The sequence below is a fragment of the Perna viridis genome, chromosome 2, assembly GCF_037379345.1.
Source record: "Perna viridis isolate PV_CMFRI_1.1 ecotype Kerala chromosome 2, ASM3737934v1, whole genome shotgun sequence".
Lineage (NCBI taxonomy): Eukaryota > Metazoa > Mollusca > Bivalvia > Mytilida > Mytilidae > Perna > Perna viridis.
The window spans coordinates 57,512,218-57,642,106 of record NC_142446.1 but is presented as its reverse complement, the minus strand read 5'-3'; the positions used below and the strand labels follow the sequence as shown (position 1 = coordinate 57,642,106).

At 32.3% G+C, this 129,889-nt stretch overlaps 2 protein-coding genes and 2 long non-coding RNA genes across 23 annotated transcripts; 1 reads left to right on the top strand and 3 right to left on the bottom strand.

Annotated features, from left to right (window-relative positions):
* Positions 1–19,424: 19,424 nt before the first annotated feature.
* On the bottom strand, positions 19,425–21,709 carry LOC148626210 (uncharacterized). The gene is made up of 2 exons (XR_015920000.1): positions 21,358–21,709; positions 19,425–19,700 (listed from the first exon to the last, which is right to left on the bottom strand). It is a non-coding gene; the product is annotated as an uncharacterized LOC148626210 (long non-coding RNA).
* A 20,540-nt stretch (positions 21,710–42,249) lies between these two features.
* Positions 42,250–97,274, top strand: LOC148626208 (uncharacterized). 12 transcript variants are annotated; one of them, XM_088569992.1, is made up of 34 exons: positions 42,250–42,317; positions 59,004–59,105; positions 60,151–60,216; positions 60,756–60,827; positions 61,324–61,380; positions 65,541–65,627; positions 65,897–66,160; positions 67,478–67,606; positions 68,068–68,250; positions 69,441–69,548; positions 70,508–70,549; positions 70,927–71,025; positions 71,293–71,355; positions 71,998–72,153; positions 72,330–72,458; positions 72,738–72,875; positions 73,630–73,791; positions 74,310–74,459; positions 75,044–75,080; positions 75,922–76,004; positions 76,971–77,291; positions 77,921–78,036; positions 78,242–78,407; positions 78,695–78,797; positions 80,448–80,566; positions 87,406–87,690; positions 90,903–91,238; positions 92,014–92,274; positions 92,765–93,052; positions 93,482–93,766; positions 94,216–94,569; positions 96,011–96,136; positions 96,487–96,535; positions 96,817–97,274. In XM_088569992.1, exons 2-34 carry the CDS (start codon positions 59,075–59,077, stop codon positions 97,196–97,198), a joined length of 5,247 nt encoding a protein of 1,748 aa, XP_088426118.1. In that variant the 5' UTR covers positions 42,250–42,317; positions 59,004–59,074; the 3' UTR covers positions 97,199–97,274. The 12 variants fall into 12 exon arrangements, 11 of the variants coding, with proteins under 11 accessions (XP_088426118.1, XP_088426119.1, XP_088426120.1 ...); XM_088569993.1 differs by having other exon boundaries at positions 69,438–69,548; positions 71,998–72,147; XM_088569994.1 differs by having other exon boundaries at positions 69,438–69,548; positions 92,026–92,274.
* On the bottom strand, positions 43,125–45,278 carry LOC148626209 (uncharacterized). The gene is made up of 3 exons (XR_015920002.1): positions 45,196–45,278; positions 44,022–44,105; positions 43,125–43,559 (listed from the first exon to the last, which is right to left on the bottom strand). It is a non-coding gene; the product is annotated as an uncharacterized LOC148626209 (long non-coding RNA).
* On the bottom strand, positions 96,628–124,335 carry LOC148626207 (uncharacterized). 9 transcript variants are annotated; one of them, XM_088570020.1, is made up of 15 exons: positions 124,211–124,335; positions 120,834–120,901; positions 112,169–112,319; positions 109,630–109,938; positions 108,486–108,558; positions 106,714–106,772; positions 106,236–106,331; positions 105,571–105,615; positions 105,098–105,121; positions 103,839–103,877; positions 102,866–102,889; positions 102,269–102,334; positions 101,148–101,186; positions 99,720–99,809; positions 96,628–99,366 (listed from the first exon to the last, which is right to left on the bottom strand). In XM_088570020.1, the coding sequence occupies exons 2-15, from the start codon at positions 120,849–120,851 to the stop codon at positions 99,275–99,277; spliced, it is 1,125 nt and encodes a 374-aa protein (XP_088426146.1). In that variant the 5' UTR covers positions 120,852–120,901; positions 124,211–124,335; the 3' UTR covers positions 96,628–99,274. The 9 variants fall into 9 exon arrangements, with proteins under 9 accessions (XP_088426146.1, XP_088426151.1, XP_088426152.1 ...); XM_088570025.1 differs by having other exon boundaries at positions 106,714–106,775; positions 109,846–109,938; XM_088570026.1 differs by having other exon boundaries at positions 109,846–109,938.
* Positions 124,336–129,889: the final 5,554 nt, after the last annotated feature.

Here is a 129,889-nt window from a genome sequence, read left to right as displayed (position 1 = left end):
CTAATCTCAAAACCCCGAGATAATTTATAAATGTCCTTTGAAACATCAAAATAATCCGTGAAACTGGCACTTGATTATCATCTAAATAATTTGTTTGGAGTATATTTTTCATTTTATCATCTTTTTGTCAAGCATTCCAAAGATTTTAAAGTATCTAATACACATCACTCTGAGTAAAATGTAACTGATGTTCTTGCACAACATCCGAGTATCGGTTTGAACTCCCTTTTTGTCTGACTCAGGTCAAAGTTCATAATAATTTTTTTGTCATATGATGGTCTTACAAAAAAAAGAAGAGAAAGAATGAACACGTGCATCTTGAAATATAAAAGTAGATTTCTTTATTATTATGATTGTGACATAAGAAACCAGAGATTTTTCAGGAGGATTGAAACTATATGTCGATCGGACGTTCAATCTAGTTTGTTCATGTCATCTAAAAACTGAGAATGATTTATATATATGTGTGTGTGTGTGTGTGTGTGTGTGTATATATCCTACGAGGAGGAATCACCCGGCCAGCGAAAGCTATATGTTATAGCCTAGCTGGCCGAGTGGTCTAGGGTGCTGGACTTAGTGCAGGCGGTGTTGCCATAGAAGTTCTAACATCATTGGGAATTTTGCAGACCTTTCTATACGTTTACATATCTTCCCTGTATCAATTTGATCCGATGGATCAACGATGTTAGAACTGTCCAATTTGCGATGCAAATTTTTGGTCGTTCCCTCCGCGGGACTCGAACTCGTACCGCTGTGACATCTATGGCAACACCGCCTGCACAAAGTCCAGCGCCCTAGACCACTCGGCCAGCTAGGCTATAACATATAGCTTTCGCTGGCCGGGTGATTCCTCCTCGTAAGATTAACCTTGGGCTGTAACTTAGTACACGATGTATGGTAGTACGGGACAGTTCATTTACATGTTATTATGTAGGATAGAGGATCAAATTAATGATGCATGTCACAGCAAATCAATATTATACAAACGTCTCAGAATGTGACGACTCTATTCAATACACTGCTCCATCGGATCAAATTGATACAGGAAAGATATGTAAACGTAAAGAAAGGTCTGAAAGAGTAATCAAGGGAACCAAGGTTATAGCAGTAATCAAAAGAATGTAATCCAGGGACAAAGACCAGACATGGAAAACAGACATTCATAACAAAGAACATAAAGTAAATAAAATCATACATACAAAGTAACAAAAGTAAATGAGCAACTCGGACTCCACTAAAAACTGGGAGCATGGACCAGATGCACCGGTAGGGTAAGCGTCCTCTGCTTTTCTAGAAACACCAGCCGAGTTGCTCATAAAAAGTCAAGTCCGGGGTAGACAAACGAGGAAAGGAAAACCATGACCCATTGAATACATCAGTTTACATGGTGCTGATGGATACACCATAACGATCTACGAGTTCATGATTACGACCATAAAACTTCTGTAGTGATGACTTCAATGTTGTAGCAACATAACTCTGTTCCAGAAACCTATTTGTTAGAGTTCTAGCGCGATATAAAAAGTCTGCGTAGTTTCGGCAAGCTCTGGCATAACGTATGAGTTGTGATATGAACACTCCATACGCAGAAGACGAAGGGATGTTGCCATAGATGAAAGGAAAGTTAACAATTCTGAATGAAAAGTCAGGACGTTTGTCGTAAAGTTTGGTCAATAGTTTTCCTTTACCATCGATTTCTAAGTGTAGGTCAAGATATGAGGCTGACTTCACAGTATCTGTAGTATCCTTTATCTCAAGTTCTTTTGGGTAGATGCGATTTATCAAATCCCCGAAATTAGGATTGTTTAAAGATAATACATCATCTATATAGCGGAAACTGAGATTGAAGGATCTAGCCAAACGATATTCTTTCTTTTTGATCAGAGCAGCTATAAAGTCAGCCTCATAAGAGTGAAGGAATAGGTCAGCAAGTAAAGGAGCACAATTTGTTCCCATTGGAATGCCGACCGTTTGTTGAAAAACACGTCCACCACACTGGACAAATATGTTATCGATTAAAAATTCCAGCATTTTGTAAACATCTTCCTCTGTATATTTGGAAGATGATTTGGAATTATTTCTTACAAAGTATGAGGAATCTCTACCAAGAACTATATATTTGTATCTAGGTGTACCATCTTTTTTGGAAAAACAACGATGTATAATGTTTTTAAGTCGGGATTTTAACTGAATATGGGGAATAGAAGTATACAGTGTTGAAAAATCATAGGTTTTAATGCTATTATATTCAGATAATAGTCTTGAACTGATTGTCTCCAAAAGATCTTTCGATTTTTTCAGGATCCACATTGAATTAATACCACTTCGGGAGTAACAGGTGTTGTGGTAGGTCTGAAAAATTCCCAACGATGTTAGAACTGTCAAATTTGCGATGCAAATTTTGGTCGTTCCCTCCGCGGGAACTCGTACCTCGGAGGGAAAGACCAAAATTTTGCATCGTCACACATAGACATTTTGTTCCCGCACAATACGGGTACATTAATTTGATTCCTAGGGGAATATTGTCAGAATATTTATTTTTGAAATTGTAAGGATCAGAAAATTTGTTTTCAACCGCATCGGGGCAATATTGTGCATTTCCATTTTACTGTATGGTGTATCTGGAAAAGGTTTAAAACATTTATTTTTAAGTTTTTGACGGCTAGAATATTTATTTCCAAAAACTGCCAAGGCCCGCTCCTTTTAGAGTCAAATGCTCGTCCCCAGACCTTAGTGAAAGTGTATGGATCGATCATAAAACAAGATTAAGATAATTTAGATAATGACCCGTACTCTTATGGATATTAGGGGATAGGAGGATTGAACAAAATGAAATAAATTAAGATAAACAATCACTTTTCTGTTTTCCTCACAATAACTCGAGTAAAGGTTTGCGGAAAATACATGAAATTGTATCTCAATGTAACAGCACTTGGTAAGGTTATTTAACATCCGTTTCCCCTACAGAGATGTTCTATAATTGAATTTGGATAAAATAAGATTCTGTGTTTTCATACCGCACCCATCCTAAGGAACTTGTGATAAACTTGACCTTCTATGACACATCGATGAAGGAGAAAGACGCAATGACTGCTAATTTGAAGTTGAGAATTTTCTATTTGTGTGTGGCAACATTCCTTCGGTTCCTACATATGGACTTCTTATTCTTAGAAGCTTATTCTTACCGGTCCACCTCGTCCATACTCTCATGTTAGTGGAGATCATTTTATTTTTTGTATTTATCCTTTTAGTTGCTATTTGCTTTTGTATTGCTTGTCTAGTCTTTTTTCTCGAATTCTGGTTATAAATATATTCCTCACTCTTTTAATCTTGACATAACAAAGAAGGTAAGGATTGATTTTTTGGGTTATAGCTTTACATGTCATTGTTAAGGATTTAAAAGTTGAAAGAGGGTAAAAAAAACTATTCCTGGCGGTCAAACAATGTCTGCTGTAAAAGTGTATGTACCTGTATAAAATTCATACCACAAAAAGAAATTTTGGATTGATTCAAATGTGAGATTATTTAGAATTATGTGGGAAAAAAATAAGCATACCACTATGTATAGGTTCTGTGTAAGTTTTTTAATATGATATACATTTATCATCTTTTTTGTAGATTTTTTTTTATATTTGGTTTTGTTTATGAACTTGTTATCGCATAATAAATTTTCATAATTTCCAATTGAATTTTGAATTAATTTTCTCATTTGTGATAAGGTAAGGAAAAATTGAGTGTAGTATGGATTTCACAAGCAAAAGTTATATTTTATATCTAATTATAATGGGTCCATGATACTTCTGTGTATGAATTTAACCGAATTAAAGCTATTTCTCAATACCAAAAGTGCCCCTCCCTCGCCCGCACTTTTTATCTTTGTGATGTACGGTGTCAATTTAGGGACTCGTGAATTATCAAATATAATTCTGTTATGAATTTCCAAGTTTGTTATATATTTCAATACTTTTTCCAAAATTGAAAGGCATAGGCATCTGTTAAAAAACCTGAAAAAAAATGACTGATTTTAACACCGTGATAGTTTCTATTCGATTTTTATGCAGTTTTAAGCACTACCACTTTATTAACACAACAATGTTGTTATATCTGATTTTCATATAGAAAAAAATCTTGATTTCATATTGCAATGGAATTTATATTTTGTAACATTTTGTATTTTATTCCAGATGGAATTTGTTTTGTGTAAATAGAAATTACATTGTCCGCCTAATTGTTTGTTTGTCTATTAAATATTTTATCAATCTTAATGCAAATATTTTAAATTAATTTATTTTACCACTTCCATTCTAGTCAAAATTTAATGCTGTGTCAGCATTTAATCGCAATCAAAGTTCAGAGCTGTTTCAAGCTTGAATGTTGTGACCACATTTGCCCCATATGATCGTTGCCGTATCTAGGCCCACATTGAATATAGTTTATTTCCCTTTATTTATCATATATCATTATCAAGTAAGTTCCTCCTAAATCATTTAAATTAATTTTGATGAAACTTAATAGGAAATTTAGGAATCATTTGTAGATGTCAATGACTGAGTCAGTGAAAATAGGGATAATCTAACTGAAGCATTTTACATGTACTAAACGTGTTGCTAAATTTAACTATGATCTTTAACAAAAAGAGGTTCGTCCAAGTAGAATCAAATTCGACACTGAAAATAAACAGTCGCATCAGTTTGTATATTGCATATTTTATAAAAAAAAAAAAAAAGATGTAATATGTTTTTTAGCAAAACACTTTTGTTTGCAGTTCATCCACGCATGGAAGGATTCGTGCAATGTGTTAATCCTGGCAATATAGTAAAACACTTGATATATCGTTGACCAACTTTTTAGCTTGTTGAGGCGGATGGACTATATGTCCGGAATGAAAATAAACACTAGCAAATCTAGTCAGACATCAACGAGCGTTGCATAGAAACGATACTTTGTGGCGTAATTTTAACTCTTTAATTTTCAATCAGAACTACTCGGTCATTTCTGCAACAATAAGAAATAGCTTTTTCGAAGGCTGTGTTAAATATTGGATTTGATCAAATAAATGTCTACTAATAAAGTTCTTTTATCATTTTTTTTTGCCGGAATCTCATGATGTGACAAGACATAAGAGATCCAAAGACCCCCTCAAGTCGCAAAAATTTAGTTAATTATATAGGAAATCAGATTCTAAATTCAGAGCTGTATCAAGCTTGATTGTCTCATCCATACTAGCCTCAAATTTCGACATCTGCAGTGCACCCCTTGAAATCTTTTATTATGTATATGTTAGAAATAAAGTAAAAAACACGAATTTTACTGTTGTCCTAAACTCTTTTAGTTAATTTATATAGAAAAGGAAAATAGATAGAGTATCAATGTTGTTGCTTTACACCTAAGAATGATTAATATTTATTTCAGCTACTAGAAAGCAGATTTGATAAAAAAAAAAGACTACTCAGATTTATAAAGCCTGTCAAAGCAAAACCATTTGCAATATGGTTGGAGTAAGGACCTAGAAGGTATATGAATGCTGTAATTCATAAAAGTAGAATTAACTTTTAACTCATCTTGTTTATACAATGTAAATTGTCGGTTCGAGCGAATGGTCTGTATGATGGTAACATCAATATAGAAAAAAATGTAATTCAACCAATGAGCTTTGAAAAGTTACGCTAAAAATGCACTTGTGTCATGTCACTGGGGAAAACGTGCAAATCAAATCTTAAAAAGCGAATCTGTTTTTTATCCAGCAATTATATTTTTATTGTTTGTACTTATCATAGACCCTATAAATTACTTTAAAATTATTACCCCTTTTGTGAAATGTATGAATATTCACGTTCTTTTTTTTTTTTTTTTTTTTGTTCATCAACTGCTAGAAGATGATACAAGGTAGTAATTTTCATATAATATATTCAGAGCCTTTGAAATGTGACATTAGTGTTCTATAGCCTTAACTTAGATGCAAAGCAAAAAAAAAGTTTCTTAAAAAGTGTTCCAATAGACACTCTTAAAAACTCTTAAAAACCAAGGAAAGAGTGAAACAAATTAAACATTTGTGCCGAAACTCCTTACTTACTGCTCACCGGTCAAAAACCATGGGCAGTATTACTATGTTCAATATAAAAATCATGCATTGATTTAATTTTGTGTTTCTACGAGAACCAGCAAGTAAAAAGTCAATTTGGTTGTTGGTTAAATCGGCATCCACACTTATGGTTAATTTGAAAACGAGACAACTTTAAGTCAGGACTTAGTCAAATCGAAACTTTGGTAACAAAGTCAAATAGGCACACGTTATAATGGCCAATTTTGGAGCAAAAACAATGTTAAATCGGAACATTGATGTTTTCTTCTTTAAAAAATATTTACTGTTTTTTAATTAGAAGAAAATGTACCGCGCTTTATCCAATAAATCATGTGTTAAAAAATTTGAGTTGAACTTCATTGTGTGTGAAATGTAAGAACGGGTGAGCATGTATTTTCAATTTGTAATAAAGTGTGTGATAGACTTAAATAAATGATATTATTTCGGTTTGTTATGTGACTTTTTTCATGTCAACTCTTTGATGCAATATTGAAACAAAAATAAGCACAATGGTATCATGTGATAAAGAAATTGTGAAAACTTCATCAATTTCTATTCAGCCGTTTTGGGGTAATTGCGAAGAGGAAGATGACCCCTTGGTCGACCAGTGATAAAAAGTCTGTTTTTCATCATCATGTAATTTAGATCATGGGAAAAATTGCGGCGGCTATAATATACTCACACACAAACCAAAAAATATAAGTTACAATACTCAGAAACTTCAACCGTCCTAACACTTCTGAATACTTCCAATCAGTAAGTATTTATGTACAACTTCCTAAAAGAATAGAATAATTAATAGCAGACTGATAATAAGACACTAGCATAAACTGCTAAATTGTGAAAGCCTAACAATGAGTTTCATGAACTATCTTGTGACTATCCTTGAATCCTTTCATACATGAATATATGATTCCGTTTATTAATGAGCTCACGCTCAAAGAACCTACAACACCAACATCCAGTCAGGCTGAAAACAGAACCCTCGGTCACAAAAAAAATTGAAATGATAACGGTGAGCAAGGTTTTTGGTAAAGCTTTTACTTCAAAAGTTGTCTTCAAAAACAGCTACATATGGGATTTGGCCAAATTTGGCCGAATTTTTTTTTCTTTGTTTTTTTGCCTGTAATTAAATACAGTGTAATTTATTGCTTTTTTAGTAGTTCTTATAACTGAATTGTAGTCATACCTACTAATCTATTAGGGGATAAATGTAAAAACATGATTTCATGTATGCGGATTAGATAATTTAAATTATTTAAAATTCATACTCATTTAGCACTTTCTTTAATGTTATTTTAGTGCGCGAAAGACCATGAACATTGTCTGGGAAATCATCCAAAACAAGTCTTTCATTGACAAAATAAAAAATCATGAGAATTGGTAGAGATAGTGAAATCGGAGGAGGCAGTTTAACAGTTATATTAATAAATTATGATACCTTTTGAGATACTTGAACTAAAACATTTGGTTAAAATAGTCTGAACGCATGTGAATTTGTTTAAAATATACTTATGGTTGTACAAAATTGATGTTTTTATTTTGTAAATTAAAAGTTTCACACCAAAATGTAACCAATTAACTTTTAGATCGTACGCAAAAAATAGTGAACTTGTGTAATGTAGCTGAAGGGAAATTGAACATCAAATCATTACAACTTATTTGGTTTTCCTCAGCGAATCATAACCTCTTTATTTGTACTTATTAACTACCGTCACTTACTGAATAAATTTTTATGAGTTCAACATGATGACCCATTTGTTGTGAAATGTACTGAAATTTCAGCCCTTATGTTTATTTTCTTCAAGTCTCACTGTAATCTATATATTTTATATGAATTAATTCATTACTATCGAATATCCATTCACTTTTTAAATTGATTGTGAATTGGTAACAGTGTAGATGTATACACCTTGGGAAAATTGGAAAATATTGATACAGAGATACATGTGGTTAGTACTGCAAGGTAGTAAACCTCATACAAGATTTTAAGAGCTATTAGTGTATGCATGTATCTTTTAGATAGTACATAGTCTTCTACTGGTTAAACTTAAGATAAAAGCTCTATAACACACTAGACACATGGAAAGTGATATTACTGATTTGCAGTTTGAATAAGTGTATTGTTTACTTGTTTATTAATCATTTTTGAATTTGCAAAAAACCTATTTTTTTCCTGAAATGTTTACGTCTGGTGCTTTTTCCATGAGAAACGCTATTTCATAAATGAGTTTTTGTTTATACTAACATGAATGTTGAATCAGCCTTAATTGAGTCCAGCCTTTCATAGTAAACAGTAATTTTACTTATACTTTGTCATTGCAGATGACGCGAATGACGTATGTTCCGATTGTTATTGTCAGAATAAATTACAAGATGCCAGCAATGACAAAGAAGGTAGGTAGGTGTCTCTATTTATACAATGATATATGTTATCGATGTTATATATTATGAAACAATTCTACAAAATATCTTTACTGCTGAACAAAAGCATTTGCTGTAGATAATGGTTTAAAAATCCCATTCATATCATACATAATGTCTAATACCAAGTCGTTACATTATACAGATAAGTGGTGTAAATTTTGTTTTAAAATACCAACAACTTGATTCCATTTTAGGCAATTATTACACATCTGTTTCTATGCATTATAAATAGCAATATGTGGTGAAAAAAACGCTATTGCCCCACGGCTATATTCGTATCAATAATCAAGCGATATCACTTGGTAATCGATACAGCTAGTGTACCTCCAAACAAAAGTAGAACTTACATCAAATGAAAACTTTATACGCCCTATTCATTAAAGACTATCAAGCATTAATCGATAAATACTGAATGTTACCCAGTGGTAATGCCTCGGTTCGGGAATTCGAAAACCGATAATCGCTACCCTTCACGGAAGACCCTGAGAGTTATTACCATTACTATTTGTCCGTCGTCGTTCGTTAACTTTTTCAAACATTTTCTTCTCTGAAACTACTTGACATAATGTAACCAAATTGTGCATGAATGTTTCTTTAGAAATTTTAAACAATCCTTGCATGGGAATTTTTGATCTTGCAGAGAGTAATCAAGGGAACCAAGGTTATAGCGGTAATCAAAAGAATGTAATCCAGGGACAAAGACCAGACATGGAAAACAGACACACACAACAAAGAACATAAAGTAACTAAAATCATACATACAAAGTAACAAAAGTAAATGCGCAACTCGGATTCCACTAAAAACTGGGAGCATGGACCAGATGCACCGGTAGGGTAAGCGTCCTCTGCTTACATGAAACATGCCGCCGATACTAAAAATTGACCATAAGGGTCAATTGCCGAATTTAGGATTAGTTTGGTTTTGGCTACAATCTGGCTTGGCGTAAAATTGCTCAGCATAATGAATTGATCTATGCTGATATTTTTAGAAAGATCCGTACATAGATGAATGAGTTATGGACCCTGAAATAGATTTGCTTCCCTAATTTACATTTCATCTTTGAAAATCTTCTCTGAAACTTGTGGATGGATTGAAGCAAAACTTAGCATGAATGTTATATATAATATTTTAAACAATCAGTGCATGGTATTTTTGATCCGGCGAAAACATGGCGGCCGTTATTAAAATAGACCATAGCGGTCAAATTGCGGAATTTTGAACATAACTAAAAAACATTTGAGTTTAAACTAATCTTGTTGGGAATAAAATGGTTGTGTTGGACCCATCCTGAATGTTTTTAAAAAGTCTTGATAACGGATGAATGAGTAATGGGTCCTGAAATAGATTTTCCCCCGAATTTGACATTTAAAACTTTGAAAATCTTCTCCTATGAAACAACTGAATGGAGTGAAACAAAAAGTAACATAAAATGTACATAACATCTTTAACAACTTATGCGTGGGGATATTTTGTCTTGCGGAGATCGTGACAGCCATTACAAAAAACATATAGGGGTCATTTATTGTCATAGGTCATTTGCTGAATTATATAAATAACTCAAAAACAGTGGTTTTTGGCTATAATCTGTCACATCAGAGAGAACAAAATTGTTTAGCACGATGAGTTGGACCTATGCCGAAATTTTCAGATATATCTGTAGACAGATGAATGAGTAATGAGCCCTGTAATGGATTTTTTCCCGAATTTAAAACTTTCAACTTTGAAAATCTTCTCCACTTAAATTGCGGGATAAATGGAAACAAGACTTAGCATCAATGTTATATATAATATCTTAAACAATCCGTGTGTGTGGATTTTCGGTCTTGCAAAAACATGGCCCCCGTTATTAAAATTGACCATAGGGGTCAAGTTGCAGAATTATACAAATAACTCAAAAATATTGGGGTTCAGCTAAAATCAGTCATGTCAGAGAGTAAAATTGTTCAACGTGATGAGTTGGGTCTATGCCAAAATTTTCAGAAAGATCTGTAGACAGGTGAATGAGTAATGGGCCCTGGAAAGGATTTTTTCCAAACTTCACACTTCCAACTTTGAAAATCTTCTCCTCTGAGACTACTATCAGGATAGACTGTAACAAAACATGACATAAATGTTTGTTAGGATATTCAGGGAGTAGGATATAACACTCTTTGTCGGAAAACATGTTCACCATTTCTAGAAATTAATATTTTTTTAAAATAACTTGAAAACCAATGTGCTTAGCCACGTTTTTACGGGGTAAGAGTTATCAGCATGTAATGACGGTCCTATACAGAAATTTTCATGAACACCTGTTGATTGATATTGAATTTATTGCACTTGAAGAGTTTAAAAATGACTATGCGAGATTTATTTTGTAATATGAAAACCTGGTGGGTAACTAAGTAAGGTCAAGAATCCACCTTTAGAAAGCTAAAAAGACTGGTTTTGACCAGGTGAGCGATCCCGGTTCTCTAGAGCCACTAGTTTGTAAATTACTGTAATTTCGTGCAAATTGACCAAATAACAGCGTTGATACCCTTTTGTGTTTGGAATTCTTTTTTCAACATTTCTGGTTCCGTCAAATAATCTTAAATTGTGACTATCCTCATTTCATTCTACAGAAAATTATGATTCAGTTTATTAAATGAGAAAACGCTGATTTAACCAACACGCACCCACAGGCTGAATTACGAACCCTGTACTTCAAAATATAAAAATGATTTCGATGAGCAAGCTCTTTGGGAAAGAATAAACTAATGGGATGAAATTGTTTTTTTTTAATTAAATGCAGTTTTATATGTTACTTTCCTAGTAGATCTTATTCCTAGATTGTAGTCATGCCTATTAATCTATTAGGGAATAAATGTAACAACATGATGTCATGTATGCAGATTAGAATCTTTGTTCAGCTTCCATATAAAATATATTTCAAATTTTTGAAAATTCACACTTATATAGCACTCTTTTTAATGATATTTTCGTGCGGGAAAAAAAAGCATGAACATTGCCAGGTAAATCACTCAGAACAAGTTTCATGAGGATCGGAAAGGGTAATAATAAAATCGGGGGAGGCAGTTTTCATAAAATTAGATAATTTTGTTAATAGTTTGAACCAAAACTACTAAATGAAACAGACTGAACGCTCTAGATTTGTTCAAAATATGCTTATGATTGAACAGAGCTAATGTTCTTATTTTTAAATGATAAAACTCTTTATTCTTTCACACCAAATATTAAACAATTAGTATTTACCGCGTACGCAAAATAAATTAAGCACAAATTTGAGTGCACTTTTGTGATATCACTGAAGAAAAGTGCAAATTAAGAAGATAGACCTAGGGTAAGGGACCCAGCTCTCAAAAATCATAGGAAAGTTTGTATTCAGTATTTTACAACGAATTAAGAGCCGGCCGGGCAATGCAAAGTAGTAAACCTTATATAAGATTTTCAAATCAATTAATATATGCATGTAGCATATAGATGATATAAAGTCTTCTTCAATTTCAACTTAAGGTAGAAGCTTCATAACACATTGGCCTCAGGGAAAGTGACATTGGTGGTGTGTAGCCTGAATTTGAGAACTGTCCACTTGTTTATATATTGTTATAATTATTCTTCTTCATGGGGATAAAATTTTGTGGTCTTGTCTGTGTAAATGATTTCGTGGATTATTTTTTATGGTAATGTTCTCTAACTCAAGTCTCTGATTTGCCGTGTTCTTCGTATAAACTGTGCGGTTCCAACTTAATCTCGGTAATACATATATGAGAATCTTTTGTTTGATTTTTTTGATAGCCATTTATCAATAAAAATAATTATGATATTTGTTCCTTTCTTCTCAACTACAGTTAATCAAGTGGATGAACGGATTAGTAATTATTGTTTTCACCTTTTTAAACGATCCATTTATTAAATGGGAATTAAATAACAAAGGGCTCGATTGTGGTGGTCAGAATAAATAACAAGATGCCAGCAATGATGAGAAAGGTGAGTGTTTTCACTGATCTATGTATAGAAAGGTACATGTCACTGATGTTATTTTTTTTAATAAAACAATTTTGCAAAATATTTAACTGCTTAACAAAATTTCTTTGTTTTACATTAAGATTAATACCAAGTCGTTACATTATACGGATTAGTAGTTCAAAGTCGGTTGTTTTCAAATACAAACAATTTGATTTCGTTTATAACAAGGCAATTATTACAAAGCTGCTGAAATCAATTATTAGTATTCATATGTGTTAAAATAAGGATTAACAACAAAATTACCGAACACTTATCAGATCCATAATCAAGTCAAGTCCAAATTAAATCTAACAAAATAGATATTACACCACTGGAACAGCTGGTACCGGAATGGTCCTGATTTGGTGTAAGCATTTCAAATGAAATAGTGGGTTAGATCTTGGTTTTACAGCGCGCCAAACCTTCCTCATTCACTGCGGCTTGAATGAACCGATGGTAACTAAAAAACATTTGGATGCTATAGTATCATAGCTGATAAATCAGTGGTCTCATCAGCAATAACAATAATTTACAACAATTTATTAAAAATATAACCCCCTGAAGATACTCGTATCAATAATCAAGCAATTTCTGTGTTATCAATACAGCTACTGAAACTCTAAGGCAAATAGAAGATTTTATATAAAATGAAGACATATTAACCGATAAATACCGAACGTAACTCAGTTGTAAATCCAGGGAACTGGAGATTCGAAACTCTCTTTTTGTAAAAATGGTTCTTATTATACAAGATTTAATAAAAATAGCAGCTTTGATACCCTTTTCTCTTTGAAACCCCATTTCAACATTTCTGGTTCCTTCACTAGCATAAAAGAGCATTTTTATAGTTTTCATATAAAAGTTAATCTTATTTTTTATAGATATATAAATGGCAAAACAAAAACAAGTATTTTTAATTATTGAAGTAGAGGTATGTATCATCACTAACATAAATACTTTTTGCAGACCTTTATTCTCACAAAAACTACATTTTCGTCTTTTTCATCGTTTTTTTTTTATATATATCTGCGCTAAATTCAAATAACGCGCCTTAAGTTTTTTCACTTCGTTGTTGATGTACTGAATGCATGAATGCTTTCATTTGTTTACAATATCATTAATCCTGAGATGCAGGTTAAGAGTTAGATGTGTAATAAATTAGAAGACAATATACTTTAAAACAAAATTGACTATTTCTAAAACTATTTGAGTTGTTGTACGGTTATTTGATAGTTATAGTTAGTGCATATTGCTGTTATAAACCAAATAGTCAATAATTATAAATGAAAATTGTGTATCAAACTCATAACATTATACAACGAGAATGGATATTGTGAATATGTCAAATAGAAATAGTCTCACCGGCATGACAGATGTCAGCCCATGGCCACCAACGGGTTTTCTTTGAACTACAAGGAAACCCTCACAGGACAGGCTACAGCTAGGGCAAAACAACATTATGCATATATATAGCAAGCCAAATAGTTGCCCAAAATACCCCCAGCAACATAAAAGTAAACTGCAATGAAACGTAGCAATACACACAGAGGCTAGAAATTCCTAACTTGTGACAAGCGCAAAAAAATTGCGGCGGGTTAAAGTACTTCGGTGTGATCCCAAACCCCCCTTTTGAATCTGGCCAGTTGGAAACAAATATTACACATCTAAATCAGTTTAAATTGCTTTAAAGTCCCTTGTTTAACAGAATTTAAGAAATTCATTATACGTTACACAAATGAACAAACAAAAGACTACCAAAAGCTAAATGACATACCAGCTCCAGAATAGTTCAAACTACAAAAAGTTTTGTCCTCATCGTTATATATTATATCAATCTCTATTCTTTACATTATGTATAGACCTCTTTTGCTTCAATTTTTAGTGTATGAACTATTACTGCATTACTACCTTTAAGTGCATCTTCGTACTGTACATTCTGTAGTTAAATCTGTTATCGTCATGAGAGTGTTTGCCTTCCTGTAAAGCACGTTATTACGGCTACTATGTGTTCTTTGCTTATATCTAATACAGTGAAGAATGGTGTTTGCTGTGGAACCAATTCACCTTTTAATACGACTCCAAGTAAATTGCAGTCGTCTAATGGCAGCTATTGGTACCATGTTATCGTCTGCATCGTCGTGTGGCGTCCGTAAACAATTAAGTTATCAGAAACAAAATTGTTCATGATATTGGGGACTTAAAGTGTATGGATTTCTGGTAAATTGTACCACAAAGTGTCATACCTTCACCGAAAGGCTGGGATTGAATTTTGGGACTTAACTGAAACCTTACATGAATCAAGGGTCACTTTATTTCTGGTCAAATACTTGTCTTGTGTCCAATTTTTAATAGGAATCCAACTTTAATCCTGTATCAAGCTTGAATAGTATATTGATACTTGGCCTAACTGTTCAGGGACATGTGCGGTCGAATCAATCTGCTACTGCTCCAAGCAAAGCATTTTATAACTTTCATTATTTTGTTCCATTCTTTATGGTATAAATATTGAAAACAAAAATTTCAATATTTAATTATTGCAATATTAGACCCAAAAAAAAGAGTGATGAAGGTTTACTATTGTGTCTTAGTAAAGACAACACTATTACATACAAATATTTACAAAAAAATGTTTTATTTTGTTTTAATGTACTTAAAAACGTAATTACTGCAATTACTAGATTAATATATCATATATGTATTTCAGATGTTAAGAGTGATTTTATGTAACCACCAAAGAATCCACAAATTAATAAGAAATGGCATCTCTAAGAAATTTCTCATTTTCCTACTAAATATTCCCCTTGGAATAGTAAATACTTTGAGCAGTATAATGATTTTTAAAAATATGTTTTGTTACCATAGCAACAATATTATGGTTTTTCCATTTGTATTGGCAAAATTTACAGAACAAACACAATTTTTGCAATATTTCATTACTTTATTCTGTTCAAATAGCTAAATGAATAATTAAAATGATAATTTCAATGAAAACATATATGTTTAAATATAAAATGTATGATCATTCACAGTGCTCATAATTTTAAAAATTACTATAATAGGCAAAGTCTAAAACAGGAATTTCTTAATTATGCATTTTACGATTTTTTGCTGAAATTGCAACTTTTAAAAGTTTCACCTACAAAAAATGCGACTGAGAAAAATCTGGAAATTAATGTCAAATATAAAGTTGGTCCTATAGATCAAAATATTAAAAAAATGGCTCGGGTATTTTTTTCGTTTAATAGTAACGGGTTTTGAAAATTGGGCAATTTCTCCCCTTTTGAAAAAAAATGCATTTAACCAGTTCACCATCGTATTTGGTTGCAAAACTTTTTGCATTTGGTTTAGATTTAAGTTTTATGACTTACATATACCATATAAGAGTCTTCTATAAGTTTAGTTTTTTTTATGTAAAATTGCTATTTTTGTTGAAAAAACACTGATTTTGAGAAATAATTGATATAAAATTATAAAAAAATTCAAAAAATAACAATGGGAAGATTAAGAAGCAAACATTATACTTTTGTTTGGTTATGTTGCACTTATATATTGTATATTGAATTTTGAATTTGTTTTTGTTGTGTTTGTTTTTTGGGGTTTTTTTTGTGGGGGGGGAAGGGATGGGTAAAAGTGTAGCCATTGTCCCCCGCCGCCACATGAAAGTTGGATATATAGTAAGTTGATAAAGTTCAATTACTCCCGTAAAAATGGTCAAATCAAAATGGCCGTAGTATATGATGACGTACATATGGTGACAAACAATCCTATAAAATATAAGCAAAATCTGTTCAATGGTTTTCGAGGAGTTGCTCCCACAAAAACATTCCTACGTTATCCAATAAAAAGTCCATAAAGTCCCATAAATCCCGTAAAAATTGGTTGAATAAAAATGACAGTATGATTTGATCAACTACATATAGTGGCAAACATTTATACGAAATTTCAGCAGAGTCTGTTTAGTGGTGTCCGAGGAGATGTGTAAACAAAAAAGTTCCTATGTTGTCAAATATGCTAAGTCGATAAAGTCCCATAACTCCCATAAAAATTGGTTGAATCAAATGGCAGTATATGATCAACTACATTGTACATATGGTGGCAAACAATTACATTGTATACGAAATTTCAGCAAAATCTGTTTAGGGGTGTCAAAGGAGTTGTGTCCACAAAAACATTTCTATGTTGTCCAACACCCTAAGTCGATAAAGTCCCACAACTACCGTAGAAACTGTCAAATCAAAATGGCCATATGATATGGTCACCCACATAAGGTGGCAAATAATCCTACGAAATTTCAGTAAAATCCGTTCAGTGGTTTCCGAGAAGTTGCGTCCACAATGTGTTCCTATGTTGTTGTGTGCATGAAAATGATAAAGTCCCATAACTCCTGTAAAATTGTCAAATCAAAATGGTGGCAGATATGATCAACTACAATCCTTTCAGTGGTTTCGGAGAAGTTGCGGACGGACACAGACCATTACGTAGTCCCTCCGTCGCGTTGCGGCTGGGGACAATAAGTTGAATTCAACTAAATAATGTCTGGCTTACTCTCTTATTAGAACTAAGTAATAAACTACTTGTAAACTGTCAATTTTAATATATTTCTAAAAATATATTGTTGGGAATTTTTCATATTTGCCTATGATTAAGGTCACATATTCAATAAAATTACTGTTAAAGTGTGTGTGATATCAGTTACAGTTTATACAAAGTATAGTTTTCTAGGAAAAAAGGTCTAAAAGCAAATCATAATTTGCATTGTATGGCCTATTGATAATTTGTGTTCCACTCCATGACAAGAACAATAAAATGAGAAGATATGGAATCATGCCAACCAGACACAAAATCCCCAGAAATTAGAATGTCATGAATAGAAACCGTCGTAAAGCCTCCAACAAGTATCTTACCACTGTACGCAAATCTGTGAACTGCCCCTGACAACAAGTGAAAATTAACATGCGGACCAGAAATACACATTCCGGGCCTACCTAACGAAGACTGTGCTCATAGTAAACACTTAAACAAATGATAGACAACAACAAGTACTTACATAGGCTCCTGGCTTAGGACAGGCACACACTGAGTGTATGGCAGAGTTGAACATGTTTGAAGCTAGCAACCTGCCCCCTTACAAGCATCTATGTCAGAAGAACGACCAACATATAGACAAACAATAAAATTCAACTACGAAAAGACGCCAATTCTGTACGACAAAGCTCAAGACAAGTACGGTAAATAAAAAAATAAAACATCATAAAGAGCTCTATCAACAGAATGCCCGCTGTTACTGACAGCTAGCATAGGCAGTCTAAACAGTTGATCATAAAAAGATCAAACACTGTAGTCCTAACTAAAGTACCACACTTCACATCAGTCTGATAAAATCAGACTAATTATGATTTAATGTTTTCACAATCAGAGAGGACCAAAATGTGAGATCCGGTAATACCCGAGCGGAAAACTAAAGGAAACCAATTTCCTATTAATTCGTTTTTGCTTTTCTTAAAAAATCGATCAAAGTGTCAACATTTTTACCAATAAACACCATTTGTAAAGATTGAACCAAAATTTCAAATTTATACCCCTGAATAAGAGATTTTTAAGCTAATTAGAAATATCATAAGGGCTACTTTTGAATTTTGAAGCTTTATAAACAACATTACCATAAAAATTAGGATCTGCAATATCAGTAAATACAAGGTTTCTACATTTGCAGTTAAATTTTATAACCAAATGTCTATATTTGTGGAAAAAATTATAAAAGGTTGTAACCAACTTGTAGCAAATTAGAGTTTGATCACTATGGAAAACATTAGCAACTAACCATAATTGTTCATAATTGAATGAAGTTTAGTCAACATACACTCTTAAACTTATTTATTTATACTGGATTCGGAAACAAGTTACATTAACTTATATCAATCCCTCTCCAGTTGGCATACAGTTCAGCTAACAGTAAATTATATTCTATATAGATGCAAGTTTTGAATATACATGGTTTACAAGAAAATAAACTGTTAACACAGAAAAAAATGTCAAAGTCGATGAACCGTGACTGCGGGGGCATATGCCCAAAATGACAATAAATGTGAATCATTCTGATGCTAATGCATCTACTTACCAAATATCAATGACCTAGCATAAGTAGTTCATGTTAAATAGATACAAGAAAAAACTCTTTCATTGGTAATATCAGGTGAAACGGAAAAAAATGTCAAAGTCGATGAACCGTGACTGCGGGGGCATATGCCCAAAATGACAATAAATGTGAACCATACTGATGCTAATGCATCTACATACCAAATATCAATGACCTAGCATAAGTAGTTCATGTTAAACTGACACAAGAAAAAAGTCTTACAATTGTGGACAACGCCGCCGCCGCCGGAAACACCATACCTATGTCTCGCTTTCCGCGACTTTCGTCGCAGGCGAGACATAAATGAGATAAAAGATGCCATTTATCACATTTCCATGTTTAGCTTTCCCATAGTGATCAGACTTTCATTTACTCTTATCAGGTGTACAATAAGTATATTTCTCTCTATATGACCCAACTTTCTATGCATCACTAAGTAAATCGTTCTGAATGTCAGAAATTGTCTGCTCCCTCACAGCCTCATTCTTGCGGCAGTGCCTAGAAAAAAAGCTAGTAATCTGCTGTGGGGTTAGTCATGCATGTATTTTACAATTAACTGACTTGTTTTAATGCACATTCAATATGAGCTTGGGCTATCAATTTATGTTAAACTTAGCCCTATCAACTTCGCAAATATTAGTACTAGAGTGATATATAATTGTAACCTTGCATAATAACATGTCTAGTGAAGTATGTCATCATAAGCTTTTATTTTATGGTTTAGTGATTTGTAAAATCATTTAAGAGGGTTTACATCTATGACAGCTTACATTTATAAAATCATGATCACTATGAAATGAAATAATGCCTGTTATCACTGTTACACCACACAAGTGAAAAATGTATGTTTATTCTTATATCTGTATATTTCACCCTTCAGTGATTTGTAGATGAGCTTACATGTTCAGTCCAAAATTCTGCAATTATTAAATGATCCATCATCTGCATATATATAACCCATTACAAACACCAACATGCATATACCTTGCATTCAGCAGGTTCAACATATTCATCCTCACATTCCCTAGTTTTACTACTAATCTTCTTTCTACAGTTTGCACAAGTCGCTGACAAATATAAAATTCCTAAAATTAATATAGCAGCTTCAATATGTATAAACACTGCACAAATTTTGAATGGTACATGTTCAATACTTATATATGCACCTTTAGCAGCATAACTTTTGAGAAAAAACAAATGACTAAGTTAAAAAAAAATAATTTGAGTCAAAATCATAATTTTCAAAACTTTGAATATCATTCACAACTTTTGTTTTCTCATACACACAAACGCAAAACATTACAGTTCATACATACATGTATAATAAAGACTCTTTTCCAGTGTGCTGAATACCAAGGCATACGTGTTTCTGGTGTTGGAACACCGCCCTCCCTCTTAGAGACTAATGTATATGAACCTCAGAGACATGAACAGTCTTGAAATGGTAGAGTAGATACATGTATGTTCATATACAAAATTATTTTATTGTTTTATTCAGTCTGGCAAAACTCTGTGTCTGTGATAAGATGGAGTACATTTTGTACTGTGTCAGCCACAAAAATACACCATGAACCCAATTTTTGTAGGAAAAGGGATATTATATGTAAATACCAATACATGTGCATGTATATCAGATAAAAATCATTTTTACACTTTTTTCATATTATTTCAAAACAAAATCATAGTTATTTTTGAAAAGTCTGATGTAAGTGAAGCAGATCAGAATATCTACATATACGGATGCCCATTTGTTTCGGGGGGGGGGGAGAGGGGCTTGGCATTTTGTTTTAGTAAGAAAATCTATATTCAGTAGTCATGGTATATGCTACAAGAATGTTTTCGGTCTAACATTCATTTCTGGCAAAATTTTTTTTTCATTTCTGTTTACAGGTGAAAAAAAAAAGATAGTGGACAACATTTATTTTTTTTTATTCCACCGCAGACCACATTATTTATTTTTCGAGAATATTTATTTCTAAAATCTGCTCCTTTGATTTTTTTGGTGATAATTACAGAAAGTTCCATCTGATCTATAATTACTAAATTATACTGGGACCCTCTATCGGTCTTATTACTCCCAAATGCATGTGTTTAAGGTTCATCTGAATGAATTGAAAAATATGGCCGTTTTTACTCCACAAAATTTACTCTGTGTACAGACAAACCTGAGCATCTAGAAAAAATTCAGGCATAGCTGGCCCTAGATATGAAAAAGATGCATCACTTTAACATAAAATTAAATAAAAAACTGACCTGGTATTTGCTGTCCATTTTTTTCCAATATGCAACAGATGACTAAAATAAACAATCACCCGAGTTTAACTTGAGATGGTCCACTTGATTACGCAGTATAAATCACCTATTAGTTTACATCTGGGTGTTGTCTTTCAATTGAAAAGTATTTAAAGTTAAAAAAGAACTCACTTCTCTGTATGTGGAACATCTCAAATCTTTTACCCAACTTAGTTTATTTTTGCACCCTCTGCAGAATTGATAAAAATGCGCAAAGGAATCAATTGAAGATTTTGATAATCTAAAACTGAAAATGAATTAAAATTTTAATCATCTAGATGCAGCTATTCTTCAAATGTTTCCTAAAAGCACAGGATTGTCTGTAAAATTTGTGGTGTAATTGAGGCCATTATCGCAAAAAGGTTATAATAAACCTTAATGATAATGGTAAAGAGACCTTTATAATAATATTCAAATGCTAAAACTACTTACGAGTTCCAACAGGAAGAACAATGCCGTAGTTATCTCGAATGGTGACAACATTTTCAAACGGCAACATTCTGTCCCTTTTCCGTTTAGATCGTTCCGTTGGTAAAATACTACATGCAGATGCAACATTAGCTTCAGGATGTGTGTTTAGATGCTGGGGTATTTCGCAATATGATCTTCTGCTTCGCTTATTATTTCTTTGCAAGATATTTGCAAAATGTGAAGCACAAATTTTCCAATGACTTTCAAACAAGTTTTCAGGCAAAAGTCCACATTCAGTGAATATTATTTTAATGTCTTCCTCAGAATGCCTTTTCAATTGAACAACATCCTCTGAACACACTACAGAATCAATAAGATATTTAAAATTAAAAGTCATTCTTTTTTGTAAACAAACATCTTCTTCAAAAAGCAGACGACTTTTTATAGCCTCCTTTTTAGAGAGTGAACTAGATGAAAAAGAAAGATAACTCTAATTTGAAACCTATGACTAGGTAATAAACATAGGATAAGATATGTAAATATTCTGTACTCAAAAATGTTAGAAAAGTACATGCTTTATTAAATCAATCCATAAATGTGAGAAAGGGGTCAGTTTGGGGTTAAGTTATACTTTTTGGCATTTTCCAGAGATAAGCAGCATACCAATGGTGTCACACTACACCATCTGATTTTTTGCAATATCTTTTTTATTTTAAAATTGCCCATTCTGATTTTTTAAGATTACTTTTAAAACATATTAAATATTGTAAAAACAAGATATCAGGAATTTCCTTCGTTGCATTTTGAAATAAAACATGTCTCAACTTGGTGTCATTTCGACTCTAAATGACATTGAAAGTGATACAAAGACAGTCATAATAAAGATAGTAAATTAATAAATCAATTGTATTCCTTTAGTTACTTAGTTAATTATATCAAGATCATAATAGAACACAAAAAATGGCAGATAAACAGATTTGGATGGTTTTTTTTTATTGAACAATACAGATATAACAAATTTCACCAAATCTGTGAAGACCATAAAGAATTAATGCCGTTGCTATGGTGACACGATTTTTTTATAGCAATGCATACCATTTTTTAAATATTTATATGATACACTATTATTGTGCAATACTTAATTCCAAACTTGTAATGTACCATTTCTGCTTAATTTTGATGGTTACATAGAATAGCTCTTAAAAACTTATTCAAATATGCACAAGTTCCTCTGATCCTTTCTAGAAGTTCGAGGTACGACGAAAAAAGATATACAGGAAATATTTCAGGCAAGAAAGTTTCATTATGCACATGTATAGAACATGATTATCAAATAAATTGGGTTTTTTTTTCTAGGATTATATCTTATTCAAATATCTAGCAATATGGTAAATATTGATTTTGTTTTATTCACTGAAAAATCCAGTAGTTGCTTTCTATTGTAGTATGACATTTAGGACATAACATCTCAGTAAATATTGTCTATATTTCAGTCCACTATCGATTTCAGCCGAAGGGGACTTTAGATTTGGACTCCGTTCGCCCGCCCGTCCGTCTAAACGCTTGTATTTATTTAGCTAATTTTTGGTATGTGATTCAACATTAATGAGTTACAGATCAAGTGTGCGTTTCGTTTCGATTCGCTAATTTTGGTCAAGTTATGGTCCTTGAACTTTTAAGTAACGAAATATAAGCTTTCCGCACTTTTCTCTAAACGCTTGCAGATATTGAGCATGTGAGTCTACCCGGATGAGTTAAAGATCCAGTTAAGGTTTCGTTCGGCTTCGATATGGCCTTGAATTTACTGTTAAGTTTTCTGCACTATTTTTCTGAACACTTGCAGATATGAGCTGATTTTTGGTATGTGAGTATACCTTGAGTATACCTTGATGAGTTACAGATCAAGTTTACATTGCTTGCTGCTTTCCTATTTTTTTTCAAAATTACCAACTTTCAGTTTTACGCTCTATAAAAAAAAATTCTATAGAAAACCTGTTAACACTATCTCCATGTGACAATATGTTACAATTGCAAAAGATCGGGTATTTATTCATTTAGATTGGTATGAATTTGTCCTAATCTGTCCGTGCATAAAACGTTTCCAATCTGGATCTGTTAAATTGATTTAAACATCTTTCTTGTCTTTGTCCATATCCCTTTTTCTGTTCAAAATCCAGGTCATTTCCTCAGTTCGTCATTTATACTTGATGATCCAACGTAGTATTTGGGTCAGCGAAATAAACAGCCGCTGGGAATCATGTTTTGCAATACTCTCAGAATGCTTGTTTTATCTATAACATTGAACATTCTAAACTCATAACCTTTTAGGGAAAATGTTTTGTAATTACTTAAATTTCTAAACATATTATTATATTATACTTTTAAAAGTGTCGATGATAAAATTGCGGTCCATACAACGTCACATTGGCCGATGAGAAATTGTGTGGACCCCTTGCTTTAACTTCATAATTGAAAAATTTTGTATGTTTTCTCTTTTCATTCACACGAATTTCCAGTGTAAGAGTAATCAATGGAACCAAGATTCTAGCGGAAATCAGAACAATGTAATCCAGGGACAAATACCAGACATGAAAGGCAAACAAACACAACAATAAACAAAATAATACATACAAAGAAACAAAAGTATATGAGCAACTCGGACTCCACTAAAAACAGAGAGCATGGACCAGGTGCATTGGTAGGGCAAGTGTCCTCTGCTTTTCTGAAACACCCGAGTTGCTCATAAGAAAGTCAAGTCCAAAGTACACGAAAGAGGAAAGGGAAAACTAAGACACGTTGAACAAATCAGTTTTCATGGTGCACATGGATACACCGTAACGATCCACAAATTCATGATGACGATCATAAAGCTTCTGCAGTGATGACTTCTATCTTATAAATATATTGTATCTTCAATCTTGTAAATATAAGAGGCTGACGTCACAGTGACTGTATTATCCTTTATCTCAAGTTCTTTGGGGGTAGATGCGATTTATCCAATCCCCGGCAATTGGATTGTTTAACGATAATACGTCATATATATAAGGAAACTGAGATTGAACGATCTAGCCAAACGAAGTTCTTTCTTCTAAATTAGATCAGCTATAAATTCAGCCTATTAATAAAAGTGAATTAATAGGTCAGCAAGTAGACGAGCAGAATTTGTTCCCATATAAAGGAATGCCGACCATTTGTTGAAAAAATTGCATCCACCACACTTGAAAAATATGTTGTGGATCCAAATATTGAAGCATTTTAAAAACATCTTCTTAAGTATATTTGAGAGATGATCAAAAACTACATATTTGTATCTAGGTGTACCGTCTTTTTTTGAAGTAACAACGATGTATGATGTTTGTTTTTTTTTGAGTCGGGTATGGGGAATAAAATTACAAATACTTGAAAAATCAGAGGGTTTAATGTTATTGTATTCTGATAATGATCTTGAAATGAGGGTTTCCAGAAGAGCTTTCTAGTTTTTTGGGATTCACATTGAATTAATACCGCTATTGGAGTAACAAGTGTTGTTATAGATCTGGAGACCCTCTTTGGCAGCTGTGAGTATATAAGTTGAAAGTTATGAAATAGCTTTGGTGGTGCAATTTTGCAGATCCCTATAAGTAACGTTGTTTTTATGGATTCTTGTGGAGTTTAGGGATCCAGCACTTAGACGGTAGATCACAATCATCGTCTTTTGTAGAGAGACCAAAGGAGGATAGCACCGATTTATGGTCCTTTGGAGAGTGTAGTGGCAGTATAGGTCTTATCACTGCTTTTATTTCTAAGTTTACCTCTGATCATAAAAATTGGATGTAGTACGTTTTGTAGACAATACCAGTGTTGTTTTGGGCTTTGTCTGCTGGAACCACAATATATTTGTCATGTATAGTTGACAATGTTTTAGTAACAATATATAAAAAAGGTATAATATATTAAATAGGTTTATAATTTGATATATTGACCGATTGGTCGACCCTAAGAATTCAATAGACCTCAGCTACGCTTCAATTTTTTTTTTTTTTTTTGTGGGGGGGGGAGGGTAACGAACCGGTCCATATATTGTCATATAATCCTCAGCGTCATGGAGTATTTGCGAATTTCGAAATTTGCAATATGATTGGTATTTTTGTATTTTCAATAACATCTTACGGACAATCAGTCAATTATATGTAAATTTGTATGATTATAAAAGAAACATTTCTTTCATTTGTTGGTTTTCTTGCATTAACAATTATGAAGTAGTCTTTTTATGAATCATGCAAATTCTGTAATATGTGGTACATTCCAAATAAAGGCTTTATGTTTTTATGTTATTTTTCACTACCTAATTTGCTTATTGTAATTCTTTTTGAACCAAGACGAAAAAACACTAAGGTAAGGTCCAAATATCGATATCTCTGAACGAACTGTAATTATCTTTGTAAATTTCGAAGAGCGGTCAATATGAGTCAACGAGGACCCTAATTGAATAATTTTTGTTATAGGTCTATATAATGAAATTTATAATTATTCATTCTAAACTCTCTGCTCTTAGGAGATAATCCACATTGAAAATCCGACATTTTCTATTGTATTTTAGTGCCATTTACATGGTTATTTCCCTCAAATTCTACATTCTGATCGCAGAAATCAGGTAGTACATCCCATGAACGGCAACGAACCTGTACAATCGATCAAACTCGGTTGTCAATCATCAAACTACGTTCAAGAGAAAGTACCAACAATGTATCAAGTCTTGTCTATGCCCGATTCTGAGCATAATCCAGTTTGTGTAGATAGTTTGAAAAGCTATGGCTTTTCCCAAGATATTCCATATAGATTTAATACTCGAAATCTGACATGTAAAACAAAACTCACTTATGAGTCACAACATTCCAAAGCTAAAACAAATGACGAGAAGTCACTCAAATCCTCTCGACGAAAATATCGATTTCAAGATACAGGCAGTGCAGACAAATGTTCGGATTTATCTGTAAACAACGAAATTTCGATAGTCATAATCATTCCTGAAGATAGTATAGTTAATGAACAGTCAATACCAGAGAACAGCCAACTATTTGTCGACAAAGATTAGAAACCAATTCCCTTCAAATAAGACATTCAGAAGATTTGTCAAACCAAAACGAAATATCTAGAGATGGACAATCGCACACCATTAGAAAAGAAACAAACTGGGGGCTAAACAATAATTATACAACCGATATTATGCTTAGTCCTATGGGCGTTGACAGTCCATTGGATAATGTCTCCGAGACAAATCATTCTATAGGCAAAAAACCTGAACACCTGTCTCCCCACAAATTCGTAACTCGCGAAGTGAAACCAGCACAAGCTGAAACAAGTAAGGAGACAAAATCAAAGTCTTTCCGAAGAAAAAATAGATTTCTAGTAATTGATGGACCATCCTCACCTACAGATTTGAAAACAATTTCCATTGATGAGAAAACAAATCTACAGACTAATCCAGAAAGCAAACAATTACACCCAATTCCCTTACATGAGCCCCGATTCGACATAGAGACACAGACTAACATGATATCAAAATACAGTTTTTACACATCTTTTGATACCGTACCAGTGGATAGACTAACGGGCATGAAAGGTATTTCAAACTTCCGTTTCCAGACAAATTTTGCTACGGTTGAAAACAACATTGATGACATTTCTGCTCAGAAAAATCTTTCAGTCGTACAAACTGATTCTTCTTCTAGTAAAAACATAGTACGAAAACAACAAGGAAAAGAACCAACTCGATGAATGAGAAGAACCCCCATGTAATAATCTATATAACAATTCACAAATTGATGGAAACACTAGAAAAAAATATTTACAAGAAGACCAAACCTGTACACAGGATAAAGCAGAGTCCCTGTAACGGTAAAACAATAAATTGCATAAGAGAACAGTTTATTACTAGTTTAGCTTTTAAATCTTGTTAAGCTTTTGGTGACTATTGTTATTTTTAGTGATTTTTTTATGTTTGTAGGTTAACAAATGTTTAAAAAAATCATTGTTTGCCAACATACATACAGTTTATTAAAGAATAAATTTGAATTGTGTTACATAACAGGTGATAATTTCATGTGATGAAACTTTTTGTTTGATTGTAGATGAATTTCAAGGTGGAAGATACAAAGTGCCACAAATAAGGTAATTTTACATGTCTCTGTCATTTATAACGGATTTTTATACAAAATATGTGTTTCGCTTGTATAGCTCTATGATTTTACAAAATGAATGTCGAACCTGATGATCATCTCAGTTTTAACATTATAAAAGTTAACACCCATACAAGCCTTCTTAAAGAGATGTCCAATTCTAATTTAGTCATATTACTTTATATTCAATAGTCAATGCTTTATTGGTTTACCTTTTGTAATCAGTTTTGATTGTTTTTGTCGTAGGGTCCCGAGATTGATATTATATTTTCTTTTTCTGTTCTTTTCAAAGCCGGTATATGGAAACCCGCTTTGCAGTGGTAATGATAGTTAAATTTTTCGGTATTTTAAAGTCGTCACATGGCTATATATAAAAGCAAAGTTTCTTTATGGAAAGATATAAATTGGAAATAATGAATGTTTTTAGCATTAGATAAACACGATAAAAGTGCCAAGAAAAAGCAACAAAACAAAAAAAATATTCATTATACAGCAGTGCTTCGAGATACCTAAAGTTAACATTGTTTCCAAAAGCAATAATCTTTGACTGTAGCTTTTCACTACAGACAAAAGATAAATGATAAAACAATGATGTTTAAAAGTCTTGTTAAGCATATTGAAGGGATTATTAATGAATGTATCCTTTAAATCTTGCTTCAATCGAGTTTTTAAGCGACATGATATAATAAATAAAGTTTCATTTTACATCTACGTTCTAGAAAGTTTATCCACTAAGACTTGCAATAAAAATTCTCCCATCATCTATATATGTTTTGATTTTTATATAATATATGAATATCACATTTCAGACCGACTTCTTTAATCGTGTATCATAGGGTTTATAAGTCTCGTTCTATTTTCGTTTCTTTACCGGAATTTCTGTTGTAAAATGTATTGAAATTCGAAGACCGATTTCAAATTTTGTTTACTTCCGGAATCTGAAAACGCTTCATTTCAATCAAACGTCTTTTCATATCATTTCTTGACACTTTATCGTTTATAAATAGATATGTGTCATCTGCCATTTGCCTATGTAATTTCATACAGAGAAATATTTTGTTTTCAATACAGAATTAAACGCTCAGTAATGATAAATTCCCATGCATTTGAATGGTAGATTAGAACCCATCTTTGTGAAACAACGGAGTCGCGTGATGAGACCTATATACACTATATATGTTTGCAGGTTTACGTCAGCTTGACATTCACAACACATTACACTTAAGTAATTTCAATTATTTGGAACCCTCACCTGTCTTTAAAAGTTTAAGTTATAGTAATGTACTTATTTTTATTTAGATCCAACCATGAACTGAACACAAGGTCCCATACCAGCTTATTTTGGTGAAAATCTTACCATGGCTTGTCATTTATCAAATGGTGTGGATAGGCAAAAATCTTTGTACTGGCACAGAGACCCAAGCAAATTACTTGCCATAGAAGATATTTCGTCAGACAAAGAAAAGTTTGATATAACCATACCCGATGACGGTAACGCCACTATTTATTATTTAACTATTATGAATTTAAGTATGACTGACCTTAGCAGATGGTACAGATGCACCTAAGGGAATGACTGTCATCAAACAACATTGAATTTGACCGAAAACAATTTTATATGTAAGTTTATTTCAATAATACATAAACAAAATAGCCTTCTCAAAGTATACTATACCATAAAATGATTTCAATTTTGTAAAACAGTGGGATATTACTTTTATATCTATGTGATAACTTTTTTGGATATACTTGTAATAAAAACAAATTCCTTAGCACACAATTTGAAATACTTGAAAACACTCAGCTTTTATGCTTTGTATTAAACATTGGGCTGCAACATTGTACCTCTTCAAATACATTGATAGAACTTATCATCGTCGCTGTGTTAAACTTTTAATTTCGATGTTTTTGGTTTTGAATACTTCTTGTATATAATTTATTTTTGAATTTTGGAAATCTTGAAATGTATATATGTATGCAGGGTATCCTATTGCAAGTGAAGGAATATTCTAATATTTAGAAGTTTTTATGTCAATCATAAAGGAATAAAATGCCAAGAAAAGTGCATAAATCTGTAACAAATTAAAGCAAATCGCTTATAATGAGACAAAGGGGAGAACTTAGTTTGAAATCAATTGTTTAATGATGTAGTCTAGCTGAAAAAAATATTAATGGGATTTCTTTTAATGCTGTGATTATAGGTCAGCCTAGATATTGATAACTATTTACTGTAGATTGTGCCAGAAATTAGTCCCGACAAATGATACACGGCATGCATTTTTGTTGAGTTATATAAGTACCTGCCCATATAAAATTCAAACACTACCCATGCTAAAGTTATTTATTGTAAAAAAAAAAAGGCCACCAAACAAAGTATGCTTTTTCAGTTTAAGTATGCTATACTTTAACATCGCCATAAATTTTCCGTTTAAAAATCTGTGTTTTAAGAACACCATACATTCCCGTAAAATAAACCAAATCAAACCGAATTAAGAACTTTTGCTTACTTCTGAATTTCAGACACAAAATAAATTAATGAATAATGATTTCAAAACGTTATAATTTTTATCTCAAAAGCGCAACAACTAAATGAAAAACTAAGACAGATAATGAATCACCTACCAACTAATTTTTATAACGACTGATATTTTAACTTACAAAAATCAATTGAATTTACTTAAGTAAAAAAATGCTTGCAATATGGAGTCTGTCATAATATTTACTTATTTTTAAAACTGTACGGTGCTGTGTCAAATATTATATTAATTTTAAATGTAATTAATGTGTTAAGCTGTGATAAGAACATGGGTGCTCCTAATTTCCGAGTTTGTCACTTTCCTGCTTCATTAAAATTTATTAATAAACGTTCCGGGAAGATTATTTTGGTAATATAATGCAGTTTCAGACCGGCTATTTTGATTATTTATCCAGTTAAGTTTTGGGCTCATATTTTACTCCTATGTAAGTATTTTGTGCAATATGATTTGATAGCTCCGTTGAGCAAAAGCTATTTAAAATTTTTATCTAAATTTAGTTATGGTTTCTGTAGCATAACACTGACTTTTCAAGTTACTTGGATGGATTGTAGAGAATATCATTAAGGATTCTCGAGAAAATTCTATTTAATTTTGATGCCCTTGTGCATCTGCTTCTTTTGAATCTGAATAAATACAAAGCCTATATATTTTTTCCTCAAAATTGTCATTGAATCCAATATCAATACTTAGAACTATTTCTTTAATTTTTTTGTGCAATTTTAATTTTGCATTTCTAATTCAAATAAGTTTTGGTTTATAGTAAAACTTAGGATTAAATGGAAATCGAAAGTATATATGCGCATATATGTTAAAAGGGTTCAGAGTTTTCTGATGAGCTTTTTTCACAGTATTGTAGTGTCAGTATAGAATTACTTGTAAATTAATTTTACGCTTTTTCAGCAAAACCAGACAAGACGGACATAAACAAATGTACAACTATTGAAAAAAGAGTGCAGAACATAGTTATTTCGATTTATACATGAAACATTTGAAGGAATAGGAACCTCTGGTAAGTTATATTTAAAAAAAGCATACTATCAGTAATTTTATCATCATTTAAAGAAGAAATGGCAGTGAATGTCGTCATCGATTATTTTGTTGCAATTCATACGAACGAGTTGACTGATATTTGATTCATCATGCAAAGGTGTTTTCAACCCAGTAGTCAGACTTGTCTGACCCCGAATAATATCATAATTTATCTACCCTATCTATGAAATCTTGCAGTATTCCAAATTTAAAAAATACGTAAAACACCGAAGTTCATTCCTTGCATTGCATATGGTAGAACCTCTCGGTGATGGATTTGGCTTCCTCTTTCAATAGTTTTGGTTATGAATACTTTTTGTTTACAACTAGTATTTTTGTTATGATCTTCCTACTTATTTGATTTTAATGCTGCAGATGAGTGGTTACTCCTTGAAACACGTGTACAGCATATCGAAATTTACTATAGATAAAACTGGTGTATTATTTGTATTCAAGTCAATGGAAAGAAATGCAATTTGATGGGTTAAAAATAATTAACTGCATGAGCAATTAGACGCATAAATTGAATGAGATGTTTTTTTAATTTGCCATTGTTATTCTATCGATTTATGATTCTTTGTATCTCATGTAATAAACATACATTTCCATTATTGATTACCATACATTTTTTAAGATGAATGCTCCAATAATGACGAGAATGATAACCATTCTTGGAGAGATACATTTGGATAATAGTATTACTGATCTCTTTGGTGATTGTTTATATCCTAATTGGTGGTGTTTTGTTAGTCATAAAAAGTGTTTTAACTGCATTAATAATGCTAAGCAGTAACACGATTGCATAACCACATACAATAAGCCATATCTAGTTGTATGTTCAACTTAATGTAGTAGACCTGGGGTACAGCCACAATTTTCCAATAATTAAATTTTCTTCAAATTTGTACATGATATTACACTTACTGTAGTACATCTTCTGGTTATGTTTTAAGAAATTTCACCTGCAACTTTGAAGAAGGACTTAAATTTGCTAGTTTTAAAAATCTAAATCATTGACTGAAGCACATCTGATATTTTAGGGTAATTATTTACATAATATTAAGATAAACAACTGAATATTGAGTCAAATTCGAAGAATTGATATATAAGATTTAATATGAAATTTTAGTTCTATTAAAGTTGTAGAAGAGATATTGGGCTTTTATTTTACCAAAATAAAAATGGACAGTTTCCAGCTATTTTCCTATAGAAAAACCTCTGTAATAATGCAAAAGTCTATAATTCAACTGGCGTACAAAAATGTATTATATGATCCATTCATATACAAAACTTAAACTTAGTTCTAGAAAAACTCATCTTTTAGGTTTTTTAAAGTTAAAATGTTCTTGAGGTACAGCTTTGGAAAAAAATATCTTCATCAGTCAAATTGTTGGCTAAGGCCTTTGCTGGATAGAGTCATATATTTGACGCAGGTACATAATGAAAGCCGATTTTTTTATAAGAAACTATAAAATATTAAAACAATATTTACTACTCTGAAAGGTAAAGAAGTTTTAAAACTAGCTAGGCTATTGGTAAGCCGTAAGCCGTTTATATTTCATATTTATATTCCCGCAAACAATTTTTAGGTGGTATATAGATTTCCCTCGGTCTGTCTTTCCGTCTACCCAAAATATTTTCTAAGGAGCTTGGATTATTGTTATGAAACTTTGTATGATGTAATATAACCACATGGGTATGTGCAAACTGTCAGGATGTTTGGACAAAAATATTAGAAGTGATGGCTGTTGGAACTTATGCATTTTAAGCAAAACTTAGTATGATGCATTGTCCACAAACCTTAATTAAAACTGTTATGAAAAGCATTGTTATGACGCTGAATGAAGTGTTAAATTACCATATGGAGATGTGATGTGCTTGTTGTCAGGATAAAGTCACATTATGTTATTGTTTTGTTATCAATTAATATACAATTACTGCACTTGAACGATATCAATATGAAATTTTATGGAGCCGGTAGCCGAGTTCAATATTGTTGTACTCTGCTCCATAAAACCTCATATTGGTCAAGTTAAAGTGTAGTAATTGTTTTATTTCATAATGCTCTATTTTATTGTTTTGTATAAATACTAAAATAGTCTTATTTCAGTGATGTCAGAATAAAGTTTATCTTTGAGTTTTTGCGTAAAATATTTTGTTAAATGTAGATGTACATGTTTGATACTATTAAGGTAATAGTATAATCGTACGTACAAGTTTTATTCATATTGGGTGATTTAGAGCTTTTCACAAAGACTTGAATTCACGTAAACATCTGGTTAAAAGCCTCCGCGCTTGTTCTGTCGATTTTCATGTGTTTTCAGCATCCTTTTTCTTAATAATTTCAGTGATTTCTGAATTGTTATATCGGTAAATTTTCTTTTATTAGCCCAAGTACTGTCGGAGTTACCGTCTACGCTGGGCGCTGCCATTTTACAATTGAGTTCCGATTAGCTTCTGATACAATGTTTTGATTGACTCGATTCATTTATTGGAAGCGATCTGATTGGCTTTTACAATTTCTTTGACGGTGATGACTCGTGCCACGTACTTCTTTTCATAAATTTAGCTCGAGAGTGCAATATGATATTTTATTGCACAGAAACATATATTTGCTTATCAATATGTTAGAAAATGAAATATCAGGTGTACTGCTTCTGGCCAATAGAAAAACTGGAAAATGAAGCCTTCTGTAATAAAAGTACTTATTGTTTGGATATTGGTGATTTAGAAATGGTAGCAAAATGTGTATCAAAAGTGTGTAGTCTATTATTCACCATACAAATGCGTCCAATATGAATCGTATGGCCACATTGGTCCCTAAATGTACAGGGTTGAACAGGCTATAGGGGTTGTTAGTCTCATTTGGGGCAATGTCTACTTCAATTTGAAAATTTTATATTAAGGAATCTTTGTATGCAATAGATGACGTCATTTCAAATATTTTCCATACCTAATGAAAGATAATTCCTCTATCTACGCATTTATACCATTTAATCAATGCTTCAATTTCTTACTGTACAAAATGTTTTGATTGACTCGATTCATTTATTGGAAGCGATCTGATTGGCGAAAATCTATTTCGATTAACTCCACTACCATAATATGTGCGAGAGCTAAGGAAAATGTTTATTATCATGCTTTCAAATGTCAAATGTAACTTATCTGCTTCAAATGTCAAATGTAACTTATCTGCTTCAAATGCACTAAATATGGTTCATATTTCCTTATTATACGTCCCCCAAATTCCGGTCGTATAATGAGACCACATTGTTGTTGGTGTTGTCGTCCATGTAATGTTCGGTTCCGGACTTTAACTTGAGTATATATGGATAGAGTTTCATAAAATTACGACACAATACTGGGAAGACCGAGGTTGATTCGGGATTGTTATTTGAACCGTTCAGTCAAGCATTTTTATTATATCCAGACAATAACAACATTAGTAAATAGATATCTTCGAAATTGTTCCAGTATGTGCAATTACAAACACAGAAGACTGTGATTTGTTTTAAGGGTTTGTTAGAAGTGTACCATATAAGAACTAGGTGCCAAGAAATGTCCATAAACAAGCATTATTACTAGTATAATATGATTTTTTCATATATTGTATGTATTGTATGTGTTTTAATTACTTTCACTTCTGTTTTTCTATAGTATTGGGTTTAGGGTTACATGTACTTTATACATATTTGGTTGAAAGGGATATACGTAAACTAGTGTAACTATATATTTTAACTATTTGACTGTACCACTTTTACCTTAATAATAAAAAAAATCTTTTAACAACTTTTTAATTTAGTTTATTTTATTGGGTTTAACTTGTATATTAAAAAAAAAATTAAAATGAAACTTTGTCTCCATATTTCAGATTATTTCTACAATTAAATAACGACTGATGCATAACAAAAACATAACAATGATTGAATTAATTTTATACAATATACGATTAAAATAATTAATTATTAATTAATAATTCATTAAAATAAAAAATGATTAATTACATTCTTTTTATTTCCGCTACAATCTTTGTTCCCTTGAATACTATTTGAAAACAAATTTTAGGTTTATTATCCTTAAGCATCTAGGCGATTGAAACTACTCTTTCAATCAATTTCCAGGATTGCTTTAAAAACTAAGGATTTCAAAATATACCGATTGAAATTAATCCACAATTATAAAAAAAAGTTTACATTAAGGCAGACCCCAAACTGGGTCCATTTTCCTCAGAAATGATATATTAAGGCTCAAATTTATCGATATACTATCGAAAGACCTAGACTAAATCTTCAGTTGAAACTCTTTTAATTCATTAAAGAAAATAATAAATGAATCCTACAAATCTTTGTAATTAGCGTTATTTTTTTTTACGCTTCAGCCCTTTCATACTCTGAAACGGTAAGAGATATCACTAATCTGATTAACAAACAATGGGAGAGATTTTCAAGATGTTTTTTCCTTGTTTGATTCCCTATAACTTTTAAATGGTATATGAATTAGATATATCAAATATTTTGATACATCATTTTGACAGAATTTTGAAAGGAGTACAATTAAAAGAATCATCAAAACTAGATCACATGACAAAAGGAATCCTCAAAACTAGATCACATAATAAAAGGAATCATCAAAACTAGATCACATAACAAAAAAAATCATCATAACTAGATCACATGACAAAACGAATCATAATCAGATGGAAAAACAAGCATACAATGGTTCAATTACAACATCAATTTCCCCCTTTTGACTCCTATTTCTAAAACACCAGTGGCCACAAACCACATCTGAAATATAAACCTTTATTTAATAGTTTGTAAAATTGTAGTATACTTTACATTATAACGTAAACAGTTTTTAAAAAAGTTTGGTGACGCTTATTGGTGGAACAGTATTGTACAGTACATGTGTGTATCGGAGTAAAAGTTTAAAATAACATAATAGGTACATCTGCAAACACGTTTTTTTTTATTCTATTTCAAACTACATTAGTCTAAAAACTAGTAAGAAACAAATTTCAGTCTAATAAAATGTTTAAAGACATGGAGATCTACATATTTCGATAATAAATATACAATACAACAATATATATATGTGCATCTAATATGCTTATCGAAAATCTGGAATGTTAAGGACACAGTAATAAACACTGATATATATTGTTTATGTATCCATCATCATTATGCTCTAAATATATAAGTTTACTTTACTGTGTTTTGTCAAGATATTGATCCAATTGCTCCAAGTGCTAGCTATATGCTCCCAACTACAATTTAAGCGTCAATCACAAGTAGTAAAACACACCGCTTGCAATAATTGATACTCCCAAACTTCACAGGAAGTATCCTATATTGGCAAACCTTTGGGATTAATATGAATCGTACGTGCATATGAATTATATCTAACAGAAGTTCAATTACTTGAAAGCACAACTTTGAGTCCGAAGCGGCACATCTAATAGCCGGTTACATCTAATAGACAGTTTTGTTCTTGCTAATGCTGATTAAATTGAAGCAATAAATGGTTTAAGAAATACAGAGAACAATAAAAGATCATGCAAGCATACATAAATTCTATACTAGGAATTCCATCACTGAGAGTTACAAATTGGTCAATTATAAGATGCATACGGGATGATAATTGTACCTATCGTGTGGAACAAAATATATAAAGTAGTAATCAAGGGAACCAAGGTTATAGCGGTAATCAAAAGAATGTAATCCAGGGACAAAGACCAGACATGGAAAACAGACATACACAACAACAAATGTCTAGTAGGTGACCTCCGCAAATGCAGACATAATCGAAGCCGATTTGGATCAATATGAAGGCAAGAACTACTATAGACTAAGTCAACATTCATGTACATGTTTTACCTTGACAATATCGCAAGTACCAAAAAGAGAAAGTGGTTCTAAAAACACCATCAGTGGAGTTTTTTAAACCGGTCATGCATTTCAATTTCTGTCAGGAGAAACATACGCCGTAAAATTGTACATATGTTACATACACAACAAAACGAATGAAAATCGACCTTAAGAGTATTTTATGCGTCAACTTCCTTGGAACAGATGACATCACAGACTGCAACTCAAAACAAACTTGCTGAAACTGTGGAAAACAATAAATCAAGTTTATGCAACGAAAGAAACACATCTGCAAATAGCGTTCACTTCTCAATAGGAAAATTTAAGAGATATGTCAACAATGATATAAGTAAACGACAAATACCTATAGTAAGTGTCAATGTGGTAAATAATGAGCAAGGAATCGATGATGACAAGACCAGTACACCTGTTATACACTCACCTCATAATACAAGTACGAAAATTCTACTAAAGACTGCTGTAGTTCTAGTATGATCTGATCATAGAGGAAATGACATCAATGCGTTAGTTAATGAGTAAGTCCAACGCTTATTCGTCAGCAAAGAATTAGCCAAAAAAAACTAGAACTGAAAGTTCAAACGACAGAGCAACTACTATTTTTAACGTTCGGAAGTAGCAAGTCAAGTAATGTAAGCTAATTATGAAGAAGCACACAACTAGAGACAATAAACCACAAAAAAATCCTATTTCAGTTATTGTAGATTCAAGGATGGCAACACCACCGCAGAATCACATCCGAGAAATACAGAAAATGTAATACGGAGATTGTTTTAAGACTCAGAGATGTTAAAACAGTATGGAAACATAATCAAAGAACAAGATAATTAGGGTTTCATAAAATCAGTAGACGACAATGCATCCACTACAAATATGGTGTATTACATTTCGTAACATCAAGTTGACATCCTAATAGGATTCAGAAGACATAGGATTGGTATAGCGACCGACAAAACAAAGCCTTTTCTTTACACAGGTCTTCATGAAGATGACAGAGATTCAACACGATTTCTATAATGACTTATGGTTTTACATCGGTATTATTTAGAGCCACAATCTCACTATTTATATCAAATGCTACTCTGTCAAAGCATCTGCAGAATAATCAATCGACACGACTAATACCTTGGAAAAAGATTCATACGTAGACAATATACTCTCTATTGTGTCCACAGAGGACAAAGCGGTAAAATACTTTACACAAGCTAGGGAATCGATGAATAGCACCGAAATTATTTGGGATCTTTGGCATCGAATAATCCGTGCCAAGGCCGAGAAGCAGGATGTGTTCTAGACTCCGATATACTAACCATAGTTTTAGGAATGCGTTGGAAGTCAAATTCAGATGTGAATATTTTTTACCAAGAGACGACTACTTGTATTCCTACTCATGAATCTGCAACAAAACGAAAGATTGTGAAACATTCTTAACGAAGGTACATTTGTTATCAATTGTAACCTCTCATTGAGTTTGTCAGTGTTTGCTGTCATAGAACAGTTCTAAACTATTATAAACCGTACTGACCAATGATACACCTTGTCAGACTCTTTCATTAAAGTGTTTATTGATTTTTATTCGGACTTGTTGTTTCTAAATCAAATTATGCACAAAAGGTTTACTACTCTAATCTTTTTTTTTCTTAGTTTTAATGTTTTATCGGACTTCCTGTTTTAAATGACGTCACATAGAACAGACTTTTTAATTGTGAGGAACTGTCTAGGGGTGTGGCAGTTAATAACAGCTTATTGTATGTCTTCGTCACGACTCAGGATAGTTTTAGTCAGGACCTGTCAAATTATAGGACTAAGTGTCCCGACCCAGGACAACCCCTGTCAGGGTGTCTATTCTATCTGCTGTCATATTTCAATTTTCCAGAATTTTAGTGACGTTAGTAGTGATTGCAACTGTATGACCCGTTAGGAATGTTAACGCTGGTCACATTACGAGCAGAACTGTTATTGCAAGATCTATGGAAACAACAGTTTGAATGCACGTCATTGAACAAATTGCAAGAGACAACGAAAAGTCAACTACTCTTATTCTATCAAGAAGCTCCTTCACAATTCAAACCCACAAGAAAGATACAACCTTACATGTGTGCGTAGATGCAAGTACCAAGGCTTATTGAGTAGTTGCTTGCATTACAGATGCACAGAAAGCATCAATTATCAAGCAAAAATTGAGAAAGCTTACGGCTAAAGTCAAAGGTTTTCACCTTTCCCATCATTTGATGTCTGTATTGAAGAGCAGTACTGCGATCCTATAGTCCAGCATTCAAAAAGTCTTACAAAGACTAAAACGCAAGAAACCACAGAAACGTTTTATTGCTGATAGAGTGAGAGAAGTAAATGAGTTGATCGGATGCTATGTATGGAAGTACTGCCGGACAACGATGAATCCCACAGATTTGTCGACCCGTGAACTAACTTCAGAAAACTTTCAAAACCAGCATCTGGTGATTGAATTGACCGTCATTTTTAACAAATCGTGAAATCGAATCGAAGCTAACAATCGACAGGAAAACAAACATCACTGCAGCACCGTTGGATACAATAGCAGAGAAAGCCGTAATGACAATGAATAGTAACAACAAAAACATTTCGAATAATATTGGTCAAGTCGAAGATATTCACTTTTTTGGAAAGTTGAGCAAGTCGATCCATGTTAAAACTTACCTTATGAGAATTATGGACCAATCGAGACTTTAGAAATAGAAGAAGTGACCCGTTTTCTTCTGTTGTTTGTTTGCTTGTTTTTGTTTGTTTTGTTTAATTATTAATTCTTTGCCGCACACAAAATGCTGCATTCCAATCAAATATGGAATATCGACGATATACTGCGAACAATGAAAGAAGGGGTGAAAATTTCCGAAATATGACAACTAGGACATTTTCCAAGATACTCACGGACTCATTTGTTATAAATGGGGATCTCAAAATGCACCGGTCATCGAATCAGCGGAACTTCCGTATTTACAATTGTTACCGGCAATCAACCTGTATTAGTCATTATGGATATTCACGATAATGTATACATTCAACTGAATTGCATACAACCATCTCACACATACGGAAAACAATTTGGATACCGACAATCCGCCATTTCGTAAATAAAGTTTTTCAACAAATGCATATCATGCCGACGCGTAATTGGAAAAACCTATGTCCGGCCAGACCCACCGCCACTACCTAAAGTGAGATTCAGAAAGCTCCGCCAGTCATAATCACATGAGTTGATGGGAAATTATCGAAAGCTTATGTGAGTCTATTTGCATGTGCCTCAACACGGGTACTTGCAGTGCATTTAGAAGTTGCTGTATTTAAGAGAATTACTCGTTTTTAAAAGCTGTCCGCCGTTTCGTCAGTCGAAAATCGTAACCGAAAACACCGATTTCCGACAATGCCACAACCCTTATTGCTGGATTCCAGGAGTTCAAACGACTTTGTGTATATTCGGTTTCGCCTACAATAAAGGAAACTCTTGCATGCATGCGCGTCGCTTACAAAACCAGTCTCCGAAAAGTATTGAGAAAATCTCTAGTGATTTAGGAAACACTTAACTGTGATCATCAAAATACAAAAATGTAAAATGTATAGAACTGTAGACCAGTAACTTATCAATCGTCTGATGGAGCATTAAAGACTTCAGTAGCATTCTAGCTAAGAATCATGCAAAAGGTGATACATAGGTGAAAAACCTACATATTTTTATTTTTGATATTTTGTTTAAAATGCTTCAGTAAACAGAAATTAACATTTGGTTTTTCGTATAAACCGTGCTCATAGGAGATAAAAATTTCATAGAATGCACTGTAAAATTTCAAATTAAGGGAGATAACTCTGTAAATGACACTCAAATACAATAGAATCTATTAGATTTTTAATGTTGATTATCTCTTAAGAGCAGGCAGATTTGAATGAATAATTACACATTTCATAATATAGACCCATAAAACAACTTAATTACAAAAATACAAATATGTAGCCTTTTTTGGGGTGTATCACATTTTTCAGATTTTGCATGATTCTCACAAAGACAGCTACTTAAGTAGATATATTTGATGCATTTATAGTCGGGTAAAAATTTGAGGGTCAGAGATGTCTGTATATTATTTCATTTTATTTTATTCAATTTATTTTTGTTTTAATTTTATTTCATACATCAACATAAAAAATCTTGTTTAGATGAAAGTCATTTCATTATATGAAAATAGACATCTGAAGCATATTGTCAAGGATTTTTTTCTACCTTTCTATTGAATATATAAAATATCTACAAAGTTTGGCGTGTCCCTCATATTAAGCAGTACAAATTCTATATACCTGCAACATTTTCTTTTTTTTACCTTCAAAGCCGTGAACGACGGGTTTATGCAGATAAATGCATAGAAGAAAACATTAGGTACTGATACATGTATATTGTAAGAGGTTAATATGATCAAGTATTTTTTAAATACTTAGTTCGCTGTAAAGTCTAACTATATTCTAGTAAATAGAACAAAATCGTTAAGGGAAAAAAGTGCATCTCATTGTCATAAAGAACTATTATAGTTTAGTTAGATATAATCTTCAAAGCGGGTCGTATCATACTCATTTCAAGCTAAACAGGGTATGCCAGTGGAAAGGTTATCCATAGAAATGTAATCGATAACTGCGTAGGTGTTGACCGCTTTTTTCAAATTATAGACTCTGTTGAATGCTATATCAATTTAATTTTAATATAAAAAAAAATACACACATGCACATTGTAATATTATACACGTATTAATTAAATTAAATGTTCATGCATTCCACAGTACAATATGAAACGCATTTCGAACTGAAGTCTTTGTGAATTTCTAAGGAAGAAAATTAACATTGTAAAAAATTCCTTGTTGTAGGAATTTATCATTGACGCAAGTATTTTCATCACGAAGTTAGTAGCTATTTACAGACAATACGGATATCATTGTACGGATCTAGAGCGACACAAAAACTGTGGCAGATTTAGGTGCGTGGCACAGTATCATCCCTCTTTTGTTATAATTTTTTTGTTATTTATTTACCATATTTGGGAAAACATGAGTAAATTTCAGCAGAGAGGTATCTTCTGTAAATAAAATTCTTAAAGTACACGTTATTATTATAAACACCCCAGAGTTTGTCCCTGTGCCCCTTTTCCAAAAATGAAAAATCAAACAATCACTAAAAAACAAAAACAAAAATTTCTTTAAAAAAAAAATATTTAAAAAAAATCGCTATGATATTTTTCATAATTGGAAATCACCCTTTATTTTGAAATTTCTATTTACGTCTTTACTGCCTCAGGTCGTCATATCTATATATAGTTTGTAGATTTAACAATAATCAACTGCAGTTATTTGGTTATTAAGGTAAGCATTGTTTGGTTTGATTCAATATTTAATATACAAAATTTAGCAAAAAACAAAATAAATACGTGTAACAGGTTTATTTCTTTTCAATACAAATAACTTATTTTAACTTGACCCAGAGCGACAAGGTCAAGTTGATTTGTCGTGACGCATCGGTTTAAACAGTTTAAAGTCCTTCATGTTTTATCTGAATTTTCTCTCGATTAGTAAGGTCTTTCCCACATGGGCCATATTGATTTCTTTATTACGTTCCGATTCTTTTCGGCTCCTCAAATATTTCTATAGATCCACTTATCGATTTTTTAGCTCCTCAAATACTGTCTTCTGTACTTTCGATTTCAGCGTCTCTGTAAATTAACTGTGGAGGTCATCAATAATTTGAGCTCCACAAATTAAATTAGTATTTATGGAGTTCATGAAATCGAGTGGAGGGGGTCCTGAAAAAATTGAAATAAATAATAAACTTCCTTAATTTATAATAATAATTTTGACTGGTTCCGCGACTAATATAGTTAGCGTATAGGCATTTAAATTTAGATGAGAAAAATCCATTATAAGTTAAATTTAGATTTTCTATATATATTTTTTCTTTCCACCGTTTCATCTGTTTATTCATATTTTCGATGATTTCACTTTTTTATCGCATTTCAAAAATGCAATATGAATGCATATGTGGCATTCCGTATTCCTTTTAGAGTATCAGCTGATACTTTATTGACCTGCAGGGTCAACATGGAAATTTTCATTGATGGCGGTTTGATCCAGTACATGTATATCCCGTCTTATAACGAATTATAGTTTAATCGTTTTCAGGTAGAGTTTACTTAAGTTGTTATCTATACTATATTTTTAAGAAATTTCTATATGGCACTTAAAATTGTGTACTGATTTTAGAGCAATTTTTATCTTTAAATTTTAAAGAATGACAACATCGGACCAAGACATCCGATAAAGAGGACCCGCTGACTAGCAATACGGGGTCCGAGGGTGATTTTTAATCTCTTCTAAACAACTAACCGGGGCATCCTCCTTAGAACCGCCTATGAATGTGACATGAATACATTTACAATTTTGGAAACAACAATTTTGTTCATATTTTGATATATACATTAACATTCCATTTTTTTTATCATGTGTTGAAACTGCCATTCAGAGTCAGTGTAGACTAGTCCTAATTTGGTCTATCCCCCAATCCCAATGACTTAATGTAGGCTGGATTTCAACTGCAAAGACTAGTACAGCCTAAAAATGTAAAACATAATAAAAATGATCCTTTTCATTAATATATATACATACAGATATAATGTTCATTGTAATTCAGTACATGCACTGGAGCATAAATTCAAAATTCATTCTGGAAAGATGATACGTGTATGTACTATAGAAATATACAGTATGCTCAATATTTGTGGGTCTGATTGCTTGTTTCACACCAAAACAGTTGTTTGCATGTACATCCATACTACTTGGAGAAGCAGTGTTTTTTGACTGCTTAGTCACTTAAAATGTCCTAAATGATTTTCTAATTCTAGTCTATTATTTTCTCTACACTTCAATTTAGAGAAAGTAGGTGGTAAATGTATTCCATATTATTCCAAAAAGCTGTATTAAAGAAAATGGTGTATTTTTACCAAAACTTTTTTGAAATTCTTACATTTTTACACTTAGAAGGGAAAAATGTTGAATAATGTACTAACTTCATACCTGACTATTGTACTTGTGTGCTCCTTCTGGCTTATGTCACTAAATCATCTTCCTGAAATTATTCTACACTTCACAGCCTTCATCCTGAAAGTTAAACAAGGATTTAACAGTTCCTTCATGTTTAAAATACTTGGGCTTGTGTTTGACTGAGAAGTACAATCTGAATATAATTACACATTACAGCAAGTGTACATCAATCAATACAAATACATGTACATTGTACATACATGTATAGAACAAAAACAATGAAACTCAAAACAATGATAATGTAACGTTGATAAAAACAAAAATATGATATTAATGTTTTATAGTAGTACAATGAGGTATTGAGTAAGCTCACACTTCAGGGTAAAATCACTGTTGTGAGCCCTTTTCTTTACAAAAGTTATTAGGAGTATCGAAGAATATTAACAATTTTGGAAAGATGTGTTTTAATTTTTTTAAGCATATTTTATTCAGAAATAGTTTGATTACAATAAATTACAAAACATAATAGTAATAAGACAAGGATTCGGAAACAAGCGCTGCTTAAACAAAGTCTGTCTCCTTATAAAAATGACAATTTGGTTAGCCCATGTTCTATTGCACACTCACATGTCGAAGAATATAATATGTGGCGAGGAGAAAATAAATTATTTAGAAAAAAAGGTTGAAATGCATTAATAACATGTTTCATGCTTTATCATTATCTAAACCAATACAATAAAAAAATGCAGTAGTACTTAATAATTTGCATACAAAAAGTGACTAATGGTTTTAGATCCTGACTTAGACTAGAGCTTAATACCTTCTTTATACATGTACATGCATCAAGATTGAATCTTGGATACATGTATGTCATGAATGAAGGGTTTATTTTGATGAATTTACACAGATAACTCATCACTAGACTAAATACTGACATATTTTAAAAATTAGAAAAAACACATTTTATGGCAACTATTTCGGCTTTATTTTCTGAAAATTGGCGACTAAAACTGGCAGCTGTTGATTTTTCTGGCGGCAAATTTTGAAAACCAGAGAAGCCCTTGATTGGTGGTCACCTCGTCTTCCTTACCACCAGTTTTTTTTTTATATGAAACAAATGCCTGTGCTTAAAATTGCTCCCCTCCGCCCTTGACTTGTATACTAAACATTTTTAACCTTCGTTCAGCGTGAACAAGATCCAACATACCTGTATTAGGTCGAACAGCTTTGAAACTCCCTATCATACTTTGATTGTAATCTTCTGCTTCTGACGAACATTTTGAACAATAACAACTGGAAAACTTCGCGCTTTAAACGTAATCTTCCGTGCGCTTGCTTACCTTGTAAATGATAATAAGAATTACAAACACTTTTCTGATCACGATTAAAGAGCGTATGTGGCGCCCTCTTTATCAACACGTTATTAATTCAGCTATTTATTGATATCAATAAATGATTTAATAACATGTTAATAAATATTTATTAACATGTTAATAAATTGAACAATTTATTGACATCAACAATTAATTATCAACATGTTGATAAGTCATTTATTGATATTAATATATATTTATTAACAGGTTAGTAAATATGTAAGATTTATTGATATCAATAAGTGCAAATGTATTGATATCAATAAGTGCAAATGTATTGATATCAATAAATGCAAATGTATTGATATCAATAATTAATCATTAATATCAATAATTCATTTATTAATGTGGAAGGTGGTACTAAGGGCGACTAGTATAATCCCAAACTAGAGTTCGATTTTTATTACCATATGTTAATAAATCTGTAACAACAAATTTAATACAATTTAGTAAATCATGATCTGACTTCAAATTACAAACATGCGAACTCAATATGAAATAATATCACAATCTACGCATACATGTTGTTTATAATATGAAATATTTCATTTGTGCTTAATAGTACAGCTACATGTATATCAATGAAATCTATAAAACCACACTTCCTTTTAACTTAAAAGTTACACTTTCAACACGGTGTAAATATGCAGTTGGAATATAAAAATAACATTATCGCAGATATACATTTTATATATATCTATATGAAAATAGTCCGTAATGTATTTATCTAGTTTCATGTGCTGTGTATATGACCGTATACATGTATAAAGAACGGAGATAACTCCATTATGAAATTTTATATGCGATAATTTACAAACAATTTAAAAGTACCTACCAATTGTGGATTGAAATACATCCGGTTTACATGACACCAGTTTCATGGTAATTTTTCAATACCCTAAAACAAATACAATTGTAAGTATATATTCTGCACTAAGCTTTGTGTATATTGCTGATAAAATACAGATAATATAGAATTCACAATTACGAGCCATCATAACCAGTATCTGATCATATCGTACGTAACTTGATACAATACTTGTAAAAAATATTTACGCGCCAAAACTGCGCGATTACGGAATATAAAATCTTGTTAACTGGTTATTATAAAATAATAATTAACCTTTATCGTGGCTTGGATTGTCCCTATCACACTCATAAAAATAGGTCACACAACTGTTAGGAATCGAACATGCCGTAGTGCAATCAAGCGTAGAGGTTTAGCCATGAAAGTGTACTTTAATTTTATCCTGTTAATTACATCGTTAATTGTAAAAATGGAATAGAAAAGAATAGTGCAACTTACGTCTTCTGTCGAAAGTTAGTGTTAACTGGGAATAAATGAATAAGACTGCATGGAACTGAATCAAGCTGAACTAATGTTAAGAGCGTCTGTTCAGCTTGAAACCCAAAGACAAAAATTACCTAAACTCATGAATACAAATTCAACCGCGAAAAGTATGAACTCACTCAAGAACCAATCAAACACTACCCAAAGTCTATGACCCTAGTACATATGCAAATTTACAAGTACATGTACAAGAATAAAGGAATGAATCCTTTTAACCAAAATTTACGCTACAAGTAAATGTTAATATTTTAATTTAATTTTATGTCAATACATATTTATTTCATAAAACAATACATGTTTATTTAACATTAACAAATAAACACACTAATACATTAATATCAATAAATGAATAATTGATATCAATAAATAATTTATTGATATCAATAAATAATTTATTGACATCAATAAATGGGGAATAAATTCCACAACAATCACTTCGTGCATGCCGCTTCCACTGTCATTGTGCAGCCGATTATGTGTTAATATTCGTCCGCGCTCCCACACGTGTGCAAAGGAATGTGTGTGCATTGAAGCGTAAACATAAACACATGTACAGTGTACTAATATAACTGACTGAGGCTCTCATAGGGTAACTTTCACTGTAGGATAGAATCATAAGGATTGAACAGCTATTTTCTGTCGTTCATGCATGCATGAACGGATCTCTCCACTCCCAAACATTACATGAACGGCCTTAAGCCGTTCATTGAATTTTGGAGCTCCGAGATCCGTTCATACATGCATGAACAACCGAAAATAGCTGTTCAATCCTATAAAGAAAGTCATTTATGTACTTAATGAAGCGAAACATTTTTAAATAATTATCACAGTAGCAACTTTTTATTATTTTTTTACTCGATTTTATGTATGTCATGCAGTACCCAAAAAAAATAATGCCTGCCGCACTTGCTACGCACCAGACTTTAAAGAATTTGGACTGAATTCATTCTTTTGGTGGCAGATACAGAGCACCTATATATTGACAATTTTAAAAAGTTTATACAGAAATTTTAGACCTTTATAGCACTATAAGTGTTCACACTCGTACACTTTGAAAGAATATGACATTTTTGAAGAATTTTGACTGATGTATGTATACATTTTTGAAAAATTTGTCTGAAATACAAAAGTAGCAGTCATCCACATGGTAGTTATATTACCAACAAATAGCTTTTTAGTCAATAATTTCAGACACTCATGAAATCAAAAGTGCTCGCACTCATACATATTGCAAGAATAAGATATTTTTTTAATGATTTTGACTCAAATAAATGTGTCACAATCACCCACATGATAGTTATATTGAAAAGAGTAATCAAGGTTATAGCGGTTATCAAAAGAATGTAATCCAGGGACAAAGACCAGACATGAAAAACAGACACACACAACAAAGAACATAAAGTAACTAAAAACAAAAGTAAATGAGCAACTCGGACTCCACTAAAAACTGGGAGCATGCACCAGATGCACCGGTAAGGTAAGCGTGCGTCCTCTGCTTTTCTAGAAACACCCGCCGAGTTGCTCATAATAAGTCAAGTCCGGGGGAGACAAACGAGGAAAGGAAAACCATGACCCGTTGAATATATCAGTTTACATGGTGCTGATGGATACACCATAACGATCTACGAGTTCATGATGACGACCATAAAACTTCTGTAGTGATGACTTCAATCTTGTAGCAACATAACCCTGTTCCAGAAGCCTATTTGTTAGACTTCTAGCTCGATACAAAAAAGTCTGCGTAGTTTCGGCAAGCTCTGGCATAACGTATGAGTTGTGATATGAACACTCTATACGCAGGAGACGAAGGGATGTTGCCACAGATGAAAGGAAAGTTGACAATGCCGAAAGAAAAGTCATCACGTTTGTCGTAAAGTTTGTTCAGTAGTTTTCCTTTTCCATCGATTTCTAAGTGTAGGTCAAGATATGAGGCAGACGTCACAGTGTCTGTAGTATCCTTTATCTCAAGTTATTTTGGGTAGATGCGATTTATCAAATCCCCGAAATTAGGATTGTTTAAAGATAATACGTCATCTATATAGCGGAAACTGAGATTGAAGGATCTAGCCAAACGATATTCTTTCTTTCTGATCAAATCAGCTATAAAGTCAGCCTCATAAGAGTGAAGAAATAGGTCAACAAGTAGAGGAGCACAATTTGTTCCCATTGGAATGCCGACCGTTTGTTAAAAAACACGTCCACCACACTGGACAAATATGTTGTCGATTAAAAATTCCAGCATTTTGTAAACATCTTCCTCTGTATATTTGGAAGATGATTTGGAATTATTTCTTACAAAGTATGAGGAATCTCTACCAAGAACTATATATTTGTTTCTAAGTGTACCATTTTTTTTTTGGAAAAACAACGAAGTATAATGTTTTTAAGTCGGGATTTTAACTGAGTATGGGGAATAGAAGTATACAGTGTTGAAAAATCATAGGTTTTAATGCTATTATATTCAGATAATAGTCTTGAACTGATTGTCTCCAAAAGATCTTTCGAATTTTTCAGGATCCACATTGAATTAATACCACTACGGGAGTAACAAGTGTTATGGTAGGACTGCAGACCCTCTTCGACAGTTGTGAGTATAGAAGTTAAAAGTTTTGAAAGAGATTTGGTGGTACATTTTGCAGATCTAGCTATGAAACGTTGTTTGTATGGATTCTTGTGAAGTTTAGGAATCCAGTATATAGACGGTAAATCACAATCATCGTCCTTGGTAGAGAGACCAAGAGGATAGAACAGATTTATGGTTTTCCACAATCTCTTCTTTGGAGAGAGTGGTAGCAGTATAGGTCTTATCACTGCTATTATTTAGCATTTCAGTCATTGATTTTAGACCCTCATGGAAATTAAAAGTGCTCGCACTCATACATTTTGCAAGAATATGCCATTTTTTAAAAGAATTCTGACTCAAAGCAATGTGTCACAGCCCCTGTATGATAGTTATATCGAAAAAATTGACAGTTTAGTCAATAATTTTATACTCTCTAACAAATTAAAAGTGTGCGCAGGTACATTTTGCAAGAATATGACATTTTTAAAGAGTTTTGACTCAAATTAAGGTGCCACAGCCATCACGATATTTATATTGAAAAATTAAGCATTTCAGTCATTGATTTTAGACCCTCATGGTAATTAAAAGTGTTCGCACTCATACATTTTGCAAGAATATGATGTTTTTTTAATGAATTTTGACTCAAATTAATGTGTCGCAGCCCCTATATGATAGTTATATTAAAACGTTTTGCAATTTAGTCAATAATTGTACACCCTAAAACAAATAACAAGTGTGCGCACTTATACATTTTGCAATAACATGACATTTTTAAAGAATTTCGACTCAAATTAAGGTGTCACAGCCACCACATGATATTGATATTGAAAAATTAAGCATTTCAGTCATTGATTTTAGACCCTCATGGTAATTAAAAGTGTTCGCACTCATACATTTTGCAAGAATATGATATTTTTAAAGAATTTTGACTCAAATTAATGTGTCGCAGCCCCTATATGATAGTTATATTAAAACATTTGGCAATTTAGTCAATAATTGTACACCCTAAAACAAATAACAAGTGTGCGCACTCATACATTTTGCAATAATATGACATTTTTAAAGAATTTCGACTCAAGTTAAGGTGTCACAGCCACCACATGATATTTATATTGAAAAATTAAGCATTTCAGTCATTGATTTTAGACCCTCATGGTAATTAAAAGTGTTCGCACTCATACATTTTGCAAGAATATGATATTTTTAAAGAATTTTGACTCAAATTAATGTGTCGCAGCCCCTTTATGATAGTTATATTGACAAATTTAGCATTTTAGTCATTAATTTTACACCCTCATAGAAACTAATATATGTGTCACAGTTACCCGACCACATGATAGTTACATTGAAAAATAAGCATTTAGTTAGTCAATAGTTTTAGACCATTATGAAAAATAGAACTGCTACAATGTAGCACTCGCACATTTTGCAATTTTTAGAAATTTTACTTACATACTGAGAATTACCGAACATCTGGAAGTTATCGGTTACCACTTTTACTCTTAAAACAGAAACATAGACCTTCAATTTACAATTAAAAAATTTAATTTAATTAATATCACAGGTGTATGACAGAATCTAAAAAATTATACCTGTAAACAATGATCATTTTGAACGATGAGTGACTAGACCGTGAACGACGAAAATTGGAATATGAACAACGATCGAGTGATTGTGGGATGATGATCACGACGAGCTCTCTGTATAATTGAAAATTCAATGTAAATTTTGAAATCAAGATTTTTTTTCCTAATCGGATTTGCTAATTTACATCAGTCAAACCGTGTCATTTATTAATCGTCGACTTCCTGTTCTAAATTACGTCACACAGAATAGATTTGGAGTCATGGAACTGTCCAGGGGTTTGACAGTTTAGAACAGCTTTTTGTATTTTCTTTGTCACGGCCCAAGACAGTTTCTGTCAGGATCTGTCAGGGAATAGGGCAAAACGTCTCCTGACCCAGGACAGCCTCTGTCAGGATCTGTCAGGATTTCTGTTTTATCTGCTGTCGTAGAACAGAAATCCTGACAGATTCTGACAGAATTTAAGAGAGGTTAGAAGTGATCGCAACTGTACGTTAACTTTGTAATTTTATTAAATACTTCTTGGTGTCTTAGAACTGTCCAAAATATGCTCTCCGTGTCCATCACTTTGTCTAAATCGACTGGAAATTTGCGGTGGATATGCATCAACGCATGCAAGTGCTGCTAATCTGTCATTGTTCATCGTAGATCGTACGTAAATCTTCAGTCTTCGAAGTACGCTAAACGATTGTTCAGCTGTAGCGCTTGTTACTGGCATTGTAAGCATTATACAAAAGATTGTCTCAATGGAAGGATACAGGACGGGATCGACTGTGTCTAGTGTTTCACAAAGTGTATTGGGCATCTGGTTCCGAGGCGTTATTGACCAGCGCGTACGCGAACGGGCGACCTCTCTCTTAAATTCATCAAAGTCACAAGTAAGGTCCACTTGATAGGTCTCGAACAATGTCATAATTTGCTCATCTGTAAGGTTGTTTACACATCGTGGAAGAAGATATTGAGCATGGAAGCGATTTCCGGATTTGATAATACGAGACTCTAATTCCATGATCATATGATACATAAGTAGTACAAAGGCACTTTCCAGTACTGTTTCGGTGTGTTTACAGGGTGATTGGCCCTTCTTGTTTGCCGTCCACGCCGCCTTGGCATACCCTCAACTATGTCCAGCGGTTCAGACAAATCCAGAGCCGTCTGGTACAATGCGTTCCAAACTGTGTCATCCATACGTTCTCTACGTAATAGCTCAATAACGGTTTTGCTCTCTTATGTTGCCTCTAGCAAGTCACATTCTACTCCTTGCAAACAGTTAGACAAGTAGACGGCGCTCTGCAAAATATGCTCCGACACTACAAGAACTATCACAAATCGGAACCTTGATATCGATTCCAAGTATTGACATGCCTTATCATGTCCTAGGCTTTGTAGGTTTTCCAATGCATGAACGACCACTGGGAATGATGCCTTGAAAGTATAGAGTGCGTCGGCCTGACGTGTTTCGCATAATATGCGTAATTTGGTTCGTTTGTCCATGTTGTCTTTCGTAGCTGCATCTGCATCCAATTCTTCGTAAAATGCTTGAAGTTTCTTCGAAGAATAATCGAATGCAAATGCAACGTCCTCAATGGTAGACATAACATGTCTCACTGAGGCATCCTTACAACTTGGGACTATTGCCAGATTGAGGCAGTACGATTTACAGTGGATATACACAGCACCTGGAACTGTTTGCTGAATTTTAGCCTAAACCACGTTATATTTTCCAGACATGTTCGCGGCACCGTCGTAGCCCAGTGCTCTCATTTTCATAGTATCAACACCAGCATTGTTAAGAGTTTGAATCAAGAGTTCAAATGTTCACCAGTTGTACTCTTTCCCATTATAAAGTCATGAAAATCTTCTTTGAACAAACTTACTTTTGTTGCAACTTTCGACTATCCAAGTGCGAATTTGATCTCCAATAATGTTAATAAGTTCATTTTAGATATCATGTGATGTGTACTTAGCCCTACTACTACTATTCTCTAAACGGTCTGTCAGAATATCATTGCTGAGTGCCTTAGAATGTAAGATGGCCATGAAATTACTAAGCTCGGGTGTATGTCCGCGTATCGCAAAATTTTGCTTTCCGCAAAGCTACAAGGTTTCAATTATTTTCATAAGAATGTGACGATTTTTTCTGAACTTGAACCTTCTTAAATTCTGATAGCTTATAAATGATGGCTTCATCGGCGGAATCTTTCGAATTTATTCTTCCGAAGTCGTGTGCCATTGCCTGGTATTTGAAGTGAGGTGATTCAACCCTGGTATGGCGCTTTACAAAGCAAGACAAATTCGACCAAAAATTACGCACAGTCCACAGTAAAGCGCATCGTCAGAAACAGAATAGCCCATCCATTTATTTTCTAACAGCCATTTTGCTGCAAGGTGCCGTTTACATTTACCAATTTCTCTGAAGTAATTCGGATGCCTGAATTAGTACTAGTATATCAGAACAAGAAAAAAATGTTTCAAATCAGACAAAATGAAAACCGACTTTTCCCAATTTTTGTCACCAAACCCTTACCTTTACAAGTTTGTTTGGTTTTTCGCACATACGCCTAATAAATATAATGTATTACGTAACAGCCACTACAAGATGCATATTTAAAGAAAAAAAGATTTTGAAATCATGCCGACCCAAATGTTTCTTCATTTTTATAACATAAAATATTGCCTCATGTGAAGGACTGTTCTTAATAAATCTTGATCGAACACGCTTACAGCCAAAATGTGGAAGATATTGCGCTTCATGTAAAAGTTTTCTCCGAATCCATTTTACAGTAATGAATGGAAATTGGTGCTTTCAATGTTATGCGGCTAGGACAAACAGACGGACGTTTTTGTCATTTACCTTTTTAGTTTAATTTGTTGGATTGCGATCGTCATTTACAAGTGTTTGAATTTTCAGAGCTCCAGCTTAGTGTGTATTAGATTTACCACGTTTTGAAATACACTTCAATTTTGTTTGTTAGACGTTTCTGAGTAATAAAATGTGTGTGACAGACAGACGGATATCACGGACAGACGGGACAAAAAATGTCTGATTAGAACAAAGCGAAAAAAAACATTGACACATTTTTAAATCACTTTTACAGAACGCTTACCCTACCGGTGCACCTGGTCCATGCTCATTTGCTTTTGTTACTTTGTATGTATGATTTTAGTTACATTATGTTATTTGTTGTGTATGTCTGTTTTCCATGTCTGGTCTTTGTCCCTGGATTGCATTCTTTCGATTACCGCTATAACCTTGGTTCCCTTGATTACTCTTACATTGGAAATCAACTCATGTAATATTTTAAAAAGCCTACCTTGCTGGGAAAACGAAATTGTTCACATCTTTCCATTCTGTTCTTAATAGTTTTATCTTGACCTCGGTCAAATTTAACTGGGAGTCTTGTAGACTTGAAATATTTGGGTAAGGTGGCTCAGGGAAAACAGCTTGCTAGATGATGCAGCTGCTATAGAGCACTGAGAAACGTCTTTATTTCTCTCTGACTCTGACAAGATCTCCGTTAAAATTGGTTCCTGTGTAACATCTTCTGTGGTATCAGAACTTTTCGCCGTAGTAGCAAAGAGACTATCTATTGTTTTCTATTTAGGTTTTTCTGATTTCTCACGTTTCGACGTCATGTTTATTTGACGCGACAACACAAAACTGACAATACCGGAAATAACGCCGTATACGTTGACGGAATCAAATAAATCTCCGCATATACAGTCAGACATAACCCAGATCAATTAATCAAAGATTGAAGTCACTGCTAACTGTAACTGGTGTATCTAACACCATAAATGGTGAATGGAATTGCAATGTTACAGTAGAAAGATCATCAAAAAGAGATTGATTGATAGAAGAGTTTTTTTTTCTCCGATGTGCACGCACGTGCGTGTTGGCGTATAGGGAGCTACGCGCCTGATCTTGTTTTTTCCGTCGATTCCGTATATCCCCGTTTCTTAGGGGTTTTTTTATCGAAAAATATCTTTAAACATACACAAAAGAGCTCTGTCTTTTTAATTTACTATATCCTGTAAGTAAATTATAACATTTTTTTTCTTCTTTTCTTGTTCTATTGGCATGTATGCCTAATTAAAGCCGCCATCTCGTGCCTAGTGCTGATTCAAATCCCCATTACAGCTAAACTAGCAACTTGAGCAATCAGCAATCTTATTTTCTCAAATGTTACCCATGCTACTTGACTGGTTGCCCATGTTTTATCCCCTTTCGCATGTGAGACGGGAACAAGTGTTTTCCATATTATGCAACATACAATGTACAAGTTTAACTTTCTAAACGGGACGTATACCGATGTCCATAAGTCTGTCCGTCCGTCTATCTGTCCGTCCATACGTCCGTTTTATTCACACTTTCTTTTAATGCGGTCTCCTCGTTTTTAAATTTTTTTTTTCTTGAGTTATGGGACTTTATTGATAACTAATTGTGGTAATTTTCTGTTTTTGGACTATAACTCAAAGCCATTTGCAGCAATGTCCTTGAAACTTTGATGAATATAATTTTATAATATAATTTTACGTAATGGAGTAATAGATAACATAAACAGGGGGTTGTAGTTTTCGAACTTTTAACTTAAACAGCATGCGCATACATTCCATGAAACTTTCGAAACTAGTTAAATGTAATCGGTGTGATTATATTAACTACCTTTCAATTGTTGTGAATTTCTGATTTTAAGTTATTCATAAAAAAGTACTATCTTTAAAAAAGATAACCAACGCAGTAAAATTTGGTTTTTTTACTTATAATTTTCATCAGGAAATAACGCATGGCACGCAATTTCAATTTCCTTTTTCGAACCCCACTTAGTTACCAGTATTTGGCCTTTCTGGAACCAGAATTTTGATCAGGTGACCTGCGTTTCCATGGAAGAGCGTCTTTAAGGTCAAAGGGTAAAAAGCGAAACTAAACCGACCGCGTCGGAAAAAGGTATTTTTCATATTTGCACAATAACTTGAATACGCTCCAACAATTTTCTTGATACTTTGTATATTGACGTAAGCCCACTATTGATTTATATATATTTCAGATTACATATTTTTGAGTGATGGGACTACATGTATATTTAGACAAATAAGGGGCGATATCCCGTCTTCGGATTGTAACTCAAAGCGGCTTTTGTCCTGACATTGTCAATTGTTTATTTCATTTGATTTAGACTTCGACTTCGTTTCCATAACATCAAGTAGCAAAATTTTAGGGCAAACAGAATCACATTGTCATTTACTACTATGCGATAAAATTCTGAGTAGGGTACTTTTTGTGCTAAATATGTCTGAAAAATACTCGGATTGTCTCGACTAATTCTCACCAGTCTCAAACTTATTTATCCAATCTGCTTAGTTCGACCTCTCAAGGCGTAACTAGCTCCACGTCATGTTTTAGTTTAATTAATAGGTCTCATTTTCATACGACCGCAAAAAAACGTCGCATATCTGTTTGGTGCTGTCGTCTTCTTTGTCCGTGCACACTTTGTTTTCGTGCAGTAACATGAATATTATTTTGTTTGTCCTTGTAAAATTTAATAACAAGGTTCCAAAAGGAAAATTGGTATCGACTTTTGGGATTATGATCCTATCCCTTTTAGATCACGGGGCCAAAAGGGTACCAAAACAAGCATTTTATATAATTTAACCATATAACTCCAATAAACGCGTAGGAATGTCTATAATTCCACAATTTTCTATTACACAATAACAGGACTGATTTTGGGAGTAAAGACGTGGGGACGAAAAGAGGGCCAGAAATATGCATATTTCTCATGTCAAGACATTAACTTTGTTAACAATTATTGAATAGATCTCTTTGTTATTGTATAACAAAGTGCCATACCACCAAAGGAACGCTAGGATGATAATTGCTTTTGGGGTTAGGACTTGAAATGTCTTTGAAAAAACGGCAAAAAATGGGCCTGAAACAACCGTTTTCCTTTTGTCCTGAAAATAACATGAGTAAAAGTAAATGTATCTCATCTGAATTTTACTACAAGGTGCCATACCACAAAGGATGACTGGAATTGATTTTTTGGGTTGTGACTTGAGCCAAGTAAGAATAAGGGTCCACAAAGGTGCCAGTTTTCTGGTTTCTGAATGATACCTTTAGAGATTGGATTGCTTTGAAATTATACCACAAGGTGATGTATCCTCAAATGCAGGTTGAGATTGATTTTAGAGGTTTTGACCAGAACCATTTAGGTTCAAAATTACCAGTTCGATTCCAGTCAAGTTCTTACCCTGCATCAATATCATATCGTAATCAAAATTCGAAGTTTTATCCAGACTGAACGGTGTGTACGTACTTGCCTCAACTATTCGGGGTTCGATCTTTGCGTATGATGCTGCGCATTGTGTAGCATTTTTACATTTATGTTTTACAAGTAACAAGTAATGAACAATGATATAGTAAACATCAGATATTAAAATATTGATTATATAGCGATACGAAAACACTATTAATCGAAAGTAAGCATACTTTGTAAGCTAAATGTGTAGTGCAAACTGCCATGATTGTTTATTGATGTATATTTTTTTTCAAAACAGATGTGAGTTATTGCCTTTTATTATATAGATAACAGTGATTTGCCGAATGTTTCCAGTGTAAAAATTTTCGATAATTTCACGCTGTGAAGTAAATTCGGCAATTTCACTCCCGCACTTTCTCCCGCCAAAACGCGAATATCAATGCGCCGTCCACAAAATTTAAATTTATGTTGAAAATAGCAATGAATAATGGAGGAAATCTATATAATATATAGGATAATCAATTGGTTATCGTCAATAACCAAAATATGATCACTTGTGCCAAGAACGCATTAAGATTTAACTCGTGGTCATATTTTGGTTATTCACTCTTTCCAATTTATTATCATATTATTCTTTGCATTCATCGTCTGTCGTTAACCTTTCTTTAAAAGTTGTATCCTGTCCTTAACAATCACCGCAATTTTTTTTAAAAGTCATGTAGATCAAGCGTAAATATATTTCAGCCATTGCTTTTTTTAACCACAGGGACGAAGTAACAAATTTCTACATATTTATAAACAATGGTAGAGGTACTGAAAAATAAACCCACTTTCCTTCCTAAGCTTGAAGATCTGTACCAATGTCTCCATTTCATCGAAATTTTACGACTTCTAATACCCCCAGTAGATAAAAAAAAGAGACGAACACGGTATATAATGTACGGCGCTGCTCGTCGTCGTCCATGTCACCGTCTCTAGACACCTGGTGTTATTGTGACAGCATTAATATTAGTTGGTTGATGTTTATAAAATTTCATAAGAAGGTTCTAAACCACAAAGGAAAGTTGTTATTAATTTTGTTTTTTTTATTTGATGTGATCTGTAAATGAGATTTAAAACAATTTTTTTGAACACAAACCTTGTATCAAAGAAGTCGTACATGTAAGCTTCACTTTTACTTCTGGAAAAATCTTTGTGGTCGAACAAAATAGTTAGTAGACCAGTAAACAACAGGAGAATAGGAAAGGATTTTGGATCAAAAAATTGAAAGTTAAGGAAATACTTGGAGTAAAAAAATATATACACTTGTGTCTATCTCTTTATACAAGTACTATCTTTTTTAAAACAAAGATAGCCAACGCAGTAAAATTTTGTTCTTTTTGCTTCAAAGATTAATCTTTTTACATAAAATGTTCTTCCTTTCATTCAAGAAAATAACACATGGCACACAATTTCAATTTTCGGTACGATTTTTTTACGGTTTTTACGAAAGTCACTGTTATCAGTATTTGGTCAATTGGGAAACAGAATTGTGATCAGGTGACTTGCGTTTCCATAGAATAGCGTCTTAAAGGCTAAAGAGTAAAAAGCGAAATTGTTTTGACTGTTTCTGTAGTAAGAATAAAAGTGAATGTAATGGATTTTTGACAGGCATGACTATTTACTTCTTGTCTGATATTATGAGTACTTTTACAAATTTTAATAAGGTTTAAGTATTTACAATTTACGTTTAATTGTAAATATACGTATCCATTCGCACTATACTTATCAAACATTACAAATGTGTTTGTGGTACACGTATTTGTAATATGATTATACTCGTACCGTAATAAAGTGTTATATCGTATTATTTACGACGTATTCAAAACTCACTATTTTTTTTAGGAGATTAATTTCAACTTCCTTAGACATTTTTGGTTTGCACTGCCCGAGGTTATTGAGTGGATTCCTGTGTCATGGAGGAAATGAACAGCAAAGACTCAGAAGGTAAGTTTCGGTTGATTTTAAGATCTAATTCTTGAAGTACAATGTACCTCAATTGAAATATGCGTAGTTCCGAAATTCTCTGGCATTGTAATTTTCTTGACAAATATTAGATACATGTATATTACACAACATTTAAACACACAAATCCTTCAGGAACCAAATTAATATACATTAAATCTGCACCCCTGTTAGACTTTTAAACTAGTTCGGATTATACGGGTGTTCGGTCAACCAACTGAAGGTTAAAAATAGGTTTAAGTCGTTTTACATTTTCACGACTCTCCCTCACCTGGCTTATAGCAAGAGCAAGATTTACTCATGTTTTGGAGTTTGGAGGTATTTAGGTGTCATCCTGTCAGCCTGTCTGTCTGTCCGTCTGTCCAAATTAAATATTTTCTAAGCAGCTTACAGCATAATTATGAAACTTTTTGGATGTAATATATCAACATGGAGATGTGCATTCTCTCAGGAATTTGTGTGTTTGAACAAAATATTGCAGAAATGATGGCTGTTGTACTCAGCATAACTTGATCTCATTCGTTATCCATTACTCCTCCTTAAAGACTTCCAAGATTGCAATGAAACTCATCTGAGTGTCGGATATATATATATATATAGGTCTGAAAAATTCCCAACGATGTTAGAACTGTCAAATTTGCGATGCAAATTTTTGGTCGTTCCCTCCGCGAGATTCGAACTCGTACCGCTGTGACATCTATGGCAACCCCGCCTGCACAAAGTCCAGCGCCCTAGACCACTTGGCCAGTATATATATAGATGTGCATGTTGTCAGGAATTAGTCATAATCTGTAATTGTGTTGTCAAAAAATAGTACTCATTGCTGTTTGGAATTGGTTTTTTTGTATGTGTCAAAAAGTGCATAGTCAGTCCACCATTAAAATTGTGTCCAATTATGTCCACATTGGTCCCCAAATGTACAGGTTCAACAAGCTGCGGGGGTATTTAGTCCCTATTCAATGTTTAGTCGTTTTTTATTTGGTTTTTTGGGTTTTTGGGTTTTTTTGTGTGTTTTTTTTTATTTTAGATCATGCAAATGACGTTTATGAAGATAGTAACAGTGAGCGTAATGATAAAATAAGAGATGAGAAAGGTGTGTAATATCAATCTAAGTGTCAAAAACTAATGTTTCAATGTAAGGAAATAGAAGAAAATGGGAAAATGATAATATAACTGTCGTTTTTCCCTTAAATCATGCATCAGGTTTTTTCTCTTTTTTTTTTTTTTTTCATTGTCAAAATGTCATGTAGCGAAGCTGATATTCAAATAAAAAAAGATGTAGAATTTGCATACGTACATTTTTGAAATGCTGCAGATATTGACAATTTGCCTGTAACGTGACCTAACATACGTATGGAAATCACGAATATTCCCGTCAGTCGATCACATGGCAAATTTATGCAAAGTTAACTCGGCACATTTCGATTTTGGCACAGAACAAAAGTATATATTTAGTTTGTGAAGGATTTCATTACGGGTTTTTTTTCCTCGTAGAAAAATATTGTCATTGAAATGTAAACAAACGAGAATTTTAGATTTTTATTTTCATGATGTAGAATATTTGAGTATTTACTAATAACACTACAATAACTAAACCTATCATTACTTGAATCCATTATTCTACTTTACCAGGAAGTGAGAATGACATTTATGAATATAAAGATTGTCTTTGTAAGACACAGAACGAAAGAGATAATGAAGAAGGTAATTATTTGAATTCATATTTGTGTTTTATCAAAATTTGGTAGTTCTACAAAAGGTTTGAATAGTCATATTTAAATAAAGCATTTGATGGAACGTTGTGCAAGAACTAATGTGCCCTTTTAAATCCCAAATGATACATTAATGTCGAGAAAAACAATAAATTAAATGAATTACGATGATAGATAATCATTTAAAATCAGTCTATTTATGTCAACTTTAGAAGTCAATTGAAATAATGATTGAACTTACTTGTTTAGATTTCTATTAGCATACTAATTAATTTCAGAAGAAAAAGTTTTGCTGATATCTTTAATGCTTCAAGTCACTGATAGTTCTTTTCAAAAACACGTCCAGACTCGAAACCCAACATTTACATTTCGTTTAGAGTGAAGTACATAGAGCGTTTTTACCGTTATATTTGAATGAAATTCATGTGTTTGAAACGCACCAAATCATTATTTTGTTTGCATAAATACACGGTTAGGTATATTTCCAGATGTTCCACATGAACAAAATACAGAGAACTCGCCAGAAGATATACCCCTTTCCGAAGGTATTTAATCTAAAATGCTTACGAAAAAACTTTAGAAATGTGTGCAAAATATGTTAGTCCGATGTTTCGAATATTCCGACCGTTCGTATCCGCAGCTGTATACTATAATGGTATCAATAGTCGAAGGTAAAAATGTTAGTGTTTTTATTTGATTGGTTGCACAAATAAAGAATTAAATTTCAATGAAAATATCAGACACAGACGCCTTCAATCATTTATGAATTTCGATTTTTATAAGATACCCCAACATGTATCCTTTTAACAAACAAAGAAAAACGAAGAACAAAACAACAAAAACATTTACACAAGCATCAACAAAAAAATTGAAATTTAATTATTTGCAGAATTAGTTTAGGGCGTAAATTCTCGATTCATTTAAAACAGTCTATTTATGTTTAAACCATAATCATTTATTAGTACGAACAGTAATCGAAAAAATATAACTATATGTGACTAGACGATGCTTATTTGTTATGCAAATAGTACATAAAATATTTTCCCCGAACGTTGATCAAATAGAAGAACGACCCTTTATAAAATTAAAAACGTCTTCATCTGTTTCTTTTTAAAAAACTTGATACATTCTTGAAAGAGAAAAAATAATTTCAGATGGTAGGAAGACTTAAACTACAAACTGATCGTTTATTGTAGAATGAAAGAACGGTGTTTCATTTTGAAGCAAATATGACTAGAATATTCTTTTGTCACCCATCCTAATCGTTATCTAAATTGTTCAACAACAAAAAAGCGGGATGAAATATATAATGCTATGCTAAATCTGTTAATGCAATATATCTTTCTAGTATATCTATCACGACCCCTTTAAAATACAAATAGAATTAGTGTTGGCGGCGCTGAAATTACTTTATAACTTCAATTTGTCCATGAAGACGTTACAGATTTCAGGGGCAGATCCAGAAATTGTTAACATAAGAGGGTGTTTATATAAAGATACGGTTACAGGCTGAAATTTGCTGTATTGCTAAAATGCTTCACAACATTAACATTTTCTTTTGTCATAAGGGATAAACATTCAAACCCCCGCTTTGATCCGCTGCTTATTTATTTTTAAGTAGACATTTCTAGTCAATGCTCTTCATTTTCCAAAGGGCTACATATATCAATTTGTGCTAAGACTACAGATATATGGGAAAAAGAGTAAGAATAAATGAGTAAGTCTTTTTGAAATTCGCTTGTTACATTTAAAATGAAAAAAAATAATTGAAATAAAGTTTTACGTCTCTGAGCAACTTACGTATAGTCCTAAATAGTGATCAGAGATAATTATGATCGCTTAAGATTTTGTTAGAAAAGAGTTACATTCCTCTTTTCGTTTAATCAAAATAAGACTGCAAGGATAAGATTATTCGAATACTTTTTCTTGCTTATGAGGTTATTTTGGATTTTTCTAGCATTGGTACATATACCATGTAGGTACATTTATTATCTATAAATAAGCTGACATGCTGCTTTTGCACAAGCCAATGTTATGCAAAATGAATTTTCGTCTTTTGCTCAGCTTTTGCATATAGAGTCGGTTTATAAATGTGTTTATTAAAGCATTGATATAAAGTTTTGGCGAAGTTTTGCAATACAACCAACTTTGAAGAAGTTTACACTTCATGATATGAACATGCGTAAACTGCCTCTAAGTTGGTTATGGGAGCATCAATAATAAAAAAAAACAATCCTTGTAATTTGATTTCTAATATATTAAAGTCAAAATCAAGATTTGTCCCTTTTATCAAGGCCTTAATATGAAATATTTTGAATGGCGGACTGCGGATTGATCGACGTTAATGACGTCACAATACCAAGTTAGCTTATGGATAATAATATATCTTGCCCAGACTGGAAATAAACAAATTAAATAATAAAAATTAAATGTGTAAGTTACAGAGTTTAACAGTTTAACAACTGATACTTCCTTATTCAAATTACCATCATATTCTAGTGATAAGAGTATTCCAAAGATGTTTCCCTGGCATTGCTTTATTATCATAAAATAATGTGTGACTTGCAGGAAATATTCCCGTACCTGTTTACAGTATAATTCAACTGAACTGGAGCTTTGAATATATGATATTCTAAAGCCAACATGCATTAGCATTTTCATTCCTGTTAGGTATTCTGAATGGCTTCGTGCATGCATCACTAATTGTCTGTACAGATGTGGTCTGTTTTCGCGAGAAAAGAACAGACAAATTAATTAAGTAACCTCAACCATATCAGACATGACTCGTTTACTGGATGATTCTATAGAATTATGCTTAAAATATACCTTGACAAAGTCAAAGTTAGTGAGAAATTGTAAAAATTATGAAAACTTAGTTCAAGCATGTAGTTGTAAGAGCAACCAAGGCATCTAGGACATAGTCATAGAAAATTATTTCAAAAGGTTTTGAATTCATTTAAGTAAATGACAATCACTATCAGATATACTGTACAAGTAGTGAACACGCATGTACAATTATATTAAAAGAATATATGCGGTAATGAAGTTTAATATCCAATAGTCTTTTTTGTCATTATGTGGCAAGTGATGTTAATATCACACATTACTTATCAAATATAGGTTCATATAAAAGTTTTCGAATTTTAGTGCATAAAGTATATTGTGTTCCTTTTCGATATTCTGTGAAGCTGTATCTAATGTGTATGTAAACGACTCTATTAGGTTAATGCCTTATAACATAACATAGTTTCTTGGTTTAAACTCATGTTACTATCTTACTGGACTGCGACGTACATTTTGACAATGCATTATTTTGTCATGCATGCTTAAACACATAACAGTCTTTCGGTTAATAACTGAAATAATAATAGCTTGAATAGATGTGAAAGGTTGTTTTTCACAATAGGAATGTTTATTAAATGTACACAAATGTTGACACGATCACATTATTTATGTAGCATTCCAGCTAAGAATCATGCAAAATGTGATACATGGTCGGGAAGTATTTTTGATATTTTGTTTCATATGCTTCAGTAAACAGAAATTAACATTTGGTTTTTCGTATAACCCATTGTATTGAATAGGATGCACTGTAGAATTCAAAATTAAGGGAGATAACTCTGTAAATGACACTCAAATATAATAGAATCTATTGGATTTTTTATGTTGATTATCTCTCAAGAGCAGGTAGCTTTGAATGAATAATTACATATTTCATAATATAGACAACTTCATTACAAAAATAAAAATATGTAGCCTTTTTTGGGGTGTATCACATTTTTCAGATTTTGCATGAATCTTACAAAGAAGCTACTTAAAAAAATATCAACTAAGAGTTGAAATGGAATGTTGAGCATGTATCCTAGAATCTTTTCTACCTTGAATTTGTTTATGCGAAAACCTGTCTTGAACTTTAGATTTTCAATATCAAGTTTATGCATGTTTTTGAAACATTTGTTGCACGTGTACATGTACAAATGTATCTGTCGCCTCATGATGACATTTTCCTACACATTGTCATTAGTTTTATTATAATGAACCGACGAATCTTTTTTTTTTCTTTCAATTATTATAATAAAAAGAGGGTAAAAATTTGCTTTTCCTAGACTAATGTTATCATTTAAAAAATATTATTTGCCATGACAATTTATTATCTCAATTGATGGTCGAGATTAAAACACTCTGCGACGTGTTAAGTAATTAAGGAAGATATTAGGTAGTCAAGTATTTGAAGATAGAGTTCTCATTACATGCATTTGACTCTTGTGATATTTTTTCATGAATTCTGGTACACGTATATGTTCGTATTTCTTCCTATTCAATATTTTTAGGATAGGCTTTTATAGGTGTTTACTTTTACATAAGAAGGAGCTCCTATTATAGGGGGTGGTAAATGGGAGTCATATGCACGACCGTACGGGAAATGACAGGCTGCCATCAAAATGTTTTAGAAGGGGTTTGGTCATTTGCACGAAACGCGTAAATAAGACGTATCTATCAAGGGAAATAAAAAGGCTCCAAAATGGAACCCATGAAAAACACTTTTACCCAGTGTGCCGATTTTCCTTACAATCTGTACAATGCAAAAGTTTAATATTTTATAAAAAGTATGCATGTACTTAAGATTCAATATTTCCCGTTTTATTCCTTTTTTTATATTTGAGATAAAAAATTAGTTTTATGAATTTAATTGATCCATTTTTAGAAGAGTTGGAGTCATTTAGGCATGCCCAGATTGCTGTGGCAAGTGTCAACCCTCGAGACGACGGCATTTACAAGAAAAATCTCTCAGGCAAGTTCTTACCTGTAGTCACAGCTATATCAGTGATTATTTTTATATTCTATTTCTAGTTATTACATTGTAATCACCATATCATAGTTTTTAATAATTGCATTATGCATAATATTCATTCTTAATATTGCGATTTAATTTTGGAATAAATCACTTACTGGTATTTGTAAAATTAAAAAAAATAACAACAGTATATGTAATATTAATTTGATTAAAAATGTTTTTAACTGTTAAGTCACTGTAAAATAATTAAAATCCTTTAAATATAGATGATGAAGATAATAAAGAGAATGAGGCTGCCTGCGTTGGTCATCTTCCTTTCACTAAGATGGAAGGAAAAGACCACTATTCGTCTTTGGATCTGGAACCTGATAGCCAGCTTGCCAAAAATGAAGAAAGATTAGAACCCCTACCATTCGAACTGAACCAAACAAAATCAACAAAAAGAGGAGACAATGAATATCATTTGGAAAGTCGAGAAGACTATGTGTCATTGACAAAAAATTCTGATCGTGAAAATCTGGTTCACAAAGGTTAGTTCAGTTAGGAGCTTATAAACCCAATGTACTGATACGAACAACTGATAATAACTACTGCTATTTCTTATCACAGAAGAATAAGCTATTTTTACTGTTTGAAACATTGTCATGGGGCATTCATCATTTAATTATCCCCGTTATAGATTTATTTACGAAATAAGCACAGTAGTTGCTTATGAACAGTGTATAATCAATAAATTTACTGCTTTTAGGATTAATGTCTTCAATGGCAAAAATGGCCTCGTCTGTGGAGGCTTATCGAATTAAAAGTAAAATCATTGTTCCTTTGACAGTTGATTTATGTAGATAATGCCTCCTATGTACGGTGAAGGTACTTTTATTCGTTGATACCAATTTTCATGGTTTAGGAAAAAGTTAATGAATATCAGATAATGGCGTCTTGAATTCGCGGATTTGAAAATGATTGGACGTCTCTTTCAAACAAACGAATGGGAAATTTCCTTTTTGTTTGGAACTGACTTTCGTACTAAACCGAACCCATGAAAACCACGAAAATTGGTACCCTACGAACAATAATACTGTCAGAGTAAACAACTATATATTATATCACCATTCTCTTAATACAGAGGATGATGTCATTATCAATTCTTATAACACAATTTTAAAAAGAAAACAGGTATTTTTTTTCTCTTAATAATCACAAAAGGTAAAAAAACAATGACAACGTATAAATATGATGTTTCCCTTGTGGCACAACCCTTTTTCATTTACGTGAATTGAGTCCAAATATACTCATTAGTAGTTCTGTTGAATATTTACACGCTTTAGATTGAAAAGCCGTGTCTATATGTATTTTTTAAACTAGATCAAAGTAAAATGCGCTGCTAATATTAATGGTGAAGGGGAGGTAAATTATTCAGCTGGTAATAATAATAGTGAAAATTCCAATGATCCAGGTAGGTTAAAATTGAACCTTTGTGATTTAACGGAGTTAACTAGTGTAAAGTGAGCTCTGTAGTTTATAACCTAAAGAAATATACTAGAATGCATGTATATGAAGAGCTTATTCAGATGTTAAAAACACGTACCACTAAAATTAAACAACAGTTAATATGATGAAAATGTAAGTTGATGTAGGCTTAATTTGTTGTCATACAGTAACGATTCGTTGCAACAGCCTTCGTTTGTATTGACAAAAAATCATATGGCCAATTATTCTGACTGTCTGCACAGCATCTTTTAAGGTGAATTTTAAAATATTCAGCCTAAAAGTGATGACTACTGTTTGTTTCGATTACACTGTTTATTGAATGAGAGTTTTATGTAAATTGTAGTTTTTTTCATTTTCAGAATGTCCAAAACGCTCGTGCACCTCAAGTTTGAATGATAAAGTGGCGGAATTCATGGCTGAAACAGAGGAAAAAATGCGGATTTTATTGAACTTTCTTTGGGCACAAAATCAAACGATTTCGAATAAAGGTACATTTAATATCTGCACATATATAATTTGCTGTTTATTTACAACTTTAATTTCTTGCTATATGTACAATCAAAAGCAATGTATTTTATCTTTCTTTTTGTTCATAGATTTTGATAATTAACATTAACCGGGAAACTACTGATTACACAATTATAGAGTTGTGGTGTCTTAAATCTTCACGTGATGGTATTGGGTAGTGTTTACATTACTCATTGAACGAGACTTTGATGTACAATATGCATGCTTTTTTTTAAGAACAAAGTGATACTCATGGTTTTTATAGGTATTTATCATGACCCCTACACACTGGACTTTGAACAGGCGTGTCAATTTCTTATATTCTACAAATACACAAAAATAGCACTTCTAGTTTTCTTTAAAGAATAATCAGAATTCTATTCCTGAAAATATTTCATTTGAAACTTATTGAAAGAAATCGCTTATATGTATAAATAAATAGATTGTACAAATGCTGCAATGGCCAATTGTGGAGACATGGACAGACAACCACTATCTGCGTCACTGGACGGCATATCTACCGTTGATGAGGCAACTCAAACTACAGATCTGTGCAATGAAACTGAAACTTCTGATGGTCAGATAGACGCGATGCATTTCAAAGTGGGTGACTCAAAAGTGACAGGTAAATATATTAACATTGAACACATACTGTTAATGTTTTGAATGTGTAAATATGGAATTAATTCAAATAAATAATATCATTTCATTAATTTCATTTTTTTAACTGGTTATGAATGACGGGCTAAAAAGGGTACAAGCACTTTTCTTGATGCTCTGACAAATTCATGAGTAAATGTGAATGGACACCACAATGTGTCATTCCTTAAAAAATGTTGGAATTGAATTTGGGGGTTATGCCTTGAACTGTTAATTAATGAGGAACCTAAAAGGGTTCATGGATCAAACATTTTCTTGAAGTCTGGACTTGAATTACTTGAGTAAAATAGATTGGATCTCCTTGAAACTGTTCAATGAGATGTCATACCACCAAAGGAAAGCAGGGGATAATTTTTGCGGTTGTGACTTGAACCATATAGGAATGAGGATACAAAAAAGACAAGAAACAAACATTTTGCTTATGTCCGGAAAATCATTTGAAATCTGCTCGAAATTATACTTTGAGGTGCAATACAATAGGAGAAATACAAGGAATGATTTAGAGGCACATTTATGTGATAAGAGGCCAAACAGTGGCCACTTCATTTCTCATCCTGTGTTAAACATTTACTCTCAATCATAATTCAGCTCGAATGGTGTGTCCATACTTGTTGGACTTAAACCATGTGTTCAAATCAAAAAATGATAGTTTGTGGTAGTTATAATGCTGCAATATTCGTCCTTGAGATAGGGTACACAGATTGTTTATGTTAAGGTCGTACTCAAAATAGTTGCATATTAACTCTTTTTTTATTTTAAATTTCTAAAGTCCTAGTGTGGTAAGCTTTTTCTAACACTATTCTTGTATATTATGTGATGAAAAATTTTCAATTTCTACAATCAGCTGAGTTACTAACAAATTTGTATAGATGAGAAAGGATCAATGTTTCTGTTTTTGGGGCTTTTTTCACTTTTTTATGGCAGTTATATTCTTATAGGTGGATCCAGGAAAGTTGACAACCCTACCCCCCCCCCCCCCCCCGTGAAATGAAAAATAATCAAAGTATTATATATTATATTGCAAAACTTTGAAATTCTCGGAAAGGAAATGTTTAGTTCAATTAATTTGTTTATTCAATTTCATTGTTAACACTCATAGTATCAAAGTTTTGTCCCATGTAGTATTACCTTCAGTCCATCAATCATTTCTAGCAGATCAGGATAATGATAACCAAGACTTTGGCAACAAGAGCGACGAGAAGAATGTGAACTACATGTATGTTACAGGCTGTGAGAAGTATCGTAATGAAACAAGCGGTAAAGGTAAACTAAAGTTAAAGCATACAATCATAGTTGACTTCACAATATCGTCCGACTAAAAATTTAAAATTTCATAATGTTTATTCTTTTACATAATTGTATATTTGTAAGGTGTCCTTACAGTTTTTGAGTGATTTTAAAAGACAACTCGTATTATCGTAAAACAAACCAACCTGCCAAAACGAATGTTACAAGTAAAAGTTAATAAATTAATGTGTATTTATATGTGCTGTACATAGATGCACAAGATGATTTGATTGGTAATTGCAGGGCATTATGTAGTTCTTTGTGTAGAAATTGTATCTGACAAATAGGAAAACTTTTTTTTTTCGGCCCGACATTTTTTGTCATCTACCGAAAGTCTCAATGCAAAACTTGCGGAGTTATTTAATATGAAGCTCATTTTATATTTAATTGTAAGAAAAACCATAATTGGATTAAATATCATTGTTTAATAATATGGAATTGTATTAATATGTAACTTCATTGATAAGTTCGGAAAGTACAATTAGGTTATTTGTCAAATCCTTTTTTTAATACATGGTAGAGGCATTGGATTTTTATTCGAAAAACAACTAAGGATATAAGTACTATCATGACGTTTTGTATATCTCCTTTAGCTCGTACAAATGATGCTTGTTTTATTTTGTTTTGAGATATATTTGATTGATTTTATTAGATGATCACCCGTTGATGAAATTGTCCAGACATTAAGTAATTAATTGTTACCAAGTTAATTTGGAATAAAGCGGCCTTTCACACCGCTGTGATGAATGCAAAATAAGTTGTAAGCCACGTACCAAAATTTTCTATATTCTCCTATATTAGACTTATATTATTTGTGTGCATTTTTAGTTATTTATTCTATAGAAGAAGAGGTTCATCAATATGCATCTCAACTGAATGCGTCGTATTGTGAAAAATTCCAAAATACATGTATAGTATTTTGCATATGGTTTCAGATAACATTGGACAGAACTCAGAAGACGACAAAAATCAGAAAGGTAGGGGTAATTTGTAAAATTCACATTTTTATGCAAATGGTAGCTTTTAAGGGAAAGAAGAAAGGATATGATGTTATGCAATAGATGCAACAGCACTAGTGGATAACTTAAAACCAAAACAATATAGATCTTCAGAAGTGACAATAAAGTATTCAGCACCGAGGAAGCTCTGAAAGGTCTCCACTACAAGAGTAAGAAACCGTTTTGTAAATTCGTCAAATTCTTTTACACATAATTAACTTTTTCATAATTCTTATATGCTGTGATGTCTTGCTAAAAGTTGTTAAACAAATGATACTACTTTTGTTTTATCATGGTAAGGACAAAACAAGAGTCATATTATTGTGACTGTAATTGTACATGTATCGTCATTTCAGTATGGATATATAAAGATGGGCTTCTCACATATGAGAAAAACGATGGAGAAAGCGATGAAGACCTAACGCTACAATCTTATTTCGAAAACCAGAATACTGGTAAGATGTGTTGGTTAACTTTTTTTCTTTTGAATGAGAAAGAAAAAATAATACGACTATTTCATGTTTGTAACAGTAAAAAAGTCGAATACAGTAATTGCACTGTTTGGTTTAGAGTTTGGTAATATGTCTCAGATTAAAAGAATAAGCAAGGGAACCACGGTTCTAGCAGAAATCAAAAGGACGAAAATCAGGGACAAAGACCAAACATGGAAAACAGACGCACACAACATAGAACCAAAGTTAATCTTACTACGTACTTTCCAGATTATGAGGTACAGGTATACTGTAAGTCGGTAGAAGATGAGATACAAGAACAAGATGAGGAAGGTGAGCTTTCTTTAGTACATTAACTAAGGAATTTTTTTAAACTTACTTAGTGTTTATATATACGTTGAAAATGCTTATTCGCTGACTAAAATAAGACGGTGGTACAGGGACAAACATGTATGGGTCTTGTTTCATTGCGTGTCGTTCATGGTTTCCCAAGGGACAGTTGTTGTATAAAATTCAATTTTGATAAGCTATATCGTTAACATTACTGGGACTGCACAAAAAACAGGTATTTGTCTAATTCACAAAATAGGAAGAATTTTAATGATATTTAAACATACTAAACAAGAAGAATAATTATCCAAGTTACAAACGGAAGGGATTCACATATCGCAAAAAAACGAGTATCACTAAAAATACAAATAACGAAGGTTAAGAAATTAGAAAAACAAAACAAAACAAAACAAAAAAGCATAATAAAATTGAAGAAATGGGAAATAAGCAGAACGAACCAAATCTTTATATCGTTGCTTTTGGCCATTTTTTAAAATTTAAAAGGAAGTGAAATCGGTCTTGAAAATTATCATTTGCATATGGTTAATAACACACAACGGATTTATTACATTTTGTTTCAAACATATATATTTAAGATTGTTCAGAAACAGAACAAATATAAAATAATCATACTTACCTTGGTAGGCTGTCAACCACAAAAACACCAATCGACTCCAAAACGAGAAGAGGTTAAACGCCTAAAATCAGACGAAAATCCACAAAAAAAATGTCATCTCAAGAAAAAATCTACAAAGGCCAACAAAGGAAAGAATGGAAGGTCACCACTGCCGAATGGTAAATGTAAATTCATTAAAATATAACTTAATTTATTAGCAAGCGAATTATTTAAATGATGGGATTAACCCTATTGCAATATTTTTTATAATATGTAAATATTATATGTTAAAATGCTTTACTACAAATATTGATTTAATATAATCAGCTAATAACCATTGTGTTATTTTTCGATTGTTTAGCCCGACAAGATGCTGTACAAAACACGAAGAGATCATATTCTAATGCCTTGAAGAAGTTGACATTACAAAATAAAGTGCTACATTCGGAAGAAATTACTAGTATAACAGCTGTAAATCAAAACAAAACAGGTACTGATAAACATAACCAGTCCTACATTATGGAATTCCATTTATGCATTTGATAACATATATGCATTTTTTGTGCTTGTTGAAGATTTTTATATAGTTTTAATAATTGTTAAATTGTTCTTTTTTTTTCTTAATATCTCTACTTTCCTTCTTTTGTACACTTTATTGTAATTGCTAACAATGATACAAGTATCTTGTACGTAACGACATATAAGTTTTGTCCACACGTAAAATAATATTCGCCAATTCATTTTTTTTTATTTCAACAACGTTTTAAAGATAGTGAGGCTTGGTGTGAGGGTAAAACAGACGAATTATCAAATGCTTGGAGTTTAGACGAGTCTAAACAGGGAACAGATAAAGCAAATCAAGGAAAACGCAGAAAAAAATCTAAAAAAGTTCATAGGAAAACTGGAAGTAAGTGTAGATATCTTCCATTTATATGTTCACCTTTTCATTCGTCACTGCATTAATTAATACAGTTTGTTTTGAACGTCCTTTCAAATAATTGCGACAACACGATAATCTGGGTTCCATTTAAGGAAATAAACGGAGCAAATGTGGGACAATTTTGGGTTAGATCGCACATTTCCAGTTGAATTTCATTGTGTAAGATATCTCTTCTGAAGTTTACTGTGATTATTTGCTTAACTTGTGATCACATGTAACGTGAAAACATGAATAAAACAATTGCTGCAGTTTGGCTTAAGTTTATTTTTTTCTCGTGTTTGATATTATCTTTATGTGTACAGACCAATGATCATCTTCACTTAGAAAATGAACATTGGGAATATTTTGAAGTAGCAACCGATGCACATGTTTTCAGTAACTTCATTTACCTCCTAATGTTTTTGTTGTAAGCCAAATAGTATCGAAATTTGATCTAACTATATATAAAAAATGTATCCTATCTTGAAATTGTGGTTATTTTATATACCAGAAACCCTAGAGAATATTTTGACATCTACACAACGTAGCCATGATGAAATAATTGATAATACATCTGAAAATCACAGGGAAAATTTTGATCTTTATAGTTTCAAAAAACTGTACATTGTTTTTCTTAAATATTTTAAAACTTATTTATTTGTCCGCTTTACAATTTGTTGAAATTATTTGTAATGATAGCGAGTAGTTGGTACGTAACAGCATATATGTTTGCCTTTTTAAGATCTTCAAAAAGATACTGAGGCTTGGCGTCAGGGTAATAAAGACAAATTATCAAATACAAAAAGGGACATTCGGAGTTCAGAACTGTCAAAACGCGGAACATACAAAGCAGATCAAGGAAAAAGCAGAAAAAATTCTGAAGAAGTTGGTAGAAAAACTGGAAGTGAGTAACAATATCTTCAATTAAATTAACATGAACTATATCCAGCTTTTAGGCGTCAGAGCATTACGCAAAACAGCTTGTAGTTCGCACGTGATTGCGAAACAAGATATTTTTGGTTCCATTTTTCAGGAGTTAAACAGTTTGTGACCTTTTTTTAGTTATATCACACACTTTTTGTCAAATTGCATTTAGTTAGACATCTTTCCTGACGTTTTATTTGCTTTTTTTTGCAAAACCTATGATCACACTTGAAAACAAGAATAAAACAATAGGTGAAATTTTCGTCAAGTTGGACGTTAGATTTATGTTTGTAGAACATCGATCATCTTCACTGAAAACTAATTGAGAATTGCTTGTAGTAGCATTTCGAACATTCTTATAGTAACACTATTTCCTCCTGAAATTATTTTTGTTGTACATCACAGTGTAATGAAATGTTCATCAAACAATTATATGTATCTATATATAAACTATTTGTCCAATCTTTAAACTTTGTTTGTTTTTATTGTATATACCAGAAACCCTTGGTAATCTTTCGACATCTACAGAACATAGCAATGATGTTACAAATAATGATACTGCTGAGACGCACGGGGCAAAAAACAAAAGACATGGAGTTACAAATGTAAAGCAAAAAATCGAAACCACCCACAGAAAGAATAAAAGGAGTAGGTCTTTTTGATAGTTTTTTTTTATATCACAGAATAAAAACTGCTCAAATAATATATTCGAATTGTCAATACTAAATTTGAATTTAAATTACATGAACAATTCTAATGCAACAATCATAGTAACGTACAATTTCATTTGAAAACAGCACAAATTTCAAAATGCCAAATCTTGATTCACTGTTGCAATTTTATTTACGGATGCACAGAATTATATTTAAAGATTTTAAATGGTTAATTAAATAAGCGTATTGTGTTTAAAGAATTTTTTGTCAACGATTGTTTTTGACTACTCCAAATATTCATACATTTGTACACAATACAATGATGTCCTACGACTAGTGGAATAGAAAACCGGAAATCAATCCATTTGAATATTGAGGTAAATTTAATATTGTTAGACAATATTTTCATTTTAGAAAAACATTTCTCTCATAGTTATTTTTTTTAAATTTGTTTGTTTTTGTTTTGCTTTTACTACATGTAATTATTTGTATTTCAATTGTGGTAATGTAACAAATTGCCATATTTATATTAGAAACATACTTTTTCACCGAAATTTACCATTAAAAATTTTCTGACAGGTGAAATCCAGAGTGGATATACAAAATCAAATTGCAGGTACGATTAAATTTTTCGGTATGATATGACTTAAGACTTCTAAAATACATATGAATACTTACAACAACTGATCATGTTTCTTGAAATTCAAAAGATTCTAATTCTACTGAATCACTAGATTATATATATATATATATACGTCTCAGAATGTGACGACTCTATTCACTACACTGCTACATCGGATCAAATTGATACAGGGAAGATATGTAAACGTATAGAAAGGTCTGAAAAATTCGATGTTAGAACTGTCAAATTTGCGATGCAAATTTTTGGTCGTTCCTTCCGCGGAACTCGAACTCGTACCGCTGTGACATCTATGGCAACACCGCCTGCACAAAGTCCAGCTCCCTATAGACCACTCAGCCAGCTAGGCTATATAAAAATATAGCTTTCGCTGGCCGGGTCATTCCTCCTCGTAGGATTAATCTAGGGCTGTAACTTAGTACATGATGCATGGTATTACGGGACAGTTCATTTAGATGTTATTATGTAGGATCGAGGATCAAATTAATGATGCATGTCACAACAAATCAATATTATACAAACGTCTCAGAATGTGACGACTCTATTCACTACACTACTACATCGGATCAAATTGATACAGGGAAGATATGTAAACGTATAGAAAGGTCTGAAAAATTCCCAACATTGTTAGAACTGTCAAATTTGCGATGCAAATTTTTGCGATAAAAATATATATGTTATGCCTCTAACTAGTTGTTTATTCAATTTCTTTATCAAATTTTACTTTTAATTTATATTTATTGTTAAACCTTTTCAAATGCCCAACGTTTAATTCCTTTAATGATTTTACTAATGATGAATCTTATGTATTTTTTAGATTTTGTAATAACTGGATAGTTCTTTTAGTTCTTCTGTATCTAATGATTTTACGAGTAACCGTTATATCTGGAGCTTCAATTGGTAATATTTATTTACATTTCAAAGTGTTTTCCCCCTTTGTACTGCATGTATTTGTTTTTTTTTTAAATCCTCGGAACATCGGCGGAGGCGTTCTTATCAGTCATTTATATAATCACATCGGCAAACTTCATCTTACTGCTGAAATGCTTAAACAGTATGTAATTGATGAAAAAAAAATCGAATGGGAAAGATTTAAAACTGAATACATTTGTTTTGCAAATGTTTGTTTAAAACGACTGAAAAAATGCGGACGTATCGTCGTCCGTAGACATTTGGTCTACGGACACCCAGATAATTTTTCGAGTTTTATTGTACAGATGTTTACGAAACTGTACCAATAGGAAGGATTGGGTTTAATGGATAAGGAACAAAAAAGGTGCCACATACTTATATCTAGACGACAATTTGAAAATATACAACAAAATGTTATACCCAGACTGAAGAATAAAGTACCCAGTTCAAGAATTAGGATTCAAAAAGGGCAAATTCGATTTTGGTCAAATCTTGTCTTGTATCAACCGTTTAAACGCAATCATAATTAAGATCTATAAACTTGAGTGGTGCGTCTATACCATAATTGCCTCAATTATTCAGGGTTCAACCTTTTTGGTCGCTATTAGCTGTTCATTGCAGTGTATGTTATTCGTACAAGAGCTCCCTTTAATGTTCTTATTATAAGTATCGTAAAGAGAAAGAATCAAGAAAGAAAATCATGTCATTATGCTTATCAATGTAAAGTTCTGTTACCGTTAATAGGCTGTGGACTAAAACGTTCCTTTTTATGTAAGTGTTTTAAGTCTTAATTATTGAAGTGTTGTTAGACTTCGTTGTGCTATTGCAAATAAAATGGCAGATTACAGTTTCCAAAAGTTAAAATAAACAATGTCATATTTTACTGTAGTGGTTTATATCTGAAGATTTATTAATTTTCTAAGTGTACGTATAATAGATATTGAATTTTTCTAGGTGTGTCTAAAATGGTCTGGGAACAAGCAACAATACCCGCAGTCTTTGGAGAAAATATGACGTTGACATGCTATATACCAAAAAGGGCTGGTAACCAACTCTTCTGGCATCGAGAACCAAGTTTCGAGCTATTAGCCATACAAACCGTGACATCTAATGCGACGAAGTTCGGAATTTCGGAGACAAATGTTGAAAATACTACACTTTACAACCTGACAGTTTTCGATCTAAACAAGTCTGATGTACAAAGATTGTATATATGTAGTGATTTGCACGACCATTATCAGAAGACACTGAGTTTGGAAGAAGATAAATTCATATGTAAGGATTTGATTTAAACTAATATTTTTAAATGTTTCTATACAGCGCATGTACACAATGTCTGCATCTATTTTTTATTTAATTATTGTTATAAAATTACTGTGAAAAAACATAAATACAAAGGTGCCAATCATACATATCGCAAATTTCGATATGCTGAACACGTGATTCAAGAAGTAAATATAACCTCTCATCAGCAGCATTAGAATCAAATGCATAGGAATATCTGAATCCATACAGTAATTGTATACAAGAGGAACTTCAACCAAAACTTTCGAACTGGAAAACCAAATCCATCACTTCTACCATGTGCATTACAAGGGATGAAGCCTCAGTGAAGCATTTTGAAATTCGTAATACTGAACATTTTAATTGATGTGATAAATAAAATTTGATATAGTTTAAAGTCATACAGATACAAAAGTAAAAAAGTATTTCAAAACAAAGTTATCTGAAAAATTCAATATCACATTAAAAGAGCGTGAACTTTGTTTTTTCTAAAAAGTGTTTTTCTGGGTTTCTTTAGTCTATGTTATTTGATATTTGATGATGATAAGGATGCATCTTAAATGGATTCCTTAAGAGTTAAAATATAAAACAGTTTTACATGGACATTATTTTCATTGCAGTTAAGCCTAACAGAGAAGATGTTTTTACAGATTTGACGAACAAAGACGGAGTTATGAAAGTAAATCTGACGATAACTCAAATATATCCAAAACCTCATTGTACATTACAGGAGAAGGTACATAGATTTAATCATGAAATGTTAATACATTTTGAGGGCTTTATCATTTGAATTGTAGAAATTTTTGATGATGGATTTGGCTTCACTTTTTTCTGATATCTTTGATTTCGAGAGCGATTTGTTCACCATGTCATAGTTTTTCTTTTCTCAGTCGTTTACCTCTTCATATGTCTTACCTATATTAACATGATTTTTATTGCAGGAGACGTCTATTGAGGCCAATGTAACCATATTCGTTGAAAAAAATGGTCTTTTCAGTTTTTATTATGCATTTGACATGCTGCCATGCAACGAAAATGTAATGTTTAAATGTGCTGTAGGTGATGATGAAGTCTTTCAAAAATCATTTGAAAGAAATGATACTTCGGGTATGTTCGATAGAAATATATAATCGTATTTTTTTCTTATAAAATAGCGATAACAAAGAACAGTTGTAAATGGTGTCATGTATTTACTGTTAAATAAATCAAATAAAAGTAACAATGTTTTCCCAATTTAAGAACAATGTACATTTTATTTTTATTTTTCACTAAATGACAACATTTTGCTTGCAATTGTTTCCCAAATACTGGATGCCTACTTTTTACAAAGCGAACTTTTATTACTGTGCTTGTTGGTTTGTTCGTATAAATTCTCATCCTTTAACACTTTATAGGTGATTGTGTCAAAGCTGACAGAAGAATCAATATAATCAGTATTGTTTTATGTGTATTGTGTGTGTGTATTACGGTGACAACTATAGTATTATGTTTGAAGAGGTACAGTATCTATTCTAGAATTTACAGTATTTCCTTAATATTAAATTTCTCTTACTATTATGAAATATTATACTATAATAACTATTGAAATGCTAGATATTGAAAGAAACTGATATGTATGTATAAAGTTAGATATAAGGGAAATGTATTGCTTGTTTGTTTGTTTGTTGGGGTTTAATGTCCGAGCAGCAATATTTCAGCTATATTCAGACGATGAACATGAAATTGATGATTAAATGAACATGAAATGATGATGAAATGAAAAAAGGATGGGACACAAAGACAATGGGGTCGACAAATTTCGACTGCCACTGGAAATAGGGAGAGGTGGGTAGGGTCAGGCAATTTAGCCTCCTGTGGCGGAGCCCTATGGTTCCTACTCCGGGAGAATACCACAGTAGGGTTCTTTAACGTGCGAGGAACGTGGGATCTTTCCCAACACGGTGCACCACTATGTTTTGCGGTCAGGTTTTCCGTATTATAGCCTGACAACCCCAGCATATAACACGCCAGGGGTACCCCATTCCACCACCTGGGGCACACATCCCAGTTGCTCTGTGGGCAGAGCGCCCTAGCCCCAGGCTAGGGTTCTGAGCACTATTTAGTCGCCTTTTACGACAAGCTTAGCGCTGCTGCAGGCCTATTCTTTTAACACCCGGACCTGCACGGAAAGAAAAGTATTGCAATGAATCATGAACAAATACGGTGTTTTTGTTCGACCGCAAAGCTTTAGGGCCATATAATGTTATGACCCTGTCCTCGTATGTATCAAATTATTTATATATATATATATATATATATATATTATTGTGTAATGTCTGATTGTTTACTTTATTCCTTCATGCTCCCCGTTTTTAGTGGAGTCCAAGTTGCTCATATGCTTTTGTTACTTTGTATGTATGCTTTTCTTTATTTCATGTTCTTTGTTGTGTATGTCTGTTTTCCATGTCTGGTTTTTGTCCCTGGATAAGTCTTATGATTACTGCTATGACCTTGCTTCCTTTGATTATTCTTTCAATCACCGTACTTGATTTATATGATCATCTTGGGCGCCGTAATTTGGAAATTAAAATATTCTAGTTTGTCCAACTTATGTCTTTAGTGGACTGCTCTGAAATTGTACACCATGTATCATACCTTAATGGTCAGACTAGGATTTTTAATGAGTTTACGACCGTAACTGTTAAAGAATTTATGACAAGTAGGGACAAAACAGAGACATTTTCTTGCTTCCGCTTACTTGGGTAAAATGGTATGTTTATTTACGAAATAGTCCATACCACAGAAGAAAGGTTTTGATTGATTAAAGTGTAATGGTCCTAAATGTTGAGGAACTAGGTACCCAGAAGAAAGATTTTGATTCATTTAAAGGGTAGGGGTCCTAAACGTCAAGAAACTAGGTACCAAAAGGGGTCAGAATTTTGCAATTTCTCAAACTTTGTATTAAATGCTTTACTCTAAAGTCTAATTCCAAAGTATGAGTTCGTGGAACACTATGTCAAAAAGTGATTTGTGTCGAACAGTTCTGTGCATTCTAAAACAGTCTATTTTAATATTAGCTTTACCTCAAACATATATATTGACAGGTAACCAGATCCTTTGTGTACGATATTTTTATAACAATATATTTATTAAGTAATTTGTTTGTAGAATAAAGCAGAGAAGTTACACATTGCAAACAGACGAGACTGATGATCCAATGATCACTAAAGGTGAAGGTGGCGTCGTTGAAGAACGGAAACTATTGGGAAATACAACGTTATTGGAAGGTAACGAGTCAAGCATACATACCGATGTTGTCTTACTGTCGAATGGCGACACTTGATAATTGCATATATCTTTTGTTTTGCTATATTCAATTCAATCTGTACACATTTGATATAATATATATCATTTAAGATACTTTAAAAGTTGACATACTAGACAGTTACTCAATATTCCTTTGTATTGCACATGATAGAACCTCTCATTGATTGATTTGACTTCTTAGTTCGATAGTTTAGTTTGAACACTTTTCGTTCAAAATTAATTTTTGGACTTGGATCTTCTTTTATATTTGATTGTAATGCTCCTGACGAAAACAGGTGTACAGCATATCGAAATTTGCAATGTAAATATAATATGCATTTTTGTATTTATTACCAATCATTAAATGAGAGAATATGTAAAAGATATCATAAACAGGAAGTTGATGATGAGGTTCGCCTCTTTAAAATCTATAATCTAGAAAAAGTATTATTTGATATGATAAATGAAACACATGTTTACTTCACCAGTCCGTGTTTTTTTTCACCTTCATTGAATAGATAATCATAAAATGTACATCAGAAAATAAATTGTCTTCTTCTAGGGGCGAATCGAAACACATTGAATGGGAGGGGTGTCAGCCAGATTTCCGTTTCTCAGAAAAGGAGATAGGTGCTAGGGTGCTAGAACATTATTTGTCACTTTATGTCAATTTTACACAAGAAAATGACAAATGTTCTAATAAAAAACGGATTGCCAACCCCTTGCACCCCTCTGGATTCGCCACTGTTCTTGGTTTTGATTGATCATTCATTGTTATACATTTGCATTATTTAATTTTCTTCATTTATGTCGATGAATCTTTATTGTACTGTCATTGCCCATTGAGGGTCCATAATTGTTCAATAAACTTGTATTCTCTTATTCGTTGATAATGGTTTGCTTGCTGGGATTTATTTTGTTTAATTTTGGATTAAAAAGAGTAATTTGAAAGATGTTAAAATGTCCTTCCAATTGTTTTGTACAGTTAAATACAACACATTGGTAGACAAAAATGAAAATTTTAACTCGCATTTACAATCATAATTCCTTTATTTTATAAATTGGAAACCTTGTTCCAACATTTATGATCTTGTTTGACATTAATTTTTAATATGAGAAATTGAGACCGAGAATATTCATATAAATTTGAAATAATCTTGTCACAATGACATTTGGTTTTAGTACTTCAGGTTACCATTTCTTTGTAGTCATATAATGTCAATATTGTAATTGTAAGCGATTTCTGTATTCTCATTGTCGTTTCCATTTGTGAGCTTTTTCTTAACATCAACAATATTATAATAATTTTTTGCTTTATAAATATGTAAAAGTTGCATTCAAATGATTTATATGTTATTGTTTGTAATAAATTAATTATACATTTTGTTACGTATAAAGAGTAGAATGCTGTATTTTATGCTTCAAGAGTAGAGTGGTATATATATCACTTGATATTGACTGAAGAAGTGCTAAATAAACAAGTGCATTAATTTCAGAAAAGAAATTGTAAATTTACAATATATGTACGTTATTTTCGAAAGTTAATCGACAATATATTTGTCCTGTGTGGTGGACACATTTTTCAACAAACGGTCGGCATTGCAATTGGAGCTAATTGTGCTCCTCTAGTTGCTGACTTTTTCCTTCACTCATATGAGGCTGACTATATAGCTGATCTGGTCCGGAAGAAAGGATATCGTTTAGCTAGATCTTTTTATCTCAGTTTCCGCTATATAGATCACGTATTATCTTTAAACAATCCTAATTTTGGGGTCTTGATACATTGCATCTACCCCAAAGAACTTGAGGTAAAGGATACTGCAGACACTGTGAAGTCAGCCTCATATCTTGACCTACACTTAGAAATCGATGATAAGGGAAATTATTGACCAAATTTTACGACAAATGTAATTACCTTTCATTCAGAATTGTCAACTTTCCTTTTATCTGTGGCAACATCCCTTCAGCACCTGCGTATGTAGTGTTCATATCACAACTCATGCCAGAGCTTGCAGAAACTATGCAGACTTCTGGAACAGGGTTATGTTGCTACAAGATTAAAGTCATAACCACAGAAATTTTATGTTCGTCATCATTAACTCGTGGATCGTTACGGTGTATCCATCTGCGCCATGAAAATTGATTTTTTTAATGTGTCATAGTTTTCTTCCGACGATCCCGGACTTGACTTTTCATGAGCAACTCGGCGGATAATTCTAGAAAAGCAGAGGACGCTTACACTACCGATGCACCTGGTCCAGGCACCCAGTTTTTAGTGGAATCCGAGTTGATTATTTGCTTTTGTTACTTTGTATGTATGATTTTAGTTACTTTATGTTCTTTGTTGTGTATGTCTGTTTTGACGCACTAACCAATCACAACGGCAAATATTTCATATCACTTGATGTGATATCGCAAAATATGTAGCCATCCAAGAAGTAGAGAAACGAACAAACCATAGAGAATAAGGAATTCAATATTTTTGACTTAAAAGTCAAACTATGTTCACACATCTTAATTTAGAATTCATGTTCCTTGTTGTTTGTATCTGTTTTCCGGGTCGATCTAGTCATTATCCTTGGATTATATATTTTTGATTTCCGCTCGAATCTTGCTTTATTCCCTTGAACACTCTTACACATTGCCATCGAACTGCTTTGCAAGAGTAATGAAGGAAATCCAACAAGAGACTATATCTTTATTACTCTAAGATAATATTATAATCATATATATATATATAGAAGGGTCTGAAAAATTACCAACGATGTTAGGACTGTCAGGACTGATGCAAATTTTTGATCGTTCCCTCCGCGGGACTCGAACTCGTACTGCTGTGACATCTATGGCAACACCGTCTGCACTAAGTACAGCGCCTTAGACCACTCGGCCAGCTAGGCTATATAGATATCACGGCGGTACGAGTTCAGGAGGAGGGGTTCGAATCCCGCTGAGGGAGCGACCAAATTTGCATCGCAAATTTGCAACCTCACATCGATTCTAGAGTTGGTATGTAGTTTAGACTTGATTATATATATGTATGCATCCTCGTATTAACATACTATGTTGATCCTCGTCGTGCATGCTATGTATCTACATAGTATTGTACTAGCAAGTAAGATGGTAGAGTTGCCTCACCCCATTTGACTTCTTATATGTATTATATACTTGGTGTGGCTGTATTTGTATACTGTTACAGATCCTCTATTGTCTTACTCGATACCATAAGAGGTTGTCCTGTTCAGTTACATGTGCTAATGTTCGCGCTTTAGATTTACTTACGAGGAAGTATCACTCGGTTAACGAAAGCTATATTTTTATATAGGCCGAGTGTTCTAGAGAGTTGGACTTAGTGCAGGCGGTGTTGCCATAGATGTCTGAGAAGAGAAGGGGTTAGAATCCCGCAGAGGGAGCGTCCAAATTTACATCGCAAATTTGCAACCTCGCATCGATTCTAGAGTTGGGTTGTAGTTTAGACTTGGTTATATATATATAACAACACCTAGATAAGCTGTCCCGCACTACCATACATAGTGTACTAAGTTACAGCCCTAGATTAATCCTACGAGGAGAAATACCCCGGCCGGTAAAAGCTATATTTATAGCCTAGCTGGCCGAGTAGTCTAGGGCCTGTAACTTGTGCAGGTGGTTTTGCCATATATGTCCCAGCGGTACGATTTCGAGTCCCGGGGAGGCAACGGTCAAAAATTTTCTTCGCGAATTTGACAGTTCTAACATCGTTGGAATTTTTCAGTTTCTTCTTTACTTACATATATCTGACTACTTTTTGACAGAGATGCCCCCCTCCCCCTTATCGGTAAGATAAGGCTTGAGAAGTTACTGTTAGATACACAATTGTTCAAGCTCGCACATTTTATCAAAGTGTCAAACAAACCATGAACAACAAGATTCCTTACAGTTTTACATAAACATACAAACTATCAATCCACACTTCTGTAAACAGACATTTATATTTCAAAGGTATTCCCACAAATGTATCACATTACACTGAACTAGTTGTAGAGGGTAATAGCTGTCATCGTTAATAATTATTTACAGATAGGAAAAACATTTTTGCGAAGTAATACAATGCGGAAATTGATGGTCATATAGTTCTCTCATAGTTGAATACACCAGTAAATGTATTAAGTAAAACTAACGCTTTATTGGCCTGTCTTAGTATATGCATTGGTCGACAGGAATAAAAAATAAAACTATCGAGTGTGTAGAAATGTAGTGACCTGATCATGTAAACGTTCAGAATTTTTGTGCCGCAGATGCATTTAACCCCAAACAGAAAAAAACAGCTTAACTTGTTTTATTAACCTTACCATTAATTTGGAACAAATTACCTACTGAGAAAAAAATCCATATATCCAGATATGAGAATCGAGTATGTAAAATTGCTTCTTCAACAATATGAATTTAAATCATGTACAGATTTTAGTTTATCGTATTAAGATATTATCATACCTTTCTGATGAGTAATATTGTAACATGCTTATAATTCTGATACATTGCTATTTGTTTGAAGTTCGAATTAAATCAGTGTATCAATGTAACATTTATTTATTGGGGTTTTCAGTATAGCTATAGAAATACATGTTATTGACGGATTCGTTATTTGTTTATATATAACTGTTGGAATACAGTAAAACTTATTTTAAACCAAACCCATTTTGGACATAAAACTTGAATTTGCTTCGAAAGGTGATCGGTTCAAAATACATTTAAATGTACGTAAGATTAGTTTAAAAGGTGTCTTTTCTTGGGGTGATTCAGCTTTAACAGTTTTCACCGTAGTATGTCAAAAATATCAATTCAGAAGAATGAACTGTATCAATATAAATGACACAATTAATACATTTTCCACTTACTAGGATACTTGAATATTTGAGCTTTGTATAGTAAAATTGTTTGTAACATCTCGTTCTAAATAATAGCGGAAACAAAATTTGCATTGTTTCCTATGGTAATTTAAAATAAATGTTTCCTCCTAAATACAAAATTAAATCATGGAATAAGAAGGACTTAATAGACTTCACATGTTCAACAGGACAGTAAGTGTACCTTTTCATTTTTATTTCATTGTGAGCCCGATGAAATTATTTTGTAAGGGATTCAAGATTCGAACTGTAATGAATATATATATATATATATATTCCAAGAATAACGACTAACCAGGGAAAATAGACGCACGTGAAAAAGAATATAAAATTACACAAATTAAAGGTACAAAGAAATAGAAGTAAAAAAGTGACTCGACATTGGATATAAACCGGGCGCATGTACAAGGTGCACCGTTATAAGGTAAGCGTCCTCCGCTTATCTAAAAACACCCACTCGCCGATTTGCGCATCAAATATCTTTTCAAGGTAGACGTAAAAGGAAATTTTACAGTTCAGACATACGGCTAAGGTATATATTTAAACAGAACATAGTACTTTCGTATTCTCTGATTCGAAGGTGTTAAACTTTTTATTATTTGAAAGCTGGAAAGTTTTACAATATGGATAAATATGGACACAGAAACCTTGCCTATATCATCCATGCTGCCATAGTGATTTACTGTGAAGCAGGTGTGTATGTCAGATCATTTTTAGGTTATTCATAGATGGGTGGCACTTGCTAAACTTTGTTTCCAAAAATGTTCCTCCTTTTAAAATGTTTGCTTTTTATGATACAAATAACGGTTACTAATTTACGGAAAAGGTGAGAATGACGAAAACAGACAATGATGTAAAAAAAGGGAATAACTGTATGATCTGTTTATAATTTTATTATATTCTGATTCATTCACTTTCGATATAGAAAAATATATGTTCCCTTCTGATAAGAACACCATTCCACTTGAACAAAATAAAAATGGTGATAAATAATTTTATTTTTTCTGTGCCGTCAATATCAAAGGATATCCCAGGTGTCTACATGGGCAGTCTCTAAAAACTTACATATAAGGCTTGTAAGTCTCATTTTTGAATTGTTTTTGGTCCTGAATATCTACTTTTAATATAAATGACCGATGTGTATGTGCATGAGAATGACGAAAACAGACAATGATTAAAACAAAGGGGAATAACTGTATGATCTGTTTATAATTTAGTTGGTTTGATTGGACACCTTAACCATATATTCCGATACATTCACCTTCGATATAGAAAATCCCTATTCCCTCCTGATAAGAACACCATTCCAGTTGAACAGAATAAAAATGGTGGAAAAAAACATTTTTTCTGTGCCGTTCATATTAAAGGATCTCTCAGATTTCTACATGGGCACTCTCTAAAAACTTACATATAAGGCTTGTATGTCTCATTCCTGAATTATTTTTGATCTACTTTTGATATAAAAAGACCCATTTGTATGTGTATTGAGCTTCCGGGTACATCAATGCGATGTACAGTTATCAGAATATTGTAAATTGTGTTATTAAAATGAATCATTCTGTAGAAAAATTCAGTGTTATTTTTTTTTCAGTCGTATTTACTCATAAGATGTATTCGTTGATAAGATTTTCATCTTTTCTCTCTTTAACAATCATTTTCTGTCATTTGTTAGAAAACATGAACCAAGTTCCCTTTTTTGTATATGAAACGAATCTATTACATATTACGGTAAAAATGTATTTACTTGATAAACGTTTTATATTGAGAATGTTAATTTTCATTGTTTTCTAACAAGTATAGCAGTAACATTTTCCATGGATAAAAAGAAAAAAAAGAACACCTTTATTAGAATATTGGATTGATTTCTAATTATTGAAATTTCATCACATGAAATAAGTCTTAAGACTAACAATTTGCATTTTGGTATTCCTGTTTAGTAAGAACCTACATGTATGGTAAACTTGGTTCTCAACTCATTCTACAATGTCCGCTACAATCTATTAGCACTTTTACATGGAGAGGGCCTCCAATACTTCGAATATATAGCAGTAACGGACAAGTTGTTTCTTCTAAAAAAAACATCGTTTTTGTTAACCGAACGAATATGGGAACTGAAACGTTGACTATAAAGAATTACAATGAAGCTACAGCAGGGTTGTACCAGTGTGAAACTATAGTGAATGGACAGGCTACTGAACATGAAATACAAGTGATGACTGCAGGTAAATATGTCAGACTTCGAACAGCGATGGCATACGTAGGTTCGATGATCACGTGGAAGTGCGATGGTAATACGCTGAAGTGCGTTTGTGATCATGCTGAACTGCGATGGTTAGAAATGATTGTTGACTGTCAATAGCAACTCGGAACTATGTTGGACAGAATGCGGAAGAGATATTTTATTTTGGCACTTCGCTGATACTTTCATGTAGATTTCCCCCGTTCAAACCGTAGATATACAATATCGTTTAATTCTTAAATTTACAAAAAATGGTTCTACTAGTCTACATGCAATCAGAAAGAACTTTTCTATAGTTCTATACATTTCCGGTTATACTTCAAATTATTAAAGAAAGTATGAAAGTTTAAATAATATTTTTTTTCTGTACCAAGTTGCAAATTGAGTAAAACTGCCAGAAGGACGACAAGTTAGCCCTTTAACAGAAAAATAGTTCTTGACTAGCTTAGCTATACAAAGAAAATCTACAGAATGACTGTGGATAGTTATTTGGTATTATCTTACTACATGTAGTCCATAACACACACACCTATACAACGATTTCAAGTGGTCCTGGTCACTGTTAGTACCTTTTACAGTTTATATTCAATATGTACGTAACTAAATTACCCATCAAAGAAAAGAATATTCAGTCAATTGTATAATAGATTTTTTTGTTTTGTTTTTTGTCTTTTTTTTTTTTTTTTGCCTTCGAATATGTTTTTTTTTATACAAATTAAAATATTGTCAAGATAACATGACTTTTTTAACAAACATCTGACAAGTTATGTTTTATACAAAAAATGAAAAAGAAAAAAAAATCATATCAAACATGTTTCACGATGCATGGAACAAATGCAGCATCCGCTATCTTAGCAGCAGTTTTGGTATCAGATAAATTTGAGTGTTTTAGTTTTAGTACAGCTTAATAATTCATTAGCAAGAAATGCAGGTACTGTTTACACTCACATTATGTTGCATGTTATATATTGACTGTAAAGAGAAATATTTGTAAATTACTTTATTACTTTGACATAAATGGTAGGTACATGATTACTTAAGATATTTTGCGTCAGTTGAATGCTTAATGAATCCATTTCATGTACAACTTTATAAATAAGAACTTAGTATGAAAAAGGCCACATATCTTCTTTTTTTTCGTGATTCTACTTATTTCAAATGAAATTCAGATGTAAAATTTAACTTATGAACAAGATCGAGTTCAACTTTAATAAGACTGAAACACCAGGTATTTTGAAAATGATATAAAACAAGATAAATGTATTTTCCTGTTGTATATACTGTGTATGTTTATAAAGAATTCAAAAGTTATCAAAACGAAAGAACTTTAACAACTCTCGTATAAAACTAAGGAATATTCATATATATATGTGTGTTAATTAAAAAAATCGAATACAACGCTCCTTTGAATTTACCTTATATTTCAACATAATTTCAAACTTCAGGACAAATTTCCCATGACCTATATAGACTCATATCACGATTTTTTCAAACATTTTTTCTTTAAAAAAGGATCATATTACAATTTTTGTCCAACATTTGTTTTTAAAACTAAACAGCTTTTTCACCGGAAAGTTTTTTTTTTATTTAAGTTCAAACTTATTGAAACAGTTTCAGAAATATCACCAATTTAGCGTCAATTCTATGTACTTTCTTACCGCATCGAATTTTAAATAGAGAAATAACTTAATCCATGACATTTTATTCACGTTTTTTCACATAAAATTTTGTAGCAACTTTAGTACGTGGGCTTCGATAACGCCCTGTGCACCCAATCAAATAATTAAGCGAAATATGATTTTCAGGTATCCTTAAACCTCTCATCTACAAATCATTTTGTCGCCATTTTTTTTTTGTCAATTTTTATACCTCTTTGAAGTAAAAATCCTATTTTCTTTTTATTCTTTCAACTTCTACCTCCTACAAATCGAAGAAAATTTACATATACAGGTATCATTAAACGGCTAAATATCTCATTTTTTTTCTAAAGGCACCGAAACTATCGGGTCGTTGACAAGTCGTCTCCATCTGTCCTTTCTGCTTGCCACTTCAGTTGCATCAGTCCATGACTTAAACCAAAGATATTGTCTATTTTATATGTTTTTCTCCAGGTTTCACTAAGTGAACTCTCTTTATTAAACCATTCGTTGTCCATGTTATTGTAATAGTACTTAACATAATTAGCCATTTAAGTGAAACAGTAAAACCTCTTTGGGATTTGATATTGAAAAACATGTCAATTTAAGCGGTTTTTATATGATGCAGGGTACTTTTGTTTCGTTTTACTCCAAAATCTCAAGTGTTACCACAAATGTAGCGATGTCATAGGAAGACTTAGACTTAGGTACAAATAAAAGGTTACACTGAAAAAAATCTAAAATATAATTTAACAACAAATCTATTTAGTAATGGAAAGTATGGAGGTACCATAAAATCATCATGAAGTTGGGGTGCATGGTGAACCCTCCGAGTCCATGTACTATTGTGACAAGGAAATCAACTCATTTCTACATATTCGCTTATTATCAACCTACACATTATATGCAGCGTAGACCAATATACTTCTACTCGTTAACGTTACACACTTATCGTCCTTCAGCGTAAAACAGCGTGTCCATCGCACTTCCGAGTCTCACATATATTTATAGTTCTCTGTTCTAACCTTACTAAATCTTACTAAGGGCTGGTGTTTAAATGTTATTTGATTTTTTTGTTTTTCATTGGTAAATAGCTCTTACACCAAAGACTTTTGTATTAATTGTTATTAATCATTATTTCAGTATCATTTACATGGAAAACATTAAATTTCCTGACCCTTTTCTACATGTAGTATATGTATCATAAGCCCCTATAAAGTTTACTAATCAAATCCGAGGATCACTTTGCATATTTCACTCGGGGAAATTATTTAAAGAATTACTCGAAACTTAAATCACGATTTTGAGGTTTGTTTGTTTGTTTGTTTTTGTGTTGATTAGTTTTTGTTTTTACTTTTGTTTTTGTTTTTTTTTTTTTTTGCTTTGTATTTTGTTTTGTTTCTTTTTTACTTTCTATGTTCACTCATTCAGACTTTGCGATCTAATTTTTCGAAAAAAAAATCCTATATTTTTAAGGGGGAATGCCTAACTTTGGAGATATACTTTTTTTACCATATTTTCTTACTATGTTAATATAATAGTTACTTTTTTGTTACAGTTTCCCCTGAGATATGGAAAATATACGACCATTCAAATAAGAATTATCGTAAACTTCCAATTTGGCCATCATTGGCCTCATTAACAGTGGTACGAAAAGATGAAGGTTCATTCATGCGCCTTATCTGTTCCGTCGTTAAATGTGGGCGTCCTAATGGCGTCATTTACTGGATCGAAAATGATGCCAGTGTTAACAAAACATGTGGCCCTACAGTACCGCCAGTAGAAACCATACTAGAGACAAATGTCACTGAATCTGATCATGAAAAATTATATACCTGTGTTGCTGATAATGGAATCATGCAGCAAAACAAATCTGTAACATTATTAGTCAATTGTAAGTACGTGTTTTTGCAATGTCAAGTTTACGTTTGTTATCATATGGTTTTAGAGTATGCCTATGATTGACGTAGCTCATTTGTTTAACGGTGCACCGCCATGTTTCTTGTTTTCTAGTTAAAGAGTTAATTCAAGTTTTTCACAGTCTAAAGCGAAACGTAGTTTTGCTTACTCTAGACATAGTCTAATGATTACAATAATAAATGTCGATTTTAGCTCTGGGCCTGGTTTCATAAAACATCTCAAATTTAGATTTTCCTCAAATCCTTCCTCAGTTGATATTTTGACCAATCAGATCACTTAAAATTGAAGATTAAAGGAAAATACAAGGCTTGGGGAAATTACCAAGATGAGAATTTTTTTATAGAAACCCGGTGCTTAATACTAAGACATGAGTTGTTTTCTCTTATCGCATTAATGACTGCTTTAATATCACCAAAACCAAACAAAAAGAATCAAGTAAATTCAATTGTTTGTGAACTCATTGATAAGAAATTTTGGTTTTGATAATAATTGAAACATGCACTTACATAATTCAGCATGAATAAATGTTTCTAAACAAGATATTGTAGAAGTACAAAGTGAATATATGTTTTATTGTACCTTTTCTTACGATACTCTTGATTTGACTGTAGTAGCAAGTTAGCTCTCAATCAATACTACCTTTAAGTATGCATACATTACCAGTATTGAAATAGTCAAACAAATCTGTGTTTGCTCTTTATTTTTACATGTATGTACACATGTTCTTTCTTATGTAACTTTTGTTTAAGTGCTTCCTACAGTGACGATAATAACAGATTCTCCATCAGTGGTACCAGAGAATTCAGACGTCACATTCACATGCGAGACAACTACGAACACAAATCCAGTTACAGTTCTGTGGAAATTTGATAATCGAATAGTTACACGTGGAAATAAAACTAAAGTTTTGACCATAAAAAACACAATGCCAGACGATTTTGGTAGATACACATGTGAAGCAAGAAACAGAATAGGAAGTCGTTCCGCATCTGTTGACCTTCTAATACGGCGTGAGTATGATCTTATAGAAGGCTTATCCTTGAGAATCAAAACATTCTTTAGTAAAACACATTATCTGACATGAAAAAAAAAAACTTTTTGTATTGATTTTCTGGGCAGTTTAAGCTGATACTTTCGCAAGGAAGGTGTAACACTTTCTCGTAAAATCGGATTGAATACTTTAGAAAATTGTAGCATAAATCTCCTGAAAGTTCCGATTAAACTGGCTCAAAAGGGTTTATTTGAATTACTAGTTGTTCCTGTATGCTCGGTTTCCTTGTGTCTTCTAATTTTCCTTTGTCATCATACGTGTCACAAGAGGATTGAGATTTACTTCATTTATATACACCAGGCCAAAACAAGAAAATTTGTAAGCAAAAACGCTTTTAATTCAATTAATTCTGTAATGTTAAAAATGTTTTTTAAAACGAAATGTTATAAGTTTTGGAAAAAATAATGACTTTTGTGTATGTTTTTCACACTTGCTTTCTATCTTTGTAGACAAGCCTTTGACATTGACGAATGAAAACACCTATATACACGCGTTTGAAGCTGAAATCAACCGTCCGACTATAGTTACAATGAAGGTCCGTAGTTATCCAAGGCCTGAATGTTCTTGGATAAAAGACCAGGGTGGGAAATTGTCTACAATTCTCGTTACACATGTGAACTTGAATATATTTTCAATTAAAGCTAGTATTGTGGTGGAAACAGATCAAATGTTTGGAGATTACAGTATGCGTGTCAGAAATGACGTCGGGGCTATAGACTTAACATTTGGTATAATAGGCAAGTACATAAATAAATTAAACTTGGATCAAAATGATCGAGTATTCTTTTCTTTATAATGTGCAAATATATACCATCTAAGATATAATATTGGATTACAAACTCTTATTCTGGCAAAACAAAGTTTTTGCTTCCAGATTTAGAATATATATCTGTCAAGATAACAAGTCAACAATGCATTTTAAAAGAATCTAGAAACCCCAATGACTTAATTGTGATCCTTCTACGCATTTAACGTCATAAAAGGTATATCCTCCCTAAAAGAAAATAAGTTCAACTATTTGTGTATAACATGGTCTACTTTTATTATTGTTTGTTTTCTTGAAATGTTTTGAAATTTTGATATATGCCTTTAGACTGACCTGATAATCTTAAGGAATGTCCATAATTTATTTTACAAAAACAATTATTTTGTTCATGACTTTTCAGCAAGAACTATCATTACTAGTCCACGAAAAGCCGCGTGTAACGTTTCCAACACGCTGACCATTTATAGTACAATACATTCATACCCAGACGAAGTATGGACAAGCATATGGAACCATCAAATACAAGGGCAAATAATACGGTCACTAACAGGTGAAACGATTAAAAATGTTTCTAAACTTGAAATAAAATTTTGTGACTACAGAGACGCAGGAGATTACGCATGCCAATGGACATCAACGGGAAATACCTTAGTGTCAAAATCTAATGTTGAGGTGATAGTTAATGGTATGTAACCGGCAATGGTTTGTCTGTACATATTAAATTTTTTAGTGTCATTTTGGGTTTTTTTCTGTTCTTGAGATTTACTGGTTTAAAGAGCAGTTATTTTTTTCTTTAAAGTTCAGAAAGTTTATATTATGTATAAATCGATAGGTTAAGTTGCTAACAACATTTAAATGGTGATTCTGAAAAAAAAAACATCAAACAAAATTACCCACTGTACCTTAAAAATGTATTTTAATTTAAATATGATGAAATAAAAGGTGACCCTCTCATATTGAATTAAGTTTCAATTTGCTGTTGTCTTTATTCTTGACTGCTTTGAATTTGGATATTAGTTCAAATTACAGATAATATTGATTTCACATACTACTACTTTTACAGCTTTGTACGTTCAGACTTTCATGCTCCTTCAGTTTAAGTCTGTTTACACTGAGGTGAGGTTTCTCTTGTAGGTCCTCCAATACTGACATCCCGCAGCATTTTGAAAGCAGGGACGGAGATGATCAGATTTGAAGTCCGATTTCATAGCCGACCTGAACCTCGTTCCATCCTGTGGCTTAAAAATGATAAAATTATACACACAAACGCGTCAGAAATTGCTTTGATAGAGAAAAGAGAAATCTCAATAACTTTCTATGATAAACAAATACAAAAACAAGGCTATGCTGCTTATCGAATCCTTAGCATGACGTTAGTAAAAAATTCAAATATCACCTGTATTGTCGACAATGACTTTGGCATTAGAGATATTCTCTTTAGACAAGACTATATTCGGAAAAGGGTAGCGGAAATATCGATATCTGAAGGTAATTATTTAAAGAGTAATCCGTAGAACCAAGATTCGAGTGAAAACAAAGAATATATTCCAAGGACAAATACAAGATATGGAAAATATACACATCAAAAAAATGAACCGGGAGCATTGACCAGGTGTACCGGTTAGGTAAGTATCTTCTGCTTTTCCAGAAACACCCGCCGAGTTGCTCATAAAAAATAACGTCTGGGGTAGATGAAAGAGAAAAGGAAAAGTATGACACATTTAACAAATCAGTCCATATCGTGTAGACAGACCTTATAACTTATTTAGTGATGACTAATCTTGTAGCAACATAACCCTGATCCAGAACCAAAATTGTTAGAAGTCTAGCACGGTACAAAAAGTCGGCGTAGTTTTGGCAAACTGTATATGTATGAGTTGTGTTATCAAAACTCTATGCACAAGTGCTAAAGGGAAGTTACCACATATAAAAAGGAAATTTGATCATATGAAATATGAAATATGAAATATGAAGTCTTCTAATTTAAAGAATTCAGAATATTTAAGATTTTTAAACTTTTTAACATTTATTGAGGTCGGTTTTTGACAATTACTCAATGGTTCATAGACTAAATGCTTGTTAGTTGATTTTTGCTATATGTTATAAAAAGTATAAGTAAAATTCATAAAATATATTTGTGTCATATAAGCTCGTCATTTTTTGTTTTAAGACGCATTTTATTTCCTTTGAGTTTTTGGTGAGATTAATTCTTTACTAATCAAATTCAAGATCAAATCCTGGCATTTTTAAATGTGAAATGTTTAATTGATAGATATCATCAACATGTTAATTGCATTTAATAGGACCCCCTCTTTGATTCGTGATGGGGAACTTTATTGATGTTGCTGGACTATATCCGGATTAAACTCGCAATATGACAGGGACCGCAGACGGAGTAAGACATACTTACCCTTCTGGATCACCTGATGTCAATACCGGTTTTGTTCATATTACAAGCCCTTCAGTTTTTGTGTGATGCCTTATTTTCCTTACCTTCAGGTGTAATGTGTAATCTATTGTGTTCAGTTTGCTACATGCTTATTGGATATTGACGTATTTCAATTTTCCCAATGTAATACATCGGTATTTTTTGCACATATTTGGAAAATGTTTGCATTCAGAAAACGTCGTTTCTTTTTTGTTTTTCGTCGTTATTTATCTTTTAATTTCGGTACATGTATAAAGAATTTTAAAAAGAAATGAAAACAACGGATAGTAGCGTACGAAATACGAAGACCCACAACTACACAGAAATTATGTGAACATAGCCAAAAATTATGCTATACTGTAAACTTTGAGGATCAAAAATTGTTTTTCTTGCTTTATCAAACAAAATTGCACAGAATCAATATATAGTAACAAGAGATATTTTGTAATTTTCTTTTTTTTTCCTTTTTTTTTATTGTTTTGCTTTTTTTTCTCCGATTAGGTAGATCCTTTATGACATTGCACGTCTATGTCATTGTTTTTGGCATTGCTGTTGGTGGCCTGGTTATATGCATTGGACTCGTGGTAAGAAAGCGTAAAAGAATTTGTCAATGCTTTCTGAAAAAAGGTAAGCAACTAAAATTGTTTAAGGGTAATTCATCACATGTTAGTGATTTGATATAATGATAATCCGTTTGATACATGAACAATTCAAAGTGTTAATTGCTTTATACATTTCAAGCTTAATTTTCAATATATTTCAGTCTTCAAAACCGTAATGCCTGATTTCAAATCCATTATATATAATGCATAGAAAATGTAATTATTATTCTACATTCTATATATTTAATGAAGTTGTAGTTCAGTTTCAATTTGGGCTAATATGAGTCTATGATAACAAAGAAGGTCAATTTCGATAAATTTGTACAAAAAATTCTAACAGATTCAGTTCATAACATACACACATTTCTGAATTAGATCACAGAATTTCCTTGCCTGCAGCTGAAGAAGAAGGACAGCAGATAAGGTTTGAAATTAACAAATAAAATTTTCCGCCGTGAGTTGAGTTGCTTGACATACATATGATAAGTGAATTCAACGTAAAAATAGCAAAAAATATATATATATAACTTTAATAAAAATCATGTTTATATACAAATGTATAGCATTGATACAATGTCCAATGGTAAACAAACGAGAGAAAAGGACAATCAATACGGTCACGTTAATATGCTTCAGAAATCCAAAAATAATTGCTGTGTATTTCATGTAACGTTGATTTATCATTCTATTAAAATTGAAATATAGGATTTACACCACAGAACAACAGGTTACTGATGTTCATACAGAAGATTATGAAGGCTATGAAGAAATCCAGAGTATACAACTATCGTCCTCCCAAAGTGAAGAACAAAGGTTACAATATACACCTGGAAACGTTAGTGATAACGATGCTTCAATGAACACATTGTCGATTCCAGTATATTTAGATTTTGAAGCCGATAAGTCGCATGATGACTTAAACTCATCTAAAAGTGACCCTGATTCGTATACTCGAGAATACTTAGACCCCAAACATGGCGCATATGAGGATCTAGGATCTGAAAAAAGTGACTCGCATGTATATTTTACAAACGTCGAAACAGATAATCTTGTCGCTTATTCAAACACTGAATCAGTAAATAACTGACAGCTTTTGCAATGAACAAGATAACATCTGTTGACATTTATTTCTAATGTTTCATTACATTCCTTAATTTGTTGCATTAGAAGTGTTCTGATTGATTTGGGGCTACACGGTTAGGCAGCAGCTTTTAATAAGTCCAAGTTTGGTTCAGAATGTCTTAAAAGTAATAGCTTGTTGTCATTTGTTAACAGTGAAGCTTTTTCAGTTAACCCAGACTACCTTTGAATTGTAAAATAATATGTATTTGTTGTCTTCACTTGTCAAAGATATGAAGAAGGTTGGCTGGTCCCCTCCCTCCAAAGACCAAAAAAACCAGTCCAACTATGTTATAATCTTTGCGTCGGTCCCAAGCCATAAACCTCCAGTAAATTGTTTCTCGATATCCGTCTAAATACTCCAACATGTTTTAGGGAGATTCTGCACAAAAATTTTCAATGTTATATTTTTTGATATATACAACTGAGAATTTTTTTTGTATTGACCGTCAATACTAGATCATTGTACCTTACTTGCAATACTTTGGAATTCTTCACATCAGGTGATCAATCAATAAAAATTTGAATGTAAGAATTTATTGATGATTGCAATAACAGATAATAGCGTGCATATATGAAAAACGTATGTGTATATATAGAAAGTTTAAGTGCAAAATAAAGTTAACAAACTTTACAGGTATCTATGTAAAATATGTGTATATAAAGAAAATTTTGTCATCACATATAGAAGATTGACATGAATGCGATAATTATCACAGATATTACATACGAAGTTATTTGTAATTAACACAGATCCATAAGAATTTTTGGTACCCCATTACATCTTCGAGTATCAAACTTGTGTCACAATATTGGTTACATACAATAAGAGCAAGCTAGGAAACAGTGTCTGGCGTTCTTGATTCATTCTAGATGCTGTAGCCGGCCCTCTAAATAAATCCAAGAATCTTGCAAGTCGAAAGGGAAAAAAAATATGAATCATTTTGCAAGACGTTTCCGATTTTCAAACAGTTTGATTTGAATAAGTCCAGGAATTCGAAAGGCCTGTCTGCAGAGGTTATTAAGAGAGGAATTGAACGCCGCCGCTGCAAGGAGCTTGGCGGTGAGAGATACGAATAACACAAGATTGAAGCTTTAAATATAATGGCTTAACGAACATGTACATTGGATAACAAAACTGAAAAAAAGTAGATAAATCTCGAGATACTATTGCAGATAAAGTGCACAGTGCAAATATACAAATAATGTATGCGTTTTTTATTATTTTGTATGTACACAAATAACAAAGAGCAATTGTAAAAATATTGTTTATGGTTTAAAAAGTGTATATATAGAAATCAGAAAAGATGTACATAAATGAGACAATGTTAAATTAGAAATTATGTGTAATCATGCCATTCCGCATGATATGTTTAATATTTTTGGTATCAAACAAAAAAGGTTAAATTAAGGGCAAACATATTCACCATCACATCAACGATGATAATTAAGAAGTAAAAATTGTAACAACAAGCCACTTTAAGTAATACAGAAATGGATTAAGTGACCTAGACTTATATATTAGCCAAATAAAGTAACAATAAAATCGCTCATTAATATCAACAGTGGTTTAAACTATAATATACATATTGCTGGTGTTAATCAAGCTGATTTAATGAAAATGCCTAAAATTCAATATCACATGAAATAATACTTTCAAAGTATTGAAAGGTAATTAATAAGTCTTACATATTTGAAAAGCAAACAACAGAAAGAGGTTCAGAGAAATGTAACGAGATAGAGGTGAGTTAAATAATTTGAGATAATTGATAAAGATTTCTTATAGTATACTGTTTTATCACAAAAAATGTATTTAACGATTTGATTGCGTCCACATTTTAATGTGCTCGTTTCATTACTGGTATAACTTCAGACAAAATGCATTTGTATTAACATTTTTCATGATGAACACAATAAAAGACACTATCTCCTTTATTTAATGAGTGTCGTTTAATTATAAAATTGTATACAAAGCTGTAAAATATTCTGACTGATACCAAAGGGAAACAACAACTACATGTATCTAAGAAAGGCACGGCGAGTATCATTGATTATTTTCAGGATTAACAGCAATATCATCCTTTTCATCGCTTCTGGGAGAGAGTGGTGCAATTTTTCCACTAGAATTGCTGGTCTCTGAAATGAATGTTGAGAACGATTTTATTTATAAATGTAAGCGATTAATGATAAATTACCGATGTGATGTTCCAACGAGTTACCCTTTGTAATCCTTTTTTTTAAATTTCGGGCATTGCTTTAGCATTTTAGCTTTTTTGAATAAAGCTTGGAAATCCTTTTGTGAAATCTCTTCACAATTTTAGGATTTATATCTGATTTTACAATTGAAATTTCAATCATTAATTTAACCCGTGATTTCCTTAAACATCGGTCTGATCAAAGTGAATTTAAGAGGAGGATGTGACATTTAGTAACCATCGTGATAAACATTTATTTAAATGACCTTCCTTATGTCAGTACAATAAACATACTTTTGTTCTCAAAATCAATAAAGTCTCCGTTGTCTACAACCCTACATGAAATGAACGAGTTGGAATTGGACTGTGACTTCATCCTGTTTTCTATATGAAAAAAAGTTATATGACATATTACTGCTATTCATATATAAATATAACCTTTTATAGTCATTTCGGAGATTCGGAGATTCAAACCACTTCAGAGCGATGTAAGAAAACCAAATATTCGTAAAGAACTCAAAGTAACGATTTATTTCTGCTTAGACATTTAAGTAAATGCTTCAGCCGATACAAAAACTTCATTCTTAAATACAGATGTACTTGGAAGCTATTAATAAGTGCAGGTATCTTCCACCCTATATTTTACGGTAATATTCAGCTCAGTGCTCGGAAAAATCAATAATCACCGAATAAATTAACAAAACAGTAGAATATGCTCATTCGTAAGGAATATAGTAATGAAAATGTTGTCAAGTCGTTAAGCCCTGTGCGGGTCTGGGTGTCAAAAGAATAGGCCCACAGCAGCGCTAGGCCTGTCGTAAAAGGCGACTAAATAGTGCTCAAAACCCTGCCCGGAGGCAAGGCCGCTCTGCGGTGGGATGGGGTACCCCTGGCATGCGACATGCTTGGGTCGTCAGGCCAACCTTTGCGCTCCGCCAGAGAATGCTAAATTGCCCGATCCAACCACCATTTTTCCTGTGGCAATCGAAACCCGTTGACCCTATAGTCCTTGTGTCCTATCCTATTTTTCATGTCATAAACATTTTATGTTTATTTTAATCTCCATGTAATCTTTATCGCCAGGATATAGACGTTTAATGTCTTTATTGGAATGATTAATAACACAAGAACTCTTTTTTATTAAATAAAAAGGATGGGAAAATGCTATATACTACTCCAACACACTACAAACGGGAGATTCATTTGTTCATTTATTTGTATTTTATTTTTATTTCATGGGTTGAGTCAATGGAAATTGAATCGAAGATTTCTGTTGTTTGCATAAGAAAGAATACAAAATATATTTCAGTAAATATGTTAGAAACACGGTGGGATATATAAACAATTTGGTAAAAAAATATATATTAACGTCATAGTGTACCTTTGTTTCATAACACAGTTTTCCTTTTGAGCTGATTGTACATTTATTGATGTTATTACCTGAGGTAATCAACCTATCACTAAGTCTCATGATTACCAGTGTCAGTATTTTCAAAATATTCATTGATTGAATGCAATTTATTGCAAAACCTATAAATTGTTGATTTGAAATGCAGAGAGAGTGTATTTTCTAGCCTGACAAATCACTAGCAGAGATATCAATAATGCCGTAGACAAGCGTATACGTCTAGTGTCTCGTGCCTTAAAATGATTATCATATACCTCGAGGAAGTTTGTTAATATACCATGATTAACCATTGTATAAACAAGATATATACTTACCTACATTATCGTGTTGCGCATCTGATATGCCACTCTCCACTACAATGAATTAAACAAAAACTGACGGTGATACATTTATAATATAAATATGGTTCAAAATTGCATGTACGGATTATGCGAATATATTACGCCTCAATAGTGATTGTATCTCAAATAAACTTTCCGGACTTCGTGCGTTCAAATGCAATCTCCTGTTTCTATACTAGATGGAAAATCAGACACACTTTAAAATTTGACTAGTTAACTCATAAACAAATCTGAGTACATATTCACAAGACACGATATTCCTACAATGTTTGACTATATATTTTGTAATAGTTAAATGGGCTCCCCGACACTAGTCACAAAGTTGTCCAATAAAAAACAAAGCGATTTACACTTGGGTGTCGCTAATGAATTAAGTATTATGATGTAAGAAATGTAAATCATAAATAATGTTGAAAAAATAATCGAAATAGACAAATTAACACTCCACTAAAAACCATGAGCATGGACCAGGTGCTTCGGTAGAGGAACGGTCTTCTGCCTTTGTAAAATTACCGGCCGAGTGGCTTGTAAAAAGTAGTCAACGGTAGACTAAGAAGAAAGAAAAACTAAGACGTAGAACAATTCAGTTTCTATGTTGCAGATGGATAACGATCAACAAGTTCGTGATGACGACCTTAAAACTTCTGTAGTGATGACTTAAATCTTGTAGCAATACAACCTTGTTCCAAAAGCCTAATTGTAAGAAGTCTAAAGTCTGCGTAGTTATGGCAAGTTCTGGCACAACGTATGAGTTGCGATACATGTATGCAAACTACATACGCAGGTGCTGAAGGAATGTTGCCACATATGAAAGGAACGTTGCAATACGGAATGAAAAGTCATCGCGTTTGTCGTAAAGTTTGGTCATTAGGTTTCCTTACAATCGATCTCTGAGTGTAGGAATAGACATTAGGCTGACTTCACATTGTATGTAGTATCTTTTATCGCATAACGTATTTTATGTTTTCTTCAAGTTGTAAAAAACATAAATAATGAGAAGGGGTGGTACACCCCTCTTAAGATGAGACGCTGTAAAGATAATCATAAAGTTATTTCAATTCTAAATCATTTATGGGTATTCCTATATTGTTTACTATGATGGTTTAGGCATTCACTGTTAATAGTCGTATCTTCAGCATCATCTGGTTTATCTGAAGGAACTATAATGCAATATAAAATACTTTTTGTAAGATTTCAGTGTTAAATACCAACGTTCTCATGGTGCATGTTTATAAATATTATCAAGAAATTAAAATCCCGCTTTGTATTATAGCGTAAGGTTTTCTATATTGACCTAGTTCTTAGTCAAAGCTAGTCATATTTGACTGAGTAAGTATTCCTAGGCGAACCACACTGTATTGAGCCATAGACAAATTTCAATATTACTAGAGGAGGACCAAAAACTTAACCAATATGGAAAAAACTAACGAAATTATACCTAGTCCAATACATCATATTGGCCTGGGCCAATATATAGGTATCGATAGTTTTCAAGAATTTTCCTGTTCGTATTTCAAGATTGTGCGTTAAACTTCGAAAAACTGCGTGACTTAAAGCAAATGAATGATGAAATCTACGTCATTTCCTCGAATAAAAGATAAACTTGAGCAACTCTTCTTCGTAAAAAAAATGTCTTCATCGGTTTGATGTAACAACTTTCTATTACTTATTATTTAATTTAGTTCACAAACCAGTTTTGTACTCTTCTCTGCAACCTAAAAAATAAGATGAGTAGAATACTATGACTTAGTTCATTGTTAGTTTAAATGCAGATGTAAGTTTAACACACTTGATATAAAATACCTTGTAGTATTTTAATTTTAATTGTAATTTGTTCTTATTTATGCTTGAGTCGTCAGGCCAACCTTTGCGCTCCGCCAGAGAATGCTAAATTGCCCGATCCAACCACCATTTTTCCAGTGGCAATCGAAACCCGTTGACCCTATAGTCCTTGTGTCCTATCCTATTTTTCATGTCATAAACATTTTATGTTTATTTTAATCTCCATGTAATCTTTATCGCCAGGATATAGACGTTTAATGTCTTTATTGGAATGATTAATAACACAAGAACTCTTTTTTATTAAATAAAAAGGATGGGAAAATGCTATATACTACTCCAACACACTACAAACGGGAGATTCATTTGTTCATTTATTTGTATTTTATTTTTATTTCATGGGTTGAGTCAATGGAAATTGAATCGAAGATTTCTGTTGTTTGCATAAGAAAGAATACAAAATATATTTCAGTAAATATGTTAGAAACACGGTGGGATATATAAACAATTTGGTAAAAAAATATATATTAACGTCATAGTGTACCTTTGTTTCATAACACAGTTTTCCTTTTGAGCTGATTGTACATTTATTGATGTTATTACCTGAGGTAATCAACCTATCACTAAGTCTCATGATTACCAGTGTCAGTATTTTCAAAATATTCATTGATTGAATGCAATTTATTGCAAAACCTATAAATTGTTGATTTGAAATGCAGAGAGAGTGTATTTTCTAGCCTGACAAATCACTAGCAGAGATATCAATAATGCCGTAGACAAGCGTATACGTCTAGTGTCTCGTGCCTTAAAATGATTATCATATACCTCGAGGAAGTTTGTTAATATACCATGATTAACCATTGTATAAACAAGATATATACTTACCTACATTATCGTGTTGCGCATCTGATATGCCACTCTCCACTACAATGAATTAAACAAAAACTGACGGTGATACATTTATAATATAAATATGGTTCAAAATTGCATGTACGGATTATGCGAATATATTACGCCTCAATAGTGATTGTATCTCAAATAAACTTTCCGGACTTCGTGCGTTCAAATGCAATCTCCTGTTTCTATACTAGATGGAAAATCAGACACACTTTAAAATTTGACTAGTTAACTCATAAACAAATCTGAGTACATATTCACAAGACACGATATTCCTACAATGTTTGACTATATATTTTGTAATAGTTAAATGGGCTCCCCGACACTAGTCACAAAGTTGTCCAATAAAAAACAAAGCGATTTACACTTGGGTGTCGCTAATGAATTAAGTATTATGATGTAAGAAATGTAAATCATAAATAATGTTGAAAAAATAATCGAAATAGACAAATTAACACTCCACTAAAAACCATGAGCATGGACCAGGTGCTTCGGTAGAGGAACGGTCTTCTGCCTTTGTAAAATTACCGGCCGAGTGGCTTGTAAAAAGTAGTCAACGGTAGACTAAGAAGAAAGAAAAACTAAGACGTAGAACAAATCAGTTTCCATGTTGCAGATGGATAACGATCAACAAGTTCGTGATGACGACCTTAAAACTTCTGTAGTGATGACTTAAATCTTGTAGCAATACAACCTTGTTTCAAAAGCCTAATTGTAAGAAGTCTAAAGTCTGCGTAGTTATGGCAAGATTTCAGTGTTAAATACCAACGTTCTCATGATGCATGTTTATAAATATTATCAAGAAATTAAAATCCCGTTTTGTATTATAGCGTAAGGTTTTCTATATTGACCTAGTTCTTAGTCAAAGCTAGTCATATTTGACTGAGTAAGTATTCCTAGGCGAACCACACTGGATTGAGCCATAGACAAATTTCAATATTACTAGAGGAGGACCAATAACTTAACCAATATGGAAAAAACTAACGAAATTATACCTAGTCCAATACATCATATTGGCCTGGGCCAATATATAGGTATCGATAGTTTTCAAGAATTTTCCTGTTCGTATTTCAAGATTGTGCGTTAAACTTCGAAAAACTGCGTGACTTAAAGCAAACGAATGATGAAATCTACGTCATTTCCTCGAATAAAAGATAAACTTGAGCAACTCTTCTTTGTAAAAAAATGTCTCCATCGGTTTGATGTAACAACTTTCTATTACTTATTATTTAATTTAGTTCACAAACCAGTTTTGTACTCTTCTCTGCAACCTAAAAAATAAGATGAGTAAAATACTATGACTTAGTTCATTGTTGGTTTAAATGCAGATGTAAGTTTAACACACTTGATATGAAATACCTTGTAGTATTTTAATTTTAATTGTAATTTGTTCTTATTTATATATTTAAAACTTTCCTACATGCACATCACAACTTTGTATCGTTTCGAATCTACTAGGGGTATTGTCATTATTAACTTAAAATCTAAAATACGATTTGTCTTCCGATGTTCAGGTTGTTAACAAAAACAATAAAAGTTTTATAATTTGTTCAAGGATCCCGTAACCTTACGAATGTTCACAATCTAATTAAGACCTCAAGTTTAATGCCTGTTGCGTCGTCGATTTCCTTCTCTGTTTTCCTGTTCCATATCATACTGAATGAGTCAGAATTAAGTTAATGTAAATGTATAACACATATGTAAACGTTTATGCATTTACCTTGAAATCTTCCCCGTACATGTCGTGCCAAGAATAATCCAATAACTAAAATAGTAAGAAAAAACAGAGATGGACGATTTTTCAAAACAACATCAATAATGAAGTGGGGACTATTATATTATACTTATATTACAAATGTTTAGGAATATTATATTTACAAATGATTTTAATATAAATGTCTTTTGAAGTTAAATATCTAAATAAACGTTAAATTTTTTGTCAAAAATTTTACATACGTCAATACAGTTAAATGTGTAACTTAGTAACCCAGATAAAAGTTAAAATCTATTATATAAAAACAATGTCAAGTAAAGTCATGATGGCAGCGCGACTGACCTACACTCCTAAAATATTCACTAATTGTTATTTTTATTTTTTATTTGACTTTACCTCATTTTTTATAATCATTGCAATGTAAGAACTTCAAACAGGTTTTTGAAATCAAAAAAGTCATTTCTGGTAAAAATACATAGTCCTCTGAAAGGGAAAGATGTGCTTCTCCTTGGGACACTGGATACAAATATATCTGATTTCTATTGTGTAAATATGTAAGAATAATCAGCATTACTCTACGAAGACCTAGATGTGTAAAACAAATATAAAATCGGAATAGAAAACAAAACGGTTTATGTTATGTTATCTCTTTTTGACATTCATGTACTTACTAATTCCAACACCAAGAACAACTATCACGACTATTATAATGATAGCTACTGCTGAATGTGTACTTAAATCCACGCAGGAACGTTTATACATACAACCTTAAAAAGATAAGATTTATAACAGGCTTACCTTTTTTTTGTTTACTTATGCAATGTTTTAGGTTTTCAATATTTACAGTTTTCCTTTGATATTTGATTTTAAATTTGTAACTGAACCATTATTTTTTAATTATATTTCATATGTGTATGTATTTTTCTTTCTTGTTAGTATTACATTTTAAATATCAACTTGACTGTCATAGAAGTATATTTCATACAAATTTTATTGCACTGTAAAATGTTAGATTTACCATTTTCGATGGATCCGTCTACTTTAAATGGTATAGAAATGAAAAAAACCGAGAGTTTGTGATTTACAAAACTGCAATGTTGATAACAATTTTAACATTGATAAAGAAATATGAAATTTATTTTTTCTTACGATGTTTTTTTCTACGTTCTTTTCTTGTTCTATTTCCTGTAGTATCTGTAGAATCGTCACTGCTGATAGAACGGAAAATAGAAATCATAATGGTTTTAAAATATGGTTTCTTAAAAGAAAAGACGCATTACTCATATGCTTTGCAAATTATCATTTTAATATGAAAGAAATCTTTGATTGTTTTATGTGAAAGTCGCGGTTAAGCAGAAATTACCAAAAAAAAAATAACAATGTTTGTGTTCATGATCCTGAACTCGATCCATTCACGATACAAATATCTAGACAAATATCATCACGATCATATTCCTTGCTTGACAGTGTGGTGTTAGTGATTCTGTTCAAGGTCGATATCAATTTGTTTTGAAGAAATTGAATTACAAAATTACAATTCTAATTAGACTCAATAATTTCTTAATACGACTGTTTATATACCGCTTTGACACAGGCCCTTAAGCGGAGATTTTGTTGATTTTTTAAAGGAATATGGCAAAGCTTCCTTTAAATATGGAAGAGTAAATATCCATGGCAGGCTGTGAATTGTACCTTTTGTTGTCTTTTCGAACATTCAGAAAATATATCCACGTTCAAGAAACAACATTATATTTTCACATGATACATATTATGTAATAACAGAAGAATTATCTAGATATAAATTGTATTTTGTATTTTGACACGATTTAGTATTATGAAATAAGACTGGTAAATTCCATAAGTACAAGCTGAACAGAATTTCTGCTTTAGGTAATTCTTTAATTCTTTCAAAGCAAGACTTTTCAAAGTCTTCTAAGTTGTTACGGATTCGAATTCACAATAAACACATATAACACTTCACGACTAATTTAATTTGTATTTAAGACCAAAATGAATCTTAAATACCCCTTTCACTTTTGAAAATTGAATTTGAAGCTGTTACATGGAAACGACATGACATGAATAAACACTTGGCCAGAACTCGTAATTTCTGCAACTGCAAAGTAATCACATATCAACGGAACTTGTGTGGAGCAAAATCATGGTGCCAATAAAAACGAAATAAAAAGTTTGCGTATGACCTAAGGTTCTTTTAAATCTTTATGAACAGATGAGGATTGTACATATTGAAAACTAATTGCAAACCGATCATTCAGTACCTAGAAGACCTAGATACCTTTAACAAATTTACTAATGAGATTGTTCATGCAAACGTGAGAAGGCAAGGGAAAAGGTAGGATTATGTCTCTATTTACCAGAGAGAAACAAAAGGAGAAGGAATATCCCAATTTGTGAGATCATAACCTTAAATTGGAACAATGAAATAAATCTACTGCAGGAGATCGTGTAATCCCCTCGAATATTAATTTTTAATCAACTTGTCGGACGGTATGGTAATTCGTCGACAATGGGAGAAGAAGACTTAATGTCAAAAATTCAATCACAAAATGTTTTGTTAAGTATAGTATTTTAAGTACCAATAAATGTTTAAGACAAATGACCATGGTTTTAGTACAAATATCTTTATTGTAGCATAAAAGTTACCACAACAAGCCTCGTTCAGAAATCGATTAAATCTTACCCTCGGATAACATAATTTTCTTGCACTCCTGTAGGTGTTCGAAGAAAAACCGTTTAACATTTAATTACTACACTGTGTTTTGTTTTTGTTTTTTTTGTTTGTTTGTTTTTTGTTTTGTTTTTGTTTTGTTTTCTTTTTTGTTTTGATTTGTTTTGTTTTGTTTTTTTGTTTGTTTGTTTGTTTTTTGTTTTTTTTTGGGGGGGGGTTATTTCTAACATACCTACTACTTCGTCCGATGAAAGGACACGTGAAACTGCTCTGGTTTAAGGCCGCCTCATCTATGCAATCATAATCTAAAATTTGTTTAAAATAATCATCTCTTTAAAAGTATATTTCTTTCATTTAATGATTGAAGAATAATATTTCTAGAAATAAGTCACCATGTTAAATTCTAGTTACCTAGATATTTTTGAATCGCGCCACAGCAAACAGCCTTTTTGTCGTTTGAAAGTAAAGAAGGTTAACACTTTTACTCTTGGATTCAACTTGGACTATTTATACACTAATACGGCTTAATATCGAGAAAAAAATAAACATACGGCTAAAGTCGGCATTACGAAGAACACAAAAAATCAATCAACGTGGTAAACAAGCAGAGTTGAATTTGAACCTTTGGACTTTATAATGTTAGCCATTTAGAAAAGGGAACCTATTACCAAAATATAAATACAGCGTTAGAAAGCATAACCTTTGGTACTAATTATGTTTGTTTTGTTATTATATATTTTATTTATTTTAATTGCAATAAAGTGTAATTTTGATTTATATGGCCTTCAATGTTGATCTATTCGAAAATAGGCGAGAAACTCGTTGTACAAGGATAGAAAAAGAACAATTATGTTGTATCACATTTTTAATACATCAATGCACATCATTTAAAGAGATACTAATTAATTTAGAAGACTTTGATAAATCGATAATTCAAATATAACAATTAAGCCATCTTCGATAGTATGATGAGGGTGGTTTTACAAACAACAATATTTCACTGATGCATACAAAAATCAATTTCGCGAGGAGGTTAGTCCAACAAAGTTTAAGGTATAAAAACTCCTGGTTATACGCATAGCGCCATAATTTGTTCTCAATACAGTCCATGTTTCGCGAATTTCTGTTAAGTAGTTTAAAATGAGTTGTTTAATTAGATGCTCCAGAATTGCTAGGCGGACAGTTAAGTTCAAAGTGACATAACTCCAACAAAATATTGCTGACAATATGCACAACAAAGTATTGCGTCCTCACCTCATACAAAGTAATTTGAAAAAAAATGATAAAAAGGTTAAACATTATTTCTTTAGAGACCTCTTTGTTATTCAAATCATAAATAAAATTAAAATAGATAAAAGCAACTGGTTATGACTTACCGGGGGATAACCTGTGTCCTGGTTTACATACTTTAAACTCGCAGTTGCAGTTTTCAAGCTTAGGTATACAACTACATAAATTTTTAGGATTCTGTGAATAACCATATCCGATAGAGTAGTCACATCTACAAGTTCGATCTTCCACAATCGAACCGTCACTGGCAACAATTTGACCTACTCCAAGACATTTGGATTTTTCAATACAAAAGCACTTGCCTTCCGAAAATATAATGTCGGGTTCGTAGCTTTCACTTGAGCACTCTTTCGAGTTCAAACGTCTTGAGAATGTATCTACCGTGAAAGTATGACCTTCGAAAAAATTAAGCATCGTAAATATGTGGCACTAATAAACCTACAAGAAACTTATTTTGGTTTCATCAATGTAAATTCCATTCGCAATCAGTATACTTTAATTTATAATTCAAATTTAGGCATTATTTACAAAAAAAGGCTAATACGTACGTAGTGGTTTACATAAATATTGTGTAAGTACATGTGCGTAGGAAACCCCTGCGCATCCCTACTCATCAACTTCGATAAGATTTTAAGAAACACTCACACTAAAATGAACGAATCAATTAATTGAAGGATTTCAATGTCAAGGCTAGGTTCCAAAATTGTATTAAACGATATCCAGTTTGAGACGTTTTTGAGGAGTTTGCCACAGGTGATCGAAAGGATCCAAAAAGTAATACTATTAAACATGAAATACCTAATAAGACATTTTTACCAGAGCATAGATACTCTAAAGGTGTTGACATTGAAACACATGTTATTTTAAGCTTTTGATGTTTTTATTTTGCTCTGTTTTGTTTTGTTTATTGTTTTTGTTTTGTTTTTTGTTTTGTTTATTGTTTTTATTTTGTTTTTGTTTTGTTTTTTGTTTTTTGTTTTGTTTTTTGCTTTTTGGTTTTTTTGGGTTTTTTTTTTTTTTTTTTTTTTGGGGGGGGGGTATTTTTGTTTTGTTAGTAAAGTAAAATATAGTAAATGCCTATTTTGCCTTCTTTTGCGAAAGCAATCAATATGTAGTTTGTAAAATCTCGTTGTAAAAATCAAAACGATATTAACTAGTCCTTGTTGTGTTGGACTCCAACAAAGATGTTCCCTTAACATTTCCATTCTTACTGGAGACCCCATAATCAGTTTGTACAGCTCCATGATTGTTTTCGAATGTTTTAAATTTTTGAACGGCGGCCTTTTTTTATTTGATTATAGCCGACCGGAAGCCCTTCTGATGATATATATTAAACAAAATATCAAGTCTCGAGGATTTTTTTTTCGTCTTTAAACGGCGGCCAAATTTCAGAAACTTCTTGCACAACTTCATATGGCGGTCTATTTGTGTGCCAATATTTGTTTAAATTTAATCAGTTGTTTCGGAGGAGTTGCGTGGACAAATCTTGGCGACAAAGAAGAATAATACAAAAAAATATGTTCTTCCACGTCACATTATTATGTGAACATTGTCTACCAATGTACGCCGAATTTATGATTACCATAGTGTAGTATATATTGATTTGATATGATTTTATATTTTTATATAAATAAATGTTATAATTGTGAAGTATATTTGTAGGTACATGCATTACATACTTTGACTATGACTATTAGGACTATCAGGACTTTGATTTTCATTTAGACACACTGTACATCATGGGACCTTTATGCTCTCTGTTCTTTGTGAACTCCATTGTAAGTTTCACTTTTCAATTTTTTTAGTTGGTTATGGATATTCATATCTAAAGACTGATTTAATTTATTATATTCTATTCTGACGCCTTCTATTTTCCATAGTTTTATCTTTTGTATGAAAGACGTATGATTTTCTGAATGTATGCAGATACATTTATACTATTGTTTTTATAGAGTAATATTAAATGTTTTCATTTATGAACATAAAGACTTATGAAGTCATTATTTTTTTATTCAGATCCAGTATGAATTGTATTATGTAATGTCCAAGTTACTCGTAATTGTTAATTTGAGTGATCTGAGTATAGTGATATGTGTTATGTATTATATGATTTTGCAAACTAGTTCATCACCGGAAGTAGACTTGGTAGTATTGTACATTGAATATTAGTTAAATTCATTTATAGAAAAATGGTTAGTTTCAAATTGAATTGACTTGACAGAATAATTATTATTTTTATTTTAAATAACAAGAAACAATTAGAGTTATCTACCTTCGTATGAGAACTACATGTCAGGTGTATTGTTTTTGTCTTTTGTCAATGCCTAAGTTTGTGTTTATTACCTTAAAGGGTGTTTAATCTCCAATAGATCTATAGAACCCTAGCAGATAGTTTTTTTGGCACATTCTGACGATGCATTCAATTTGAACAAATAATATGAAACGCAGACACGTATTTGCTTTATGATGTTATGAAATACGAAAACAAGTTATTTGTCTATCTTAATGTACGAACAATAAAACTTGAAACTAGTAAAAAAGAAAGATAGATAATGTGGCATGATACTAAATAATTATTATCTTTTTGGGAAGAAAGCGTCTTAATTATTTTTTTTTCTTACAAACCTTTCTCTCTTGCTTGACGCTCACTGCAGATACCAATGCACTGTTCATCATCATTCACGGCACAAAAGCCGACCTTACCTTCTGAACATTTAGGTAATTCACATAACTGTTGATAACCATAACAACTTGCCATGAATAAAACGCAACCGAACTGAAAGTGAATATTCTTAGAGGTAAGTTAATATAAACAATACTTCTCAGAATTTAAATATGCACAATTCCTATATATGCATAATTACAACAATTACCCTGTTGTATATTTTTTTTTATTTTAATGATTTGTTTTAACACTTGATTTTTATGACGCATGATATTTACGGTACTTCTTTTTCCTACAAGATGACTGAACAGATTAGTAGATCAATTAACATTAATTCACTGGAATTCCAAAATTACATTGTTTTGGGTAAATACATTTAAATCTAATTTATTTGCTGCTCTACTTTAAATGGAGTATGAATACCGACTGTTGACAAAATCCGATTTTCTGGAAAGACAGTAACTGATTTTTTTATATAACGTCAAATATGGAGAACGAGTATCTATGACGAATGAAGGTAATTCATTATATGCTCATGGACAAACGAAACGATACATTGCTTTACTGTATAATAAATAATTCAAAATAAGGTAAATCAAAGGCATAAATCTACGAAAAAAAGTTCGTGTTTTTTTTTGGAAAGATGCAGGAGCAAAGTTTATTTTTCATGAAATTAGGTTGAAATTTGCGAATGATCAAAAAGGTTGAATAGTGAAATAACAATTCCACTTTTTAACTTTATCACATTCTTTATTAAATGAAATCTCATTCAAATTACACAGAATTAAATCAGATTGTTGTTTTCCAATATTAGAGCGTTTTCTTGAAATGTCATTTTGAATTTGACAAAATATTGTAGACACAATATTCAAATGCAATAGTTTTGAATAAGTCCGTCCACAAAAAATTCTTTAAAATTATAAAAAATGACAACTTGATGTGTAAATGTGCTTCCTATATTTTGACCTAGGAAGAATCAAAAATTTAACTCTCAATCTACATGTGAAAACGTTTTAGTGAGTATAAGAATACTTAGATATCGATGATATATTAGTAAGAGTACATGTAGAGGGAATATAACTACCGATGCAATCGTTTTTTTTTTTTTTTTTTGTTTTTTTGTGTTTGTTTGTTTGCTTTGTTTTGTTTTTTTTAATCAATGAAACTTAGGTTTTACAACGTTGAAGAGGCTAATGTTTTACCAGCTATATGCTGTCGAAATTTATATGGTCACCCTATTTTTTATGGTTGTTTAAGGTAAAAAAATTATCAGAGGTCATATAAGCCTGTAGAGATCTTCATATTTCAATGATTCTTACTATTGTAATGGGTAAAGATTTCTTAGCCCGGTGTCATACGATATTTTGACACCCGCGAAATATCGACCCCGCGGTTAAAATATCATAGTGAAATTTTGACCTCCCCCTGTACGATATTTTAACCCAAAAATCGCAAGTTGAATAAAACAAAAGGGTAAAAATATTACAACAGGGGGGATTAAAAAATATCACAACAGGGGGGATTAAAAACTATGATAACAGGCTGGTAATTTATTGCATGAGGGGGGTCAAACATTATCATAACAGGGGTTAATTTATTGCAACAGGGGGTAAATTTATCTCAACGGGGGGAAATAATCATAACGGGGGGGGATAAAATATCATAACAAGAAGGGCATTTTTTTGCAGCAGGGGTTAAAATATCATAACAGGGAGGGTAATTTATTGCAGCAGATGGTTCAAATATCATAACAGAGAGGGTGATTTATTGCAGTATGGGGTTGCAATATCGTAGTAGGGGGTTGGATCAACTTTTTAAATTTGTTCAGTTTTTTATTTATTTATTTTTATTGATTCCTCATTATAATCCCTGCTTGCATCTTTTTAATCATATTTCAGATATCTCTTACATTGTTAAAATAAGGGCAAAAAGGGACCATACCCCCTACAAACAGCCATTTAAAACATTTTGGTCAGATTTCAAAGAAATTTTAATATTACATTCCTCTTGAAAATTCAGATATCAGATATCTCTTAAATTTTTATGAATTTTAAGGGGTTAAAGGGGCCATTCCCACCTGAAAGGATTTTTGCAAATAACTCCAAAAACAGTTTGGTTTAGCTACAATCTAGCAGTGGATGAAATTTTTTAGTATCATGGGATGGATCTATGCCAATATTTTCACAAAGATCTATTGATAACAGGAATTCGAGTGCTGTAAGCATATCAAAAGAAGAAGTTTTCATGTATTGCGCTACTAAAAATGATCTAAAAGTATTGAAACAAATATCCAGATTTATCAAATGACCATTTCATAAAATATGTGAATTTTTGTTTTATGAGATTAACTTGTTTACGACCCAAAAACAAAAGACAACTGACGACGACAATAAACGCAAAGTGATGGCAATAGCTATCACGGCCTCTTAGGCCAGGTAAACTAAAAATGTCAACTTCTCAATAAGGGGTCAAAGATTTCTTTACAACTCTCTATATATTTTTTATTTCTAACATCTATTTGCATTTTGTGTTGAGACAGATAACTGCGGTATAAATACATAGATCACAATGAATTAAGATGTCATACCACAAAAGTAAAGCTGGGATTGATTCTGCGGGTTTTGATTTGAACCATTTGGGAGTTGGAGGCCAAAAAGAGTCTGGAACAGTTTTTTTTCTGGTGTCCTCACAATGACTTCAGACAATTTTTTAAGTTCTGTAAAAATGTGTGGATGCCATTGAAATTGTACAAAAGAATTAATACCACAAATGGACACCTATTGTTGATGCTAGTGTCATATCTTGAACCATTTGAAATTGAAAACAAAATTGGGCCAGCAATGAATATTTTCCTGGTGTTCCCAATGTCTTACATAAAATTAATAGATTTCTATGATATTGAACTACAAGTTTCCAAGTAACAACCTCAATGTTACTTTTGCAGGGTTATTTCTCTGATCCTTGACAATAAGGTTCCCAATGGCTAAAAGTAGTTAAAAACTTTATAAAGATAGCAATTTTTAAGTACAGGTCTGCCTGAAAACCAGACCGAGCCTTGTAATTAGTGATTCATGCCTTTCTAGATCCCACATATTTTTATTGAAAATCCTTTAACCCCTTAGAAACTCTTTCAGGAAATATAAGTGCAAAATTAAAGTAGTTCACTGGAGATATTAAAACTTAAAAATTTGGTAATGTTCTACTACAGTAAAAATAAGGTAAATTGTCCCGCCAGAATTTTTACACTATAACCAGTTAAACATATTTCAAAATATATAGCAGATCCCAAATATTTTTAATAAAAATTCCTTCAAAGGAATTACTAAAAAATAAAAGTGCAAATGAAAGTCGCCCAACAGATATATCAATACTTAACACCCCTGGTGCAATAGATTAACTTCCCTGTTGAGACAATTTAATCCCCCTACTGCAATAAATTAACCCCCTATTAATGTTTTAACCCCCCCCCCCGTTTTGATAATTTAACCCCCTGGTACGATATTTTAGCCCCTAATGCAATATTTTAACACCCTGGTGCCTTACTTTAAACCCCCTGGTACGATATTTTAGCCCCTAATGCAATATTTTAACACCCTGGTGCGTTACTTTAAACCCCCTGCTGCGATAAACTTACCTCCCTGTTATGATAATTTAATCACCTGCCACAATGAATAACCCCCCTCGCCGGCCCGTTTCGAAATTTGAACCCCCTTATGCGATACATTGGATATTTTACCCCCTGGTGCAATAAATTAACCCCCCTGTTAAGATGATTTAACCCTCTGCTGCGATATTTTAAACCCCCATGCTACGTTAAATTAACCCCCTGCCACGAAAAATTTACCCGTTTCGATATTTGAACCCAATGATGTGATGAATTAACCCTACCGCTACGATATATTAACCTCCCTGATGCGATATTTTAACCCCTTTAAAAATGATATGGCCCATGCTTTGTTATTTTAACTTCCCTGCTGTGCTACTTTAACCCTCCTGTAACAATAATCTAACCCCCGGCTGCGATAAATTAACCCCTATTTTGACAATTTTACCCCCCTGCTGCGATAAATTAATTCCCCTGTTGCAATATTTGAACCACAGCTTTGTTATTTTAACCCTCCTGGTGCGATGAATTAACCCCCTGTTAATGATAATTTAACCTCCCCCCCCTTTGCTGCGATATTTCATCTCTTTCTGGTGCGATATTTTTACCCCCTGGTGCGATATTGTTACCCCAGAATTTCCTCTGACCCCGCAACCCTCCTCTTTTTTTATTTGGATATTGATATGTCGGGTTGGGGTCAGAACGATGTGCCATACAAAAAGTTGGAGATTCAGCGGTACCGCGGAGTACCGCCTTTCACACGCTTCTAGCGACTTTCAGGTTAAAATCGTGTAGGTGACACATAACTGGTTCGGTTTGGGATTCATTTTTCTTTATGCTTATATAAGTTTTATCGGCTTTTTGTCATCAAATTTCGGTAAATAGAAGTTTGAAAGCCTTAACCCAGGGTCTGCAGCCATTTACTTTCGATTTCCAACTTTCCGTGACGCAAGCGAGATTTGATTGTATGCAATTGAGATTCTGTCATGCACATATGGTCACGTGACATCAACAAACACCGCCTACTTTGTGTGTCTAAAGAAGCGTGTGTACTGGAACAACATATTATGAAAACACCTGGTTGGATCTAATGTACAATTGTTCGGTAATCCCGCTGATTTCGGTTGAAAAGTAATTTTTTTAGATGTGTAAAATATAACATTTGGCACCCCATCCTTAGAATGCCATATCTTAATTGTTTTAAACTCAATTTGAGCAGGTTATTCTACTATTTACTGAAAATGCATTGGTAAAGTTGGGGGTAGGCAGAAGGCAATCATCATATACATTTTCTGTCGGATTTTAAATTGCTTCAACTTTTCTAATAACAGTTTATAAATATGTTTTGCTTTGTTTTTAATTTATTGAAGTTTAACATGAGAAGCTAAGCTTTTTTGTTTATGTTCATGTCTGACTTTCTTCACAGATGTGTAGTACTTGCAACTAGCTAAAGACCGTCCGAATTTCCTCTGATCCTGCAACTCTCCTCTTTTTTAATTAGTTATTGATATGTTGGGTTAGGATATCCAAATAAAAAAAGAGGGTCGCAGGTTCAGAGGAAATTTATTATTATTTTCAGAGAAAATCTAGCCAACTATCTTGGCATTTTATAAAAACTATCAGTAATACATATATGTACTACCTCACATGAATGTATGGTTGATTCTTACAACGGAATACCAGTGTGGTTCTTTTGACTACATGTAAGTCCTGATAAGTTGAGGACTTAACTTCTAAATTATACTCTGTTGTCACAATAAAAGATATCTACATGTATTCACAGGTCTGAGTCGAAATTAACTATTCATACGACCGCAAACATTTTACACTCATATATTGTTATTGATTTGTTGTTGTCATCTGGAGACACTTGGTTTTTGTGATAATTTGAGCACTAGTTAGTTGATCTTTATAAATTTTAAAACAAGGTTCCAAACTTCAATTGGAAGGTTGGTATAGATATTAGGGGTTAGAATCAGCGGCATAAATGGGTCCTAAAACAAGCACTTCATTGAATTAAACAATACAACTCCAATAAAAACATATCAATGCCTATGATACTGCCTCACAATATTCTACACCACAATAAACAGACTTTGATTGATCATTTAGGTTGTGACTTAAGCCAAGTAAGAATAAGGGGACAGAAACAAGTATTTTACCCCTTGATTTCTTGAGGGTGGCTTGTTATTTCTGGTTTGATTTAAAAAAAAAAAAAAAAACTAGATGTAACATCAAAATCTTTGCCTCCATTTTTCAAATATCTTTTACAGTTTTCAAATTGTAAGGAAGCCATACCCTAACAAATCATCGTTTTTTTATTTGGTGCGATTTCAAGTTTTTTTTTAAACATTCCTTATGAAAGTTCATGACTACATGTTTCAATCAGATTTCAGATATTTCTTATGGTTTTTGAGTAAATAGGTGTAATTTTGAAACTTTTTTTTATGGATGGATGCCACATGAAATCCAAGCATAAATACAAGAGCTTTAAAAAGTATGCTTACCAAATTTACCCTATCATTTCCCTTTTTTTTTTTTTTTTTTTTTTTTTTTTTTTTTTTTTTTGAAATAATGAGGTACAAAGTGATCCATCAATGCACTCTAAAGCAGACCTTTATACTTATATTGAATTTCAAAATATTGTGCAATGTTGTGTCCATAATAAACTGTAAGTCTCTAATTTAAGTGTGTCAATAATTAATATTGTGTCCACACTTGCAGAGTTTAATTGTCTGTGATGGTATCATGCTGCATTTGGCAAAGCTTCTTATTTTAAGTTGGACCATTCTTGTATTGTAGGGTCTCACATTTTCTTTTAATTTGTTTAATTGCTGAGGAGTTTTCTTCACTTTTTATGTTACGGCGAAAGAAGTAACTTTCACATTAGTTAATCAAAGGTTTATTTGGAATTTACTTAAGTACCTACACGTTTAGACAACATGTTGCACTTGTCTCTATTACTACCATGTATCATAAATAAAACATGTTTATACACTAGTAAACATATTTACAATATCTTCTAGTGATAATATTCTGGTAGGATATAGGGGCAGGGATTTTTTGTTGCACAAGCACAATTTTTTTAGTTTTAATTCAGAAGCAACCGAAATCAATATTTCATTTTGAAACAAATTGCCTGATTTAGTAATTGGGAAATTATAGAATCATTATTATTTTACTTTTCAATGGCGGAGTAAAATATTCTTATCAGAAATTTGGAATATTTTTAAAAGATCCCTCTCCTCTTGCTAATAAAATGATTGATGCTTCAGAGATTGAACAAAGACAGGTTAATAAAACATTAGACATGGTCCATTGTACAAATCATTTTTGTGCATCAATGCCAAAAACATCATTCTATAGATAAAACATTGTGATCTTAGGATTTGAAAGCCAGCACAAATATTATCTGTTCCAATTTGCAGATATACTAATGTACATGTACATGTATGTATAACTTTTAATTGTTTTTTTTTTAAATTGACACATCAGATGCCTCACTTAGCACTTGTCATTTCTAGTGATCATGATAAATGTACACAATACAAAAACTGTTTATGGACTTGAATCATTCATCACATTTTCAATACATACAAAAATACATTGCATTTTTGACAAGACATAGTCACTTTTTTTATTTCCCATCGTTAATTCATTTGTTCATTGTAAGACTGAAAAAAAAATCAAGATTATTTTTTTGACTAAATGACAACTTGTACCATCCAATTCATTTTGGGTTATGCCTTCAAAATTTCATATGAAGAAATCTTATGGCTCCTTAGTGCCTGCACCTGTTCCTTGATAGGATATGTCAGTGGGAATATAAATAGGCTGATGTGCTGGGTACTAGGATTACGCAAATGGAAATGCAAAATATAAAGAAGATAAATTCATGATAAGTTACTCTTTTAATATTGCATTGACCTCAGCCACCATTTCGATGTCGCATAATTTGGTTCGAAATTGCGGGAAATGAATTACCAAAAATATGGAAAAAGGGAAAAGAATAATGAAACATTAACTGAAACTTACTAAAAAATCTGTCACATTGAAATATGCGTCCATCGAATTTACGACAATCTCTGTCGTTTTCAACCTCGATTACAAAGCTATCCAGAATTATCGACTCCATGTTGCTCCAACACGCTTCTTTAGATTCACAAAGTAGGCGGTATTTGTTAGTGTCACGTGACCATCTGTGCATGACGGAATCTCATTTGCATACGATCAAATCTCGCTAGCGTCAAGCAAAGTTGGAAATCGAAAGTAAATGGCTGCAGACCCTGGGTTAAGGTTTTCAAACTTCTACTTACCGAGGTTTGATGACAAAAAGCCGAAAAGCTTATATCAGCAGAAAGAAAAATGAATTCCGAATCGAACCAGGTAACCGTCACCTTTCAACCTGAAAGTCGCTAGAAGCGTGTGAAGGGCGATACTCCGCGGTACCGCTGATCTCCAACTTTCTCACATCGTTCTGACCCCAACCCGACATATCAATATCCAAATAAAAAAGAGGAGGGTTGCAGGGTCAGAGGAAATTCCGACTACCCCCTGTTATGATATTTTAACCCCCGGGTACGGTATTTTGGCCCCCTAATGCAATATTTTAAACCCCCTTTTATAATGATATGACCCATGATCCGTGCTGTGCTACTTTAACCCTCCTGTAAAAATAATTTAACCCCCTGCTGCGATAAATTAACCCCTGTTATGATAATTTCACCCCTGCTGCGATAAATTAATTCCCCTGTTGCAATATTTGAACCCCTGCTATGATATTTTTACCCTCCAGGTGCAATAAACTAACCCCCTGTTATGATAATTTAACCCCCCCTGCTGCGATATTTCACCTCCCCCTGGTGCGATATTTTATACAAATAAAAGCATTTCCTATTTATACATTTAGCAAATATCATAATGCAACAGTATATTCAATACTGGACAGAAATGATAACGTTTTTTTATGTGAAAGTATATATTCTATTAAAAGCATTAACCAATATTTATTTTATACTTACCAACATCACTTTTAACATATTGTGGAGTGAAATCTTTAACTATTTACTCTTTAATTGTTGATAATTTTCTGAAAGAATATATAAGATATTTTACAGGTAATACGAAATATAATCAACATGATGAAGTTAAATATAAATTAATGATTCATGATCTAATTTAGTATATATATTTACATGTAATGACATAAATAAATCCAACAACCACCAAAACAAACAGTATATATACATACATTGTATATAAGCTAAATATCTAAATATCAATCAAAGAAGAATCAATACAAGTAAAATGTATTTTACACGATTTAATCTTAAAACGTGTCGATATCTAAAACAAATATGAAATTTGATTGATTGACTTTGCCTCTTGGTTCTCTCTCCTTTTGAATGAAGTAACGGCTACATCCACTTGCCCTCCTCTTGTAATGAAATGTATGCAAAATCGTTAAAAATGATGAACTCATATTTCAATAAAACTATAGATATATAACATAAAGAAAAACTGGAACATCTGTTGTCAATGAAAGGTCAATTGGTGGTAGGTCGAGGTATCGAAAGTGAAAATTTTAAATTAAAAAAATTCAATTGAGCTAAATTATAAAAATCAGATATTCCCATTTATCTTACTCTTTAAGTCAGAGTTTCCGATAAAGTAGAGATTTATTTTATCCACCTGTTGAGTTCTTTGTTTAAGTCATCAAAGGTGTCATTTAAAGCGAAGACGGTAATTATTGTTAAATTTATCAATAAGAAAATTTCAGTAAGACAAGATATGGATATTCTTATGTGCAGTTAAATAGGCTTTTAAGACTTATGTTTAAAAATGAAAAAATATTTACTGTAATTATTTTAATTAAAGATTATCAAAGCAGTTGGTAGACTTGTTTGAAATGCAGTTCTAAACATAACATACATCTTTTAAGAGCGCTTTGATTATGGTTTTCTTCTTCTTAACAAGCCAATATAAGTATGTATATTCAATTCAATGTATATCACTTTAAAATGGCAACTTCCGAGTACATTTTTTTTTACATTATCATATTCTTATTAGCTGTAGCATGTAATATATATTCTGTAAGAACAAGACAGCAAAGTCGATATGCTGCTCTCAGTTACTGGAAATGTGCAGAAAGAATCATAAAGGCAACCAAGGTTATAGCGGTAATCAAAAGAATGGAATCCAGGGACAAAGACCAGACACACATACAGATATACATAACAAAGAAAATAAAGTAACTTAAATCATACATACAAAGTTACAAAAGCAAATGAGCAACTCGGACTCCACTAAAAACCGGGAGCATGGACCATGTGCATCGGTAGCGTAAGCGTTCTCTACTTTTCTAGAGACACCCACCGAATTCCTCGTAAAAAGTCAAATCCGGGGTAGACGAAAGAGGTAAGGAAAATATGACATATTGAACAAATCAGTTTTCATGGCGCAGATGGATACACCGTAGCAATCCACGAGTTCATGATGACGACCATACCACATTTGTAGTGATGACTTCAATCTTGTAGCAACATTACCTTGTTGGAAACACAAGAGACACATGCTGTCAATGATCGCCTCATCCTTTATGCTGCAGGAGATAAACGTACAATCGGAAAACGAAACTGAAGTACTGGGATATTGACACCAGACTTCGAGAGATTATATGATGCAAATTAATTAATAAAATACAGTTTATCTTCCATTAACTACAGTTAAAAATAAATGGTCTCAAATTTCCCTTTCCACTTTAATGGTGGCACACAACACAGTCTCCAATAAAATTTATTATTTTTCTTAATTTGCTTTTGTCTCAGTACGTCATCTTTTATTTTTAACCTGTATCACCAAAAAAAATAGAATGTGGCTCAATTACAACAGTTTAGAATATCTCGCTTGCAAATGCATGATTTTTCCTTAGCAAACTTTAGATGACTCTCTTTATCTAGTCAATTCTATTTTTTTTTTTCTCATTTAAGGGAATGTAAAAACTTGTTTATATGAATTCATAATGGTAATATCTCGCCCTGTGAAGCACTTCTATTTTTAGGGAGTACATAAAAGTATCGAAAATGGGAGATAACTCCATTAAAAAATACTAAATATCACAAATATGGGCACATTTCAAGAACTATTAAATTTTTGGAAAAACATCTTTTTTGAATCCACTTAGCATTAAAACGACAATGAAATAACCTTATTTGAATTTAAGTATCAATCAACCGATGTTGTACGACCAAATATTCAAATTTATCTATAAAAAAGGGGGGATGGTGTGACAATTTTTCATATACCTATAAATAACCCCATACCAAGGGACTCAATAGCGGGGGAAATTCTACATTTTAATGAATGCAAGTTGTAGGATATTTTTTTTTTCGTTTAGAAGTAGTGTATGTAAAACAATTACAACAAAAAAGGTGAGAATGATTTCAATTAACATATACTACACAATCTAAAGGAAATAAAAACTCATTTTAGAGCAAATTTCCTCATTTTGAGCTCCCAATTATGAGGAAATGAGGCCGGTGACCCACCATAATCTTTTCATTTTTTGGAATTAGGGTGAAAAATTTTGTACAACATACATCAAAACAAAGAAAATTAAATTTGGTCGTCTTAATTGATGCAATCACCAAAATTGTGATTGCAATAATATATAACATAAGACGTTGATGACATGAAAGAAAGTATGTCAAAGTTATATGTTCTGATAAGGAGACGACGGAAATGGAGCATATCTTTTGTTTACTATTGTCGCCGTGAAATCAGGCCTTATGATAAATACTTTATAATGAATAAAAAACATTTTGTATAATCCTAAAGATAAGTCAAAGTATTATGACGTTATACTACGTTACATACCTAAGTGATAACTTTAATATGTACATGCGTTACAAGGTTATATTCGTTAAATGGGAAAACCTTGTACTTTCGTTTTTGTTATTAATACCCTTTCATTCAGCAAGATTCCATACATAACTCTGTAAAGTGCTTTAAGAATAAAGTTTAATTTTTACAACGCAAATACAAATTACAAGGTTTTGGCGTCAACAAAGTAACGTATTTTGAAAACATTGTTATATTTATACTTACAAAATAAGAGAAACTTGAGCATATTTAAACTTGACTTTCTTTAAATAATGATATGGCAATCAAAAACATGTATCAGTTCTAGTCTATATACAATAATATACATTAATAGACAAAAGACAAAATTATTCACACTTGTTTCAAATCAATTTGAAAGTTTATAATTTCCAAAACGAACGTGTGAGTAAGCTTCTCTTACAAAAAAATGATTTCCGTAGTTACCCGTGGCTTCTTAAAGATTTTATTCAAAGATTTAGAAGAATGCGAAATATTTCTACTTTATATATCAACAAACCTTGTTTGGGTGTATTAAAAGGCCCGGTACATATCCATGTTTAAATATCTGTGACGCAATTCATCTATCAATAACGAGTATCAAGTATCGTGACAGAGGTCTTTAAGGATCATGAATCGCTATTTATCGGTAGTTCATATAGGATGTCGGATAATTTGACAATATTGGATATATCTTACAAAAGGTAAAACTTGATATGTGGAGGGCCGTGGATTTAGTTCTGTTTCCCTTCTTCTTTATTCATTACCTATTCATTACTTCTTCCTTATTTGCTCCTTGTATTTTTTTATTTTTTCACCGTAAACATTTATTTTTTTTCTTGAATTATTATTTTCTTCATTTCAACGACAAGATCAAATACAACATATTTGGGTATTGAAAGATTACAAAACATTACTTGTTAATCTTTGGGGTTTTTTTTGGGGGGGGTTTGTTTTTTGTTTTTTGTTTTTTTTTTTTTATTCTAAAAGTTAATTCAATGTCTTTATCAACATAAATTTTATTGAATGGCTATGTATACATATCTGATGCACTTTCTGAAATATAGCATGCATAAATCAATTTCTCGTCAGTAAGTAATATTCACTTTGACAGACATGCTCAATTTGTTAATAAATGTAGCTTTCATTACAAATTGCTGAAAGAAAGTAACTATCGCCTAACAGTGTGGCAGAGGTGCACCTGGTTTATATCATTTTTCATAAATCGTGTTCGTTTTACTGATTTGTTTTGTTTATATGTGTTAGTATCAACATTTGTTTTGTTTTGTCTAATCAGGTCACTCGAATAAACCAAGTTATAGTTGGACTCATCTTAGTTCGTCCGACTGCTGTTAATTGTCCTAAAACAAATGAGGTTCACAATTTAATTATGACTTTTATTAGCAGGAACCTGTATATTTCCGCAAAAAAAATAATAATTAAAGGACAATTCTTGCAAAATAATTGCTAAGGTCTTCCTTCGGATTTTCCCAAATCAATGCGTAACAAGTATCCATCTTAAAAATGAAATATTCCATAAAATATGTAAAACAAATAATTTACATTCTCCTCAAACCACTGAACCAACTTTTAGTGACAAGTACAGCTGAGTTAAACATAAAAAAACAGGATAATAAAGCGAGTACAAAAATATGGGTTTCCATGTTGTTCTACGTTACCAAGTGCAAAAAAATTCGAAAAAACTACGTTCCGATATATAGTTTTTTTTAAATCTTTGGGAATGACCTTGACCTCTGACCTTTCTATTTGGTATCATTTTGTAGACAATTTAATTTTTAACATTTTAGACCCCTAAATTTACTTTCTATCTTACCATTTCCAAGATTTAAGTCGCGGAAGAAGAAATTTTCAAACTCAATTTAGACCTTTTATCTTAATTTTTTACACATTAAGTTAATGTATTTCATTTGGCCTTTGTTTCATCTTTGATTCAATTGTTGTTTAAGGTCAAAGTTTTAGGGGCAATAACTCTTCATACGGTGTTCTTATCTTTTTAAGCTTTTGGGACGCTAAAGAACATATTTTACCAAATATTACAACACGATAACACAAATAGTCTAGATCTATTCAATAAGTCTCGGGAGAGAAGCTGATATTTATTCTTAAAAGAAACGATTAAAACTCTTATCTCTTAAAACGTTTCTGCTTCATTGTACCGTCGATATGTGACAGTGAAATTGTATTATTAGGAATTATATGTAATTATAATGCAATTTCACTTAATATGTATCTTACGGTAACTGGCGTGTTTAGAAATTTATAACTGAAAATTTCAGGAAGTATATATAATTACTAAACCTCAATTCTATGTTAAAGGAGAAGTTTACATATATTTTGCCTAGAAATATACATTTGCCTTGCCTATGCGTTTTAGAGAAAACAATCGCATTCGCATAAAAGAATGGATCCCAAAACCACAAAAACAATATTTGAATACATTTTAGATGAAAAGAAGAAATAGACTGAGATGTTATTTTTTGTTTGCATTTTATACGATTGTTATTTGGAAAGCTAGAAAGGAAAATGGCAGATAGTTCGATTAACGGATTTGCTGATCCGAATGAGAATGTAAATGGATAGCTTTCTTTCACGCGAAGATGCATACATGGAAACATTACTTGATCTCACTGACGCTGATGATAACGTCGTAACTTGGTACAGAATTATGCTTACGAGCCGTGCTCGTAGCATTGACAGTTCCCAAAGAGGGAAGTTATGTGACAAAAAAACACAAAAGCTAGTACACGCAGTTATAAATATGCAAGAGACTGTTGCATAAATCAATTTATCCTTGGCGACTCTACAGAAATTCACGAAGTTGTACACAACGAGGCAAATATTAATTATAAGATACTGGTATGTATTGATCGGCAATTGTCTAAACCTGTTTCTTCGGAAGACTCTTCAGACGTATTTTTTTTGGTGTTGTGAGGCGAAATCGGAAAAAAACATAAGTTTTTATGTTGGTAATACAGATGAAAGATCAACATAGTCTGGAATAGTGAATAGTGAATTGAGAGTAAAGGTCCGATAGTAACGATATAGTATAGCTATATTTAGTAGTAGAAACGGTAAATTTGCCGCAAAAATTAACGTACCCTATGAACACTCTGAAATACTTGAACAATCCGATTTTTGGCCAGAAAATGTGAATTGTAAGCGATGGTTTAATAACAATTATTGACAAGAAAGAAGGGATAATTATCAAATTCGTTCTGGTGGTTTTGGTTACCCATGGAATTAAACACCCCCAAAAATGACAATAAGACACTCGATTATATGTTTAAGAGATAATTAGTCTATTGATAATGGCGGTAAATCTCTCAATTTTAACATGGAATGTACGAGATGCTATATCGTCGTCCTTTTGCATAAAGTTCTAGATGACTATAAATATGATATACTGGTTTTGTCCGAACTGAAATTGAACGAGAGCTGGTTTGGTTTTATTGATTCTATTCACCCAAACTACAATCAATACATATTTGTATTTGGGTTGTATCTTCCTTCGGACAATGCATTACATGACTATAAGGATTGTATCCAATGCCTTGACGACTAATTAAAGTACTATTCCCAGTTTGGTCCAGTGATATCTGCTGGTGATTTAACACAGAGCATGATACTAAGCCAGCATCAGCAATCCGACGTCCAAAAGAAATCTGAATTTTTCAAAGACTTCTTGCAGGGTAATTCTTTAGTACCTGTTAATAAGACTAACATGTGCACCGGTCAAACATACACTTTTTCGACATTGAGAACAACGATTGACTATATCTTAATTCCGGAGACATTCCGAGATTGTATTTCAACTTGTTAAGTTTTCAGTACGGCGGATACGGCATTGCTTCAGACCACTTACCTATATATTGCATGTTCACTATACCAGTCGTGCGCTTCAATATGAATGACAATGACCGACCTCCATGCTTTGGATGGAACAAGGCAACAACTGAGCTTATGATAAACTATCAATAACAAGTAGACTGCAATTTAACGCCGTTATTAGAGGAACCCAATGACCAGTATTCCGTTGATAACATACACTTTCTATATGAGTCGATAACTAATATATTATTAACGGGAAACGTTATCTTATGAGACAATCCTGTTTCAACATGTCAACTCGAAATAAAAGCCTTATTGGACAGTGGATCCCAGAAAAGCACATATATTTGCCAGGGAAAAGCGGGCATTCTGGAATACCGCGTGGAATAAGGGTCAAATCATTTAAATACTTTACAATTGCAAAACGATTATTTATTAACACACAAACTGATGCATACAACGAATACCAAGATAATATTTTCCTTGAAAAAGACGAAGCTGCGGAATGTGATATTAGGTACTTCTGGAAATTGTAGAACGGTTAAACAAAGAAAAGAACTGCTACATGTAAAGAATTGCGAATTGATAATACCACATTCAGAAATCCTATTGACATAGCTAACATCTTCTCAAAAAATGTGTAGAAAATTACTGATTCAACTGAAAGTCGACTTACAGAATATTTTGGCAGTATACCCGATGAAGTCGAAAATCGATAATATTTCCATAGAAGAAGTAGACACTGCAGTAAAATCATTAAAGTTACATAAGTCCCCTGCAGTAGACGGAATTAATAACGAACATTTGAGATACGCGGGAAGAAAACTGTTTATACGGTGAACCAAACTGTTTAACGCCATTATCTCTGTTGGTTACATTCCAAATACATGGAAGATGGGTCTTATTATACCTGTACACAAAGGAGGAACAAAACCGCCTTATAAATATTTTTTTCAATACTTCACCTTCTTTTTTAATCTTTGTACACACTTGTTAAATATGACTATCATATCTCTGTATTAGAAGAATTAGAGAATATATATATTTACGTTACAATATGTTATTTGTCAAGAATAACATTGAAGTGAAATAAATGATAAAAAATCATTTTAAAATAAGTACCTAATATTTAGTAATTTTTTCAACTTTTACTCTAATTAAAAAATTAAATAGTAAAAAAACGTTTGGAAAATCAGTTATTATGTATACTTGCTAGTACGAATTAAAAATTATAGATATTTTCTAAGCTGTTACGTAATTATTCATATTTACTGAAAATTATATTTAATTGCTAAATATAAACATTTACATTAACATATATATTTTATTCTTAGCCAGACCGATAACAGTACAACTATGTTGTTTCATTTCCACAAAAGGAAGATGAGAGTGCGATATATTTAAAAACTAATTATTTTATTATTTTCATACTATCGCCATGTGTGCGTCAACGTATTTTTAATAGTAACAAAAGAACTTAGATTTGAAAAAATCTAAATTAGTGTAATATATCAATAATTTAATTCAAATTACCTATATCCGTTTGTAAGGTACGCTCAAATATAAACCAATCAACTCATCATTTTTATAATGATCAAAGAATAGCTATACCAATATAAACCTTTCACATGTTTATGTTTAGAATTTATTGGAAAAAAAATGTAATCACAATGTTAAAATGTAAAATTATAAAAAAAAAAATAATAATAATAATTAGCCATGGTAACTTGATAGAAGAGATAATGCTGCGTTGTTCTGAAGATTTAGAATTCCTTTAAAAAAAAATGTTGCTTTCTAATATTTAATCACATCCAGCCAAATACTGTATAATGCATATGCATAAGAAGTAAACATACACGGGTGATGATAAAATGTGAACATAGGTATTAGTACATCCTCCTTCGTCTTATTTTGATCGCAATCGCATTTCCTACAGTCAAGATTTTTTTTTATCTTTGAAAACAAACAAGCTGATCTTGACGGAAAACATACGGCAGGAAATTTAAACAATTTTACGTGTATGTTTAAACGTATACACCAATAAAAAGATGAAATTCATATACCATTTCCACTAAAGTTTAATTACTCTTCTGAACTTAAGTAACTCATGTCAAAGATAGCAGTTTTGTGTAAAAACGTATTTTGTATTGTAAATATGGTATGATCGAATATAATTGAATGATTTAAGCTGCTCTCATGAGATGTGACGATAAGTCATTCATCACTTGAGCTGCAGCTATCCACCAAGTCGCACGTGTCCTCGATTTTTTTCGGTCTTGAATAGGTCTCATTAATTATTTTGTTTTAGATTAAAATTGTGTTATAATCATATGTGTCATAATTATATGTT

Excerpts from the sequence above, each read along its gene's own strand:
- LOC148626207 (XM_088570018.1), bottom strand. Across the intron at positions 106,776-108,485 it reads TTCATCGGACGAAGTAGTAG|CAGTGACGATTCTACAGATA; the intron begins GTATGTTAGAAA and ends CCGTTCTATCAG. Across the intron at positions 103,878-105,097 it reads CAGAGAAGAGTACAAAACTG|TGGAGAGTGGCATATCAGAT; the intron begins GTTTGTGAACTA and ends AATTCATTGTAG.
- LOC148626208 (XM_088569989.1), top strand. The coding sequence starts at position 59,075 with ATGGAGGAAATGAACAGCAAAGACTCAGAAG. Across the intron at positions 70,550-70,926 it reads AGACGACAAAAATCAGAAAG|TATGGATATATAAAGATGGG; the intron begins GTAGGGGTAATT and ends TCGTCATTTCAG. Across the intron at positions 93,767-94,215 it reads TGTTGAGGTGATAGTTAATG|GTCCTCCAATACTGACATCC; the intron begins GTATGTAACCGG and ends TTTCTCTTGTAG.